The sequence below is a fragment of the Hyperolius riggenbachi genome, chromosome 3 (genome assembly GCF_040937935.1).
Source record: "Hyperolius riggenbachi isolate aHypRig1 chromosome 3, aHypRig1.pri, whole genome shotgun sequence".
NCBI classification, from domain to species: domain Eukaryota; kingdom Metazoa; phylum Chordata; class Amphibia; order Anura; family Hyperoliidae; genus Hyperolius; species Hyperolius riggenbachi.
The window spans coordinates 419803942-419948120 of record NC_090648.1 but is presented as its reverse complement, the minus strand read 5'-3'; the positions used below and the strand labels follow the sequence as shown (position 1 = coordinate 419948120).

General features: G+C 46.5%; 1 long non-coding RNA gene across 1 annotated transcript; it reads left to right on the top strand.

The window, feature by feature from the left end:
• Positions 1-28347: 28347 nt before the first annotated feature.
• LOC137561622 (uncharacterized) lies at positions 28348-125756 on the top strand. The gene is made up of 4 exons (XR_011030073.1): positions 28348-28392; positions 67962-68132; positions 73805-73981; positions 125608-125756. It is a non-coding gene; the product is annotated as an uncharacterized lncRNA (long non-coding RNA).
• Positions 125757-144179: the final 18423 nt, after the last annotated feature.

The following is a 144179-nucleotide window of genomic DNA, read 5'->3' as shown; positions in this document are numbered from 1 at the left end:
ACTAGGGCATACTCTATAGGCAGTAGCAGTGTTAGGAAGACTTGCCTAAGGTCTCCTACTGAATAGGTGCTGGCTTACTGAACAGACAGAGCTGAGATTTGAACTCTGGTCTCCTGTGTCAGAGGCAGAGCCCTTGACCATTACACCATGCAGCCTCTGCTTACAGATATGTAGCCAGACATGGCCTTGTCTTTTGTGTTCAACAGTTGTCAAGAGAAAAATTAGACAAGATAGCAGCATTAGGAAGACTTGCCTAAGGTCTCCTACTGAATAGGTGCTGGCTTACTAAACAGACAGAGCTGAGATGAAAGTTATAAGATCTATGTCAAAGAGCAATAGAATATCATTACTAACCACTCTACGCAATAATCCAGATTTTCAACCTGGCTTAACCTCAGGGTGGTTCAAGGAAAGTGGGCTCCCTCGAGATGTTAGAATCCTAGACTTGGTTGGCCACAGAGATTCCACATTGAGGGAGATCTATAACATAGTCAGAATGGATAATGGGCTGTGGAGCTTCCAGGTCAGGAGCTACCTTTCCAAACATAAGGATAATATAAGTAAAACCATAAATATTTATGAAAAGTGTTTTCTCCATTCGAGGGTGGAGAAAGGAATGACAGCAAATTTATATTTTCTTCTTGACAGTTGTCAAACTAATCCTCTACCTAAGTTCTGTAGAAGCTGGGAACAAGACCTAAATCATATCAAAAACTTGGATTGGGAGCAGTATTCCAGGAAATTTGGACCCCCAGCTATACCTCATTTCAACTTGTTAATTATAAACTCATGACGAGATGGTACTTCACACCCTCTAAGATGGCTAAATTTAAAGGCGGGAATGGGAACTGTTGGAGATGTCTTACCGCGTTTGGTTCATATATGCATATGTGGTGGTCGTGCCCGGTTATACAGAACTTTTGGAGAGAGATAGGAAATTTCATTAAACTTCCTCCCCCTTTTCATCCCAGTACCGCTCTGTTGAGTTGCATGGAACCTGACAGCTTAAGACATGCAAATAAACTAGTAACCCCTGCAGCAATTGTGGCCAGGAAACTTATAGCAAAATCCTGGAAGAACCCCGAAGCTCCCAGTATGGAAGAGTGGATATGGATGATGTCAGATTTTTTGCAAGGTGGCGAGGGCAGTGTGGAAGATGCTGGCACCAACAAACAAATGGAGGAATGGAAAATTGCATGGGAAAAAATAAGTAACATATAATATGTAGTTAAGTATTTGAGGTGGGAGGGATGAGGAGAAAAGAACCAAATAACCACTATATTACCAACTGAAATTGTAAGTATAAATGGATGGATGAATGTGCAGTTGCATGGCTATATGTTGAAGTATAGAAGGCACTTATATGAATGTGTATGAAAGGTGAAATAAGAGAAATTGCTTTGCTTCTCAGCTTAGATATGTGACCTGTTTGCGCATGAGGCCTGTCCCCCCCCCCCCCCCCATTGGGCTCGGTCCGGCCCTGAGGGCTCATGCATGGAGGGCATGCCCATAAAATAAGTAGGTGGTCGGAAAGGGATATTAACCACTTAATGTTAAGATGGGTAGGTGGAGGTTTTTTTTGTTGGTGTTTGTGCAGGGGCGTAGCAATAGGGGGTGCAGAGGTAGCGACCGCATCGGGGCCCTTGGGCCAGAGGGGCCCCGAAGGGCTCTCCCTCATCTACATTATTACCACTCTATTGGTCCTGTGCTCATAATAATCATTTCTATAGATGCTGTGAATAGTAGTAATCACTAACAAACTGTTTCCCAGCCTCTTCTTGCACCTCTGACACTGTAGTTGCTATTGGCAGGTTTTGGCATGCCGTATCAATTGTTATGTATAGAGTGCTTGGGGGGCCCCATGTAAAACTTGCATCGGGGCCCACAGCTCCTTAGCTACGCCACTGTGTTTGTGTTTTTGTTTTTTCTCTTCCTTTCTTTTTCTCTTTAGCTTGATCTGAGCCACTGGTGAAATATTTGATATATTGTAGTGATGATGGAGTGAGGGAAGGGGGGAGGAGAGGAAAGAAAATCAAACTATGATGCAAGACCTGAGACCCATGTATGATGGCTTCACAGCTGTCACATGGTCATATCTGGGTCACATACCGGCTGAGTTTAAAGGGGAAAAAAAAAAAATCTTACAAAAATGTCAAACACCAGATCTGCTGCATGCTTGTTCAGGGTCTAGGGCTAAAAGTATTGGAGGCAGAGGATCTGCAGGATAGCCAGGTAACTGGTATGGCTTAAAAGGAAATCAATATGGTAGCCTCCATATACCTTTCACTACAGTTCACCCTAACCACTGTACCAACTGAAGCAGGCCTAAAATGTACCATTTATGCTCAATACAAGAGAAAAAGTAGACAAGACAAATAACATTTATATCACACTTTTCTCCTGGCGGACTCAAAGCACCAGAGCTGCAGCCACTAGGGCATGCTCTATAGGCAGTAGCAGTGTTAGGAAGAGAGAGAGATATGACTCTACCTGGCTATCTGGGGTTCTCTTTGGACAACTGTTGAACACAAAAGAGAAGGCCATGTCTGGCTACAAATCTGTAAGCAGTGGCTGCATGGTGTAATGGATAAGGGCGCTGCTTCTGACAAAGGAGACCAGAGTTCAAATCTCAGCTCTGTCTGTTCAGTAAGCCAGCACCTATTCAGTAGGAGACCTTAGGCAAGTCTTCCTAACACTGCTACTGCCTATAGAGCATGCCCTAGTGGCTGCAGCTCTGGTGCTTTGAGTCCGCCAGGAGAAAAGTGTGATATAAATGTTATTTGTCTTGTCTACTTTTTCTCTTGTATTGAGCATAAATGGTAAATTTTAGGCCAGCTTCGGTTGGTACAGTGGTTAGTGTGCTTGCCCACCACACAGTGAGACCCAGGTTCAAATCCCAGCCAATGTGAGTTGGCTTTTATGCTACAAATCCTTAAAGGGAACCGAAACGGAGAAGGATATGGATTTTTCCTTTTAAAATAATACCAGTTGCCTGAATCGCCTGCTGATCCTGTGTCTCTAATACTTTTAGCCACAGCCCCTGAACAAGCATGCAGATCAGGTGCTCTGACTGAAGTCAGACTGGATTAGCTGCATGCTTGTTTCAGGGTGTGATTCAGCCACTATTGCAGTCACAAAGATCAGCTGGACTGCCAGGCAACTGGTATTGTTTACAGGAAACATCCATATCACTCTCAGTTAAGGTTCCCTTTAAAGGAGAACTGTAGTGAAAGTTATATGGAGGCTACCATATTGATTTCCTTTTAAGCAATACCAGTTACTTGGCTATCCTGCAGATCCTCTGCCTCCAATACTTTTAGCCCTAGACCCTGAACAAGCATGCAGCAGATCTGGTGTTTGACATTTTTGTAAGATCTGACAAGATTAGCTGCATGCTTGTTTCTGGTGTGATTCACACTACTGCAGCCTCCATATACCTCTCACTACAGTTCTCCTTTAAGCAACCTAATGTTTCTATTGCATTGAGCATAAATGGTAAATTTTAGGCCAGCTTCACTTACTACTGTAGTGGTACAGTGGTTAGGGTGACTTGCCCACCACACAGTGAGATCTGTGTTCGATTCCCAGCCATGGTATGATGTATACTGGTTTTTAAAATAGTATAATTCCCTGGCAGAAGAGACCCTCCTCCCTCCGGTAGGAGGGAAAAGGTAGAAGGGTAGAAGGGAGGAGGGAGGAGGCCCACAAGAGGCTAATTAAAATCTCCCTAGCAGAGTGTGTAGCAGCTGTCCCATAACGAATTAGTGTAGGCAGACAACTGAGTCAAATGGTATAAGGACCTAGCTTGGAGGTTCCTCCAGCAGTGATGTGTATTTCACTCAATCAGGTGTGCCTCCAGGTATTAGAGCTCTTGAAACATTTTTTCTAGCTGGCAGAATTTTTTCAAATTTTCAAAGTTCGCCTCCCCATTGAAGTCTATTGCGGTTCTCAAACTTTTTCGCGAACAGGGTTCGCGAGCCGAAAATCGGAGGTTCGCGACATCTCTATTCTCAAGTAAACGGACCAGCATAGCTTCATGATCTCACATGTACCACAGGCCTAGATGGGTTAATTATAAAACTTTATGATGGTAGTAAGCAGACTGGCTCACTGTACTACCTATTATTTTCTTTAGTTTTTCTTAAGGCATGTTAGTCAAATTTATCAAAAATTATTTCTAACGTTATTACATTTGTGTGCTGCTTTTATTAATGTGTGCATACCATTGGTGTTTGTGTCTTGCAATCAGGTGCCTTCGCAAAGCAGCTGTCCCTAGTTGGGTGTTGGGCTTCCCACAACTCAGTTTCTTTTGGCAGAGGTTGCAGATGGCATTGCTGGTATCAGAGGCACACAAAAAATGCCACACTGCTGATCTTTGGAATGTCGGCATACAGGTGGTGGCAACAACAGGCCTTGAAGGGCGTGTTGGCTGGATGACCCCAAGCGTATCACTAAACGCATTATGTGTGAATAAGTCCTCTGACACATCAAGTGGAGCAGCTGTGTTGCTAGTGGTACTGTTAAGTTTTTGTGGGAAACCAGAAGCAGAGCAGGAGGAGGACGGTGCATTCTGTGCAGGAGCTTTAAGACAGTCAACCACGTCCTCAGAATTTTGGGGGTTGAGGGTACGTGCCTTCTGAACACTGTACTTTGGTTGAGGGCCGCACAAAATCACGCCAGCACGACCTCTAAAATACCTGCGGGGTGGCCTGCCTCTGCCTGTTACTTTTCCCATATTGGGGTATGCAGTACTGCTAACAATACTCAACAGTGTGTGTAATCACAAAGAGGCACACAATCAGTGTCAAATACACAGCGTGTGTGCGTGTGTGTGTGTGTGTGCGTGCGTGTGTGTTAATTAACAATGCTCTACATGCGTTAGCATATAGATTCAAAAGAAAAAAGAAGGCTGGAGAATACATTGCAGGTTATGCAAACATGTATAAAAACAGTATGTAAACAAGCTTAGCATTTAACAAGCAGATAATCATGTGTGGATAAACATTAGCTTGAAGGTTTATTTAAGGTAATTGTAACCAACTACAAACCACTATGGAAGAGTATATATCATACAACAGAGGCGTAGCAATAGGGGGTGCAGAGGTAGCGACCACATCGGGGCCCTTGGGCCAGAGGGGCCCCGAAGGGTCCACCTTCTATCACAGTATTAGCACTATGTTGGTCCTGTGCTGGTAATCACTTCTATAGATGCTTTGAATAGTAGTAATCTTTAACACACTGTTCCCCATCCCTTTCTTGCAACTCTGACACTGTGGTTGTCCTTGGCAGGTTTTGGTACACCATATCAATTGTTATGTATAGAGTGCTTGGGGGGCCCCATGTAAAACTTGCACCGGGGCCCACAGCTCCTTAGCTATGCCACTGCATACACAAAAAGAAAATGAAAAGGAGATTTTAATATGATCAATTTCCTATTTTCTTACAACTCTGGGTTGAAAGATAGATAAGAAAGTAATGGAAATGGGATAACCAGTAAGTAAAGAAAAGGAGAGGTTGAAAAAAGAGGGAGAATAGAATAGATAAAGTAGGCGTTAAGATTTAAGCCTATATTAAGAAAAACAGGGGGCATGTTTGGTGCATGCATTTCCCAAAGAGTGGAAGGTAATATTATAGAATTTCAGAGACCCATGAGAAGTTTGTACTGCTCAGAGCACTGGAACTCATTCCAAAGTGCCCAAGTGATATTTAGAGTTGGGCCGAACGGTTCGCCGGCGAACGTGGTTCGCGCGAACGTAGGTGGTTCGCGTGCGGGTACCGCACGCGAACCTTTTGCGGAAGAAGTTCGGTTCGCCCCATAATGCACTGAGGGTCAACTTTGACCCTCTACATCACAGTCAGCAGGCCCAGTGTAGCCAATTAGGCTACACTAGCCCCTGGAGCCCCACCCCCCCCCTTATATAAGGCAGGCAGCGGCGGCCATTACGGCCACTCGTGTGCCTGCATTAGTGAGAGTAGGGCGAGCTGCTGCAGTCTCTCATATAGGGAAAGATTAGTTAGGCTTAACTTCTTCCTGGCTGCATACCTGTTCTGTTCAGTGAGCCCTCAGCCCACTGCATACCTGTACTGTGATCCTGCCACTCCATACCTGTTCAGTGATCCTGCCACTGCATACCTGTTCTGTTCAGTGAGCCCTCAGCCCACTGCATACCTGTACTGTGATCCTGCCACTGCATACCTGTTCAGTGATCCTGCCACTGCATACCTGTTCAGTGATCCTGCCACTGCATACCTGTTCTGTTCAGTGAGCCCTCAGCCCACTGCATACCTGTACTGTGATCCTGCCACTCCATACCTGTTCAGTGATCCTGCCACTGCATACCTGTTCTGTTCAGTGAGCCCTCAGCCCACTGCATACCTGTACTGTGATCCTGCCACTCCATACCTGTTCAGTGATCCTGCCACTGCATACCTGTTCAGTGATCCTGCCACTGCATACCTGTTCTGTGAACCCGCCACTGTATACCTGTTCTGTTCAGTGGACCCGCCACTGTATACCTGTTCTGTGAACCCGCCACTGTATACCTGTTCTGTTCAGTGGACCCGCCACTGTATACCTGTTCTGTTCAGTGGACCCGCCACTGTATACCTGTTCTGTTCAGTGGACCCGCCACTGTATACCTGTTCAGTGAACCCGCCACTGCATACCTGTTGTGTTCAGTGAACCTGCCACTGCATACCTGTTGTGTTCAGTGAACCTGCCACTGCATACCTGTTCTGTGAACCCGCCACTGTATACCTGTTCTGTTCAGTGGACCCGCCACTGTATACCTGTTCAGTGAACCCGCCACTGTATACCTGTTCTGTTCAGTGGACCCGCCACTGTATACCTGTTTAGTGAACACGCCACTGCATACCTATTGTGTTCAGTGATCCTGCCACTGCATACCTGTTCTGTGAACCCGCCACTGTATACCTGTTCTGTTCAGTGGACCCGCCACTGTATACCTGTTCTGTGAACCCGCCACTGTATACCTGTTCTGTTCAGTGGACCCGCCACTGTATACCTGTTCTGTTAAGTGGACCCGCCACTGTATACCTGTTCTGTTCAGTGGACCCGCCACTGTATACCTGTTAAGTGAACACGCCACTGCATACCTATTGTGTTCAGTGATCCTGCCACTGCATACCTGTTCTGTGAACCCACCACTGTATACCTGTTCTGTTCAGTGGACCCGCCACTGTATACCTGTTCTGTGAACCCGCCACTGTATACCTGTTCTGTTCAGTGGACCCGCCACTGTATACCTGTTCTGTTCAGTGGACCCGCCACTGTATACCTGTTCTGTTCAGTGGACCCGCCACTGTATACCTGTTCTGTTCAGTGGACCCGCCACTGTATACCTGTTCTGTGAACCCGCCACTGTATACCTGTTCTGTTCAGTGGACCCGCCACTGTATACCTGTTCTGTTCAGTGGACCCGCCACTGTATACCTGTTCTGTTCAGTGGACCCGCCACTGTATACCTGTTCTGTTCAGTGGACCCGCCACTGTATACCTGTTCTGTTCAGTGGACCCGCCACTGTATACCTGTTTAGTGAACACGCCACTGCATACCTATTGTGTTCAGTGATCCTGCCACTGCATACCTGTTCTGTGAACCCGCCACTGTATACCTGTTCTGTTCAGTGGACCCGCCACTGTATACCTGTTCTGTTCAGTGGACCCGCCACTGTATACCTGTTCTGTTCAGTGGACCCGCCACTGTATACCTGTTCTGTTCAGTGGACCCGCCACTGTATACCTGTTTAGTGAACACGCCACTGCATACCTATTGTGTTCAGTGATCCTGCCACTGCATACCTGTTCTGTGAACCCGCCACTGTATACCTGTTCTGTTCAGTGGACCCGCCACTGTATACCTGTTCTGTTCAGTGGACCCGCCACTGTATACCTGTTCTGTTCAGTGGACCCGCCACTGTATACCTGTTCTGTTCAGTGGACCCGCCACTGTATACCTGTTTAGTGAACACGCCACTGCATACCTATTGTGTTCAGTGATCCTGCCACTGCATACCTGTTCTGTGAACCCGCCACTGTATACCTGTTCTGTTCAGTGGACCCGCCACTGTATACCTGTTCTGTGAACCCGCCACTGTATACCTGTTCTGTTCAGTGGACCCGCCACTGTATACCTGTTCTGTTCAGTGGACCCGCCACTGTATACCTGTTCTGTTCAGTGGACCCGCCACTGTATACCTGTTCTGTTCAGTGGACCCGCCACTGTATACCTGTTCTGTGAACCCGCCACTGTATACCTGTTCTGTTCAGTGGACCCGCCACTGTATACCTGTTTAGTGAACACGCCACTGCATACCTATTGTGTTCAGTGATCCTGCCACTGCATACCTGTTCTGTGAACCCGCCACTGTATACCTGTTCTGTTCAGTGAACCCACCGCATCAGTGCGCATACCTGTGCAGTTAAGTGAACCCACCTACCTACGTGAGTGCACGCAGTGTGATATACCACTCCGTGCATACCCAATATGGACAAAACAGGTAGAGGAAGAGGAAGAGGTAGTGGCAGAGGCAGAGGAAGGCCACCCGGCAGGTCTGCGCGAGGTCGTGTAAATGTAATTTCGTGTGGACCTGGCCCACAGTACAGTGCTCGGAAGAAGGCACGTCCCATCACCTCCCAAGATTGTCAGGACGTGGTTGAGTATTTAGCGACACAGAACACCTCATCTTGCTCAGCCACCAGCGCTACTACTAGCACCACTTCCGCTGCATTTGACACTTCGCAAGAATTATTTAGTGTTGAAATCACTGATGCACAGCCATTGTTGTTACAGCCAGATGAATTTTCACCAGCTAATATGTCTGAGTTACGCGGCAACACTATGGATGTAACGTGTCAGGAGGATGAAGGACCTACTGATGGTGCAAGTTTGGATTTGTCTGAGGCAAGCGAAGCTGGGCAGGATGACTACGATGATGACGGTAATAGGGATCCTCTGTATGTTCCCAATAGAGGAGATGAAGAGGGGGACAGTTCAGAGGGGGAGTCAGAGAGTAGTAGGAGGAGAGAAGTTGCTGAAAGAAGCTGGGGCAGCTCTTCGTCGGAAACAGCTGGTGGCAGAGTCCGGCACCATGTATCGCCACCTATGTACAGCCAGCCAACTTGCCCTTCAGCATCAGCTGCTGAGGTCCCCATAGTGCCCACATCCCAGGGTGGCTCAGCGGTGTGGAAATTTTTTAATGTGTGTGCCTCAGATCGGACCAAAGCCATCTGTTCGCTCTGCCAACAAAAATTGAGCCGTGGAAAGGCCAACACTCACGTAGGGACAAGTGCCTTACGAAGGCACCTGGAGAAAAGGCACAAACAGCAATGGGATGGCCACCTGAGCAAAAGCAGCAGCAGCACACAAAAGAAAAGTCACCCTCCTTCTCCTCTTCCTCCTTCAGGTGCATCATCTGCTTCTGCCGCTTTCTCCTTTGCACCTTCACAGGCACCCTCCTCCACTCCGCCTCTGCCCTTGAGCGGTTCCTGCTCCTCTGCCCACAGCAGCAGTCAGGTGTCCGTGAAGGAAATGTTTGAGCGGAAGAAGCCACTTTTGGCCAGTCACCCCCTTGCCCGGCGTCTGACAGCTGGCGTGGCGGAACTGTTAGCTCGCCAGCTGTTACCATACCGGCTGGTGGACTCTGAGGCCTTCCGTAAATTTGTGGCCATCGGAACACCGCAGTGGAAGATGCCAGGCCGCACTTATTTTTCGAGAAAGGCCATACCCCAACTGCACCGTGAAGTTGAGAGGCAAGTGGTGTCATCTCTTGCGAAGAGCGTTGGGTCAAGGGTACACCTGACCACGGATGGCTGGTCTGCCAAGCACGGGCAGGGCCGCTACATTACCTACACAGCCCATTGGGTGAACCTGGTGGTGAACGATGGCAAGCAGAAAGCGGCGGACCAAATTGTGACACCTCCACGGCTTGCAGGCAGGCCTCCTGCCACCTCCTCTCCTCCTGCTACATGCTCTTCGCTGTCCTCCTCCTCCTCCTTGGCTGAGTGGCAGTTCTCCTCTCCAGCTACACAGCCCCAGCTCCGCAGGGCCTATGCTGCATGCCAGGTACGACGGTATCACGCCATCTTAGACATGGCTTGTCTCAAAGCGGAGAGTCACACTGGAGCAGCTCTCCTGGCTGCTCTTAAGAAACAGGTGGATGAGTGGCTGACCCCGCACCACCTGGAGATAGGCAACGTGGTGTGCGACAACGGCAGCAATCTGCTTGCCGCTTTGCATATGGGGAAGCTGACACACATACCCTGCATGGCACATGTCATGAATCTAGTGGTTCAAAGATTTGTGGCAAAGTACCCTGGCTTAGCGGATGTCCTGAAGCAGGCCAGGAAGTTCTGTGGGCATTTGAGGCGCTCTTACACAGCCATGGCACGATTTGCAGAAATTCAGCGTAAAAACAACATGCCGGTGAGACGCCTCATTTGCGATAGCCCCACTCGCTGGAACTCGACCCTGCTCATGTTCTCCCGCCTGCTAGAACAGAAGAAAGCCGTCACCCAGTACCTCTACAACTGGAGTAGAACGAAACAGTCTGGGAAGATGGGGATGTTCTGGCCCGACAACTGGACACTGATGAAAAATGCATGCAGGCTCATGCGGCCGTTTGAGGAGGTGACCAACCTGGTGAGCCGCAGTGAGGGCACCATCAGCGACTTAATTCCCTACGCGTACTTCTTGGAGCGTGCTGTGCGTAGAGTGGCGGATGAAGCTGCGAATGAGCGTGACCAGGAACCGTTACGGCAGGAACAGACATGGGACCAATTTTCATCAGACCCAGCTGTTTCCTCAACACCTGCGGCAGCACAGAGGGGGGAGGAGGAGGAAGAAGAGAGGTCGTGTGCAGAAGACGAGTCAGACTCAGAGGATGATGAGCAAGGTGTTTCTTTGGGGGAGGAGGAGGAGGAGGAGGAGGAGGGGACAGCGGCAGGAGAACAACCGCAGCAGGCGTCGCAGGGGGCTTGTGCTGCTCAACCTTCCCGTGGTATTGTTCGCGGCTGGGGGGAGGAGGTTGACTTACCTGACGTCACTGAGGAAGAGCAAGAGGAGATGGAGGGTACTGGATCCGACTTTGTGCAGATGTCGTCTTTTATGCTGTCCTGCCTGTTGAGGGACCCCCGTATAAAAAACCTCAAGGGGAATGAGCTGTACTGGGTGGCCACACTACTAGACCCTCGGTACAGGCACAAAGTGGCGGACCTGTTACCAACTCACCGGAAGGTGGAAAGGATGCAGCACATGCAGAACCAGCTGTCAACTATGCTTTACAATGCCTTTAAGGGTGATGTGACGGCACAACGCCAGCAAGGTACCACTGCCACTAATCCTCCTCCCGTGTCCACGCAGTCAAAGACAGGACGCTCCAGCGATCTCATGGTGATGTCGGACATGCGGACGTTCTTTAGTCCAACGCTTCGCCGTAGCCCTTCCGGATCCACCCTCCACCAACGCCTCGACCGGCAGGTAGCCGACTACCTGGCCTTAAGTGTGGATGTAGACACTGCTGTGAACAGCGATGAGGAACCCTTGAACTACTGGGTGCGCAGGCTTGACCTGTGGCCAGAGCTGTCCCAATTTGCCATCCAACTTCTCTCCTGCCCTGCCGCAAGCGTCCTCTCAGAAAGGACCTTCAGCGCAGCTGGAGGCATTGTCACAGAGAAGAGAAGTCGCCTAAGTCACAAAAGTGTTAAGTACCTCACCTTTATCAAAATGAATGAGGCATGGATCCCGGAGGGCTGCTGCCCGCCCCAAGACTAAGTCAGTCCCCGCACACACAGCATCTCTGCCTGCACGCCGTGTGACTGGCTGCCTGGCCTGCCCCAAAAAGACTAAGTCGCTCCCAGTCCCTCCACACAGCATGTCTGCCTGCAGGCCGCTTCACTACCTTCTCCGCCACCACCAACAGGGTCCGGGACTCCAGGCGGATTGCTGAATTTTTTAGGCCGCTGCTAGCAGCGGCCGCTGTAATAATTTTTATGGTGCGTGTACATGACTGCCTAATTTTTCTGGCTGCACTGAGGGCAGCTGCAACAACAAAAGAAAAGGCATGTACATGCGCCCATTCCCCTTCGTGATCATTACCTTGCCGTGGTGAAGGGGCTTGCGTATCACAATGAAGCAATGATCGGCGCCTAGATGAGTGTCTCGGGGGGCACACAAAAGATAATAAGGTCGTTGCTTCATTGTGGTCAGACCAAATTTGATCAGCTGGACAGTCAATGTTCTGTCATTCAGCTACATCAGCCAGGCCGACCATATGGGCTGTAAAGCCACCAAAACCTGCACTCTCGCCATGGTGCGCACCAGTCCAGCACGGCCGTCACTAGTACAAACAGCTGTTTGCGGTGCGTTACACGGTGAGTTTGGTGTGTCAGTGTGAAGCAGTACCTTAATTACACTACCTGATTGATGTATACACATGCAAGATGTTTTAAAGCACTTTAGGCCTGTCATTTAGCATTCAATGTGATTTCTGCCCTTAAAACGCTGCTTTGCGTCAAATCCAGATTTTTCCCGGGGACTTTTGGCGTGTATCCCACTCCGCCATGCCCCCCTCCAGGTGTTAGACCCCTTGAAACATCTTTTCCATCACTTTTGTGGCCAGCATAATTTTTTTTTTTTTCAAAGTTCGCATCCCCATTGAAGTCTATTGCGGTTCGCGAACTTTAACGCGAACCGAACGTTCCGCGAAAGTTCGCGAACCCGGTTCGCGAACCTAAAATCGGAGGTTCGGCCCAACTCTAGTGATATTGTAGCTTTCCATTTTGTCCTTAGCACAGGCGATCATTCTTTCCATGGATTCCACAGACTCCACAGACTCCACCCTTCTAATCCAGTCTTTGATAGTTGGTGCTTCTGTTTTTTTCCAGAAGACAGGAATGAGAGCTCTAGCTGCATTAATCATGTGAATTGCAAGAGATTTTTTGTATGATTTGGTTGAGTCTGAGGTATCGTGGAGCAGAAATGGAGCTGGCATGAAAGTCATTTTCTCCCAGGTTATACTTTCAATTAGTTTATGGATCTGTGTCCAATATACTTTTATAATTGGACAAGACCAAAAAATGTGTAGGAGCGAACCTTCAGAATGATTACATCTCCAACACAAATTGGACACTGAGGGAAAAATTGTATGCAAGAGTTTTGGTGTTCTGTACCACCTGGATATAATCTTGTAGCCAGGTTCCTGGATGTCGACACTTATGGAACCTTTATGATTGAGAGACATTTTTTTGCCAATGGTCAGAATCCTATTGGATTTCCAGATCACTCTCCTATTCCTCCTGGAACTGGAGCTTGTCAGTTTAAAGGCTTGATAGGAGTAATTGGTATAGCTGGGATATCCGGTGTCTATGAGGGCCTTAACTATGTACTAAGCGTTCAAATGAAGATGGGGGAGTAGACCAGTTAACTTTGTTGAGTATAGATTGAATGAAGTTGGCGAATTTGAAGGTATTGCGATTGTGATAGCTGGCGATCATCTCTCAAGGTGTTGAGTTCAGCCAAAGATTTGACTGTGCCATTGTTGACAAAGTCTTGAATTCTAGGGCAGTCAACTCCAGGCCAATTTTAAAGAAAAGGGATATCTTGAGCTGGGGGAAAGGTTTGATTAATGCATAGAGGAGTGAGTCTACCTCTGGAAAGGATGCCAAACCCCTCAAGGGTAGACATTTTTGCATGCTTTTAGTTGTAGCTTCAATCAGGGGGTTCCCCCAATTTTTCCTTGTCTAAGTAGGAAAGTCTGCCCATTACAAGCTCGATGTTGAGGTATCAGAATCTTCTCCCTCTACCTGGGCCCATTGCTTAGGAGTTTTTGAGGTTTGACCATTCTATTACACAACTTAACTGGGAAGCTAGGTGGTAAGTATGCAGATCAGGAAGCGCCATACTTCCTAATTCTTTGGGAAGTATCAAAGTTGATTGTTTATTCTTGAGCCCCCCCCCCCCAGACAAATTTATTAATGGATGATTGAAGATCTTTGAAGAAAGATGGGGGTTAGGAAATTGGAAAACATTGGCTAACGTATAAGAATCTTGGGAGCCGAGTCATCTTGACAGAGGCTATTCTGCCAAACCAAGACAATGTTTTTGTGTGCCCCAGGTGGAAAAGTCTGATTTGAGTTTTTTACCGGAAGGGACAAAGTTAATCTCATAGATGTTGTTTAGGTTATGGGGAATATCTATCCCCAGGTAGTGTAGGGATTCGTTTGACCAGGAAAAGGTAAAAAGAGACTGGCAATGTTCGACTGTTTTACTGTCTAGAGAAATGTTAAGGGCTCTTAATTTGTGAAAAAAAAATTTGAGGTTGGAAAGGGAACCAAATTCCTCAAATTGCTTCATTAAATTAGGGATGGAAATTAGTGGGTCCTGTAAAAAGAATAATAAATCATCAGCAAAGGCAGATACTATATGTTTTGAGACCTTTGTTTGCACCCCTCTAATTGAGGGGTCAGATCTCACTGCGTTGAGGAAAGGTTCTAGTGTGATTACATATGGCAAGGGAGAGAGGGGACACCCTTGTCGCGTACCATTGGTAATTGTGAACTTATCTGAGAGCAAGCCATTAGCCTTTACTCTGGCTGAAGGGTTTGAGTAGAGTAAGTTGATCCAATTCAGTAGGTTGGGGACTAAGCCTTGGCGTGACAGGGCAGCACGGGAAAAGTCCCATGGCACCCTGTCAAATGCCTTTTCGGCGTCTGTTGATAAAAGAAAAGCCTTAAGGTTATGTTTTTTGCTAGAGCCATGACCCCCCCCCCCCCCCCTGTCCTCAATACATTGTCCCTAGCTTCTCTGCCAGGTATAAAGCCAAATTGATCCAACCCAATATGATCTGGAATATATGGGAGTAGTCGGTTTGCTAGGATCTTCGCAAAAATATTTTAGCGTCTAGATTGAGGAGGGAGATAGGTCTATAGTTTGAACAGAATTTGGCATCCTTTCTAGGTTTTGGAATCACTGTTAAGTGAGCTTCTAGAAATTGAGAAGAAGGAATAGTTGTTGAAGTAACATACCGTAATTGAATGCTGAAGTACAAGCTAGAGCCAGTGATTTGGCAAAAGATTTGTAGTACTGAGAGTTGAAGCCATCAGGTCCCGGTGCTTTACCAGGTTTTAAAATTTTGACTGCCATCAAGAATTCATCTACAGTAATAGGGGCTTCAAGGTCCTTCAAATCATCCTGAGAGATGTTTAGAGGGGAGGAGTATTTGGTTAAGTAATCTGCAATCTTAGTAAGCCTCGACTGATGGGGTCTTTTTTCTGGATGTGTGTATTTTGCAGATAATACAAGATTTTGTAGAACCTGCGAAATTCCTCGACTATATATTTTCGTTTCTTTTGTTTGGGATCAATAATGGTAGGAATATGGGATTGCTGCATTTTTTGACGTAATGCTTTTGCTAAATATTTGCCACTTTTGTTTCCTACTTCGTAAAAAATCTTCTTTCCAGCTAGAAATTTCTGTTTGGCATCAATGGTTAATAATAGGTTTAATCTGCATCTGCAATCAGTTAGGGTTTCTAAGGCTTGAGCTGCAAGAGAAGATTTATGAAGTTTCTCTATTTTCCACACCTCTGATAATTTAACTATACCTTCCTCTTTTTCACGTTTTTGTTTTGCTCCCATCCGAATAAGACGTACCCTGATGACTGATTTGTGTGCCTCCCAGATTGCAAAAGTGGAGGTGTCTGTGTTTGCATGATCCTGGAAATAGTTTTCTAGGGTAGTTGCTAAATTAGCTACTCTGGTCTTGTCAGCTAGAAGTTGTGGGTTAAGCCTCCAACACCAAGATTTACTCACCTTCTCAGGGAAGCTTACCACCAAAGAAATGGGAGGGTGATCCGATATTGTTTTAGTTCAAATTGAGGAATTGCGTACATGTATCAAATCTTTTTGGGATACAAAGAAGTAATCAATACGAGAATATTTTTGAAGGATAGGAGAGAAGAAAGTGTAGTCTTTCTCGTGGGGATGGGAAATTTGCTAGGGATATTGTCAACTTCTGCAAGCTGGTCCTGATGAATTTTAATGCTCTGTATGATAGTGTGGAAGTGCCATTCGAGCAATCAGTCAATGGTTGGAGGGGGATATTGAAATCTCCTCCTAGGATTAAAATACCCGATGTAAAGTTGGATAATCTGTTGAGGGTTGATGCGATATAGGAAGGCTGTTGTCTGTTTGGAGCGTAAACTGTGGCTAGGGTAAACACCCGATTGCTTAATTTCCCCTTAAACAAAAAGCTTCCTTCTGGATCCCTCTTTACCTCTTCTACTAGAAAAGGGACATTTTTGTGAATTAAAATGGATACTCCCTTGGATTTGGATAAGGAGGATGTAGCGTGAAAAGCTGTTGCATAGACTATGTCAAATCTGGAAGGGATACGGTTGGTTTTAAAATTAGTTTCCTGGAGGAAAGCAAATTGGGCTTTTTCTTTTTTAACCTCCTTGGCGGTCTGATTCTTTCCAGATTTTAGGGTCTAAAAGCGATGCAATTTTTTTTCACTCTTTCAGACCCTAAAACCTGAAAAAAAATCATTCTGGCAGGGAGATCTGCAGCAAAATAAAAAAAAATGTACCTTCCTGGGCTCCTGTGCTGCAGTTTTCTCTTTGCCCACAAGATGGCACTAATAAACATATAAACGAACTTCTCTATATTTCTCTAATATAGAGAAGTTCGTTTTGAATATTAGCCCCGCCCCCGATGACGTCACGCTGCCACCACTGCTCTGCTGCCACCACGGCTCCGCTGCTCCAACTGGCTGCCGGGTCCCCGGAAGAATAGCGGGGACATGGGGGATCCCGGCGGCCAGGGAAAGACCCCACACTGCCGGGGAGAGAGGCTGGAGTCCCGCTGCGCAGCGAGATCGCGCGCGGGACTCCACAACTTCAAGTAAAGCTCTGCAATGCATACCCCGACCTGAGCTCGGGATCACCGCTAATAGCTTGTTTTTTCTACCCCGAGCTCAGGTCGGGAAAACCGGCAAGGAGGTTAAGAAAGTCAAAAACCATTGTTGTTTTAGAGGGTATGTTCAGACCATTTACGTTGAGTGAAAGGAATTTCCATAACAATCGTGACTGGTATGTGGAAGTAGCCTCAGTCATTTCTGTATATCTGTGGGATATTCAAGAGTAGATCTGTGTATAGTAATGGCAATGTCACAAATTTCTCCATGTGCCTTCGTAAGGCACTTGTCCCTACATGGGTGTTTGCCTTTCCATGGCTCAATTTTTGGAGGCAGAGAGAACAGATGGCATTGCTCCGATGTGAGGCAGACGCACTAAAAAATTTCCAAACCGCTGAGCCCCCTTGGGGTGATGACACTAAGTTTTCAGCAGTTGACGTTGAAGGGCATGTTGGCTGGCTGTACATAGGTGGCGATACATGCCGCCGGACACTGCCACCACCTGTTTCTGACAACGAGCTCCCCCTGCTTCTTTCAGGAACTCGTCTCCTCCTACTCCTCTCTGACTCCCCCTCTGAACTGTCCCCCTGTTAATCTCTTCTATTGTGAACATACGTGGGATCCGTATCATCGTCATCATCATAATCATCCTGCCCAGCTTCATTTGCCTCAGACACCTCCAAAACTGTACCAACAGCAGGTACTTCATCATCCCCCTCCGCACACGTTACGTCCATAGTGTCGCCTAACTCAGACATATGAGGTGGTGTAACTTGCTTAGTGCCTTCATCTGGTTGTAACAATAATGGCTGTGCATCAGTGATTTCCCCACCAAATAACTCCTACAAACTGTCAAATGTAACGGATATGGTACTTGTAGCGCTGGTGGCGGCGGAAGATGAGGTGTTCTGCGTTAAATAGTCAACCACGTCCTGACAATCTTGGGAGTTGATGGGACGTGCCTTCTTCTGAGCACTGTTCTTTGGTCCAGGGCCACACGAAATCACATCACCACAACCTCGCACAGACCTGCCGGGTGGCCTTCCTCTGGGTCTGCCTCTACCTCTGCCTCTACCTGTTTTGTCGGTTTGTCCGTATCGTGGGGGATGAAGTGAAAGGTATGCACTGACTTGAGTAATACAATGTGCAGTCACACAGGTGCAGTTAACAGGATGCATGGAGTGGTATATCACACTGCGTGCGCTCACGTAGGTAGGTGGGTGCACTGAAGTGAACAACAGGTAGCTATATGCAATGATGGGTATTACAATGTGCACTTGTCACACACAGACAGGTACCGGACAGGCACAGTGACACTGCGTGCGCTCACGTAGGTGGGTGGGTGCACTGAAGTGAACAACAGGTAGTAGTAGGTATATGCAGTGGGTATTACAATGTGCACCTGCCACACACAGACAGGTACCGGACAGGCACAGTGACACTGCGTGCGCTCACGTAGGTGGGTGGGTGCACAGTGAACAACAGGTAAGTATATGCAGTGATGGGTATTACAATGTGCACTTGTCACACACAGACAGGTACCGGACAGGCACAGTGACACTGTGTGCACTCACGTAGGTGGGTGGGTGACAGGTGCACATTGTATGCAGTGGGTATTACAATGTGCACCTGTCACACACAGACAGGTACTGGACAGGCACAGTGACACTGCGTGCGCTCATGTAGGTGGCTGGGTGCACTGAAGTGAACAACAGGTAGTAGTAGGTATATGCAGTGGGTATTACAACGTGCACCTGTCACACACACAGGTAGTCACTGAATGTACTGGGCCTGACAGTGACACACACAGTAGGAATTACCAAGGCTGTCTAACGCAACACAAGTGTCAGTGAGACACACACACACAAACACACAGAAAAAAAAATAGATCACAAGAACAAGATTAGCTCTCAAAAGCTGTTGTGGGGTGCTTTTTTAGCAATAGGAATCAGCAAGGAGCAAGCTAAGAAGCCTACAAGAGCGTAAATAAGCTTTCCCTATGAGAGTCTGCAGCAGCTGTCCCCTCACTAATTACTGCAGGCACACGAGTGAGTGAAAAGCCTGATGCTGACGCCTGCCTTTTATAAGGGGGGGGCTCCAGGAGGGAACCGTTTGCCAGCGAACCTTTCGGGCCATCTTTACGCATTATACTTGCAGTTATTACTAAACCAGCTAACCAAATATAATAACAAAGGAAAAGAAAGCAGCAATTAACCCTCTTTAGGTAGGGACAGAGAGGGGGGGGGGGGGGGAGCAACCGAGCATAGACTTAATTATATAGGTGTCAGCAAGTTGTTCAGAAGCAGGGCCCACAGATATCACCCTCATGAAACGAAGGGAAAAATGAGTTAAATACATTGGGTGACAAATCCTGGGGGTGTCCTCCTGGGCAAGAGATGACCTGAGTACAAAGCCAGTAGCTGTTTGCTAGTTCAGCTAAAATCAACCTAACAAATAGGTGGGGTCTCATAGAGAGAGAACATCTCTCGTATTACCAAACAGGGCTAGTATATGTAGGAAGATGAGAGAGAGGAAAGGGGATGGGAATAAAAATGTTCATCTCAGCTGTGCCACATCTGAGATAGAGATCAGTATGATATATATTCTCCAGTATATTTAACCTGAGTATGGACCATTCTCTGAAATTAGAGCGAGGACAAACATCCGTGGATAAATATAGTGAGATAGGCATGGTATAGATGTAGATAAAAAGTGAAGTATGTGTGTAGGATTTATGGTCCGAGAGCCCTGGTGAAACTGCGGGACAAATAATTTCAACTTTCATCCCCCAGTATACTCACATACCATGCAATGATTCCCCAAACCAATCGTATATAGGCACAATATAGGATACTAGCAGATTTAGCATCATTATATAAAGAGACTCCATAGATGGTTCCTTAGGAGGGCATCTGAACAGGGAGTTCCTAACATTTCTACAGGGGATTAAGAGAAGAACTCCTAATTGGATTATTCTCACTTATACCCCTATGTGACGAACCGCTATCTGGATGGGAGCAACTGGTTTTAGAGTATAGCAGATCATCACACTCAAGCAAACTAACTTGCCCAAGACTATTAGCAACATTTATATCGTATTATTTACAGCCAGTACATTCAACCTATGGATGATGATTATTATGGAATAACTCAGAGGAAGCTCATAACTGGTTGAGAGTTAGTAGATGGCACCATATATAGAGTCTTACTAGAAAAAAAAAAAGGAACCTTTGTGCTATACCATAAACAGGAACTCCAAATATTACGTGTATGATCAAACTTTGAGAGTGCCATAAACTGGTATAATCTTGCAGTGTTTCTGAACAGGAGAAGCGTCAGAAAAAAGAACAACAAACCCCCCATTGTGGTAGGTAGACTGGGATGAGATAAATTTAAATATATTTATATATATATATATATATATATCAGGAACTCTGTTGAATTATATTTTTTCCTATTATTTTCTACCTACAATATGACGCACTTGCTGAACTTTAAATTTATCTCATCCCAGTCTACCTACCACAATGGGGGGTTTGTTGTTCTTTTTTCTGACGCTTCTCCTGTTCAGAAACACTGCAAGATTATACCAGTTTATGGCACTCTCAAAGTTTGATCATACACGTAATATTTGGAGTTCCTGTTTATGGTATAGCACAAAGGTTCCTTTTTTTTTTCTAGTAAGACTCTATATATGGTGCCATCTACTAACTCTCAACCAGTTATGAGCTTCCTCTGAGTTATTCCATAATAATCATCATCCATAGGTTGAATGTACTGGCTGTAAATAATACGATATAAATGTTGCTAATAGTCTTGGGCAAGTTAGTTTGCTTGAGTGTGATGATCTGCTATACTCTAAAACCAGTTGCTCCCATCCAGATAGCGGTTCGTCACATAGGGGTATAAGTGAGAATAATCCAATTAGGAGTTCTTCTCTTAATCTCCTGTAGAAATGTTAGGAACTCCCTGTTCAGATGCCCTCCTAAGGAACCATCTATGGAGTATCTTTATATAATGATGCTAAATCTGCTAGTATCCTATATTGTGCCTATATGCGATTGGTTTGGGGAATCATTGCATGGTATGTGAGTATACTGGGGGATGAAAGTTGAAATTATTTGTCCCGCAGTCGCACCAAGGCTCTCGGACCATAAATCCTACACACCTACTTCACTTTTTATCTACATCTATACCGGCCTATCTCACTATATTTATCCACGGATGTTTGTCCTCGCTCTAATTTCAGGGAATGGTCCATACTCAGGTTAAATATACTGGAGAATATATATCATACTGATCTCTATCTCAGATGTGGCACAGCTGAGATGAACATTTTTATTCCCATCCCCTTTCCTCTCCCTCATCTTCCTACATATATTCCTACATATATATCAGGAACTCTGTTGAATTATATTTTTTCCTATTATTTTCTACCTACAATATGACGCACTTGCTGAACTTTAAATTTATCTCATCCCAGTCTACCTACCACAATGGGGGGTTTGTTGTTCTTTTTTCTGACGCTTCTCCTGTTCAGAAACACTGCAAGATTATACCAGTTTATGGCACTCTCAAAGGCCTAGGGTATATAGGCCTAGGGTACAGTGGGGTGGTTTCCCAATTGGGGATGTCTATTTTGCCAAGGCCTAGATCATCACAGAAGTCACGCAAGCTGGCTGGGGAGCGTACAGCGAACATTTTACCGTTATGCAGCACTGTTAAAGCAAATGGAAATTGCCATCTGCAAGACATTCCTTTCTCTTTTAGGACCATTAGGAGAGGTTTTAAAATTCTGCGTTTATTAAGAGTTATAACCGATAGGTCTTGAAACAGCTGCACTGGAGTTTCATTAAATAAAATTTTGTCCTGGCGTCGAGCAGCACGCATAATGTTTTCCTTTATTTGAAATGACTCTAAGCAGCATATGATGTCTCTTGGTAGTTCCGAGTCACTGCCCCGAGGTTTGAGGGCTCTGTGTGCACAAATGAAATTTTGAGTCTGTCGAACGCTGCAGGAGATTGTTAAAGATGGCTGCCCAGGCCTGCGGGATCTGGTCTGCCCCTACCATTTCTGGCATGCCTTTGACTCGGATGTTGCAGCATCTCCCTCGGTTGTCTAAATCTTCTAAATGTCTGGTGTGTTCAGCAAGCCTGGTATCATGTTGTTCGGTGGTCTGATGCAGTGTGTCTATGTGTGAGTCTCTCTTTTTGAATACCGCCATATCAGTACGCACTTCAGCTATGGCATTGGCATCTTGGAAAGTGCATTTAATATCATCTGTCATCGCATGTATGTCAGCAAGTGTAGGGGATTTATGTAGTTGATCAGATTTCTTGATACTCACGCTGGCGGTAGACTCTGGAGAGGAAGCCTGTGAAGCAGGGCCATCTCCTGTGGGCGCCATCTTTGAGGCCTGTGGGTGTTGTTTCTGGGTCGAAAAATCGCCAGAACGGTCTTGCCTAGGAGAGCAGGGTTGGACCCCGGTTCAGTCACAGAGCCTTGTTGCTTTCTAGTAGAGCGGACACTCATCGTGGGTCAGCTGGATAGTGCGGAATAGCAAACTAAAGCGGAGGGTGTGCGGGAGCTCCGGGTTTAAGCAGCGCGTCAAGTCGTTTAACCATTGCGCGTCAAGCCACACCCCTGGGCTATGTAATTTAACACACACAGAGAGAGATCCTATATAATGCTTTCAATCACAAATATAGTTGCAAGCTAAGCACTGCTATGATAGACAGTGTGCTGGCTTGCTTGCAATAGTTAAAAGAGTATAGTAGAACTACAAGGCCCAGCAACTGACTGTGGCCTGTATGCACACAGATATCAATAACAGATACACTTGGAAGCTAAGCACAGCTTATAATGATAGACAGTGTGCTGGATTGTATTAGATAGATAGAAGACAATAGTAGAACTGCAAGGCCTAGCAATGACTGTGGCCTACCCTGTATGCAGTGTCTGACACACACACGCACGCGCACGCGCACGCACGCACGCACGCACGCACACACACACACACACACACACACACACACCAAAAGGGTTTTTGTTTTGGGGTGGTTTCAGCAATAAAGAAAAGGCTAGCTAACTGTCCCTGTCTCTCTGTGGGCTGTATGAAGTGTCACCCACAATTGGAGCTATGGTATAGTACGTTTAATCACAGATATGGTGGAAAGGTATGCACTGGGATAATAGAGTGCGCTGTCACACAGGTACGGAGGAAATGTATGCACTGGTATAATAGAGTGTGCTGTCACACAGGTACAGTGGAAAGGTATGCACTGGTATAATAGAGTGTGCTGTCACACAGGTACAGAGGAAAAGCATGCACTGGTATAATAGAGTGTGCTGCCAGTGGTGGGACTACAAATCTCAGATGACCTGGCTGGCAACTGTCTGTAGGCTCTATGTATGCAGTGCCACCCACAAAGACAGCTATGCTTTAGTAAGTTAAATCACAAATGCAGTGAAAAGATATGCAATGGTATGGTAATACAGTGTGGGACTACAAATCCCAGCTAGCCTGGCTGGCAACTGTCTGTAGGCTCTATGTATATGCAGTGTCACCCACAAAGACAGCTATGCTTTAATAAGTTAAATCACAAATGCAGTGAAAAGATATGTAATGGTAATACAGATTGTGGGCCTGGCACACTACAGCAAGGCCCAGCTGAGACAGGGCTGTATCTATGCCTATCTGTGGCCACACAAAAAAAAAAAAAACAGATCAGAAGAATATTAGCTCTCAAAAGAGATTTTGTGGGGTGCTTTCAGCAACAAGATTGAGCAAGGAGCAAGCCAACAACAGCCTAATGAATGCTTTCCCTATCTCTAATTGTCTCTCCCTTCCTCTCACTATAGCAGGGTCTGCAGACTGAGAACATGGCTGACGCGACGCTGCAGCGTTTTTATAGGGGGGGGGGGGGGTAAGTGCAGCCTGATTGGCTTCCATGTGTCTGCTGACTGTGATGTAGAGGGTCAAAGTTTAGCCCAATGACAAGGTAGAGGAGGCGGGTTGAATGCACTATGTGTCCGCTACCTGCCGTGGGTTCGGGTACCTGATATCCGCGTGGACTACCCGCCAGGTGACCCGTTCGGGCCATCTCTAAATACAGGTTGCCAGCCTAGCTGTCCTGCTGATCATCTACCTTTAATACTTTTAGCCATAGACCCTGAACAAGCAAACAGATCAGATGCTCTTACTAATATCAGACTGGATTAGCTGACTCCTTGTTTCAGGTGTGTGATTCAGACACTACTGCAGCCAAAGAAATCAGCAGGACTGCAAGGCAGCTGATTTTGGTTAAAAGTAAATAGACATGGTGGCCTCCATACTCCTCTCAGTTAAAGGGGCACTATGGCGAAAAATTGTAAATTTAAAATATGTGTAAACAGACAAATAAGATGTACGTTTTTTTTCCCAGAGTAAAATGAGCCATATATTACTTTTCTCCTATGTTGCTGTCACTTACAGTAGGTAGTAGAAATCTGGCAGAAGTGACAGGTTTTGGACTAGTCCATCTCCTCATAGGGGATTCTCAGCAAGGCTTTTATTCTTTATAAAGATATTCCCTAAAAAGGATTCAAACAATATGGCTGGCAAGCTTCCCTGCTTGCTACACAGTTTTTTGGCAGTTGGACAGAGCAACTGCCATTCACTATGTGCTTTTGAAAATAAATAAATCCCTGAGAATCCCACCATGAAGAGATGGACTAGTCCAAAACCTGTCGCTTCTGTCAGATTTCAACTACCTACTGTAAGTGACAGCAACATAGGAGAAAAGTAATGTATGGCTCATTTTACTCTGAAAAAAAAACATACTTCTTATTTGTTTATGTTTGCAAAATATTTTAAATGTTACAATTTTTCGCCATAGTGCCCCTTTAAGGAATCCTCCAAACATATCATGTGCAAATGACCATAGAAGTGTGCAATAATGAAAAATTATACTGTAATAATGAGGTAGCAAAAGACAAAAGTAAAACAGTGCTAGGAGGTCTGATTAATTTATCTTTGTAGGGATACATATTACAGTCATCCTGATCCCTAGTTTACTTTATAGTTATTTCAACAATCATGTCTGGTGGGATTTTTGTTTGGTCCTACTTGTTTTATGCATTGATTCTTTGGGTCTTTCTGCACAATCCAATATTTATATTAGTTATATCAATATTGTTTGTGTGCTCAGTTTATGTTTATGGTGTGATAAGTGATGGAGCTTGAATAAACTATCTGAAGCGAGGGCAACATCCTTATTGCACGTATACTAATCATTTACTGCAGCTTACCAGTTTGGAATTATAATAATAGTAATAATGAGGGAAGCGTCAGTAAATGTGAACCCTGAGGATGTTATGTTAATTAATATAATCCAATAAACCAAACATTTGTATAGCGCTTTTCTTCTGTCAGATTCAAAGCGCTCAAGAGCTGCAGCCACTGGGACGCGCTCAAGAGGCCACGCTGCAGTGTTGGGGAGTCTTGCCTTGAACTCCTTACTGAGTAGGTACTGTCCCTGGTCCCTAGCCAGGATTTGAACCCTGGTTTCCCATGTCAAAGGCAGAGCCAGTACACTATCAGGTTTTACCTTTTAATATAGTTAAAAGAATGTTTGCATAAAACATTGTTGGACTGCCAAAAGTTTGAGGATCTGCACAACAGATGAACCAGTCTAATCAAGTACAGTAGATCAATTTATCCATTTCAAGTCTGAAACATCTTTTGAAGAATGCTTGACTAGCAACATGTTTCATTAGTGAATTCTACTTCCTCCGACAGTCACGCATCTCCTTTACATCAGTAATTGTAGCTAAAGGCATATTTTTCAGAACAATTATTTCCAGTTATTACATTGCAATAAAAAGACTGAATGTAGGAAAGCAGCTACTTTTATAAAGTCACTTAGAAGAGTCAAATACGTGTGGCAACACAGCAGCCTAACCTGGAAAACAAAAATCAGAATACAACCAAAAGAAGTCAATATTTACCTTTACCCACCCTTTGCCTTTAAAGCAACATCAACTTTTCCATGTACATCGGAAGACAGTTCCGAATTTTGCAGGTTTATTCTTTAGTACGTGATTCAGTAATTTATACCAAACAAGTGCTAATGATTTAGAAGATAACATGTAGGTTAAAACACAAGCATTATTGAAGGGTGGTCTGGGATCTTCTATGCCAAGCAGGTTCCCCTTAACCCTTAGACTTTAGCCTTGGGCCTGCCCCTACCTCAGGCTTCTATTCCCACCAACAAAATGGCTAATGTTATCCTGGTAATGTCTAGATTAGCAATTGCAGCAAGTTGGAAATCCACCTCACCCCAACAATGGTAAGAGTATGGGCAAAGATTAAGTTTAACTAAGAACAATACAAAGGCATTTTTTTTAAAAAGTGTGGGATTTCTGGGATATTAATGTGGAATCCAAATGTTCGCAGGCACAGTGATTTCTAGTTACGCCCCAGGATTAAGTTATAGTTGTATGTAGAGATGTCCCAAACGGTTCTCCGGCGAATGGTTCCCGGCGAACTCTGGTAGTTCGCGTTCGCCTGCCAAAGGCGAACTTTCCCGGAAGTTCGATTCGCCCCATAATGCTCTATTGAGCAAAACTTTGACCCTCTACATCACAGTCAGCAGGCACATTGTTGCCAATCAGACTGCACTCACTGGTGGAGCCCCACCCCCTTTATACAAGGCAAGGTCCTTGAGCCATTTGACTCACTCGTCTGCCTATACTAATTAGTTAAAGAGAGTCTAAAGCGAGAATAAATCTCGCTTCAGAGCTCATATTCAGCAGGGGCATGTGTGCCCCTGCTAAACCGCCGCTATCGCGCCGCTAAACGGGAGTCCCTTACCTCCCAAATCCCCCTCCGTGCAGCGCATCCCCTCTTCCACATAGAGGCAGGGCTAACCGCCACAGCCCTGCCTCACACGCGTCTGTCAGCGCGTATCTCCGCCTCTCCCCCGCCCCTCTCAGTCTGCCTTCACTGAGAGGGGCGGGGGAGAGGCGGCGATGCGCCGCTGATAGATGGCGCTGAGAGGCAGGGCTACAGCCGTTAGCCCTGCCTCAAGAGCAGAAAAATCTATGATCAAGTTGGTCGCAGATTTTGCAGGAGGGGGGGGGGGGGTTGGGGGGTAAGGGACCCCTGTTTAGTCGCGTGATAGCGGCGTTTTATCAGGGGCACACATTCCCCTGCTGAATATAAGCACTGAAGCGAGATTTATTCTTGTAGGCTTCTCCTCCCTTCTACCTATTCTCTCCTCCCTCCTACCGGAGGGAGGAGGGTCTCATCTGCCACGGAATTCATATATTTCAAAAGCCAGCTTACATACCGTGGCTGGGGATTGAACCCAGGTCTCAGTGTATGGTAAGTAACTAACATATTCATTATACTACCAACATTACTAGCTGAAGCTAGCATGTACCATTTATGCTCAATCCAAAAGAAAAATTAGACAAGACAAAATTTATATCACACTTTTCTCCTGCCGGACTGAAAGCACCAGAGCTGCAGCCACTAGGGCACACTCTATAGGCAGTAGCAGTGTTAAGAAGACTTGCCTAAGGTCTCCTACTGAATAGGTGTTCGCTTACTGAACAGACAGAGCTGAGATTCCAACCCTGGTCTCCTGTGTCAGAGGCAGAGTCCTTAACCATTACACCATCCAGCCACTGCTTAAGGATATGTAGCCAGGCATGGCCTTGCCTTTTGTGTTCAACAGTTGTCCAAAGAGAACCCCAGATAGCCAGGTAGATTCATCTCTCTCTCTCTCTCTCTCTCTCTCTCTCTCTCTCTCTATCTCTAGTAGGGATGATAAAAGACAATGGTGACTTTGCTTCATAATTTTACGATGCCCCGTGGCACCATCAGCTCAAACTTGGTAGAAGAAAATACAGAAAATCATTTTGACAGCACTTTTTCTACTACTTTTGGTATTTTTTTTATTGTGAAATGCTGAAAAGTTATTATAAAGTGAAGATGACAAATGTCTCAACTAGGAGAAAACTTAGGAGAAAAAGGGAATTGCATATGGGCCATTGCATGCCAACTAGCTAAACTAGAAGACTGCAAATGCTCTGTGGTTGTAAAAAAGCTGGTATCCTCATCATAGGAGTTTAAAGTGAACCTCCGGACTAAAAATCTACTCAGCAGAACTGAAAAGGCTTGATGTTTCTTTAACAGTTTCACAGCATCAGAACTTTGTTTTTCTTACCAAAGCATAATTTTTAGCTGCATTTTTAGCTAAGCTTCACCCATCAAAGAAAAAAAGCCCGGGCTTTTTTCCCTGATGCTGTGCAGAGCATGATGGGATTTCCTATGTTGTTATTTACAATGCCTAGCAACTATGAGAGGTGCTCAGGACACAGGACAGTTGGAACTGTGTCTCATGCTCCCTGTCACCTCCTTTCAACCGAAAAAATTGCTGCCATCGTGAAATCAAACATTTGTCTGTCAGTGTGGGTAAGAGATTATATTACCTATCTATTTTAATTAACATAACTAATGTAACTTAATGACAGTATGTTTGTTTAGGCTGAAGTTCCTCTTTAAGGGATGAAATAATAATAATCTTGACTGCGTCCGCTTGGATTACAATCTCTCTAATAGCTGTTCCATCTGTTTAAAAGCGATTCAGATGGCTGTACATCCATTCCTACCATGACAGCAAATGTGTGCTATCCTCCCTGCTACTATTGCACCTCCCATCATCGGACCACCATTTCTGCTGAAGCGGTGGTCTTTTAGGAGAAAGTGCCAGCTCTATTCCATGCCCCACCACTATATCTATTGCTTCACACTAGAGGCGGAAGTGATTAATGATGCAGGTCAGTTTAGAGTTTATGGGCATTGGTGGTTGCTAAGATAGACACTGTGGGGTTGATTCGCCTTAGCTGTAAGGAGAGCCAATGCATGAAATTAAAAAAATAATGAGATAAACTGATAGGGAGAGATAAATCATGAGTTAAGTCATGTAGGGAGACATACATTGTGAGCTAATAAGTAAGGTAAAATAATTCAACAGAAAAGCTTTGTGAATCAGCCCTAACCCCTGCTGAACACACGGGCCCATATGCAATAAACTTTTTCTCCTGAGTTTTCTCCTATGTGATATTTTCTCAACTTGTCAATAAAATCACCAGTACACAGGAAAATGCTCAAAATAATTTTGATAAGACTTTTTTATCTACTGGTATTTTTTGATATGCTTTCAATTGCTAAGTGCTGAAAAATTATTTAAAATACAAGATAAAAAATTATCACCTAAGACAAAATCAGGAGAAAAAGATAATGGCATATGGGCCATTGTGGCATAACATTGATCTTTGATGCTTTCATAAAGAAGACCTGTCAAACATAATGCCAGTGGCAAAGCTTCAAACCTCGGGGCCCCCCCCCGGGCCCCCCCACGCTACATTAAATAACCAGGTATAGGTGCCTCCTGTATAGGTAGCCAGGAATAGGTGCCCCCAGTATAGGTAGCCAGGAATAGGGCCCTCCAGTTTTGGAAGCCAGGAATAGGTGCTTCCAGTATAGGTAGCCAGGAATAGGTGCATCAGTATAGGTAGCCAGGCATAGGTGCCTCAGTATAGGTAGCCAGAAATAGATAGCAAGAAATAGGTGCCTCAGTATAGGTAGCCAGGAATAGGTGTTCCCAGTATAGATAGCCGGGAATAGGTGCCCCAGTATAGATAGCCAGGAATAGGTAACTCAGTATACATAGCTAGGAGTAGGTGCCTCACTATAGATAGCCCGGAATAGGTGCCTCAGTATGGATAGCCAGGAATAGGTAGCTCAGTATAGATAGTCAGGAGTAGGTGCCTCGGTATAGATAGCTAAGAGTAGGTGCCTCAGTATAGATAGCCAGGAATAGGTGCCTCAGTATAGATAGCCAGGAATAGGTGCCCCTGTATAGGTAGCCAGGAATAGGTGCCTCAGTATAGATAGCCAGGGATAGGTGCCTCGGTATAGATAGCCAGGATGAGTACATTTGAAATCGGCGCCGGGAGACTTGGGCGCAGAATACAGCCGGTATAAGGCTGATCCTGCTTCTGCACAAGTCCGGGCCGTGTTAATTACTATTCCCCCTCCAGGCCGTCATGGATAGTAGGGAATGAAATAATTCGGTTTCCAGCTATTGCTGGAGGCCGAATTATTGTGATTCTTAAGCAACCTCGGCTCCGTCTTCTGACGGAGCCGACGTTACTCACTGAGCGCCGCTATAGACTGATTCCTATTATAGTCTATGGTGGCGCTGGCTGCGCCCACATCTAGCAGCGCCGAAAAGCACTGCTCCGAGCCAGGATAGGTGCCTCGGTATAGATGAAGTAGTTTAAACACAACAGAGGCGCCAGCAAGAATAAAATATTTAAAAACAGTTTAAAAGGAGGGATGTAGGTGGACTTACCTCCCTCAGGTAAAGACCAGCCAATGAGCCGTTGATAAACAACAATATTATTTATTGGGGATTCTCCAAACAATACAACGCGTTTCACGGGCAAAACTCCAGCTTCATCAGGCAATCAGAACGGAGAAACACATTTGTAGGTCAGGTTCTGGTAAGAACGCCTCTGTATAGATAGCCAGGGACAAGTGCCTTGGTATAGATAGTCATGGATAGGTGCCTCGGTATAGATAGCCAGGTACAGGTGCCTCAGTATGGATAGCCAGGGATAGATGTCTCTGTATATATAGCCGGGGATAGAAGCCTCAGTATAGATAGTTAGGAATAGGTGCCTCTGTATAGATAGCTAGAAATAGGTGCCTCAGTATAGATAGCCAGGATTAGATGCCTCAGTATAGATAGTCAGTAATGAGTGCCTCAGTATAGGTAGCCAGGCGAAGGGGATACGCAGCGTCATGCACCAGCAGCGGCAGAGGGAACATCAAATACTCACTTTGCCATGATTCACGAGCTGCATCTACTTCTTGTTGTTCTTGCATTCCATCTCACAGTAAAAACGCTCCTGGGGGCGCTGTTACTGTGAGCTGGAACTCAGGACAGGAAGAAGTTTGTAGATGCAGCGTGTGGATCACTGTTAAGTGAGTATTTGATGTTCCCTCTGCCACTACTGGTGCATGCCACTGCATTCCCCCACGTATGCACGTGGGGAGGACAAGCGGGTCCCTCAGGTTGGGGACTCCCTGTACTGTGCCCATGCAGATGAGGACACAGGGGGACACAAAGGGGCAAGAGGGACACAAAGGAGCATAGAGGAGGACACAAGGAGGACAGAGGCGGAAACATGGGGATAGAGGAGGACTCAGGGGGACACAAAGGGGCATAGAGGAAGACACGAGGAGTACAGAAGAGGACACAGGGAGCCACAAGAGGTACAAGGGAGCATGAGGTACAAAGGTCCACAAGATGCCCCTTCACCATAGATGTACCAGTTTTAGTATGCACCTTTTGCACCAGGTTTAGGGCAGCGTGGCGGCGGCCTCCGCATCCCAGCCGGCAGTTTCCGTTCAGCTCACGGAACCGCCGGCACAGAGCAGGGCGGGCGCCGCCGCAACTAGCAACACGGCGGCGGGTCCCACAATGCGGCCAGCGGAGTTTGGGACGCGGGCGCGCGTGGACTCGGGGCCTGGCCTCTCGGATGTTCTGAGGCAGAGGGTCACACGCGCGCGCGCAAGGAGGCAGGACTCTTACCTCCTACGTAGGAGGGTCAGCTGATTCTCCTGTCAGCTGACATCAGGAGAGTCCCTGATTGGTTGGGCTATGGGGCGGCGCTGAGTAGCTCTCTAGCTACAAATACAACTTGACTATCAGTAGCAAGTTGTCTGCTGTCGTGAATACACTCGTGTTAGCGCTCAGACCTTAGCTCAGTGCCCTGGTGTTGATACTAAGGATTTCACACCTTAGTTAGGATTGTATTTGATATTGTATCTGTGTTTTGACTCCGGCTATCCTTGACTACTCTTTCTCTCTACGCTATTGTACCTCTGCCTGTCTGATTCTTGTTGCCGACCTCTGCCTGTTTACCGATTACTCTTCTGCCTTCCGTTCCTGTACTGCTGCCGTCATCTGATTCTGCAGATCGCCAATAATCGGTTATATATCTGTATTCTTGGCGATACTGCAGATCGCCAATAGTCAGATTCTCTCTGTGTGCTGACACCGATCGTTACAGAACAGCAGACCACTAGTATGGAAGCACTACGCAGTCAGATCGAAACTCTAACCACCTCACTTAATAACCTCATTGAGGTGGTTAATTCGCAACAGACTCAGATCAACCAATTGGCTGGGTCTGTACGGGTCTTGCAGACGACTGTGGCCACAGTGCAATCACCTCCAGTCGCAGATCTCCGTATGCCAGTGCCCGAAAAGTTTTCAGGGCAAAGATCTGACTTCCAGAACTTCCGCAATCGGGTTTTATCTTATTTTAAGTTACGGCCTACTCAGTCAGGTTCCGAGCAGCAAAGGGTAACCTTTATTAAGATCTTACTGTCCGGAGACTCACAAACCTGGGCATATGGTCTTTCATCCGAGAATACGGCACTGACGACAGTTGAGGAATTTTTCAAGCAATGGCCATAATTTATGATGATCCAGATGCTTCAATCACTGCCGAGAGGAAGCTCAAGACTCTCAGGCAGGGTCGAGACACGGTCGAGGTCTATGCGGCCGAGTTCCGAAAGTGGGCTGTGTCGTCCAGGTGGGGGTCTCACGCCCTATTAGATTGTTTTCTGTCAGGCCTATCAGATGCAGTCTCTGAACTTCTGTTAGGGCATCCTGAACTAAAGTCCGTCGATGACGCCATTTCCTTGGCAATTCAGGCGGACCGCAGGTTACGCTATCAGCGTCAGTCGAGGGGCAAGAATGCAGTGAGAACTCTCTCTTTTGCATCCTCGTCACCAACCCCTCTCACTGATGAGCCGATGCAAATCGGACATTCTCGGGTGACTCGGGCCAAGAAAGAGCGCAAAAGGGCTGAAAGACTTTGTCTATATTGCGCCGAGGAAGGCCATATTGCTCAAAATTGCCCCAAGAAATCGGGAAACGCTGCTGTCTAGGTGTAGTTAGAGGTAATACCCTAGACATACAGAGCTTACCTCTCAATCAGAATAATCGGTTACTTCTCCCGTGTTCCATTTCTTGGGGGAATTTGACTGTTTGCACTGAGGCTTTCATAGATTTTGGCTCTGCGGCTAATTTTATAGACTACGAGTTTGTAAAGGGGCTGGGTGTTCCTTTACAACATTTAGACAGACAAGTAGTCATTACCGCAGTGGATGACTCTCCTTTACAGTGCAGACAACCTCTTTCTCAAACACCCAGGTTATCATGCACGATTGGGGTTTTACACAAAGAGAGTTTACAGTTTCTTGTTTTACGCATGGCAACCTCCACCATAATCCTCGGTATGCCCTGGTTACAGCTTCAATCCCCACAGATAGACTGGGCATCAGGTCAGCTACTCAGTTGGTCACCTTACTGCCGCAATCATTGTTTGGGGAAGATTGCCTGTTGTGCTGCCAAGATAGAGATTAAAGGGGTACCAGTGCAGTACGCTGAGTTTGCGGATGTGTTCTGTCCCAGGTCAGCCGATAAACTCCCACCACATCAGAGTTTTGACTGCCCTATTGATTTAAGATCTGGTTGTATGCCCCCCAGAGGTCATCTCTATAATTTGTCAGGACCAGAAAAGCTGGCAATGCAGGAATACATTAAGGACAACCTGGCAAAAGAATTCATTCGTCCTTCCCGGTCACCGGCCGGGGCAGGTTTTTTCTTCGTCCAAAAGAAAGATGGTGGTCTTAGACCTTGCATTGACTACCGAGGTCTAAACAAGATCACCATCAAGAATCGCTATCCGTTGCCTTTAATTGACGATCTCTTTGCCCAGATCACCAACGCCAGTATTTTTTCAAAATTAGACCTACATGGGGCATACAACCTGGTGCGCATCAGGGATGGCGACGAGTGGAAGACGGCCTTCAATACGCCCAACGGGCATTACGAGTACCTCGTTATGCCCTTCGGGTTATGTAATGCCCCGGCCGTCTTCCAGGAGTTAATAAACAAGGTATTCAGGGAGGTGTTGGGGAGGTTTGTCTTGGTTTACCTTGACGATATACTGATCTTCTCTCCAAACCTTGAAGAGCATCGTAAACATGTTAAGTATGTTTTGAAGAAGTTAAGACAGAATTCACTGTATGCCAAACTAGAGAAGTGCCTCTTTGAGGTCACTCAGATTCCTTTTCTGGGGTATATTATTTCTACTTCGGGTCTCTCTATGGATCCAGAAAAGGTTACGGCTGTCTTAGAGTGGCCACAACCGGTGGGTTTGAAGGCACTTCAAAGGTTCCTTGGTTTTGCTAACTACTACCAGAGAATTATCAAGGGATTCTCTTCGGTAGTAGCACCTCTGACTGGTCTTACCAAAAATGAAGCTGATCCATACCATCGGTCACCGGAGGCTCAGTCAGCTTTCAACATCCTAAAGAAATTGTTTTGCTCTGCACCTATATTAAGACATGTCGATGTCACCCTTCCCTTCATAGTGGAGGTGGATGCCTCGGAAGTTGGGGTGGGGGCTGTCCTGTAAACGTTCTGGTTTACAGGGCAAGACCCATCCCTGTGCCTACTTCTCACATAGATTTTCCCCAGCTGAAAGAAACTACGATGTGGGTAACAGGGAGCTCCTTGCCATCAAGTTGGCCTTTCAGGAGTGGCGTCATTGGCTGGAGGGTGCAGAGCATACTATTGTTGTGTATACAGACCATAAGAACCTGGAGTACATTGAGGGAGCAAAGAGACTTACCCCAGACAGGCCTGTTGGTCCTTGTTCTTTTCTCGCTTCAGATTCATGATCACGTACACTCCAGGTTCTAAAAACGTCAAGGCAGATGCTCTTTCGAGATGTTTCGAGCCTGAGACTACTCAGTCGACATCGCCAGAGGGTATCCTACCCTCCAAGCTGGTCTTAGCTGCCGTGGACACCTGGGAGGATTGGGCAGCTACACTAGCTACTTACCAGTTAGATACGTGCCACTTCCTTTTCGATTACAGATCATGCAGTTATTCCATACCCATAAGAACGCAGGTCACCCAGGGGTCGCTCGCACTCTGGATATGCTCACTAGGTGTGTGTGGTGGCCTTCATTGGCCTCAGATTGTAAGGAATTTGTGAGGGAGTGTGTTGTCTGCGCCAGGAGTAAGCCTTCCCGCCTGGCTCCGGTGGGCACCCTACAATCTCTGCCAGTGCCAAATGAACCGTGGACCCATCTTTCCATGGACTTCATTGGCGAGCTCCCCAGGTCCGAGGGCATGACAGTCATTTGGGTAATCGTAGACAGGTTCAGTAAAATGGCACACTTCGTTCCACTTAAAGGATTTCCCTCAGCCCAGGAATTGGCCGACCTCTTCATACAACATATCTTCCGGTTACATGGTATCCCGGGCGATGTGGTTTCAGAAAGAGGAGTCCAATTTGTATCAAAATTCTGGAGGGCCTTTTGCCATACGTTGGGTATGAACCTGTCTTTTTCATCAGGGTATCACCCACAAACTAATGGGCAGACCGAGAGGGTTAATCAAGCTCTGGAGCAGTTCCTGAGATGCTATGTAGCGGATGCACAAACTGATTGGGTTAGGTTTTTACCCTTCGCGGAGTTTGCACACAACAACCTGAAAAGTGCGTCAACAGGGTTGTCCCCTTTTCAGGCTGTGTCAGGAAAATTCCCTAAGTTTTCCCCATTTCCGGTGTGTTCCTCGCCCTTCCCGGCCCTGGAGGATTGGCAGAGGACTTTAAGGGAACTTTGGGGACAAGTGAAGAAGAATTTGGGAGTGGCCTTTCAGAGACAAAAAAGACAGGCCGACAAAAGATGCTCTGTCGAATGGCACTTTACTCCAGGAGACAAGGTGTGGGTGTTAACCAGACATTTGGCACTCAGACAACCGTCCACCAAATAGGGTCCCAGGTTCATAGGGCCTTATCCGGTGGTCAAGAGGATCAATGATGTCTCTTATGTCATTGATCTTCCTGCCAGCATGAGATGTGGCAGATCATTCCACGTCTCACTACTGAAGCCGGCAGTGTATGTGGATTCCTCTCTCCCCCCCTGTGGTAATAGAGGGCCAGATGGAGTATGAAGTTGAAAAGATCTTGGATTCTCGCCTGGTGCAGAATTCAGTGCAGTATCTGGTCCATTGGAAAGGGTACGGTGTGGAGGAAAGGACCTGGGTTCCAGAGGATCGCATGCATGCTGAGAGGTTGAGAAAGAAGTTTCATCAATTACATCCTGAGAAACCGTGTAGGAAGTGTCCGGAGTCCACTCCTCAAAGGGGGGTTACTGTAAACAATAGCGGAGCCGCCGCCGCGCAGGGCAGCGTGGCGGCGGCCTCCGCATCCCAGCCGGCAGTTTCTGTTCAGCTCACGGAACCGCCGGCACAGAGCAGGGCGGGCGCCGCCGCCACTAGCAACATGGCGGCGGGTCCCACAATGCGGCCAGCGGAGTTTGGGACGCGGGCGCGCCTGGACTCGGGGCCTGGCCTCTCGGATGTTCTGAGGCAGAGGGTCACGCGCGCGCGCAAGGAGGCAGGACTCTTACCTCCTATGTAGGAGGGTCAGCTGATTCTCCTGTCAGCTGACATTAGGAGAGTCCCTGATTGGTTGAGCTCTGGGGCGGCGCTGAGTAGCTCTCTAGCTACAAATACAACTTGCCTGTCAGTAGCAAGTTGTCTGCTGTCGTGAATACACTCGTGTTAGCGCTCAGACCTTAGCTCAGTGCCCTGGTGTTGATACTAAGGATTTCACACCTTAGTTAGGATTGTATTTGATATTGTATCTGTGTTTTGACTCCGGCTATCCTTAACTACTCTCTCTCTCTACGCTATTGTACCTCTGCCTATCTGATTCTTGTTCCCGACCTCTGCCTGTTTACCGATTACTCTTCTGCCTTCCGTTCCTGTACTGCTGGCGTCATCTCTGTTGTCGAACCCTTGCCTGTCTGACCTTCCTCCCTTCAGTGGAACGTCTCCCACTGGAGGGTTATCTTTGAGGCTTGCCTCTCCGAGACGCCTGCCCCAAGCAGACGATTACTGCTAGGGGTCGAGATTCCTCACTCTGCCTGGTTAGAGGATCTCACTCACGGGGTTCCCATTCAGAGGTAACCACACCTCTGAGGAATTGCCGTGAGGTGGATATTTCCACACTTTTGTGATATTACTGTATTTATTGTGTTCCTTTTGCTGGGTGTCCAGAGGTTAGCGATATATCCGTATTATCGGTGATTCTGCAGATCGCCAATAATCAGATTCTCTCTGTGTGCTGACACCGATCGTTACACCAAATGGTGATGATAGTCCTAATACCTTGTAGTTAAAAACATCTGTAGATGAATTGGGGCAATGCAGTTTTAAAAATACTATTACTAAAATACTATGTCATGTTCCACAATAGAAGAATTTGATAATCGTATGTCTGATCGATCAATGATCAGATATGCTGGAAAATCTTAGGCCTGGTTCACATTAGCGTTCCCTGTCCGGATCCGCCTGATCGGATCCGGACCGTATACTGTACAAACGGAACGTAGGTTCCGAATAGCAATGCAAAGTCTATGCGGACGTTTACATGCGTACGTTCCGTACAGAACGAAGCTGGCTCGGATCCGGACACTTTTCCAACATGCGCTATTTTTCGGGTCCGGATCATCCGGCCCACGCACCCGTACCGGTGCCTGACTGCATCATCCGGAAATAGAAACCTATGGGTAACGGAAAGCACAGAACACACAGGATACAAACACCTGACGTTCTACCCCACTTCCTATGCGTATTCTAGTGGCCATTTCGGAGGGAGACACATGGGCAGCAGTGGAGCAGCAGTGATTAACGTGCTGGAGCTGTTTGGCTGTATGTCGGAGGTGGAGGTGGGGCCTAAACAGCGGAGGACCTGATTCTACAGGTGCACCAGGTGCACCTTCTGCTGACCCCAACAATTTTATTAGTAATTTCGCTGTTTTTACCACACGGATCCGGATGGCAGCCTGATACATTCCTGATGCAAACGGACCGGATCCGGATCGGAACCACCCAGATCCGGTCCGTTTAAATGCCAAAACGCAAGTGTGAACGGGGCCTAAGTTGCAAGTGCTTAATCGGGTGCACGTCGGTACCAGTGTTCGATATTGTCACAACCGGCGTGTCCTACCAAGGTAAAGTGTCCCCTCGTGCTTGTGTCCAGTGTATTAAAATCTCACTTGTCCGCCGGTGTGATTCCGGGTCTCCTCCACCCTTACCATAAGCACCTGTAGCATGTGGGGCCGTACATGCACCAGGAGCCACGTGGAACATACACTTGTACAAAAAGGTCGGATATGGTTGTGATGGTGGAGAATGCCAGAAAGCACTCCTACAGACAAGTGAGGTTTTACTGAGTAAGGGCACTGCGGAGACATTTTTATACTTCTCTTGGAGCGACTAGGCAGGTGATGGCACTAGACTGATTTTGGATAGATTTCCTGCTGTAATCTGTCAGAAATCAGTCTGCAGTGTATGGGCAGGCAACAGATCCCTCTCTGATCAGATTTAATCAGAGAGAGATCTGTCTCATGATCGATCTGCCCATACATCGCCTGATGTATGGGCACCTTAAAGAGACTCTGAAGTCCCACTTTTTATTTAACATTAAACTTCAGCACTATAAGCCAAGCTAAAATGCTGCATCCCCCTGGCAGAAAGCTGTTTAGAATCCCCCCCAAATCCCCTGGGCTAAATGCGGGGGATTACTTCCTAGTAGAGGCAGAGCTTAGGGCTGTAGCTCTGCCTCTACTCGCATCAATCACCGCTGATCGCCACCTCTCCCCGCTCTTCTCAGTCTTCCTTCACTGAGAGGGGCGGGGGAAAGACGGCGATCAGCGGTGATTGATGCTAATGGAGGCAGAGCCACAGCGCTAAGCTCTGCCTCCCCGGGCAGCAAAATCCACGACTTTGAAAGTCGCGGATTTTTGCCCCGGTATTTAGGGAGTTGCAGCGTTTTAGCTTGACTTATAGTGCTGAAGTTAAATGTTGAATAAAAAGTGCGATTTTAAGAGGCTTCAGTGTCTCTTTAAAGCGGACCTAAACTCAGAACGTCCTCTCTGCTCTAAAAAATACACAACAGCATAATAACCTTTACACATAAAACATTTCTTTGTTACATCTGATACAAATCCTAAAATAAATCTACACTGTTTCTACTTCCTGATCAATGGAAACAGACATATTGTTAACATCCTGTGCTTTCAAATGAGCTTATCAGCTATCTCTGCCATGGCAGTCATGTGACACAGGGAGAGATCAAATAACTTGTAATTAGACACAAATGAGGGGGGATTACATAGGTTAAACTCTCTAAATACATACAGGGTGCATTTCTCTACATCCTTCTTTCCTGTGCAAGAGTCCAGGTCCACTTTAACATTAACATTTGCGTTTGTAGTACATTTGTTTGTGTGCAACCTGTTTTTTTCCTGTGTAAACTCATTAGCCATTAATAGCCAGTAGCTGTGAAGTGTTGCAGATTGTTCTGTTACACCCTTGCATTCAATATGTTTTTAAGGTGCCCAGAAAGGAACTTGTCAGTAAAAATAGCTCTTGCGCTTGTCTCATAGTAAACAGTAATATAATAAACTGCCTACGGGATATAAGAGATTTTAAATCATAGTGATGCACAACAGGGAAATGGTAATAACAATTACACTTCCTTCATTACATTTTTCAATTGTAACGCTACGGCAGATTATATTTTTATGTCACTTCAACTCCGGCTGGGAAGTGATGGGAAGTATAACAAATTGGAAATTGTTTGTGGGTCTGTGTGAGATATGTGGCACTTTCCCAATTTGAATTTTGCTGAAAGCAAAAATATAATGAGAAAGGTACAATATTATTAGATGTTTTTTTCTCCATTTGCATAATGATTGTTACAAATGTTCAGAATAACATATTCAAGAATGAGGATAGAAAAAAATATCTAAATCTCTGTGAATCTGTGCAGATAGGTAATTAAATTGTAAAAGAAAATGCAGGGAAAAGGACTGAGGAAAGAAAAATAGCCAGAGCGACAAAATGGTCACCGGGTACAGTGCTGTTCAATAATACTTATGTGTCTTTATTCATCCAATGTTGACTATGTAATGTTCAAACCACATATTTACCTCAGTGTAAGCAATATTCTGGGGCCTTCCAGCAAAGTATATTTTAAAAAATAAGCTATAGCATAGTAATAACAACTAGAAACATATATAAAGAAAACACATCCCCAATAGTGTAACACAGTTTCAGTGTGCTAAAACACTGACAGTCCAACGTTTTTAGGGCTCCTAGGGCGTTTTTGCCCTTTTTTCAAGCGCTGGCGATTTTGAAAATTGCCCTAAAAAGCTTGTGCAATGACTCCCTATGAGATTGTTCTCATTTGAGCAGTTAGTTTCTGATACTCTCAGCAAAGCGCTGCCTGTAGCATTTGAGCGTTTTTGCTCAATAGAAGGCAGTGATGGGCTCACGAGTAGAGATGTCGCGAACCTCCGTAGAAGGTTCGGTTTGCGTAAAAGTTCGCGAACTGCAATAGACTTCAATGGGGATGCGAACTTAGAAAAATAGAAAAAATTATGCTGGCCACAAAAGTGATGGAAAAGATGTTTCAAGGGGTCTAACACCTGGAGGGGGGCATGGCGAAGTGGGATACATGCCCAAAGTCCCTAGGAAAAATCTGGATTTGATGCAAAGCAGCGTTTTAAGGGCAGAAATCACATTGAATGCTAAATTGCAGGCCTAAAGTGCTTTCAAACATCTTGCATGTGTATACATCAATCAGGGAGTGTAATTAGAGGTCTACTTCACACTGACATACCAAACTCACTGTGTAACGCACCACAAACAGCTGTTTGCGTAGTGACGGCTGTGCTGGATTGGTGCACACCGTGGCCAGAGTGTAGGCCGTGGAGTTTTTCAAGCCCATATGGTCGCCGGGCTGTGGTAGCTCAATGATAGTACAACAGTGACTGTCCAGCTGATCAAATTTGGTCTGACCACAATGAAGCAACGACCTTATTGTCTTTTGTGTGCCACCCCCACCTGAGACACTGAAATAGCCAGTCATTGCTTCATTGTGATACGCAAGCCCCTTCACCGCGGCAAGGTAATGATCACGAAGGGGGATGGGCACATGTACATGCCTTTTGTTTATTTGTTGCAGCCGCCCGCAGTGCAGCCAGAAAAATTAGGCAGGCATGTACACGCACCAGAAAAATTAGTGTAGCCTTTAAAATTCAGGAATCCACCTAGAGTCCTGGACCCTGTTGGTGGTGGCGGAGAAGGCAAGCGGCCTGCAGGCAGAGATGCTGTGTGTGGGGACTGATTTAGTCTTCGGTCGTGCAGTAGCCCTCCGTGATCCATTCCTTATTCATTTTGATAAAGGTCAGGAACTGAACACTGTCGTGACTAAGGCGACTTCTCTTCTAAGTAACTATGCCTCCAGCTGCACTGAAGGTCCTTTCTGACAGGACGCTTGCGGCAGGGCAAGAGAGAAGTTGTATGGCGAATTGGGACAGCTCTGGCCACAGGTCAAGCCTGCGCAACCAGTAGTCCAAGGGTTCATCGTCGCTTTTTGCAGTGTCTACATCCACACTCAAGGCCAGGTAGTCGGCTACCTGACGGTCCAGGCATTGGTGGAGGGTGGATCCGGAAGGAATATGGCGAGGAGTTGGACTAAAGAATGTCCGCATGTCCGACATCACCCTGAGATCGCTGGAGCGTCCTGTCCTTGCCTGCGTGGACTTGGGAGGAGGAGGGTTACTGCCAGTGGTACCTTGATTGCATTGTGCAGCCACATCACCCTTAAACGCATTGCAAAGCATCATTGCCAGCTTGTTCTGCAAGTGCTGCATCCTTTCCACCTTCTGTTGAGTTGGTAACAGGTCCGCCACTTTGTGCCTGTACCGAGGGTCTAGTAGCGTGGCCACCCAGTACAGGTCATTCGCCTTGAGTTTTTTGATATGGGGGTCCCTCAACAGGCTGGACAACATGAAAGAGGACATCTGCACAAAGCTGGATGCAGACGTACTCTCCATCTCCTCTTGCTCTTCCTCAGTGACGGGACCCAACTCCTCTTCCTCCCCCCAGCCACAAACAATTCCACGGGAACGTGGAGCAGCAGAAGCCTCCTGTGACGGCTGCCGCGGTTGTTGTTCTTCTGCCGCCTCTTCCTCTTCCACAGAAACACCTTCCTCATCACCATCATCAGAGTCTGACTCCTCTCCTTCCCCACACGACTCCTCTTCTTCCTCCTCCTCCTCCTCCCCCTCTGTGCTGCCGCAGGTGTTGTGGAAACATCGGGTTCGGATGTAAATCGCTCCCACGACTCCTGCTGCCGTAACTGTTCTCGTTCACGCTCCTCCACAGCTGTATCCACCACTCTACGCACGGCACGCTCCAGGAAGTAGGCGTAGGGGATCAAGTCGCTGATCGTGCCCTCAGCGCGACTCACCAGTTTGGTCACCTCCTCAAAGGGCTCCATGACCCTGGATGCATTTCGCATCAGTGTCCAGTTGTTAGACCACAACATCCCCATCCTCCCAGATTGTGTCCTTGTACTGTAATTATACAGGTACTGGGTGACGGCTTTATCCTGGTCTAGCAGGCGAGAGAACATCAGCAGGGTGAATTCCAGCGAGTCGGGCTATCGCAAATCACGCGTCTCACCGGCAAGTTGTTTCTTCGCTGAATGTCCGCAAAGCGTGCCATGGCCTTGAAAGAGCGCCTGAAATGCCCACACAACTTCCTGGTCTGCTTCTGGACGTCCTCTAAGCCTGGGTACTTGGACACAAATCTTTGCACGACCAGATTCAGCACATGTGCCATGCAGGGTATGTGTGTCAGCTTTCCCAAATTCAACGCAGAAAGGAGATTGCTGCCATTGTCACACACCACGTTGCCGATCTCAAGCTTGTGCGGGGTCAGCCATTGCTCCACCTGTTTGTTAAGAGCAGCCAGGAGAGCTGCTCCAGTGTGACTCTCCGCTTTGAGGCAAGACATGTCTAACACTGCGTGACACCATCGTACCTGGCATTCAGCATAGGCCCTGGGGTGCTGGGGCTGTGTAGCTGGAGAGGAGATCGTGGCACCAGCCAAGGAGGAGGAGGATGACGACAGCGAAGAGGTGGTAGCAGGTGGAGAGGAGGTGGCTGGAGGCCTGCCCAGTGGCGTAGCTAAGGAGCTGTGGGCCCCGATGCAAGTTTTACATGGGGCCCCCCAAGCACTCTATACATAACAATTGATACGGCGCACACCAAAACCTGCCAAGGACAACCACAGTGTCAGAGATGCAAGAAGGGGATGGGGAACAGTTTGTTAATGATTACCAATATTCAAAGTATCTATAGAAGTGATTATTATGAGCACAGGACCAATAAAGAGGTAATACTGTAGTTGAGGAAAGGCCCTTCGGGACCCCTCTGGTCCAAGGGCCCCGATGCGGTCGCTACCTCTGCACCCCCTATTGCTACGCCCCTGGGCCTGCCTGCAAACTGTGGAGGTGTGACAAGTCGGTCCGCTTCGCAGCCACTTACTCCCTGCTTGCTGCCATCGGTCACCAGGTTGACCCAATGGGCTGAGTATGTAATGTAGTGGCCATGCCCATGCTTGGCAGACCAGGCATCCGTTGTCAGGTGGACCCTTGACCCAACACTCTTCGCAATAGATGACACCACTTGCCTCTCAACTGCACGGTACAGTTTGGGTATGGCCTTTTGTGAAAAATAATGGCGGCCTAGTATCTTCCACTGCGGTGTACCAATGGCCACAAACTTACGGAAAGCCTCCGACTCCACCAGCTTGTATGGTAATACAAAAACAATAACTCTAGGATAAGGGGCTGAGGTCAAATAGGACAAAAATGAATTTACAAAAATAGCGATGAAAATCTTCATGCACTATGCCAACGTAAATATATTAAAAAAACAAGGAAGAGAATTGGCTCTTTGGTGCATGAAGATGTAAAAAACATTTTTTTATTGAAACATATCTAGCAACTATAATGTATGTACGAAAACACTATCTCTAATACAATACAAATACATAAAAACCACTAAAACCTATACAAATAATGGAGCTACCCTTCCACACTACCTCCTGACCCACAGAAAATGGGGCTGCAGTCCCCACTGATCCTTGTATGGTAATAGCTGGCGAGCTAATAGTTCCGCCACGCCAGCTGTCAGACGCCGGGCAAGAGGGTGACTGGCAGACATTTGCTTCTTACGCTCAAATACTTCCTTCACGGACAGCTGGGTACTGCTGTGGGCAGAGGAGAAGGAACCGCTGAAGGGAAGAGGCGGTGTGGAGGAGGGTGGCTGTGAAGGTGCAAGGGAGAAAGCGGATGAAGACGATGCACCTGAAGTAGGAAGAGGAGAAGGAGGGTGGCTTGTCTTTTGTGTGCTTCTTTTCCTCAGGTGTTCTTGCCATAGCTGTTTGTGCCTTCTCTCCAGGTGCCTTTGTAAGGCACTTGTCCCTACGTGAGAGTTGGCCTTTCCACGGCTCAACTTTTGCTGACAGAGACAACAGATGGCTTTGCTCCGATCTGAGACACACATGTTAAAAAATTTCCAAATCGCTGAGCCCTCCTGGGGTGATGGCGCTACGGTGGCATCAGCAGTAGTGATGGGCCGAACAGTTCACCTGGTGAACCTCTCTGGACTTCTTACTAGTTCCGGGTCGCAATGACCTGGAGTACTACGCCTGCGCTGCCCGGCGGAGCGCGTCCTAGATCGCGCTCCTGTTGCCGGGCACTCTCTGCGCTTGAGCGTGACGTCACTCACATGCGCAGAGAGTGCCCAGCAACAGGAGCGCGATCTAGGACGCACTCCACCAGGCAGCGCAGGCGTACGACTCCGGGTCATTGCAACCCGGAAGTAGTAAGAGGCCCATGGATTTAGAGGTGTTCGCCACATCTCTAATCAGCAGCTGACGTTGAAGAGAATGTTTATTTACCACAGAGCGAAAAAAGTTTGAAAGTAGGACCTCAACAGGATTCCAAAAATGCAAAAATACTTTATTGTGGACCTATTCACAGTAATCAACAAACAATTAAAATCACTTAAAAAATGAGGATCCCAGGGTGCCTCAGTCCCCCCTCCACACATACAACCGCATTCCACATTCAGACCACACTCAATTACACTAGTTAGAATGCTGCAGCAATTCTAGATATATGGGTATTGCAACTAATAATTATATGTGGATGTCTCCTTTAGATCACAGCTGATAGCTTTGACGTGGGCTTTGACCTCATAATAGAGGTGAAAAAATGTACCAAAAATTGCACACTATTGGATAGTTCACCCCTTGAGTGCACTCAAAAATTATATGGCCAATACAAAAAGAAACAAAAGTTCCCTGTTAGAAAAGGCACAAATTGGATGCAAAGTGGGAGGAGTCCCAGGAGGCCGGCCTCGTTCACTACCAGGAACACAGGAGCGCTCGATCCCCGCTGTGATGCTACAATTCCGAGTAGGAAGCGGGTAGATCGCGCTCACCGCTACTGCCAGACCACGCCAGCTTCAGGAGGCGCAACAGCGTGATATATGGGAACGGCAAACCAGGTGAAATCAGTACACAGCCACCGTGGACCGCAGAGTGTTGGGGACCTGCGGACGTCCGGAGGTGTAAGTGACATTCAGCATGCAGATTCACCAGGAACACAAGTAAGCCGTGGTTTAAGTTTTGCTTCTAATATAAAAGATACTTCAAGATATGCCTTTCGTGTGGAGGAGAATGTCACGATTAAGGACTGGAAGTGCATCCAATTTGTGCCTTTTCTAACAGGGAACTTTTGTTTCTTTTTGTATTGGCCATATAATTTTTGAGTGCACTCAAGGGGTGAACTATCCAATAGTGTGCAATTTTTGGTACATTTTTTCACCTCTATTATGAGGTCAAAGCCCACGTCAAAGCTATCAGCTGTGATCTAAAGGAGACATCCACATATAATTATTAGTTGCAATACCCATATATCTAGAATTGCTGCAGCATTCTAACTAGTGTAATTGAGTGTGGTCTGAATGTGGAATGCGGTTGTATGTGTGGAGGGGGGACTGAGGCACCCTGGGATCCTCATTTTTTAAGTGATTTTAATTGTTTGTTGATTACTGTGAATAGGTCCACAATAAAGTATTTTTGCATTTTTGGAATCCTGTTGAGGTCCTACTTTCAAACTTTTTTCGCTCTGTGGTAAATAAGTTATGTACTTTAGTTTTTCTTGGGGCCCAAGGATTTGTGTGTGGTCCTTTCCTGAGGAGCAAAAAAGCCCCCAGATTAAATACCCAAATCTTGATTCCAAATCATTGAGGACTGCCTTTCCCTAGTCTTATTTAGTTGAAGAGAATGTTGGCTGGCTGTCCATAGCTGGTGATACATGGCGCCGGACACTGCCCCCAGCTGTTTCTGAGGACGAGCTCCCTCTGCTTCTATCATGGAGTCGTCTCCTCCTACTCCTCTCTGACTCCCCCTCTTAACTGTCCCTCTGGTCATCTCCTCTACCGGGAACATACGTGGCATTCGTATAACCGTCATCAGAATCCTCCTGCCCAGCTTTGCTTTCCTCAGACACCTCCTTAACTGCACCAACTTCAGGTGGTTCATCATCCCCCTCCTCACACGTTACGTCCATACTATCGCCACCTAACTCAGACGTATGAGGTGGTGTACCTGCGCCTTCTTCTTGTTGTTGCAGTAGTGGCTGTGAATCAGTGATTTCACCACCACCACCAAATAACTCCTGCGAAGTGTCAAATGCAGCGGATGTGGTGCTTGTTGTAGCGCTGGTGGCTGCGGGAGATGAGGTGTTCTGTGTTAAATACTCAATCACCTCCTCACAATTTTGGGAAGTGATGACACGTGCCTTCTTCTGAGCACTGTATTTTGGGACAGGTCCGCATGAAATCACAGCAACACCACCTCGCACAGACCTGCCGGTGCCTGGTGGCCTACCTCTGGGTCTGCCTCTTCCTCTACCTGGTTTGTCCATTTTGTCCATCTAGGGGGATGCTAGGTATATGCAGTGAGCTGGGTTCACTCAACACAACAGGTAGTTAGATGCAGCTGGGTTCACTGAACAGTAAAGGTACTTAGATGCAGTGAGGTGGGTTCACTCAACAAAACAGGTAGTTAGATGCAGTGAGGTGGGTTAACTCAACACAACAGGTAGTTAGATGCAGTGAGCTGGGTTCACTGAACAGTAAAGGTACTTAGATGCAGTGAGGTGGGTTCACTCAACACAACAGGTAGTTAGATGCAGTGAGGTGGGTTCACTGAACAATAAAGGTACTTAGATACAGTGAGCTGGGTTCACTGAACACAACAGGTAGTAAGATACAGTGAGGTGGGTTCACTGAACAGTAAAGGTACTTAGATGCAGTGAGGTAGGTTCACTCAACACAACAGGTAGTTGGATGCAGTGAGCTGGGTTCACTGAACAGTAAAGGTACTTAGATGCAGTGAGCTGGGTTCACTCAACACAACGCTAGGTATATGCAGTGATGAGGTGGGTTAAGTAAACACAACAGGTACTGGGGTATATGCAGTACTGGGTAGTACAATGTGCAGCTCCCTGTCACACACACAGGTAGTCACTGAATGTGCTGGGCTGCTGGCAGTGGCACACACAATATCAATTAGCAAGGCTGTGCATGCAACAAAAGTGTCAGTTTGACACACACAAAAAAAATATGTACAGGATGAGCTCTGAAAAGAGCTGTTGCTGTTGATGGGTGCTTTAAAAGCAATAATAATCAGTCAGGAGCAAGCAAAGCAGCCTAGAACCTAACTAATCTGTCCCTAGGAGAAAAAGTCTGCAGCAGCTGCCCCTTTCCTCTCTCTAGCAGGCACACGAGTGAGTGTAATGGCCGCCGGACCCTGCCTTATATAAGGGGGGGTGAGGATCCAGGGCTTAGTGTAGCCTGAATGGCTACAATGTGCCTGCTGACTGTGATGCAGAGGGTCAAAGTTGACCCTCATAGCGCATTATGGGGCGAATCGAACTTCCGCAAAAGTTCGCCTGGTGCAGGTGAACGCGAACCCCCAAAGTTCGCCTGGAACCGTTTGCAGGCGAACTGTTCGCGACATCTCTACTCACGAGTAGTCACCAGTCCCTAAGGACTCGATTTTGTGATAAAAATGAGGCTTAATTGCCTCAGCTGTGCGGCTGGATGACAACGGGGTTAGTTACCCATAAGTCCGTCGTCCTCCCTGAGCTACAAACAGCTTGCAAGCCTCACTAGGTGCACTTCCTTCTTCAAGCTGGAAGGAGGAAGTGCGTGGTAGTGAGACTTGCAATGCGTCCAATAGGACGCGTGCAAGCTGCTTGGAGTGCAGGGAGGACAATGGACTTATGGGTAACTAACCCCTTGTCATCCAGCGGCACAGCTGAGGCAATTAAGCCTCATTTAAATCACAAATTCGAGTCCTTGGGGACTCGTAACTACATGTGAGCCCACCACTGATAGAAGGTATAGGGAAATTCGCAAAGCACTTGAAAAAGTGCTTTGTATAGCAATTTCCTCAGCGCTTTGATGAATAAATACATGTATTTATTCATTTCCAGATCAAAAAGCCGAATTGCTCCGCAACAGTGCTTAGAAAAGTGCTTTAAAAAAAACCAGCAGTGCCACCCAAGTGTCGGGAGGGGGAAAAACTCGCTCACAAAATCGAAAATCGCTGGCAGCGATTCCGATTTTAGATGTGAACAAAGCCTCACTAAATATCCACTATATAGGAGGCCTCCAAGTGGCCTGTGAAAATGCAATCAGACAGGTGACAAAAGGCAGAACAGGAAAAAAGGGTGCTGCTTTAGGTGTCCATTATAAAAGCCTCGGTTAAGTGTTGGACACCAACCAAGTTGGCATACGTGTTGTTGAGCTGCCAGGTGGGTTGGGCACTGGGAGATCCTAATGACAGCTCTCCCTGCTGTCGCAACTCTGAGGTAGATGTAATTCTGGGTCCAGTGGTTTCCTGAGCGCTGAATTACATTACTGCTATTGGTGCCTGGTTACGGCAGAGCTGGGACAAGGTCCTTTAGCACCCAAGGCTGAGACACCAATGTGCGCCCATCCATCCCTCCCCCCCAGCCGTCACACACTGATTGCTACTAGACTAAGAGGTGCCCCAGGGCCCCCAACCTCCCCAATACCTTAATCTCTAGTTATCTGACTTGCAGTCACAGCCATGTATCCCCTTTTCCTATTTCTTTCTGCTTCAAACAGAATTGGGAATGACAACTGAATAATTGTGCGCCCGCCCCCCCCCTACACTGCGCCCTAAGGCTGGAGCCTCTCCAGCCTCTGCCTCGGCCCAGCCCTGGGTTACGGCACTTCACGGTGAGCACCATGACCACTTCTTTTTCAAGTTTTGTCCAAGTTTCCTTCCAAAACACATTTAGGCAAAGCTAACGCAAAAAAAAAAAAAAACACAACCGTAAGAAATTCTTTTGGTTCATGTATTAGCTTACCATTTAGTAATCATGAGCCCCCAAAATGCCAAAGGCTGCACATAAATGCAGCAAAAGTAGAAGCAGGAAATTTAGGCACCCGTTAGTAGGAGAAATTTGGGTGCCCCATAGATACCCATTTAAAATATTGGGAAGTATATGTGGAAAAGGGGTGCCTGCGGGGCCCAATAAATAGCGCTCCACTATGAAAAATGCGGGTGCTTGCGGGGGTGTTGAGGTTATGGGCCCGTTTCCACTTGCGCCGCACGCCTCTGCAAGAAGTGCGGCGGCACTTCCGGGTCTGCGGGGATGCAAACGAATCCCATCAGCCGCGCCATGCATGGCTATGGGATTCGCAGTCTCCAGCACCATTTCAGATGGAGATGCAGGCCGAATTGCTAGCGCAAGTGATTCGGCCGGCAGCGCTATTCTTCCCTATGGCAGAGTTTCCCCGCGCGATTTGCCTACAGGGAAACTCTGCGGATTTGGCTTGGTTTCCACGGCAGTGGAAACAGGCCCTCAGTGTTCATGGCGTGGGCAGTTAAGGTTAGGTGTGGGAGGGTGCAGGGTAAGAGGGAGGAGGAAACATTGGGTGCTGGTGGGGTGGGTAGAGAGGGAGCGCCTTGCAACCTGCGTCCCTGGTTTGAATCTCAACCAGGGCACTACATGAGTTTCTATGTTCTCCTGTGTCTGCGTGAAATTCCTCCAGTTACTTCAGTTTTCTGCCACTTTCCAAAAACATACACACACAGTGCTGCTCATAATTATTCATAGCCCTGGAAAATTTTGACTTAAAGTTACTTTTATTCAACCAGCAAGTTATTTTTGGATGGGAAATGACTTAGGTGTCTCCCAAAAGTTGTACAAGAGGCATTATTGTGGAAAAAAAAATTCTCAGTTTTTATTTAAAACTTTAAATAAAATTTTAAGAAAGGTGATAAAGAATCCAAGGATCGCCACCAAGGCCATCCTGGTGAATCTGGGCTCTGCTTGAGGCAATGTCTTAGGCAGATAATCCAATGGACACTGCACACTCCTTGTTCCACTGATGCAAAACAAGGACACCACTTCTCCACATAAGGCACACAAAAGCTTGCTTGGCCTTTGCAAATGCTCATCTGGACTAAGAAGAAGACTTCTTGTCTTCTGTGAAACAAAAATATAATTTTTTGGTCACAATAATATTTTCTTCACTTGGCGTAAAAAAGGAGAAGCCTTCAACCCAAAGAACACCATCCTCACTTTCAAACATAGTGGTAGGAACCTAATGCTTTGGGGTTATTTTTTCAGCCAATGGACCAGGGAACCTAAACACAGTAAACGGCACCATGAATAAAGAGTAATACATGAGGATTCTCAATGTCAACATTAGGTAGTCTGCAGAGAAACTTGGCCTTGGCCACCAATGGACATTTCAGCATGACTATGACCCAAAACACACAGCAAAAGTGGTGAAGAATAGGTTAGCAGACAACAACTTTAACGTTTGGCGTGGCCCAGTCAGAGTCCTGACTTAGTTCCAATTGAGAATCTGTGGAAGGAGCTAAAGATCAGAGTGAAGAAGACCCTCCAACCTAAAAGATTTGGAGCTCATTGCTGAGGATGAATGGGAAAAAATACTCATGGAAAAAGGTGGAAGCGTTCGATTGCTGTAATAGCTAATAAAGGCTTTTCTATTGATTATTGAGAAGGGTATGAATCATTTTGGACTGGACACTTTTTGCTCAAATGTAAATAAAAGCTGAAAAATATTTTCCTCCACAATAATGCCTCTTGTACATCGTCTTATTATCTTTTGGGAGACACCTATGTCATTTCCTGTCAAAAAATAACTTGCTGGATGAATAAAAATAACTTTCAGTCAAAATGTGCCAGGGGTATGAAGAATTATGGGCAGCACTGTAAGTTAACTGGCTTCCCCAAAAATTGGTGCTAGACTATGATACATGCACTGCATGATACATACAAAGACATATGACCATGGTAGGGATTAGATTGTGAACCCCTCTAAGGAACAGTTAGTGACAAGATAATATACTCTGTTCAGCCCTGCACTAAATGTCAGAACTATATAAGTACTAAAGTAATAATAAAAGGTATTTGTGATAATTCAGCTTTAAAGAGGATCTGTATTGAAAAAAATGCCCCTGGGGGTTACTTACCTCGGGAGGGGGAAGCCTCTGGATCCCATTGAGGCTTCCCACGTCGGCCCCTATAGAGCTCACTGAATGGCGGGGATGTTAATATTTACCTTTCCGGCTCCAGTGCAGACGCAGTAGCGGCTCTCCACTCGGAAACAGGCGGAAATAGCCGATCCCAGTCTCCTGCGCCTGCGCAGTAGGCCGGACCTGAATGAGATCAGCCATTTCCACCTATGAGTGGAGAGCCACAACAGCGCCCCACTGGAACATGGAACGGTAAATATTGCACAGCCTGACAAATTGTCGGCTGTGCATTCCATGGGCCAGAGCAAGACTGCTGTGGGACGGAGGAGGACGGGGGAAGTCTCGATAGGATCTATAGGCTTCCCCCTCCCAAGGTGAGTACCCTCCAGGGGCAATTTTTTTTCAATACAGAGTCTCTAAGTCAGCAACTGTGGTTTTACATGATGCATCACTCCTGAATATGCAAATCACCTCTTTCTGTCCCTGACATCAGGGCTGCACATCCTGAACCGTTGGCGTTTAGTGAGTCTATAGCTAAAATTAATATCTATGGCTTACATGTAAATTGTACAGAGCAACAATTCAACATGAATACAGCTGTTTCAAACTTTCAAATAAACAGTTTTGAGTGCAAGGTGCAACTGAGATAATAAAAACATTGTCCCTTGTCCATTGTATGAGCCTGGGGACAAAAACCTTATCTGCCAAGCTTTTGTATTGGCATCTGTATTTATGAATATTAATCAGGTCACCTCTCTGCAATTTTTTTCCAAGCGAAATAAGTGGAGTTTGTCCAACCTTTTTTGGTAAAGAGACCTTCCATCCCTCTGATGTTCCCAGCTGTATGCCATTTATTTGATATGGTGCTCTACCCTTGGTATGTCTATTGTGCATGACTTTACATTTATTAACATGAAATGTAATCTGCCATGTGCTGCCCATATGGCCATGTTGTCAAGATCCTGTTATAATATGTCGCTATCCGTCTTAGTGTTCATACATCGCTAGAAGCTATACACAGCATCTTGAAAAACTTGATGGACTGTGGCACAAATGCCGGTAATTGATGGTAAATGCATTGAGATGAACACTGCTATTCATCTGAATGCAGGATGCATTGGATCCCGCCGGGTAACACCGTGTTCAGACGACAGCAGTCACGCATCTGAACTGGCCCTTAACATTTGTGTTTTAAAGGGACTCTGAAGTGAAAATAAACTTATGAGATAATGAATGTGTAGTACAAATAAAGGGGCCCATACACCTAACGAATTTCCCGCCGATATACAGCCGTTTCGATCACAGTGATCGAAACGGCTGTGAAATCGCCGCGCACAACGCTGACAGAATAATCGATTTCCATCCGAAATCGATCGTTCCCGTCGACCCATCCGTGCGGAAGATTTTTCTTGGTTGCCGGCGGGTCGGGAATGCGTCGTTAGCGACGTTCGAATGCCCGACGACCAAAGCAATACAGTGGTAATACATTACCTGCTCCAGCCGGCGCGGGTCCCCTGGTCTTCTCCGCTTCGGGCTTCGGGCTCCAGAGCTACACAGAACTTCCTGTCCTGGCAGGAAGTTTAAACAGTAGAGCGCCCTCTACTGTTTAAACTTCCCCTGGACAGAAAGTTCAGTAGCCGGAGCGGAGAAGAAGACAGCGGGGTCTCGCGCCGGCTGGAACGGGTAATGTATGAGGGGGGGGCGCCAGCTTCACAGATTGTGATCGGTTTCAGGCTGAAATCGATTCACAATCTGTTTGCAGTAAAGGTGGCCATACGATCCCTCTCTGATCAGATTCGATCAGAGAGGGATCTATCTGTTGGTCGAATCTGATGGCAAATCGACCAGTGTATGGTCACCTGAAGAAGTAGAACATTAGTAGCAAATCAGAGTCTCATATTGTTTCCAGTACAGGAAGAGTTAACAAACTTCAGTTATCTATGCAAAAGACCATCCATCAAAGAAACAGTGAAAGACAACTTCAGATAAAGTTTTACTGCAGGGAAGTTCAAATGGTAATTTGCTCTGCTCTGTTTCATATTTTAAAATACAGAGTGTAGTTTGTGAACTGCAAATATAAGAGGATGATAAATTGGCATTAAAAACATAGCTATAAACCTGAAAATAAAAATATGAGACTCTTTTCTTTGCTACTCTTAATTATCCATACTACACATAGAATTCATCATTTTATTTTTTTTTTCGCTTCAGTGTCACTTTAAATAGCTAGGTTTAAATATTACACATAATGGGTTAATTAATAAAACCTATTGTCAAAATTTGGCATTATTTAAGCACCACCGTCTTGTATAAAATGGATTTATTTTGCTATTGTTGTCATGTCTTCACTCTTCATTTTCTGAATATGTTTCCAGTTAGGCCCTTTAGAACAATTTAAATATATATTGTGAATAAATACACTGCCAGGCTACATTAAAGTTGTGCAAGCATTTATCAGTGTCCATTCTTACCGGAGAATGGACAGAAATAGATATAATTGAATATACCCAACTGTTATCAGCACAGTAGAAACAAGGCAATAGAGAAAAAAATTATATTCACATATAAACAGTATACAAAAAAAATGGAGTTGAATTATATAGTAGGTAATGCATACAGAGCTTTCTCACGTCAGCATGCATTAAACTAATAAATATCAAACAAAAATGCACTGCAAGATGAGCTAAATATACTGCAACTAAATGGGAATAGTAATCCACTCAGGAGCTATGTAGATTTATGACAATGGAGACGGAAAGTCAGAGCTGTTGGGTAATGTCATTATTCTGAAAATTGCACATCAATATTTTCCTTTTTAGTCTTTGCCTATGAAATTGTTCTTCATGGAGTCAAATTAGTGAGCATTCCAAAAACAACTCTCTACTCCCTCTACCACCAAAGTGATCATTGGGATCTCAGTCCAATGCATCAATCACACATTAAATTGTTAACAGTTGACAACAGATCCAAGTTTTTATCTGGAACAATCCACACACAAGAAGCCTTGAAGGTCCAGTTGTAACTTGGTTTTGTAACATTTTTTTCATGGAAGTCTACTGGGGGGTTATTTTGGTCCCCTTTTTTTAAAGCTAATTGCAAAGCACTAGAACGGAGGCAGGAAATTTGGGCGCATGAGGCAGGTGGACAAAAAGGGCGCCGCTATTCACTCCCATTATAAATATCGTTTAATGGGCGCCCAACAGGAAAAAAGGGCGCCGGAGAAAAATAATGTTTTACAAGCGGCGCTCGGAGACTTAATGATTTATCACTGCTTCTCATGATTACACATTATTTAAAGAGACACTGAAGTGAAAAAAAAAAAATATGATATAATGAATTGGTTGTGTACTATGAATAATTACTAGAAGATTAGCAGCAAATAAAATATTCTCATATTTTTATTTTCAGGTATATAGTGTGTTTTCTAACATTGCATCATTCTCTAATATGTGCAGATTACACAACACTCTGCATTCAAAATGATTATTTCAGAGCATTCTGTGAACTAATGACCTCTCCTCTAGCAGATAAAAAGAAAACTGTTCACTTATAGTTGAGATAATAAAAGTCAGAAGACAGCCCTCTCCACGACTTTGAAAGTCGTAGAGATTAATGGCTTTTTTGCATAGAGATAACAACTGTAGTTTCTTAACTCTTCCTGTACTGGAAACAATTACACTGATGTATCTGATCTTAATGTTTTATTTCTTAGCTGTGCTACACATACAAATCATAATATCATAATTTTTTTTCGCTTCAGTGTCTCTTTAATGATTTATAATTTTTTAAACATTATTTTTAAATGAAAAACAGTACAATATTTTTTTAAACGTTATTAATGCTTATCACAGGGGGGGGGGGGGGGTCTTAGGTTTAGGCACCACCAGGGGGGTCTTAGGTTTATGCACCACCAGGGGGGTCTAGGGGTTAGGGGTAGGTACAGGGAGGGTTCTGTGTGAGAGTAGGGTTAGGTATAGTTTTAGTAAAATTCTTATTAATCTTTTATAAAACGTTATTATACATTTCACTTTTTAAACAGGGAAGATTAACGTTTTGTAACGATTGGGTGCTGCAACTCAGACGTCTGATTATTTGTGAAAAACAATGGTGCATGAGCCAGCCTGGGGCCCCGGGAACTCTCACTGCCCAGGGCCCCAGAACCAGCATCTAACACCATATGTGAGCGCAGCCAAAACCTTGGAGCTGCCACCTCCAAGGCCTGTCTCCTACTGCTCTAAAACTTACCAAACACACAATTGGAGAACCTCACTCCCAAACAGCTTTCTGCTCATGCACCATTGTTTTTAATTATTGTAGTATCCCATGCAGTTTAGTTAGGAGGGGGGCAGATGAGAGGGAATATCCTGCACGCTGGTGCCCCCTGCTGGTCATATAGCCATTGTCTATATGCAACTGAAGCCCTCTCCTACTAATTGGCTGACTTGCTCAGCTTTTGCTTGATTATCACTGCAAGCTAGGTGTATTATGTGTGCACTTCTCATTGGCTTATAAGCAGCCTGCAGGCTTTATAAAGCAGCAGAGAACTGTTTGGGAGTGAGGTTCTCCAATTGTGTGTTTGGTAAGTTTTAGAGCAGTAGGAGACAGGCCTTGGAGGTGGCAGCTCCAAGGTTTTGGCTGCGCTCACATATGGTGTTAGATGCTGGTTCTGGGGCCCCGGGCAGTGAGAGTTCCCGGGGCCCCAGGCTGTCTCATGCACCATTGTTTTTAATTATTGTAGTATCCCATGCAGTTTAGTTAGGAGGGGGGCAGATGAGAGGGAATATGCTGCACGCTGGTGCCCCCTGCTGGTCATATAGCCATTGTCTATATGCAACTGAAGCCCTCTCCTACTAATTGGCTGACTTGCTCAGCTTTTGCTTGATTATCACTGCAAGCTAGGTGTATTATGTGTGCACTTCTCATTGGCTTATAAGCAGCCTGCAGGCTTTATAAAGCAGCAGAGAACTGTTTGGGAGTGAGGTTCTCCAATTGTGTGTTTGGTAAGTTTTAGAGCACTAGGAGACAGGCCTTGGAGGTGGCAGCTCCAAGGTTTTGGCTGCGCTCACATATGGTGTTAGATGCTGGTTCTGGGGCCCCGGGCAGTGAGAGTTCCCGGGGCCCCAGGCTGGCTCATGCACCATTGTTTTTAATTATTGTAGTATCCCATGTAGTTTAGTTAGGAGGGGGGCAGATGAGAGGGAATATCCTGCACGCTGGTGCCCCCTGCTGGTCATATAGCCATTGTCTATATGCAACTGAAGCCCTCTCCTACTAATTGGCTGACTTGCTCAGCTTTTGCTTGATTATCACTGCAAGCTAGGTGTATTATGTGTGCACTTCTCATTGGCTTATAAGCAGCCTGCAGGCTTTATAAAGCAGCAGAGAACTGTTTGGGAGTGAGGTTCTCCAATTGTGTGTTTGGTAAGTCTGATTATTTGTGATCTGCAGAATCACCAATAATACAAACGCTATACCTGATTATGTGGTGATCTGCAGTATCACCAATAATACTATTATAGCTAGCTGAGAGTAAGGTGTGATGTTTGGTGCAACAGTATAGACTTCTCCAGAGAAGCTGGAGGGTCTACCAACACAAATAGCAATACCTTTACCAGAGGAGCTGGCAAAGTACTAATAATGAAAGAATTAACGAAGTTTGGCTAAACCTTACCAGAGGAGCTGGTAAGGTACTAGCAGCACAAATGACTGAATAGTTTAACTAGACCTTGCCAAAGGAGCTGGCAAGATACTAACAGCACAAATGACTGAATAGTTTAATTAGACCTTGCCAGAGGAGCTGGTAAGGTACTAGCAGCACAAATGACGGAATAGTTTAACTAGACCTTGCCAGAGGAGCTGGCAAGGTACTAAAAGCACAAATGACTGAATAGTTTAACTAGACCTTGCCAGAGGAGCTGGCAAGGTACTATCAGTCACTGGAGCTATGCAAGTAAGTCTGAACCTCACCAGAGGGGCTGGTAGGTTCTAACAGCTAGAGCACCTCACCAGTGGCAAGGGCCCACTGGTGAGTAGAGTAGTCAGAAAAGCAAGGTTCGATAACAGGCAGGTAGAGATAGTACATAATTGGCAGGCGAGAGAGTAGTTAATATCAGGCAGAGGTTCAGCAACTTAAGTCAGAAAGGCAGAGATACAGAATCGTTTTAGCAATAGCAAGGTCAGAGAGTAGCTAGAATCATACACAGGTTATCAGAGTACAATGTAATAATAACTAACTATAGATAGATGTATATTGTAAACACTGCATATACATCTATCATCAACAGGAACCTCACTAGGTCTGAGCGCTAACACGAGTGTATTCGCAACAGCAGACAAGTTGCCAATGATCTGTGAAGGTTTAAGAAGCCAAGGAGAGCCCAGCGCCACGCCCCCTAGCAATCAGCCAATTCGAGCGGCGCGAGCCACTCCTGACATCAGCCGCCTGGCAGGTCAGCTGACGCGCCTTCTTCCAGCATAAAGGTCCTGTCTCCGCGCGCGGGGGTTGTTAGGGTTAGGCACCACCAAGAGGGGGGTGGTTAGGGTTAAGCACCACCAGGGGGGGAGGGAGTGGTTGGGGTTAGGCACCACAAGGGGGAGGTTAGGGTTAGGCACCATCAGGAGGGGTCTAGGGGTTAGGGATAGGTACAGGGAGGGTTCTGTGTGGCAGTATGGTTAGGTATAGTTACAGTACAATATTTGTATTATATACAGTTTATTAAATTATGTATATTTCCACAAGGGGGGGGGAGGGTTAGGGATAGGGAAAGATCTGTGTGAGAGTACAGTTAGATATAGTTGCAGTAAAATACCTGTAATATCTACAATTGTATTACTATACTTAATACAAGTGTAAATATCGTTTAATGTTATAGACGGTATTTTGTCATTTCATTTCTGTTTATTCAACATATTTAGCACTTGATTTTCGTTTATAAGCTATACACAAAAAAATATTGTTTTAGATAAAAACGTATAATTTCCACTATATCCCGTCCCCTTTTTTCCAGGCACCCTTTTTGTGTGTATGTGGGGAAGGAGGTGTTTACCAGCCACAGGAGGGAGTTTGGATCCCAATAGGGGGCACAATGGTAATTTTCCTGAGGGATCCCATGGGTTGTTGCTGCACCCCACCTAAAACCGACAATGTTTCAACCAAAAAGACTGTCACCGTTGTGCTCCACTAGATGGGAAGGCAGTGTGCTGTCATTCTTTTACTGCTTACAATTAGGGATGATCGGAACCAGCAAATTCCGTTCCGCCGGAAATCACGGATTTCGTCAATGATAAATTCCGTCGCTATGAAAATTCCGCAGCATTTGTATGAAATTCCGTGGAATTCCGGATTCCGTCGGAAATTTTTAAAACATCTCCTCCTCCTCCATCCATCCATCCATCCTCTTGTAGCCTAGCATGTACCATTATGATCAATCCAATAGAAAAGTAGCTTGCTTAAAGGGGAACTTCAGCCTAAACAAACATACTGTCATTAAGACCACATACAGACATCAGACTATAGTCTTTGGAAAATGAAAGATCACAGACCAATCTTACCACCCTTCATGTAGTATGAGAGCCATACTCTACACAGTCTTTTCTATGGAGCTGAACTCCACATCAGAAAAAAATCATTGCAAGATGCTGCACACACAGATGCTGTACAGACACAAAAGATCAGTATCTGCAAAAGATCTGTTCCTGCCAAAAATCCATTCCTACAAATTGCAATGATAGTCTATGAGATCTGCAGATCATCATACACACATGATTTAACTGACATTCATCTGCAGATCTGCAGATCTGAAAATCCATCCTGGTGGATCTGATCTGCAGATGAATGTCAGTTAAATCATGTGTGTATGATGATCTGCAGATCTCATAGACTATCATTGCAATTTGCAGGAATGGATTTTTGGCAGGAACAGATCTTTTGCAGATACTGATCTTTTGTGTCTGCACAGCATCTGTGTGTGCAGCATCTTGCAATGATTTTTTTCTGATGTGGAATTCAGCTCCATAGAAAAGACTGTGTAGAGTATGGCTCTCATACTACATGAAGGGTGGTAAGATTGGTCTGTGATCTTTCATTTTCCAAAGACTATGGTCTGATGTCTGTATGTGGCCTAAGTTACATTAGTTATGTTAATTAGAATAGATAGGTAATATAATCTCTTACCCACCCCGTTTTAAAAGAACAGGCAAATGTTTGTGATTCATGGGGGCTGCCATCTTTGTCATGGGGGCAGCCATCTTTTTGGTTGAAAGGAGGTGACAGGGAGCAGGAGACACAGTTCCAGCTGTCCTGTGTCCTGATCACCCCTCCCAGCTGCATGTGCTAGGCTTCAAATGTCAAATTAAAAATGTAAAAAAAAAAAAATTGCACCAAAACTGCAGAATGAGAACAACAACATCAGAAATCCCATCATGCTTTGCACAGCATTAGGGGAAAAATACCCGGGCCAGGGCCGGATTACTGACCAGGCAAGAAAATCAGTCGCTTGGGGCCCCATTCAGAGTCAAAGGGGCCCCATCAGCACATAAACCAGCCCTCACCATCCTGTCAGCAGTGGCTGGATGGTATAATGGTTAAAGGGACTCTGAGCAGTGCAGTAACTATGGAAAGATGCATATCATTTTAAAGCTCTCTCTCTCTCTTCTCTTTCCAATGATATATAAACTGCCGCCCTATGCCTTTTAGTTTTCGCTATTTTCGTGTTTGAAATCGCGGCCACTGCAATTTCGATCGCAAAAATAGCGAAAACTAAAAGGCGTAGGGTGGCAGATTATCTATCATTGGAAAGAGGAGAAAGAGAGCTTCAAAATGATATGCATTTTTCCATAGTTACATTGTATTACACAGGACGACTTTTCTCCAAAGTCGGCAGCTCGATTCAGCACAATGCAATAAAATATAAGGAACTCAGGGGGATATAATTACAAACATCATGCTGGTAGGTGTGAGGATGTAATTAATTAGTTGTGGGTATGCTTAAAGGCATAACCACAGGCACTGCTCGGAGTCCCTTTTAGGGCTCTGCCTCTGATACAGGAGACCAGGGTTCAAATCTCGGCTCTGCCTGTTCAGTAAGCAGCACCTATTTAGTAGGAGACCTTAGGCAAGTCTCTCTAACACTGCTACTGCCCATAGGGCGCGTCCTAGTGGCTGCAGCTCCGGCGCTTTGAGTCCGCTAGGAGAAAAGCGTGATATAAATGTTATTTGTCTTGTCTTGTCAAATGATGCCGTGCGCTGCTGATTGTCTTCAGAGCCAGGCTCTCCTCCTAGGTCCCTCTCCTGCTACTGCGCGCTCTGCCGCTGCCCATTCCGCCCTCCCTTACCACAGAGAGCCACAGCTGCAGCAAGAATGATAGCAGCAGATTGCAAACGCTCACTCACCTATCCATGATCCAAGCGATAGAGATCCCGTCATCTGAAACCCATCTGTCTCTTCTACAGTGCAGCCACTCGCTCTGAACTTCCTGATTCTCAGATCAGACAGGAAGTAGGAAGTAGTAATAGTAGTAGTAACGGAGCGGCAGCACTCTAGAGGAGACAGATGGGCTCCGGATGATGGGACCTCTGTTGCTTGGATCGCAATAGATGAATGTGAGTCATCTGGTGCTGTCATTCACCCCTGCTGCAGCTGCCTTCTCTGCTGGACTATCGTATTCACTGGGATGGAGGCTGCATGGTGGCTGTCTAGATTGGCAGGAAATCGGTTGTTCGGTGGTGGGGGTGGTTATGTAATTCTGTCTGGGGAACGGCTTCCGGTTTGGCGGTGTCCAGAGCTTTCTGCTATTGCCAGGCTGGAGATGCAGGGGGAAAGTGCTGCTGCTGTGATGTATTGGCACCCTCTTCACAGGGGTGCCCCAGCCCCTGAAGGCAAATGTCCCAGCCATTCATCTCTCACTCTGCATTTTGCTGCTGCTATTCCCTGCATTGTGCACCCACAGAGGAAAGCGGGCTGTTGCCCATAGCAACCAGTAGCTCGGCTGCCCCGGTGTGTGGGGCACGTTGCTGTGCAGCTGCATCTTCTGATTCTATTACGACATGATGGGGGGGCCCAAATCAGTTACTTTGCTTAGGGCTTCATTTAGCCTTAATCCGGCTCTGGCCCGGGCAGGTTTTTCTGTGCAGCTAAAAATGAGGCTTGTATAAGAGAAAAAAGTTCTGATGCTTCGAAACAGTTAAAGAAACACCAGGCCTTTCCAGTGTTGCTGAGTCAATTTTTAGTCTGGAGGTTCACTTTAAGGAAGAGGAGGGGGGAGGAGGAGGAGGAGTGGGAGGAGGGGGGAGGAGGTAGGGAGAGGAGGAGGAGGAGGGGGAGGGGAGGAGGGGGAGGAGGGGGAGGGGAGGAGGAGGAGGGGAGGAGGGGGAGGAGGAGGAGGGGGGAGGAGGAGAGAGAGATATTTTTGTGTTTTTCCGAAAAATTCCGCGGAAATAAAAACATTTCCGCGGAATTCCGTTTGAGAGGTTTAGCAATTCCGTTCCGACTGCCGGAATCGGAATTGACTTAATTCCGGGCGGAATCACGGAATTAACAATTCCGCGAAATCCATCCCTACTTACAATGATGCAGTGGCATCACTAAGGTTGGTGTCACCCGGTGCAGTAGCTCATTGTGTCACCTCCCCACCTCATGGTATCACCTCCCCCCCCCCCAAATAAAAACGGAAAAAAAAACTACTAAGCAGCCTTATATCTTCTATCCTATAAGTTCCTAACCCTGTTCTGATGTGATCTGTCTTACTGCAGCCGTTCCTAGTTGCACAGTGGCTGTATTATCTCGGTTATATAATCTTATCTTCTTTCCTTTGTCAGCTTTGTTGGCTCAGGCAGGAATGTGCTGCTCTGCTGTGATAGGTAGAAGTTAAACACACCCTCTCCACACACCCTCGAGGCTCTGTATGATTTACAGACTGAGCTTTTCTCAGCCTATCACATGCTGGTTAGCAGCCATATTTTTTGTTTGTAAACACTGCCTAAAACTGGCAATTACAAGCAAGGATTGCAGAAGGGAGTGGCAGAAACAGCAAAGAGGGGCCCAGGAGAACATAATGAATAGAATGGTATGCTTTTTATTGTAAGAATTTTAGAGTACAGATTATTTTTAAGAAATACATTTTACAAACGCTGGGAACACAGAGTGCAGAGTGTGATCCGGGTGCACGCTTCTCGGGGCTACACATGCGCAATAGCCATTGACTTGTGGCAATGGGACAGCTTTGTGGGGGATCACCGCTGCTGGCCGGAGGGGATCAGGGTGAGGTTGTCGGCACAGAAGAACTCCAGGGGGCTGCCTGCAAGAAGCCAGGTAAGTTAAATCATTTTTTTTTTGTCTGACTGAAATATTCCTTTAAGTAAAATTGACAGCCGTCAACCAGCCAGGTGAGGCGACAAAAGAAAAAAAGACTGAAAGACTGTATAATGGCTGTTTGCTGTTTTTTTTTACACTGCAAGACTAAAAAGACATTCTGAAAGAATGATATGATTATAACCTGCTGGAGTGGACCTAGTGTGGCTTCCAGCAGCTCCCCCTGAGCAGGCAGCCAGAAAGGATTTCATGTCTGGCACTCACATACACAAGCTTGGTAGAGAAGTCGCAATCCTCTGATTTTGGGTCTGTGGATGCGAACTTTCACACAAAAGTCTGCGAACAGGCGGACCGGACGGAACGCCATAGACTTTAATGGCAGGCGAACGGTCGCCAAATTTAGCGGTTAATAGCAAAGCCCCCTTACGTGCTAGAAACACCAAATTTGCAGGGTATGTGGAGGGGGGGCAGTGGCTACAAGAGGAACATTTTTTTTTCAAAAAAGACTTTCTAGTTTGAGAAAATCGATTTTAAAGTTTCAAAGGAAAAAAAGTATACATTTAAATGCTGTAAATGACACATTGAGCTCGATTCACAAAGCGGTGCTAACCCAGTTAGAGACTTTAGGCGTGATAACCATTGCACCACGCTGGTGAAAAGCCAGTTTAGGCATGATAAGTTTAGGTATGATAAGTTTAGGCGTGATAAGTTTAGATAAGTTTAGATCGCGCGCAAAGTCCTGCGCGCAAAGCAGCGCCATTAAACTCTATGCGAAGTGCACCAGACTTTGCTAGCGCAAAACTTTTGATCAGCTGTGCACTGCGGTCCTAACCCAATTGGTGTTTACACTTATCATGCCTAAACTTATCACACCTAAACTCACGCCTAAACTTATCACGCTTAAACTTATCATGCCTAAATTGAGTTTAGGCGTGATAAAGGGCTTTTCACCAGCGTGCTAACTGTTAGCACTGCTTTGTGAATCAAGCCCATAATGTAGCAAACCTAATGGTAGTGTTAATTTACATACCGTATATAAGCCGACCCCCCAACTTTTCCCTGAAAAACCAGAGAAAAATTATTGACCCCCATATAAGCGGGGGGTAGGAAGTGCTGTATTGGTGCAGCCCCCCAGTGTGTCCCAGTATAGCTCGTATAGTGCCTAGTATGGGTAGGTAGTGCCTCAGTATAGCTAGTATAGTGCCCAGTTTAGCTAGTATAGTGCCCAGTATAGCTAGTATAGTGCCCAGTATAGCTAGTATAGTGCCCAGTATAGCTAGTAAAGTGCCCAGTATAGCTAGTTTAGTGCCCAGTATAGCCAGTTTAGTGCCCAATATAGCCAGTATAGTGCCCAGTATAGGTAGGTAGTGTCCAGTATAGCTAGTATAGTGCTAGTATAGTGCCCAGTATAGCTAGTATAGTGCCCAGTATAGCGCCCAGTATAGGTAGGTAGTATCCAGTATAGCTAGTGTAGTGCCCAGTATAGCTAGTATAGTGCCCAGTATAGCTAGTAAAGTGCCCAGTTTAGCTAGTATAGTGCCCCAGTATGGCTAGTATAGTGCCCCAGTATAGCTAGTAAAGTGCCCAGTTTAGCCAGTATAGTGCCCAGTATAGGTAGGTAGTGTCCAGTATAGCTAGTATAGTGCCCAGTATAGCTAGTAAAGTGCCCAGTTTAGCTAGTATAGTGCCCAGTATAGCTAGTATAGTGCCCAGTATAGCCAGTATAGTGCTCAGTATAGGTAGGTAGTGTCCAGTATAGCTAGTATAGTGCCCAGTATAGCTAGTAAAATGCCCAGTATAGCTAGTATAGTGCCCAGTATAGGTAGGTAGTTGCCAGTATAGCGCTCCCCCCTCCCCGCTCCCCCTGCGGCTGCCGCTGCTATTACCTGTTTAGGCAGCGGCTTTCTCTAATCCGCGGTCCCCTCTCATGTTGCATATAAGTGTATCACAGCAGCGCGCCTGGCGCTGCTGCTGTGACGATGCAGGGGGCAGGAAAGAGCGCGGCTCCCTGTAGCGGCGATCTGTATCGCCGTTACCAGGGGAACTGCACTTTCCTGCCCCCTGCATCGTCACAGCAGCAGCGCCAGGTGCGCTGCTGTGATACACTTATATGCAACATGAGAAGGGGAAGGCGGATTAGGAAGCGGCCGCCGCTGCTATTACCTGCTTAGGCAGCGGCGGCCATGGAGGGAGCGGGGAGTGGACCACCCGACCACCAGGAAAGACTCGCATACAAGCCGACCCCCCAACTTTTGACCCCCTTTGGGGGGTCAAAAATTCGGCTTGTATGCGAGTATATACGATATATCAAAAGAAAGAGCAATGAATTTCCTAAAGGGTTTCCAGGGGGTCCGTACACAGTATGTACGGACCCCCTGGAAACCCCTCCGGAGCCGCACCGCTTTGGCCAGGGATCGCTATACAGCTGCAGTATGGATGCATAAACATTCCTGGCATCTTTTCCTATTTTTTTTTTTATGTTCAGATTTATGATGTTTAGATTTATTATGGTATGGGGAAGCTCCGGGGGAGAGGGGTGGCCAAGCCTTACCCTCTCCCACAGAGCCCTTGCCCTTACCTGTACCTTTAAAAAAATGTTCCCACACCAATATCCTCGGAAAAGGTCCCACGCCAATATCCTCTATCTTGCAATCTTCAGAAATACTTACCTGTACCTTTAAGAACATGTTCCCACGCCAATATCCTCTAATGTTGCAATCTTTGTTACAACTTGATTGAAGCTCTCCGCCGCACCGCCGCCACACACAACCTCTCCCCCGCCGCACACAGACACAGCTCTGCTATACTAATAACTATCTCCGTCTCCCTCCACAGATTCCCCCTCTCCTCCCCACAAACTGTACCTATCGCCCCCGTTTCCTGGCACCCTGGAGCACCCTGATAGGTGCTATGGGTGCTCCAGGGTGCCAGGGAAGGTGGGGGCGACAGGTGCAGTGTGCGGGGAGGAGAGGGAAATCTGTGGAGGGAGACAGAGTTAGATGCAGCTCAGGGGCGTAGCAATAGGGGTTGCAGAGGTTGCGACCGCATCGGGGCCCATGGGCCAGAGGGGCCCTGAAGTGCCCTCCCTCAACTACAGTATTAGCTCTCTATTGGTCCTGTGCTGGTAATAATCACTTCTATAGGTACTTTGAATAATGGTAATCATTAACAAACTATTCCCCATCCCCTTCTTGCACCTCTGACACTGTAGTTGCCATTGGCAGGTTTTGGTGCGCCGTATCAATTGTTATGTATAGAGTGCTTGGGGGCCCCATTATAAAACTTGCATCGGGGCCCACAGCTCCTTAGCTACGCCACTGATGCAGCTCTAGATATACTTAGTATAGCAGAGCTGTGTCTGTGTGCGGTGGGGGAGCGGCGGTGTGTGGTGGCGGTGAGAGCTTCAATGAAGTTGTAATAAAGATCACAACATTAGATGATATTGGCGTGGGAACATTTTCTTAAAGGTACAGGTAAGTATTTCTGAAGATCGCAAGATAGAGGATAGTGTTGTGGGACATTACAGAGGATATTGGTTTGGGACCTTTTCCGAGGATATTGGTGTGGGGACATTTTTTTTAAAGGTACAGGTAAGTATTTCTGGTTAATTAAGAATATTAAAGGTCTATACTTGTGGTTGTGTTTTTACTTCATTTAACCCTTTGTGGCGATGTGTAAGGGGTACTTTGTACCCCTATACTCATTTCTCCTGGGAGGGGAGGGCATCTGGGGTCCCCTTCTTAAAGGGGACTCCCAGATGCCACCATGAACCCCCCCCCCCCCCAGGGAGTTGTCCCCCCACCACCTCCTGGGGCACTGGAGGTGGAGAAGAGCCCCTTGTCCATGGATTAGACAAGGGCTTTCGGTGGGAGGGGATGGCTTGGCTGCCCCTCTCCCCCGGAGCCCCCCCCCCCATACAACAGACCATGTGGATTGGTATAGCTCAGGGTGTGAAGCCCCAGTCAGCCGGGGCTCCACATTTTGGCTATCCCAGCCTGCATGGGGGACAAGGGGAAAAAAACGCTCGGAAGTGGGGACCCCACGTCGTATTTTTTACATTTCCCACAATCTGAACGTAGAAAAATGATCTTTTATCTGGGCATGGATCCCCTTTTTTTTGGCTGGATACGTGTACGTGTGCGCTCTTGATATACATCCCTGATATGGGTCTGGTGATGCCGGACAGACACATCTTTAACTTCTCTAAACGTATTGTCATTTGCAACCATTCTGTAACACTAATGCTGTCCAACGAATATGCATACATTGATTTACCATACATGTTGTTTCTGAAAGGGAACATATGTATTAAGGATTGACATTTACTATTTTAGGCTCTGTTAGTGGCCTGATGAAGCGGGCTCAGACCCGTGAAATGCGTTGCCTGTGCTAATAAAATGTCTTTGTTTACACAAAGATCTCACTACTGAGGTAAGCCACCTCATTTTCTTAGTTTTATCTGTTTTTAATAGTTTTCTCAACACCAGGACACCTCTTTCCTACATTTGTGCTTCCATACCCCCCAACAGTGATTGTTGGAGGGGTCTAGATGGACCACAAGTGGTCTTGACCACAGTGGACACCTGTTAGCTTTCACCAAGGAGAGCGACTGCAACCTGGTCCATTAGGGCCACCCCGAGTGGGTTCATTGTCTCCACCTGCTTCCTTTGGTCGGTTGCCCCCTGCAATGCGCCTTTTGTAAGTAGAACATTCTTTATACAGCTGTTTTTGTTCACAAAACATTTTGCACTATTGGGCTCCTGTTTTTGTCTCCTGTACTTTTTAGAGTGCCAAGACACCCCCACCTCTGCAGATACGGAATTAAACATTAGTAGCAAAGAAAAGAGTCTCTTATTTTTATTTTTATTTATTTATTGTATTTATAAAGCGCCAACATATTACGCAGCGCAGTACGCAGTTATATAGGTTCTTTTTATAACTTTGCATCATTCTGTCATATTTGCAGTTTACAAACCACACTCTGTATTTTAAACTATACAGAGCGGAGCAGAGCTATTGATGCTTTGAACTTTCCTGCAGCAAAACCTTATCTCAACCTGTCTTTCACTGTTTCTTGGTTGTTTCAGTGCTTCAGAAAATAGGACTGTCTTTGACCCAAGTTGGGTCAAAGAGCTTAGAGAAGCTCTTCTGCATAGACAACAACTGAGCATCCCCCCTCAAGTGCAGAGATAACGCTTACGGAAGAGAGGCGGATTCCGAAGACGAATGGGCACTGCGCGGTGGGTGACGCAGGACAGGTAATGTATAAATGCACAAACAGCGGGGTTAATTTTTACACTGGGGGGCAGCACTGGAGGTTTCAACGCGTTTGCCACCACGCACCTGATTGATCACGACTGCCCGACATCTTGCAGCATGTCCAATCGATACATTTGACCAATTTTATCCCACAATTGGTCGCATCGTAGATCCGACATGCTCTTGGTGGCACCTATTTATGGAATTGGATGGTTAATTGCCCTGTAAGTTGAGACATGTATGGCCACCTTTAGAATGATCATTGTTACTGGTTTGCAACAATGATCACTCTTCATACTATCACACAGGAGTGGCGAGTTCCGGCGGAAGCACAGTGGCGGCAGAAGCAAGCAACGCATTGAAATGTCCAGTTTGCAGTTGACAGAGGCAAACAGGACATTTAAATACATCCACATTGCAGCAAGTGGTTAACAAAACTATTTGACAAATAATTTTTGCAAAGCAGCTGAATATCCGCAAAATTATACCACACACTGTAGTCTCGATGGCAGGTTCACTTTGAAGACCGCCTCAAGAGAGCTATTATTATCAGTGATTCATTCTTCGAATTGTCTAAGGTTATAAGTAATGTGCCCCGCATGTTCAGTTTTTGGACCATTACCCTTTAAATGATTTATACATAGTGCAATGCTCGGGGTTAGAATTACTGCTTGTATGTTTGTGGATGATACACAGCTGCATGACATAATGTAATCCATGGGAGATGACCTAGATACTCTGGGTGCATGATCAGCCACGTGGCAAATGAAGTTTTGTGTGAATAAATGTAAAGTTATACATCTGGGGGATAAAACTGCAAAGTACAATACAGAGGAAAATTGGATGATTCCGAGATGGAAAAGGATCTGGCAGTACATCTAGTCATGCTTAATAAAATGATGGCAATCAAGCTATCAAGATTACTTCTGAAAGAAAAAAAATATCAGGCATGGATGATAGATAGCAGACAGATAACATTAAAAATAACATTTTGGCTTGAGCTTAGATACTGGGATAGTAAAATGCAGTGCTTGGTGCGGGGAATCTATTGAATCCATGTGCCAAAGTTCCCTTAAAGGAGTCATCAGGCAATCCTAAAGAAAATAAGTGCTACTTACCGGGGGCTTCCTCCAGCCCCAAGCTCCCAGCACGTCCCTCGCCGCAGCTCTGTCCCGGTCCCCGGCGATGACGTCAGGGTGACCTCCAGGTCGGCCTGTACTGCGCCTGTGCGAGCAGCGCTGTCAATCACCGCCACGTGGGGTGGAGCGGTGATTGACAGCGCCGCTCGTGCAGGCGCAGTACAGGCAACCTGGAGGTCGCCCTGATGTCATCGCCAGGGACCGGGACGGAGCTGCGGCGAACGGCTGAAGGGAGAGCTGCGGCGAGGGACGTGCTGGGAGCTTGGGGTGCCGGAGAAAGCCCCCGGTAAGTAGCACTTATTTTCTTCAGGATTGCCTGATGACTCCTTTAAGGCTCCCTGCACACTGCAAATCCGTTTTGCGATTCCAATTACGTTTCCGCTTCCTATTCCGATTTGGAATTCCGATTTTCCCTGAACGCAATTAACAGAAAAACGGAGGAAAAAATGCAGCATGCAGTAACAATTAAAAATCGTAATCGGATGTAAAAACCAATTCAAAATCGGAATCGCATGCAGTGTGCAGGGAGCCTAAAGGGGTTCTGTGGGGTATAAAAAAAAAAAAGTGTCACTTACCTGGGGCTTCTACCGGCCCCCTGCAGCTATCAAGTCCCACATCATCACTGGCCTCCTCCATTCCTCGCCGCCGGTGACCTGCTAATTATTTGTCTCACCAGACAAATAAAGCGCGAAAGCAAGGAAGCGCGCGACATTGGGAGCTTACTGCGCAGGAACAGCATGAAGTTTTCTTGTACTGCGCCTGCACAGAAAGCTACATCATTCCCTACCATCCACTTTGACCTGGAGGGGGAATAGTAATTGTGCAGCAGCAGGATAAGCCCTATATTGCCTAAATCCTGCGCCCAAGTCTCCCGACGGGGATTTTTCTTGTACGCGCCTGCAAGTAAAACAAAGTTATATTTACCCGAGAAGCCTTGTCCCGTGATGCCATCCCGAAGTCCCTGCATCCCCTAACTTGCGGCACCTGGCCCCACCTCCTCTCTCTCACTGGAGTTTTCCTATGCGGAGAGAGAAGGCCGGGCCAATCGCCGGAAGTAAGGTGATGCAGGGTCTTTAGGGCGGCATTGCGGGACAAGGCTTCTCGGGTAATTATAACTGGCTGGCGGAGTTTAGTATTGACTCTGGAGGTGCTCTTTAAGGTGGCCATACACTCAGTGATTTTCTTAATCCATTCCATGAAGAATGTATTCATCTGCTGGGAATCGATTCCTCAAAATGTCAGCTTGATTAATTCTTGGTCCATTTTAAACAAAAAATGATTGAAAGAATCAGTCGGACAGGATGGGAAATTTAAAACAATCAGGGGTGGGGCATGAGCATTCCCTGCTGGAATCTATATAATTGATATGCAATGTATGGTAGGAACCGATTCCTTCTGAATTGATTCTTTTCAGAAAAGAATCAACTGTTTTGGAACAATGGGTATAAATGTATTAAGGCCTGTTCACACTATGAGAGTTTTGTAAATCGCTCTAAAAGCGCTTGTATAATGATTTGTTATGGGAGTGTTCATATATGAGCGCTCCGCTTTCTATTGAATCACAAACGCGGCTCTTGTACCAATTTCTGAACATTTATGTTCAATAGCAATTATAGGGAAATCGCAAAGCGCTTAAAAAAGCGTTTTGAATTGCGATTTCCTGAGAGCTTTAATGAATAAATACATTGTATTTATTAATTTCCGGGTACAAGAGATTACTCCTGACTCACGTCAGGAAGTGTCAAAATGAATCGCTCAGCAAAAGTGCTTTTCTAAGTGCAAAGTGCAGGGAAAAGTGCTTTTAAAATCGCTCAGCGCTTGCGATTGCGCTAGCGATTTGTAATGTGAACAAGGTCTAAGTGTATGGCCAGCTTTACCTGTTTTTTTTTCTGCCTCATTAAGTTTCGAGTGCAGAAATGGATGTTGCTATAAGGTGACCATACACTTACGGATTTTTTTCAATGATATCTGACTGATTCAAGGCGCTCAGCGTTGATGATACTGACAGATGCTGTTTACTCCTATCTGTTATAGCCTGATGAAGCGGGTTGTACCGAAATGCATTGCACTTTATTTGGAGTATCCAATAAAATTGTTTTGACTGAAAATACACAGTCATATGTTCTGCTCGGAGGAGGTAAGTCCACCACTGCCTCCTCTATTACCAAGATGGGTTTTTAAGTTCTTTTAGTGTTTTTTATCCTGTTGGCGGCTCTTTTATCCTTTTATCGACATCACGTCCACCCTTGGTGGAGGGTTATACCCTTCCTTCTTCTACTACAGAGAGTGACTTTTTAATTCTGAGTGGGGTCAGGACAAGCTCCCCACCTGCTTTGACAGTGGTTGCCTAATTGGTAACCCTGGCTTGTGAGTATTAAATTAATATTATTACTCTTCCAATTATACATTACCAGTACATACTACACTATATTGGGCTCTTGGTGTTCTCTCTTTTTCTCAATCACTCTGATCAAACCTGCTAGAAATTGATGTCCTGGCCAGCCCAACTGATGAACTGTACCATACTGAAATCTATTAAAAATGTATGCCTACACTGTTGTATGATCTGACAGGGATCTGATGGCTGAATCTACCAGCCATCTATAAATGTATGGCCACCTTTACTGCACCTGATATTACCAAAGCAAATTCTCCAGACTTGTTGACTGATAACTCAGCTCTGCTGCACAGAAGTAAAAGACCTTGCCAAAAGAAAAATGGAATACACTTCCTTTCTTTCACTTGAACTCATCGACTCCATGTTATTCAGAATGTGTTTTGTTTCATGGAGGTGGTGGCATGAAGCAGTCATTAACTTATCAAAACACCCATGTAAAGGTATGTGTGGAATCAGAAAAGGATTGAAAGATGAAATGGGGCCCCAGGCACAGTAGCATTTTATGTCTACCGCTGATGGTCACCTGGCTTTTTTAGTTAGATTTGGTGGGGGCTAGCATCCACCGGGCCCCTAGACTCTCTCTGGGTCCTAGGCAGCTGCTAGGTTTACCTTGTGGATGATCCAGCTCTATGTGGAATTGTCTTTGAGACAAAATTGTCTGAGGGGAAATGCCTTTGCAAAATGTCCCTAAGTTTAGGTGCACTATATCTTACACAGCCTTCCAGTCTAAAAATAATAAATACAATTTTCATATTGTAACAATAGTGTTAGGGCCCGTTCAGACTACAAAGTGCGGACCGCAACGCATGCGTTGCGTGGCTGATCCCATCACTGAAAAGTGAATGGGACAGCCGCGCGTTTTTGTAAAATCTGCGTGCAGCATGCGTTCCGAACGCATGCTGTGTGAACATCAGACATTGCACTCTATGCAATGTCTGATGTCCTGCGTGTCGGCCCCCCCGCACGCGTTTCCAAAACGCATATGGAAACGCGTGCAGTGTGAACGGGCCCTACGTGTACATACACTGAAGTATGCTTAAAGAGGAACTCCAGTGAAAATAATGTGATAAAAAAAAGTGTTTCATTTTTACAATAATTATGTATAAATGATTTAGTCGGTGCTTGCCCATTGTAAAATATTTTAAATCCCTGATTTATATTCTGACATTTATCACATGGTGACATTTTTACTGCTGGCAAGTGAAGTAGCTGCTGCTTGCTGTTTTGGCAGTTGGAAACAGCTGTAAACAGCTATTTCCCACAATGCAGCAAGGTTCACAGACAGGAAACTGCCAAGAGTACGTACTCAAGAGTTTCTTGTGGGAGGGGTTTCACCACAATATCAGCCATACAGCGCCCCCTGGTGGTCTGTTTGTGAAAAGGAATGGATTTCTCATGTAAAAGGGGGCATCAGCTACTGATTGGGATAAAGTTCAATCCTTGGTCGGAGTTTCTCTTTAAAATATCCTAAATAGAGCCCTGATCAATAAAGCAATAGTCTTGCATTATTGGCCAGACTTCGGGTTCTGGCCGTAAAACATACAGCAAAATAGCGCTGTTCTCATTCCCCTCACCTGCTCTGTCACGCTCCTCATGGGCTGCTCCCTAGAGACTGGTGACAAGTCTTGTACAGCCTCAGCCCTGCATGGTCACCTTAGGGATCGAGTCGCACTCGCTCTCTGGCAACACTCCTCGTACGTGTGCAAGTGGCTTTAGTCCAATGTTAAGATACCATGTCATCTCCAGTATGAACAGTAAAATCTGTAATTATGTGCCTATAATCATAGTAAAGAGTTTGATAATCATTGTTATGTTTAAAATGTGCTTTGAAAATATCCCTTCTTTCTCAGCCAGTTTACAATTGTACCTCTGCACTCCTTATCAACCCATGCAGATTACTATCAGCACTTCAGAAAACACAGAGTTGGTAAGAAGCTAATCAGGGGCAACATTACACCATATACAGCAAACGTTAGGGCCGGAAACTTGGCGGGGGTTTACCGCCAGCGTACGGAACTCTTCTGTAAACGCTCCCATTCAAGTGAATGGGAGCGTTTGTATCTGGCGGCGTGTATCGTTTACCAAAGTTTGCGCGAATGTGGCATTCCGATCCTAATTTTCCCTGTCATTCTAGGTGACCATAAAAAACAACATGGGGCTTCCAGGGTCGATTAACTGCCGTGTCTTCATGTCTCACTGCGATGATCATGATGGGATGTCGCCGATCGCCACTGAAAGCCTGCACAAGCCCTGGAACGAGACGCTGCAGAACGGGACGCTACAAGACATCCGTCTGAACAGGCCCTTATAGGTCAGTTTTAAAAAAAAAAAAAAAGGGATACAATCAATAAAGTTTAGTGTAGTTGAAAAACACAAAAAGGTTAAATCTAGAGCCCAATATAGTGTAGTATGCTCTGTATTAGGAGATAGTTTTAAAACACAAGTAGAAGAGTAATATTCACAAAAGGTTACCACAAAGGAAACCACTGTGCAGGCCGGTGGGAAGAACAAAGCCAATGCCCTTGGGTTTAGAAGTCACTTTCTGTAGTAGAAAAAGGGGGTAACACCAATGGGTATTGTGACGTTTGGGGGTTCACGGGAACTACTGCTAGCACGCAGGAGACAGTAGAGGTATTAGAAAGTCCAGTTTTATTTAAGCTGAACACAAATAAAATAAGCTTTTCTCCAACAAAAGGTAATAATTCCAGAAAACAAAGTAGCTTACTTCAGCTTTGTAGAGAAACAGAGTCCTTGCTCTCTGAGCAATATTATAGTCCAGAAAACAGTCCAGGTTTGGAAATATGGTACTTGATTCACAAAGCGGTGCTAACTGTTAGCATGCCTGTGAAAACCCCCTTAGCACGTCTAAACAAGCTTTTCGCGCGCAAAACTTTATGCGTGTAAAACTTTATGCACGCACTGCACAGAGCGCAGTGCACTCCGCGCGAAGTGCCCATTAAAGCCTATGGGACTTAGCGCGCGCATAGGACTTTGCGCACACAAATCTGATTGAGAAAACCGGTGCTAACCTACTTAACACCCTGGTTAGCGCACCTAAAGACTTTAGACGTGCTAAGTAGGTTAGCACCACATAGTGGATCAAGCCCCTAGTGGATGAATCCAGCAAGCTGTCCACTCTGTCGTCCCAGCACAGGAGGCCAGTACACATTCACCTTGCAGCACACCTGCTGCACTCCTTAACAGCCCGCCCCCTGTTCAGAGCTCCAGATATCTGCTGTCTGGTTGTTTTCAAAACCAGGTATGGACTGGGGTGAAACAGGGAGGCATGCCCAGTAACCTTTCTTCCCTGTTCCAGAGCTCCGGGCCCTGAAAAACAAAACATAGCAACCATTGGTTGCTACACTACCCCGGGCTCCTTCCCAGTCCCTACCTGTCTTAAAAAAGCCTAAAATAAGGCGGAATATATCTGCCATCCAAGACCCTTCCCTGGAGTCCTGTACATATCCCCCCCTCTGCCTCAACCCCGAGGGGGTGGAGGCACCAGAGGAGCTCAAACAATGGACTCGGGAGAGGGCATCAGCATTCTGATGCAGTCTCTCCGGTCTATGCTCCACTACATATTTAAACTCCTGCAGTGCAAGAAGCCAACAAGTTACCCGGGCATTGGATCCCTTGTTTTGTTTCATCCATGTGAGAGGAGCATGATCTGACACTAACCGGAATTTTCTACCCAGCAGAAAGTAGCGAAGCGAGTCCAAAGCCCATTTAATGGCTAAACATTCTCGCTCCACTACTGCATACGTTTTCTCTGCTGCGGTGAGCTTTCCGGCTGAGGAAAATCACAGGATGCTCCTCTCTCTGGATGATCTGAGACAGAACAGCACCCAGCCCTACATCCGAGGCATCGGTTTGGACCACAAACTCCTTTGAAAAATCAGGGGCTATCAAGATGGGATGTTGACACAGTGCAGACTTGAGCTCCTTGAAAGCCTTCTCAGCCTCCGGGTTCCACGTTATCATGACTGATTTTCGGCCCTTGGTCAAATCAGTCAAAGGGGCTGCAATAGAGGCAAAATTGGGTATGAACCTTCTATAGTACCCAACTAAGCCTAGGAATGCATGTACCTGTCTTTTGGAAAGGGGGCGAGGCCAGTTCTGGATCTCCTCTATTTTTCCTACCTGGGGTTTTACAAGCCCCTTCCCTACAATATATTCCAGGTACTTTGCCTCCTCCATACCTATTGCACATTTGTCTGGATTCACAGTGAATCCCGCTTTCCTCAGCGAATCTAACACAGCCTGTACTTTGGGCAAATGGGACTCCCAGTCCCTACTAAAAATGACGATGTCATCTAGATACACTGAGGTGTACCTCTAGTGGGGTTGTAAACAAGTATCCATGGCTCTTTGGAACGTAACTGGTGCAGTTTGTAGCCCAAAAGGCATCCTGTGATATTGGAAAGGGCCGTCTGGAGTGGAAAATGCTGTCTTTTTTTTGCAGAGTCTGTTAAAGGTATTTGCCAGTAGCCCTTAGTGAGATCCAGAGTGGTGATATAACGGGCAGGGCCTAGTCTTTCAATTAACTCACCTACCCGAGGCATAAGGTAAGCATCAAATTTGGAGATTTAATTTAGTTTTCGAAAATCATTGCAGAACCGCAGAGTACAAATGGATTTGTGTACCAACACGATCGGACTTGACCATTCACTCTGCGATTCCTCAATGATCCAGAGTTCCAACATCTTTTTGACTTCATCGGAAACTTCCTTTCTATGGGCTTCTGGTAGATGCAGATTTTTGCACCCAGCTCTGTGATAATGCCATGTTTAATCACGTTTGTGACCCCTGGCAAGTCCGAGAAAACATCCTTGTTCCTTTGAAGGAATTCTCGCACTCGTTGAGTCTGGGCTTTTGATAACGTGGTGGCAACCTGGATGCTATTAGTGCCCCCCTGGACCTCAAGTCTCGCACTGGTCAAAACGGTCACTGGCTCACGATCTTTCCAGGGTTTCAGCAAGTTTATGTGATATACCTGGAAAGGCCTTCGTTTACCGGGCTGATGTACTTTATAATTTACCTCATTCACTTTTTCCACAATTTCAAAGGGTCCCTGCCATCTAGCCAGAAATGTACTTTCTACTGCGGGAATAAGTACTGCTACTCTGTCACCAACCTGGAAATGTCTTAATTTTACAGATCGATTATACACTCTGCGTTGTGCCTGCTGAGCCTTAAGTAAATGTTCTTTCACCAACGGTAACACACCTGAAATCCTCTCCTGCATCTGAGAGACATGTACCAATACCGTTTTATGAGGACTAGTCTCACTCTCCCAGGTCTCTTCCAGCAATCCTCGAGGTCTGCGCCCATACATTAATTCAAATGGGGAAAACCCTGTAGATTCCTGCGGGACCTCGCAGATTGCAAACAATAGAGCAGGGAGTAAGTGGTCCCAATTTTCACCATCCTTCTCTACCACTCGTTTGAGCATTAGTTTTAGCATTTTATTGAAACGCTTCAGTAGACCATCGGTCTGGGGGTGATAGACAGACTTACGCAGTTGTTTTATCTGGAACAGTTTACACACGTCTGTCACCACCCTTGACATAAACTGAGTTCCTTGATCCGTTAGTATTTCCTTGGGAAAACCCACCTTGAAAACATTTGGAACAATTCTCTAGCTATAGCTTTGGATGTAGCCTTCATCAGAGGAATCGCTTCCGGATAACGAGTGGCATAGTCGAGGATCACCAATATGTACTGATGCCCCTTGTGCAGATTTCACCAAGGGGCCCACTAAGTCCATAGCGATATGCTCAAATGGCACCTCAATGATGGGTAGGGGCACCAAAGGGCTGCGAAAATGTGGGGCCGGAGAGGTTAACTGGCAGGTAGGGCAGGAGGCACAATATGCTTTGATCTCAGCCCTCAGACCTGGCCAGTAAAACCGATCAAGAACTCGAGCCTCAGTTTTCTCAGCCCCCAGGTGACCCCCCAGCACATCATTGTGTGCCATATCTAGGACCATTCGCCTGTAAGGCTGGGGAACCACCAACTGTTCCGTTACCTCTTCCCTAACCCTGGTGACCCGATACAGAAGTCCATTGGTCAGAGCAAAATGCGGCCATCGCTCATCAGCCCCAGGTTCCTGAGGAACACTATTAATCACCGCAATTTGCTCCCGAGCATGGACCAAAGTAGGGTCTCTCATCTGAGCTGTACCAAAATTTCCTGGTGACCCTTCAAAGTCTAACTGTAAAGGTAGGGAAGGGTTATACTCATTTTCTTCCCCCAGCATAACCTGCAAAGGAGTACAATCCTCCCCCTCAGAGAGCGGCTCAACCTCTAGGAAGGATGTTTCATCATCCACTTGATTATTCACCACATCACCTACATCAACATGATTATTGTCATCAATATGGTTATCATCATCATCAACATTGTCAGTCTCATCAGGCATTTCAATCACCACATCATTTTGTTTTCTTTTCCCCACTGTTTTCCCTAAATGGAGAATGGTAAAAAATATCACAGTGTTCCCCACTAATACATGGAACAGATGCATTTTTTCTTTCATTCTCCCACAGTTCCCAAAACATAGGGAAGTCCCGTCCCACAATCACAGGATGTAACAAGTTTCTTACCACTCCGACTTCATGCGACTTATGGTGCCCTGAGCAGTGGTGATGGTCACTGCCACCACTGGATAGGCCTGGGTGTCCCCATAAATGCAAACCACATGGATGGTTTTGGTGTCAGTCGATGCAACATCACCAAGCACACTGGCCCGTACCAGGGTTACCATGCTTCCAGAGTCCAAAAGGGCCCACACAGGTACTTGGCTGACTGATATTTGACACTCAAACTGCCCCTCAGTAAGTAGGGGGCAGGCAGTGCAAACTTGAGAAAAGAAAGAGTTTCCGGAGCATTCCACACTGCATAGGTTCCTCTATGGGCCCTGGTGTGTTCCCAGGCATGACATCTCCAGCACGGTCCCACTGGACCATTTCTGGGAGACGGGCTCTTATGTGGCTTTCCCAGGGCTCTCCAGGTGACAGTCCATTTTCTCCTGTCATGCCGGTTGCGGGGTTCCTTGAAGAAAATTATTTTCCCATCTGTAGAATAGTGCCATCCTGCGGCCTGGAGGGAGTAAGTAGCTCCTCAGTGGCTGTAAACCTCTCGACCATCTCCACCAACTGGTCAGCTGTCTTATGGTCTCCATGGCTCACCCACTGTTGAAGGTCCACTGGTAATGAGTGCAGATATCGATCCATCATCACCCTTTCAATGATCTGTGGACCCGTGAGTGTTTCAGGCTGTAACCACTTGGTAACCAGTTGGATCAAGTCATACATCTGAGACCGGGGAGGCAGAGATACCCGGTAGGACCATCGGTGTACACGCTGAGCCCTGACAGCCGTGGTGACCCCAAGCCGGGATAGGATTTTCGCTTTCAGCTCATCATAGTTCATGGCCTCCATGGCAGGGAGATCATAATATGCCTTCTGGGGTTCACCAGACAAGAAGGGAGCAATTAGTCCAGCCCACTTCTCTTTGGGCCACCCTTCTCGCTCGGCTGTCCGCTCAAACGTGGTGAGGAACGATTCCACATCATCGGTAGCTGTCATCTTTTGGAGGAAATGACTAGCTCGAGTGGTCGTCTGGTTGCTCGGGGAAACCGCAGTGGACTCCCTCCCTGGAGCAAGCTGCTGTACTGCCTCAGCTAATATCCTAGCTTGTGTATTAGCAGTCTCTTGCAAAACAACCAGCTGGGCACCTTTAGAGCTCTGCTGGGCCGCCACTGCGGATATCTGGGCCTGCATGGTTTCCTGCTGAACTTGGCTGGCCTCTCTCAAGGCCGCCAGCTGAGCCTCTGTACTCTATTGTTGCACAACCATGCTTTGCTGCAGCTGGAGCGTAGCGCTGGTGAGCTGCTGTACCAAGTCCTCCATGCTGTTTAACAAACAGACACTGTCTCTTTAAATGTCAGTTTTCAGAATAAACGGAAAACTTTTTCTGCAGTGCCAACTGCCCGCATCCGAGCATCAGTTGTGACGTTTGGGGGTTCACGGGAACTACTGCTAGCACGCAGGAGACAGTAGATGTATCAGAAAGTCTAGTTTTATTTAAGCTGAACACAAACAAAATAAGCTTTTCTCCAGCAAAAGGTAATAATTCCAGAAAACAAAGTAGCTTACTTCAGCTTTGTAGAGAAACAGGGTCCTTGCTTTCTGAACAATATTATAGTCCAGAAAACAGTCCAGTTTTGGAAATATAATCGATGGATCCAGCAAGCTGTCCACTCTGTCGTCCCAGCACAGAAGGTCAACACACATTCACCTTGCAGCACACCTGCTGCACTCCTTAACAGCCCGCCCCCTGTTCAGAGCTCCAGATATCTGCTGTCTGGTTGTTTTCAAAACCAGGTATGGACTGGGGTGGAACAGGGAGGCCCGCCCAGTTACCTTCCTTCCCTGTTCCAGAGCTCCGGGCCCTGAAAAACAAAACATAGCAACCATTGGTTGCTAGTGCTACACTACACCGGGCTCCTTCCTAGTCCATACCTGTCTTAAAAGATCATAAAAAAAATGGAATATATCTGCCATCCAGGACCCATCCCTGGAGACCTGTACAGTATACAGAGGCAACAACAGGGGCGTGGACGCTGTTGGATGAAGTCCACCTGCTTTTTTCAGAGGGTTGGACGCCGTCCACCCTGGCATGTGTGGAGAGGAGCAGTGCAGTGGAAGAAGAGCTGTGGGCACAGTGGGGAAGGGGGGCCATCTCCCCCCTCCTTCCCTCACCTTGGGGCTCTCCATCCCTCGCTATCCCCTCCAGAACTAATGTGCGGGCGGCTGGCAGCGGGCGGGACTTACCTTTTCCTCCTTACGGCGACGGATCTGTGTGCAGCTGCTCTGGTCTAGACCAGACCAGACTAGCGGCAGTGGCAGAACGAGGAAGAGGTAAGTCACTCCCCCTGCACATTAGTTCTGGAGGGGAGAGCGAGGGGTGGAGAGCCCCAAGGTGAGGGAAGGAGGGGGAGATGGCCCCCCTACTCCACCGCTGCTCACAGCTCTCCCTCCACTGCGCTGCTTCCCTCCTGCTGGGGGACACCTGCCTACATATACTGGGGACATATACCCCTGCCTACATATATTGGGGACATATACCCCTGCTACATATACTGGGACATATACCCCTGGCTACATTTACTGGGGACATATACCCCTGCCTACATATACTGGGCACATATACCCCTGCCTACATATACTGGGGACATATACCTCTGGCTACATATACTGGGGACATATACCCCTGTCTACATATACTGGGCACATATACCCCTGACTACATATACTGGGCACTTATACCCCTGCCTACATATACTGGGCACATATACCCCTGGCTACATATACTGGGCACCTATATCCCTGGCTGCATATACTGTGAAAAATACCTCTGGCTACATATACTGGGCACATATACATCTGCCTACATATACTGGGCACATATACCCCTGGCTACATATACTGGGTACATATACTGGGGACATATACCCCTGGCTACATATACTGGGACATATACCTCTGGCTACATATACTGGGCACATACACCCCTGGCTACATATACTGGGCACATATACCCCTGGCTACATATACTGGGGACATATACCCCTGGCTACATATACTGGGGACATATAACCCTGGCTACATATACTGGGACATATACCCCTGACTACATATACTGGGCACATATAACCCTGGCTACATATACTGGGCACATATACCCCTGGCTACATATACTGGGATATATATATACCCCTGGCTACATATACTGGGACATATACCCCTGGCTACATATATTGGGACATATACCTCTTGCTACATATACTGGGCACATATACCCTTACTACATATACTGGTCACATATACCCCTGACTACATATACTGGGCACATATACCCCTGACTACATATACTGGCACATATACCCCTGGCTACATATACTGGGCACATATACCCCTGGCTACATATACTGGGCACATATACCCCTGGCTACATATACTGGGCACATATACCCCTGGCTACATATACTGGGGACATATACCCCTGGCTACATATACTGGGGACATATACCCCTGACTACATATACTGGCCACATATACACCTGGCTACATATACTGGGACATATACCTCTGGCTACATATACTGGGGACATATACCCCTGGCTACATATACTGGGACATATACCCCTGGCTAAATATACTGGGGACATATACCCCTGGCTACATATACTGGGACATATACCCCCGCCTACATATACTGGACACATATACCCCTGGCTACATATACTGGGACATATACCCCTGACTACATATACTAGGCACATATACCCCTGGATACATATACTGGGACATATACCCCTGACTACATATACTGGGCACATATAACCCTGGCTACATATACTGGGCACCTATACCCCTGGCTACATATACTGGAATATATACCCCTGGCTACATATACTGGGACATATACCCCTGGCTACATATATTGGGACATATACCTCTGGCTACATATACCCTTACTACATATACTGGTCACATATACCCCTGACTACATATACTGGGCACATATACCCCTGGCTACATATACTGGGGACATATACCACTGGCTACATATACTGGGGACATATACCCCTGGCTACATATACTGGGGACATATACCCCTGGCTACATATACTGGGACATATACCCCTGCCTACATATACTGGACACATATACCCCTGGCTACATATACTGGGACATATACCCCTGACTACATATACTAGGCACATATACCTCTGGCTACATATACAGGGACATATACCCCTGACTAAATATACTGGGCACATATAACCCTGGCTACATATACTGGGCACATATACCCTGACTACATATACTGGGACATATACCCCTGACTACATATACTGGCACATATATACCCCTGACTACATATACTGGGACATAGACCCCTGGCTACATATACTGGGACATATACCTCTGGCTACATATACTGGGCACATATACCCTGACTACATATACTGGCACATATACCCCTGGCTACATATACTGGGCACATATACCCCTGGCTACATATGCTGGGCACATTGGCTACATATACTGGGCACATATACCCATGGCTACATATACTGGGGACATATACCCCTGGCTACATATACTGGGGACATTTACCCCTGGCTACATATACTGGGACATATACCCCTGACTTCATATACTGGGCACATATAACCCTGGCTACATATACTGGGCACATATACCCCTGACTATATATACTGGGACATATACCCCTGACTACATATACTGGCACATATACCCCTGACTACATATACTGGGACATATACCCCTGGCTACATATACTGGGACATATACCCCTGGCTACATATACTGGGACATATACCCCTGGCTACATATACTGGGACATATACCTCTGGCTACATATACTGGGGACATATACCCCTGGCTACATATACCCCTGGCTACATATACTGGGACATATACCTCTGGCTACATATACTGGGGACATATACCCCCTGGCTAAATATACTGGGGACATATACCCCTGGCTACATATACTGGGACATATACCCCTGCCTACATATACTGGAGACATATACCCCTGGCTACATATACTGGGACATATACCCCTGACTACATATGCTAGGCACATATACCCCTGGCTACATATACTGGGACATATACCCCCGCCTACATATACTGGACACATATACCCCTGGCTACATATACTGGGACATATACCCCTGACTACATATACTAGGCACATATACCCCTGGATACATATACTGGGACATATACCCCTGACTACATATACTGGGCACATATAACCCTGGCTACATATACTGGGCACCTATACCCCTGGCTACATATACTGGAATATATACCCCTGGCTACATATACTGGGACATATACCCCTGGCTACATATATTGGGACATATACCTCTGGCTACATATACCCTTACTACATATACTGGTCACATATACCCCTGACTACATATACTGGGCACATATACCCCTGGCTACATATACTGGGGACATATACCACTGGCTACATATACTGGGGACATATACCCCTGGCTACATATACTGGGGACATATACCCCTGGCTACATATACTGGGACATATACCCCTGCCTACATATACTGGACACATATACCCCTGGCTACATATACTGGGACATATACCCCTGACTACATATACTAGGCACATATACCTCTGGCTACATATACAGGGACATATACCCCTGACTAAATATACTGGGCACATATAACCCTGGCTACATATACTGGGCACATATACCCTGACTACATATACTGGGACATATACCCCTGACTACATATACTGGCACATATATACCCCTGACTACATATACTGGGACATAGACCCCTGGCTACATATACTGGGACATATACCTCTGGCTACATATACTGGGCACATATACCCTGACTACATATACTGGCACATATACCCCTGGCTACATATACTGGGCACATATACCCCTGGCTACATATGCTGGGCACATTGGCTACATATACTGGGCACATATACCCATGGCTACATATACTGGGGACATATACCCCTGGCTACATATACTGGGGACATTTACCCCTGGCTACATATACTGGGACATATACCCCTGACTTCATATACTGGGCACATATAACCCTGGCTACATATACTGGGCACATATACCCCTGACTATATATACTGGGACATATACCCCTGACTACATATACTGGCACATATACCCCTGACTACATATACTGGGACATATACCCCTGGCTACATATACTGGGACATATACCCCTGGCTACATATACTGGGACATATACCCCTGGCTACATATACTGGGACATATACCTCTGGCTACATATACTGGGGACATATACCCCTGGCTACATATACCCCTGGCTACATATACTGGGACATATACCTCTGGCTACATATACTGGGGACATATACCCCCTGGCTAAATATACTGGGGACATATACCCCTGGCTACATATACTGGGACATATACCCCTGCCTACATATACTGGAGACATATACCCCTGGCTACATATACTGGGACATATACCCCTGACTACATATGCTAGGCACATATACCCCTGGCTACATATACTGGGACATATACCCCTGACTACATATACTGGGCACATATAACCCTGGCTACATATACTGGGCACATATACCCCTGGCTACATATACTGGGATATATACCCCTGGCTACATATACTGGGACATATACCCCTGGCTACATATATTGGGGCATATACCTCTGGCTACATATACCCTTACTACATATACTGTTCACATATACCCCTGACTACATATACTGGGCACATATACCCCTGCCTACATATACTGGACACATATACCCCTGGCTACATATACTGGGACATATACCCCTGACTACATATACTGGGCACATATAACCCTGGCTACATATACTGGGCACATATACCCTGACTACATATACTGGGACATATACCCCTGACTACATATACTGGGACATATACCTCTGGCTACATATACTGGGACATATACCCCTGACTACATATACTGGGCACATATAACCCTGGCTTCATATACTGGGCACATATACCCCTGACTACATATACTGGGCACATATACCCCTGGCTACATATACTGGCACATATACCCCTGGCTACATATACTGGGCACATATACCCCTGGCTACATATGCTGGGCACATTGGCTACATATACTGGTCACATATACCCCTGGCTACATATACTGGGGACATATACCCCTGGCTACATATACTGGGGACATATACCCCTGGCTACATATACTGGGGACGTATACCCCTGACTACATATACTAGGCACATATAACCCTGGCTACATATACTGGGCACATATACCCCTGACTATATATACTGGGACATATACCCCTGACTACATATACTGGCACATATTCCCCTGACTACATATACTGGGACATATACCCCTGGCTACATATACTGGGCACATACTGTATACCCCTGGCTACATATACTGGGCACATATACCCCTGGCTATATATACTGGGCACATATACCCCTGGCTACATATACTAGGCACATATACCTCTGGCTACATATACTAGGGACTACTATACTCATGGCTACTTATACTAAGGACACCTATAGACCTGGCTACCTATGCTGGGTGTACCGCTGTCAGATTATCTGCATTTTTGTGGAACCGCTGTTATGTATTTTGGGGAACAGCTGCCAGATTATGTGTATGTTAGGGGAACGTCTGCTGCCAGGTTATGCGTATTTTGGGGAACTGCTGCCAGATTCTGTATGTTTGGGGGACCACTGCTGCCAGATTATATGTATTTTGGGTGTTACATGTATTTTGGGTGAACCGCTGCCAGGTTTCGCGGATTTTGGGGAACTGCTTCCAAATTATGTGTATGTTGGGGGAACTGCTGCGGCCACATTGTCTATTTTGTGGGAACCACTGCTATATTATTTGTATTTTGGAGGAACTTCTACCAGATTATGTGTCTTTTTGGTGAAATGCTGTCAGATTACATCTATTTTGGGGGGATACACTATGGCAGAGCTCAAACTTCCTTTTACATCACTGCTAAGGTCATGTATATTTGGCCCCACCCATGAACACGCCCACATTATGCTTGACCACGCCCATTTTTTGTGCGCCGCGCTACGGAGGATTTATCTCCTAGTGATGACACTATATGTATGACAGTGGCCAAGAGCTGATCTGAATGACCATAGGAGAACTGACACTTAAATGACAACTGAAGTTAAATGAATATGGAGTCTGCCATATTAATTTCCTTTTAAGCAATACCAGTTACCTGGCAGCCCTGTTGGGTTTGTTTGGCTGACAGAAACAAGCATGCAGCTAATCTTGCCAGATCTGACAATGTCAGAAACACCTGATCTGCTGCATGCTTGTTCAGGGTCTATGGCTAAAAGTATATTAGAGGCAGAGGATCAGCAGGATAGCCAGGCAACTGGTATTGTGTAAAAAGAAAGAAATATGGAAGTCTCCATATTCCTCTCATTACAGTTGTCCTTTACAGGGGATTTTGACACCCAAAAATAAAAAAATTGCCACAATATAGCTAGTGGCCCAAATATATATGTAAAACCCCTCTTTTTCTAAAGTAGGTCCCTATTTACTGAACTGTGCAGTGCCAACGGGATTGTGGGAAGCCTTTTATTTATTTATTTATTTTAGCTACAGTAACAAGCTTACCTCAAATTGCAAATGACATAAACCTCCCATTTCAGATAAGATACTATGATCAGAAAGTAATTTATATGGGTGCTAACACAATGGAAGTGGTCCTATTTACTCCTATGGCACGTAACTCTACAGGACTTGTACTTGAGGCCTCTTGCATACAGAGGCGTAGCTAGGGCTTTCAGGGACAAAGACTATTAATACGCCCCCTGCGCCAAAAAAGGTGTGTGTCCATGCATAAGTGTGGGCGTGGCCATGGGTGGAGCCCATGGATGGAGTCACTGCATTTGCAGAGACAAGATGGATTTGGCTGCTGCTCAGTGGCTCCGCCCGGCGCTCTAACTCTAACGCGGCGGCCACGTGTGACTTCACTTGGGACCGGTGGTGTACCTAGGGCATTTGACACCCGGCGCTAAGTATTAAATGACCTCCCCCCCCCCCACACACACTCACACAAAAAGGAAAGGAGAGTGTCATGCTAAGTGCACCACGGCGGATAATGCCAGGTATAGGTGCCCCCAGTATAAGTAGCCTAGAATAGTTGCCGGCAGTATAGGTTTACTGGAATAGCTGCCCACAGTACAGGTAGCATGGAATAGTTGCCCCCAGTATAGGTAGCCTGGAATAGTTGCCCGCACTAGGGAACAGCGGCAGCACAGTACATGGCGGCAGCAGCGAATCCTGGGATCTTAGGAGGTAAGTCGTTTAGCTGAGAAGGAGGAAGGATAAGTAGGGAGGGTGAGTAGTTGCAGGAGGTAGAGGTAGGTAAGGCGGGTAGGTAGCTGCAGATGAGTGGGCTGTATTGAGGTTAGGTAGCTACAGCAGGCAGGAGGGAGGGTAGGTACTGCAGTCAGGATGGCATATGGAGGGTAGGTAGCAGCATCTGGGTAGGTGGTAAATAGGGAGTGCAAATACCTGTGGCTGGGTGGGTTGTATTGAGATTAGGTAGCTGTAACTGGGCAGGGGGGAGGGTAGGTAGCTGGGGCTGGGCGGGCACATGCAGGGTAGGAGGCTAAAACTAGGTAGGTTGGTAGGTAGCCCGTGTCACCTACTGTCCTCCTGTGTCACCTCTTGCCCCCCTCCCTGTGCAGCGGCTCCCTTCTGCTTCCCGTTGTCTCAGTTCTGCTTCATGCTGTCACCTCTGCTTTCCCCAAGTGACCTCTGCTCCCTGCTGTGTGACCTCTGCTTCCCCTAGTGTCACCTCTGCTTTCCCGTCACCTCTGCTTCTCCCATGTCATCTCTGCTTCCCCATGTCACCTCCGCTTCCCCATGTCACCTCTGCTCCCTGCTTTGTGACCTCTGATCCCCGCTGTGTCACCGCTGCTCCGCCATGTCACCTTTGCTTCCCCCATGTAACCTTTTCTCACTGCTGTGTGACCTCTGCTCCCCCTTGTGTCACCTCTGCTTCCCCATGTCGTCTCTGCTCCCCGCTGTGTCACATCTGCTCCTCCCATGTGTCACCTCTGCTTTCCCCATGTCACCGCTGCTCTGCCATGTCACCTCTGCTCGCTGCTGTGTGTTCTCAGCTCCCACTTGTGTCACATCTGCTCCCCCCTTGTGTCACCTCTGCTTCCCCATGTCACCTCTGTTCCCCGCTGTGTCACTGCTTCTCCACCATGTCACCTCTGCTCCCTGCTGCGTGATCTCAGCTCCCCCTTGTGTCACCGCTGCTTCCCCATGTCACCTCAGCTTCCTGCTGTGTCACTTCTGCCCCACCTGTGCAGGGCCGGGACGAAACAGAGGCCCGAGAGGATCCGGCCTCTGAGCGGCAGGTCATCAGGTCAGGATGGGGCGCTTTCAAAGCTATCTGCACAGTAGTTGTAAAGACTGCATCCAAAAAGGAGTTATACATAGTTTTGTACGGTAAGATTGGTAGACAGTCCCTAGTACGTTAGAAAGGACGCTCAGCTGGTCTTGAAGCTTGTTTATTTTTTCAACTCTTTTTCACTGACTTCTGTCAATGATGTCATCCAGCTGATCTCCCAGGATGGGGTAATAAAAGCAGCCCAGTGAAGCATGGCTGGCTGATGGAGAATGGAATTCAAGAGGAAAATGTGTGTGTGTGTGGCGTGTGCGTGTGCATGGCCGTTTCTAGCCCCGTGCGGGGCGTGCCACCGCCCGGGGCGCTGTTGGGAGGGGGGCGCTGTAATGGAGGGGGGAAGCACCATAGCCGCGGGGAGGGCAGCCCGACCTCTCCCTCCCTCTCCCGGGCCGCCCTCCGTGCTCCCCCCTCAGATGTATAGTGAGCAGCAGCAGCCAGGGAGGGAGCGCTGTATACAACATACCTCCCTGGCTCCAAGCGCTGCTCTCTCGCCGCCGGTCTTCTTCTCTCTGCAATGCATACACGCTTATACACACGCTGCTTCCTGTTTAGCCGGAAGCAGCGTATGTATACGCGTGTAGGCAGATGGGAGAAGACCGGCGACGAGAGAACAGCGCTTGGAGCCAGGGAGGTATGTTGTATACAGCGCTCCCTCCCTGGCTGCTGCTGCTCACTATACATCTGAGGGGGGAGCACGGAGGGCGGCCCGGGAGAGGGAGGGAGAGGTCGGGCTGCCCTCCCCGCGGCTACGGTGCTTCCCCCCTCCATTATGGAGGACAGCTACCTATCTAACCTATCCTGGGGGGCACCTACCTAATCTAACCTACGCTGGGGGGCACCTACCTATCTAACCTATCCTGGGGGGCAGCTACCTATCTAACCTATCCTGGGGGGCACCTACCTAATCTAACCTACGCTGGGGGGCAGCTACCTATCTAACCTATCCTGGGGGGCACCTACCTAATCTAACCTACGCTGGGGGGCAGCTACCTATCTAACCTATCCTGGGGGGCACCTACCTAATCTAACCTACGCTGGGGGGCAGCTACCTATCTAACCTATCCTGGGGGGCACCTACCTAATCTAACCTATGCTGGGGGGCAGCTACCTATCTAACGTATCCTGGGGGGCACCTACCTAATCTAACCTACGCTGGGGGGCAGCTACCTATCTAACCTATCCTGGGGGGCAGTGGCGTAACTAAGGAGCTGTGGGCCCCGATGCAAGTTTTACATTGGGGCCCCCAAACACTCTATACATAACAATTGATACGGTGCACCAAAACCTTCCAATGGCAACTACAGTGTGTGAGGGGCAAGAAGGGGATAGGGAACAGTGTGTTTATGATTACCACTATTCAATGTATCTATAGAAGTGATTATTATGAGCACAGGACCAATATAGAGCTAATACTGTAGTTGAGAGTGGGGCCTTCGGGGCCCCTCTGGCCCAAGGGCCCCGATGCGGTTGCTACCGCTGCACCCCCTATTGCTACGCCCCTGCTGGGGGGCACCTACCTAATCTAACCTACTCTGGGGGGCAGCTACCTATCTAACCTATCCTGGGGGGCAGCTACCTATCTAACCTATCCTGGGGGGCACCTACCTAATCTAACCTACGCTGGGGGGCAGCTACCTATCTAACCTATCCTGGGGGGCACCTACCTAATCTAACCTACGCTGGGGGGCAGCTACCTAATCTAACCTACACTGGGGTGCAGCTACCTATCTAACCTATACTGGGGGGCAGCTACCTATCTAACCTATCCTGGGGGGCACCTACCTAATCTAACCTACGCTGGGGGGCAGCTACCTATCTAACCTATCCTGGGGGGCACCTACCTAATCTAACCTACGCTGGGGGGCAGCTACCTATCTAACCTATCCTGGGGGGCACCTACCTAATCTAACCTACGCTGGGGGGCAGCTACCTATCTAACCTATCCTGGGGGGCACCTACATAATCTAACCTACGCTGGGGGGCAGCTACCTAATCTAACCTACACTGGGGTGCAGCTACCTATCTAACCTATGCTGGGGGGCACCTACCTAATCTAACCTACACTGGGGGGCAGCTACCTATCTAACCAACACTGGGGGGCACCTACCTAATCTAACCTACGCTGGGGGGCAGCTACCTAATCTAACCTATACTGGGGGGCACTTACCTAATCTAACCTACACTGGGGGGCAACTACCTATCTAACCTATACTGGGGGGCACCTACCTAATCCAACCTACACTGGGGGGCAGCTACCTATCTAACCTACACTGGGGGGCAGCTACCTATCTAACCTATACTGGGGGGCACCTACCTATCTAACGTATACTGAGGGGAACCTACCTATCTAACCTATACTGGGGGGCAGCTACCTATCTAACCTATACTGGGGGGGCAGCTACTTATCTAACCTATACTGGGGGCACTTATCTAACCTGTATTGGGGGCACCTACCTACCTAGCTAGCCTATACAGGTGACAACTATACTGGCTACCTATATTGGAGACACCTACCTAAATGACTTATACTGGGGGCACCTACCTATCTAACCTATGCTGGGGGCAACTATTCTGGCTACCTATATTAGAGGCACCCACCTAGCTAACCTGTAGATCCAGCAAGTAGAAGAAAAGGGCTGTGCACTTCCCTTGATAAAACATCACTTTTATTTAAATTCTACCACTTAAAAGGCATACTTTACGCATTCCATGTAGCATAGAGAGAGGTACAAGGCTGGTGGGGAGGTCGACAGCTGTTTTGCGCCGTCACATACTGTGGCGCATCATCAGTCCTGATGATGCGCCACAGTATGTGACGGCGCGAAACAGCTGTCGACCTCCCCACCAGCCTTGTACCTCTCTCTATGCTACATGGAATGCGTAAAGTATGCCTTTTAAGTGGTAGAATTTAAATAAAAGTGATGTTTTATCAAGGGAAGTGCACAGCCCTTTTCTTCTACTTGCTGGATCTACAATCAACTTGTTTGGTTTGATGCACTCCCTCAGTGATTAACCCAGCTTGCCTGTGCATGGTTGTTTTTTGATATATTGCCACACCTAGCTAACCTGTACTGGGGCACCTACTTATCTAACTTATACCGGGGGCGCCTGCCTATCTAACCTATACTGGGGGCAACTATACTGGCTACCTATACTGGAGGCACCTACCTGGCTAACCTATAGCGGGGGCAACTATACTGGCTCACCTATGCCTGGCTACCTATACTGGGGTACCTATTCTTGGCTTCCTATACTGGGGGGACCTATACTAAGTGAAACTAGACCTGGCTAACCTATACTGCGGGCACCCATACCTTGCTCCGGGGGGAGGGGGCGCAATTTTTACACCCTCGCCCTGGGTGCATTTTAGCCTAGAAACTGCACTGTGCGTGTGCGTGTGCGTGTGCGTGTGTGTGTGTGTGTGTGTGTGTGTGAGCAGCAGCCCCCTTCTGCATCCTAAACTGTGCTAAAGCCTTCTCTACTTCTCCCTGACCCACTCCAGTACTGATAAGGACCTGTACTTACAGGAACGGCACTGCACGGGGTCCTAATGCTGCCATGCTAGAGTAAAGGTAGCCATACATCTAGCAATGATGGATAGATTCCCCCAAAAGACAAATCTCTCTCTGATCGAATCTGATTAGAGAGAGATCTGTCAGCTGCCCATACACCGCAGAAGAAGCTGAAGATGAATGGGCACCGCGCAGTGAACGACACAGGACAGGTAATGTATAAATGCACACATGGGGGCACATTTATACACTTGGGGGAACAGTGTCAGTGGTTTTGTTGCATTCATCACTCGCACCACTTTACAAAGTACATAGTATGTCACTGACTGTCCTCAGAGGAGCTCACAATCTAATCCTGCCATAGTCATAGTCTGATGTCCTACCATATTATTGTTATCTTTTTATATAGCACTGACATCTTCTGCAGCATGTTACAGAGTGCATAGTCATGTCACTGACTGTCCTCAGAGGATCTCACACTCTAATCCTACCATAGTCATAGTCTAATGTCCAACCATATTATTATTATGTATTTATACAGCACTGACATCTTCTGCAGCACATTACAGAGTACATAGTCATGTCACTGTCTTCAGAGGAGCTCACACTCTAATTCTACCATAGTCATAGTCTAATGTCCTACCATATTATTATTATTATGTATTTATATAGCACTGACATCTTCTGCAGCACTTTACAGAGTACATAGTCATGTCACTGACTGTCCCCAGAGTAGCTCATAGTACAATCCCTATCATAGTTATAGAATAATATTTTCACTATAGGATTGTTTAGGGGGAAACCAGTTGACTTATTAGTATGTTTTGAAGATGCAGGAGAATATGTAGTGTCTGAATGAAATCTGGGGGCACTTATACCTAGCTTCCTATATTGGGGAAACCTATTCCTGGCTTCCTATACTGGAGGCCCTTATACCAGTACCTGGCTACCTATACAGGGGGCACCTATAACTGGCTACCTATACTGGGGGCACCTATATCTGGCTACCTAAAAACCCATAGCAACACAAAGACTTCCAAGTGATCTCTACTACTGCACAGTGGGAGACATGGCAGTGCTTTCAAACAAAACTTATACCTGAATGATTTATCTGCATGCATGTGCAGAGCTCCAATAACTGGACTACATTACACAACTATCACTCACTACAGGCAAAGGGGGGTGTTAGCTTTTGTATGTTTGATCTCTACTACTGTTGATTACTGTATGCATGCCAAATTCAGTCCTATAGCGAAGCTCACTATATACACCACCCCGTAAAGAGGCCATGAATCCATGTCAGTGACATAGTTGTGGCCCATGGGGGGGGGGGGGGGGGCACTTGGGCAGCTCAGCCTCTGTTGGTGGTGGACCTTGTCCTGGCCCTGCACCTGTGTCACCTCTGCTTCCTGCTGTGTCACTTCTGCTTCCCCTCTTGACCTCTGTTTCCCCATGTCACCTCTACTTTCCACTGTCACCTTTGCTCCCCACTGCTCCCGACTGTGTCACATGTGCTTCCCTCTCCCCCATGTCACCTCTGCCCCCCATCACCTCTGATCCCCCTCCCCTCCGTGTCACATCTGCTCCCCCATGTCACCTATGCTCCTCGTGTCACCTCTCCCCCCACCTCTGATTCCCCCCCCTTCCATGTCACCTCTGCTCATCGTGTCACCTCTGCCCCGTCACCTCTGATTCTCCCCTTCCCTCTGTGTCACATCTTCTCCCTCCCCCATGTCACCTCTGATTCGTCCACCCACCTCTGTGTCACATCTGCTTCCCCTCCATCTTGTGCTCCGCGCCCTGACCGCTTTTGTTTGCTGGCAATCATGTAACTCACATTGGCCCCGATCCAGCATGAAAATTCACCGCTCTTCTACCTCTCAGCCTGGGTCACCATGGTTACTTCTGTCCACTGCCTCTCGTGATGACCTCATCATGACAGACGCGGACGGAAGTAACCATGGTGTCCCGAGCTGAGAGGTAGAAAAGCGGTGAATTTCCGCGCTGGATCAGGGCCAGTGTGAGTTATTTGATCTCCAGAAACAAAAGCGGGCGGCCACGGAGCGCAAGAGAGTGGCGGAGCAGATGTGACACAGAGGGTGACGGGGACAAAGTGCCCCTCCTCGCCTGGAACCCGGCCGGAGCGCAGCTGCGCAGGAGAGCCCTACCGGCTGCCGATGAAAAAAAAAAATGTTAAAAAAAGGACACCTCACGGCTGGGCGCTCTTAGGGACCAAGCACCCAGGGCACATGTCCTACCCCACCCCCCAAGCTACGCCTCTGCTTGCATACTACATGCGATTCCAATTTGTGATTTTGATGCGATTATACATGCGATTCCGATTTGCGATTTTTAATTGGTACTACATGCTGCGTTTTTTCTGCGTTTTTCTTTTTGTGTTGATGGCATCCAGGGAAATCAGAATCACAAATCGGAATCAGATTTGCGATTTGCAGTGTGCAAGAGGCATGAAAAACTTTTTATTGTATATAAACTCCAAATGTGATGCATATCATGGGAAAACTAACAAGTATCTGTACTGCCTTCAGAAGTTCTGTCACCTCTGCACAGATACTCCTTATACTGCCTGAGGACAGGGGCGTAGAAATAGCCATAGCAACCACAGCAACTGATATGGGGCTCTGGAACAGAGGGGGCCCAGGTTGTACTTGATGTGTTCACTATTATTTCTCCTTTGATTCTCCACCCTCTGACTTTGTCTCAGTGACCATGAACTATGCACAGTGTACATTGCATGGGAATGCAAATTGCCCAATCAACCCATATCCATAGGGTAGCATTGGCCAAGAGAGCCTACATCTGGAGGACCCATGGAAATTGTACTATGGGGCCCCATAATCTCTAGCTACACCACTGCCTGAGGAAGCAGGTTTATTCATGAAACATGTCACATTTGGAGTTTATGTCAAAAGATTTTGGTGTCATCACTGGGGGTAAATCCACCATTACCTCTCTTTTAAACTAGTTATTTATAACCTCCCTGGCATTCTGTTCTTGCTGGATTTCTGTGCAAAAAGTGATCAAATTAATGTTCATAACCCTTTTTTCCTGTAATTTACCAAAATGTGTCAAGCAAGGGTCTTGCACAAAATCAAAATTACTCCCCAAAATATCTGATCATTTATACTTCCAAGCTGCAGATAACCTGCACTAACATGAATGTAAAGGTAGCCATACATCTAGAGGTGATGGGCAGAGAGACAAATCTCTCTCTAATCAAATCTGATTAGAGAGAGATCGGTCGGCTGCCCATACTCTGCAGGCTGAATCCCGATCAATTTCAACATGAAATCGCTCCGGAATCAGCCACGTCCTTTGCTTCGCTGCTACCCCCAGTGTATAAGTGTACCCTGTGTGTGCATTTATAAATTGCCTGTCCTGTGTCGCCCACACGTGGCGACCATCTGTCTTCATAATCCCCGCAAATTATTGTAGGTAGGTAGCCAGCTACCTGTGTCCCCCAGTATAGGCTTACTAGGTACAGGTATGGACAAGTATAGGCTAGACAGATACAGGTGTCCCCAGTATAGGGTAGGTAGGTACAGCAGTCCCCCAGTATAAGTTATATAGGTGTAGGGGCTCCAGTACAATGTAGGCAGCAATAAGGACGTTACTGCCCAGTCCCGATCCTCCCCATACTGGAGAATACCGAAGCTGTGCCGGGAACTGCAGCGATCGCTAAACCTCTTGAGCGGTAGAGATGGCCCGAACCTCCGATTTTCGATTCATGAACTTCCGCAAAAATTCGGTTTGTGCGAACTTTCGCGAACCGCAATAGACTTCAATGGGGAGGCGAACTTTGAAAAATAGAAACACTTATGCTGGCCAGAAAATTGATGGAAAAGATGTTTCAAGGGGTCTAACACATGGATGGGGGCATGGCGGAGTGGGATAGACGCCAAAAGTCCTGGGGAAAAATCTTGATTTGACGCAAAGCAGCGTTTTAAGGGCAAAAATCACATTGAATGCTAAATTGCAGGCTTTAAAAAGTGCTTTAAAACATCTTGCATGTGTATACATCAATCAGGGAGTGTAATTAGAGTACTGCTTCACACTGACACACCAAACTCACTGTGTAACGCACCGCAAACAGCTGTTTGTGTAGTGACGACCGTGCTGGACTGGTGCGCACCATGGCCAGAGTGTAGGCCGTGGCGGTTTTTAAGCCCAGTGCTTTAAAACATCTTGCATGTGTATACATCAATCAGGGAGTGTAATTAGTGCTTCACATTGACACACCAAACTCATTGTGTAACACACCGCAAACAGCTGTTTGTGTAGTAACGGCCGTGCTGGACTGGTGCGCAACATGGCGAGATTGCTCTTCCTCAGTGATATCAGGTAATGTCTGACTGCCTTATCAACTTTCGATGGTTCTTTCTCTACCATTGTTAAAGCTTACATCATTTTTTTTAAATGACATTTTCTGCTGTCTATTCAGTACCTGTAACGAGAATCTGTTATGGAGGGCAAGTCTGCCATTGTGAGTGACCACGGGTAATGGCTGGGAAATCAGTTTTCGATTCCAGTCCAGAGTGGGAGCCTAAGAAACGGCTACCACCACCACACATCCAAGAAAGGCAGCAGGCACGCTGTGGGCAAAGGAGCAGGAACGGCTACGGCTACCAAACATCCAAGGAAGGCAGCAGGCATGGCATGCAAGTCCCGAGGTAGTGACCAAAAATAACAATACAGGAGGACTTTCGAGGCCCTGCTGTATATGAGCTGAATCAACTTTAAATCCTTTAACGAGAATCTGTTATGGAGGGCAAGTCTGCCATCCATTCAAGTGAAAGGTATGCACTGACTGCCAAGTGCAGTCAAAGATGCAGTGAAAGGTATGCAATGACTGCGAACAGCTGTTGGTGTAGTGATGGCTGTGCTGGACTGGTGCGCACCATGCCGAGAGTGCAGGTGATGGCGGCTTTCCAGCCCATATGGTCGCCGTGCTGAGGTAGCTGAATGACAGAACAGTGACTGTCCAGCTGATCAAAATTGGCTTGTCCACAATAAAGCAACAACCTTATTATCTTGTGTGTGCCCCCCCCCCCCCCCCGCCCCAAGACACTCATATAGCCGGCGGTCATTGATTCATTGTGATACACAAGCCCCTTCATCGCGGCAAGGTAATGATCACGAAAGGGAATTGGCACATGTACTTGCTTTTCAGACCAGGCATCCATGGTCAGATGGACCCTTGACCCAACGCTGTGTGCCAGAGATGTCACCACTTGCCTTTCAACATCACGGTACAGTTTAGGTAAAGCATTTTTTAAGAAAAAAATGTGGCCTGGTATCTTCCACTGCGGTGTGTGGCTTGGCTTTTGTGTGCTGTTTTTCCTCAGGTGGTCATGCCATTGCAGTTTGTGCTTTGTAATCATGTGCTTTCGTAAGGTAGTTGTCCCTATGTGGGTCTTGGTATTTCCACGGCTCATTTTTCGGTGGCAGAGAGTACAGATGGCATTGCTCTCATCTGAGGCAGACACACAAAAAATGTCTACACCGCTGAGCCCTGGGGTGATGGCACTTTGGTGGTGGCGGCCGACTGAGTGTTAAGTGGGGTGCCAGAATCAGAGCAGGAGGAGGAAGATATGTCACACTTCTGTGCGGAAGCTGAGAAAGATGAGGTGTTCTGTGTTAAGTAGTCAACTACGTTCTGACAATATTGGGGGTTGATGGTACGTGCCTTCTTCTGAACACTGTACTTTGGTTGAGGGCCGCAGGAAATCACGACAGTGCAACCTCGAACAGACCTGCCAGGTGGCCTGCCTCTGCCTTTTGTTTTGTCCATATTGGGGGGGATGAAATGAAAGGTATGCACTGACTTTACTAATACAATGGGCAGTCACACAGGTGCAGTTCACAGGTATGCACGGAGTGGTATATCACACTGCGTGAACTCACGTGGGTAGGTACACACACACAAAAAAAAGTAGATCACAAGAACAAGATTAGCTCTCAAAAGAGCTGTTGAGGAGTGCTTTTTTAGCAAAAAGAATCAGAAAGGAGCAATCTAAGATGCCTACAAGATCCTAACTAAGCTTTCCCTATGAGAGTCTGCAGCAGCTTTCCTTTCTCTAATTAATGCAGGCACACGAGTGAGTCCAAAGCCTGATGCTGCCTGCCTTTTATAAGGGGGGGTGTGGCTCCAGGAGGGGGAGTGTAGCCTGATTGGTTACAATTTGCCTGCTGACTGTGATGTAGAGGGTCACAATCATGATGCACTATGGCAGCAAACCGAACTTCCGGAAAAGTTTGCGGTTCGCCGCGATCGCGACCCCCGGAAGTTCGCTGGTGATCCGTTCGGGCCATCTCTACTGAGCGGCATTGCCTAACACTTTGTTGGGCATACCGCTTTCAGCAAAAATTTCTTGCATGACACATTGTTGGGCATACTGCTCAGGAGGAGGTTAATCTAATTTTATTCTTCTTGACGCCTCTTATGGTTGTGTTAGTGTATAACTGTTGCATACACCTGCCCTTTTCATCGCTTGAACCATACTTTTCTTGACGCCTATGTTTACGCATTGTTTCATTTTAAGCATATTGCATTATTTATCAGAGCCTCAATTTACGACATATTGGGCCTGATGCACTCAAATCCGGTAAAGTTGCTGTGCCAAGGAAGTGTACGTCAATTTTACCATAACTAGCGCAGAGGGAACACTAACCATTAACCCATTATTGCCATGTGTGCGGTAACCCAGTAACATGCATGGAGCTAATGGGTTAACGGCTGGTACATGCCCTGCGCTAGTAACGGTAAGGCCTCTTGTACTCTACATGCGATTCCGATCTTTTATACGATACGATTTTGATTCTGAGTAAAATATGTAGCAGTATGCAGTACTTTTGTACTTGGAATCAAAAACCGGATCGTATAAAAAAAATCCGAATCGCATGTAGTGTGCAAGAGGTCTAAAACTGCTGTGAGCTCTCTTGGCACAGCAACTTTGCCGGAGTTAAGTGCATTAGGCCCATAATCACAAATAAGCACATAAACTTTTCCATATTATCCTATTTATCTCCCTGCACCGCTTTTTGCAAAACTGCTGCCAGGCATAGTAGCCTGATTGAGTCCTATTTATATATTCAGAGTCTAGCTGCTTCCTTTCACTAGAGACAGAAACTTTGTACATATGGATGGTAGGTTTTCTATTACACTGAATCAAAAAGCCTGCAATCCTTGTGTTAATGAGTTCATTGGAAAAAGAAAATAATGTTTTTGTTATGGATGAGCTTAGTGGCTATGCTGAAGAAATATATGTAGAGCCCTAGTATGAGGATGCCAAGTTCCTACTTAATGATTTGTTTTCATCCAAAAATCGGAAGGAATGGATCTTTATCACGACAGTGGATATAACCTATGCAGTAATCTTGCATTGTAATTAAATGGTATTTTAAAATTGTATATTACAAGGAAATCCTTTTCAAATATTTGTAATAATGTAATCTAGGACACTGTAAACTCAGTTAATTAGGTATAATTTACAAAAGATTACTGCAAATGAAGCATTTTTCTAACACAGCGGTGGTTTTGTTTTATAAAAAGGCCAACAATTCCTTTGAAGTTTGTGCCAAGGGCTGAATTATGTAAATTCTGTTTTATCTGCAGAATATCTAAGCAGTTATTTCTTTTAGGAGGTCATAGGTGGCGATAAGACAGGGCTTATCAAATTGTGCTTGACAGATGAAGGTACTTATAAGGGATGCAGGCTTATTAAATGGTCTGAATTATTTGTAATGGGTATACTTTATCTTTATTGTTTGCAATCTCAAGCAATATTATAAGGGGTGCCAACTGCCTGTACTGTATATTCTGTCTAATAGTGCTAATATCATGGGACAATGCAATCCCCACCCAGCCACACATACATACACCTTGCAAGTTTATATATGTCTAGAGTGTACATGCCAAATTCTGGCTTTTGACTCTAGACCACCAGGGAAGCTATATAGGAAGTGAAGCTCTAGATCTGTATGGGGGGCACTAGACACCAGACCAGACAACTGCATGGATGGGGGGGGGGGGGGGGTTAAACACCAAGGAACTGTATAGGTGTGAGAGGGGGCCATTAGACACCAGGGAACTATAAAAGAGAAGGAGGGAGGATGATTAAACACCTGGGAACTGTATAGGGGTGGAAGGGGGCCATTAGACACCAAGGATATATATAAGGGAAGGAGGGAGGATGATTAAACACATGGGAGCTATTTAGGGAGAGAGGTCAGGCCTGGGGGTGGGCTGTCTTAATCTCTCTGCTCCCCCCATGGGGGGCAGCTGCGGCACAATGTGGCACCCCTGTTGAGATGCAATGGATTTTGTGTTGACCAACTCCTGCAGAGAACGCGGTGAGTTAGTTTTAGACCCTGCATATTCTGGCCGGCAGATGCTATTTGCAAATGCTTGCCATTTTAATTAGCGAAGAGACAATTAGGCATCCAGTGTATAGTCAGGTGAACCTGGATAGAGCACACATCTCTTTTTCTCCACGTGCAACTGTTTAGGGAGAGAGGACCACTAGATGCCATGAAATCGTATAGGGGAAGGAAGAAGCATTAGACTTTAGAGAACTGTATTGGTTGAGGATGGAGGACCACTAGACCCCAGGGAACTGTATGGGGGAAGGGGGGGGGGCATTAGACACCAGGGAACTATATAAGGGAGGGGGTAACCATTAAACATTTAGGTTGGCCTGTGACTTGATCCCAGTTTTCAATTTTTGGACCACTATGTATTTGAGTTTGACATCCCAGGTCAAGAGTAAAGCTTTAGATTTTTATCTGAAATAATTATTTGTGATCATTCCAGATGAAAATCTGGATGTTATACAGCTGATGGCCTCCTTCAGTAATCCGGTGGATGGGTTTACTCCTATTATAGCTGCAAGAACTTCAACTCCACCAGCATGTTTAAACTAGCGCCAAGGTTTTCAATGACCGTTTCTATGTGGCTATAACCAGGGACAAAACAAGGCACATGTGAGTCTCAGTGGGAGAAAAGCTCCCAGCACATGTATAAGGCCCCGGCTCACACAGGCGTCCTCCGGTGTCATTTCCAGCGCCAGCCGCCAGAAGTTCAGAAACAACATGTAGACAAGTGCGTCAATTACTATCGTCACGCAGTGTTTTGTTTTGTTTGTGTACCATCTTTTTGTTAAGAAAATACAGCAATTGGGGTCTCAAATGCTGCATGCAGTGTCTGGAAAGGATGGTGGTTTCTGTGATCAAGGGAATACAAATGATGGTAAATGATAACAAACATGCGCGCTGTCGCTACTGTTCTGAATGATTTCTCTTAACTTTGAATGGAAGCAGCTCTGTTAACCACTTGAGGACTCAGCCTTTACCCCCCCTTAAGGACCAGCGCTGCTTTTTTAGATCTGTGCTGGGTGGGCTCTACAGCCCCCAGCACAGATCAAATGACAGGCAGAGCGACCAGATCGCCCCCTTTTTTCCCCACTAGGGGGATGATGTGCTGGGGGGGGGGGGTCTGATCGCTCCTGCATGCTGTGGGTGGCGGGGGGGGCACCTCAAAGCCCCCTCTACCGCAGGATTCCCCCTCTCCCTCTCCTCCGTCCCTTCCCCGAGAGATCGGAGGCTGCACAGGAACGGATCTGTCCTGTGCAGACTCTAACAGGCTCCCCGCTGTCATGTGACAGCGATCCCCGGCTGCTGATTGGCCGGGGATCGCTGATCTACTACAACGCTGCTACTGTAGCAGCGTTGTAAAAATGTAAACAAAGCTTATTATTTACGCTTGTGTTTACATTTAGCCTGCGAGCCGCGATCGGCGGCCCGCAGGCTAATCACGGAGCCCCCCGCCGTGAAATGACAGGAAACAGCCGCTCGCACGAGCGGCTGTTTCCTGATTAATTAGCCTGCAGCCGGCGACGCAGAACTGCGTCGCTGGTCCTGCAGCTGCCACTTTGCCGACGCGCGGTATGAGTGCGCGGTCGGCAAGTGGTTAAAAAAAAAAAGACGTCAGCGAAAACGACGGCGGAACCGGCCATAAGTGGTCTACTGACTATCACCACATACCATATTAGAGATTGCCCGAACCTCCGATTTTCGGTTTGTGAACCATGAACGCAAACTTCCGCAAAAGTTCGGTTCGCACGAACTTTCGCGAACCTTAATAGACTTCAATGGGGAGGAAAACTAGAAACACTTATACTGGCCACAAAAGTGATGGAAAAGATGTTTCAAGGGGTCTAACATCTGAGTTTTTGCATGGAGGAGTGGGATAGGCGCCAAAAGTCCCGGGAAAAAATCTGGATTTGATGCAAAGCAGCATTTTAAGGGCGGAAATCACATTGAATGCTAAATTGCAGGCCTAAAGTAGTTTAAAACATCTTGCATCTGTATACATCAATCAGGGAGTGTAATTAGAGTTCTGCTTCCCACTGACACACCAAACTCACTGTGTAATGCACCGCAAACAGCTGTTTGTGTTGTGACGGCCGTGCTGGACTGATGCGCACCATGGCGAGATTGCTCTTCCTCAGTGATGTCAGGTAATGTCTGACTGCCTTATCAACTTTCGATGGTTCTTTCTCTACCATTGTTAAAGCTTACATCTATTTTTTTTAAAATACATTTTCTGCTGGCTGTTCAGTACCTGTAATGAGAATCTGTTATGGAGGGTAAGTCTGCCAATGTGACCAGGGGTAATGGCCGGGGAATCAGGGTTCGATTCCGGTCCGGAGTGGGAGCCTGAGAACTGGCTATCAGCCTACCACCACCACACATCCAAGTAAGGACCCATTTGCTGTATAAGTAATGTCAGGGCCGGAGCTACCATAGGAAAAAATGGGCAATTGCCCCAGGGCTCCAGAGCCTGTGGGGCCCCCAAGGTGTCCCTCCCCCATCTTAGCTGTTGCTCCCCAGGGACTCTGCAGAGTCTGTTAAGTTGGGAGGTGATTGGGGGCGGGTCAGCAGCCAGCTCAGGGGCCCAGGAGGGAGATTTGGCTGCAACAAAGGACCTCTAATGATGCTGTTTGGTCGGGGGTGTCTGTTTGGGGGGGGGGGGCAGGCTAATTTTGCCCTATGGCCCAGTTGTTACTTGAACCGGCAATGAGTAATATACCTGCCCTGATCCGCCATCTGTAGTCAGATGGACCCTTGACCCAGCGCAAGACAAACCAAATCGAAAGCATTTCCAAGAATGTGTTATGGAGGGCAAGTCTGCCGTTCATTCAACTGTGTGAAACTTTCGATGGTACTTTCTCAGTACCATGGTGACCACGGGTAATGGCCGGGGAATTCTGGTTTGATTCCGGTCCGGAGTGGGAGCCTATGAAATGGCTACCACCACCACACATCCAAGGAAGGCAGCAGGCATGCTGTGGGCAAAGGAGCAGGAACGGCTACCACCACACATCCAAGGAAGGCAGCAGGTACGCTGTGGGCAAAGGAGCAGGAACAGCTACCACACACATCCAAGGAAGGCAGCAGGCAAGGCATGCACGTCCCGAGGTAGTGACCAAAAATAACAATACAGGAGGACTTTGGAGGCCCTGCTGTATATTATTATTATTATTATTTTTTAGTATTTATATAGCGCCGACATATTACGCAGCGCTGTACAGTGTATATATATATATTGTCTTGTCGCTTACTGTCCCTGAAAGGAGCTCACAATCTAATCCCTTTGAAATGAATCAACTGTAAATTCTTTAACGAGAATCTGTTATGGAGGACAAGTCTGCCATCCATTCAAGTGAAAGGTATGCACTGACTGCCAGGTATAATACAATGTGCAGTCAAAGATGCAGTGAAAGGTATGCAGTGACTGCAAACAGATGTTTGTGTAGTGACGGCCGTGCTGGACTGGTGCACCATGATGAGAGTGCAGGTGAGGGCGGCTTTCCAGCCCATATAGTCGCCGGGCTGAGGTAGCTGAATGACAGAACAGTGACTGTCCAGCTGATCAAATTTTGGTCTGTCCACAATGAAGCAATGACCTTATTATCGTGGGTGTGCCCAACCCCCCAGAGACACTCATTTAGCCGTCGGTCATTGCTTCATTGTGATACGGAAGCCCCTTCACCGCGGTAAGGTAATGATCACAAAGGGGAATTAGCACATGTACATGCCTTTTGTTTTGTTGTTGCAGCTGCAGTGCCGGCAGAAAAATTAGGCAGGCATGTACGCGCACCAGAAATATTATTATAGTGGGTGGTGCTAGCAGCAGCCTTAAAAATTCAGTAATCCGCCTGGAGTCCTGGTGGACCCTGTTGGTGGTGGCGGAGAAGGCAGTCAAGCGGCCTGCGGGCAGAGATGCTGTGTGGGGAGCAACTTAGTCTTGGGGCAGACAGTCACATGGCGTGCAGGCAGAGATGCTGTGTGTGGGGACTGACTTAGTCTTTGGGCAGGCCTGAGCGTGCTTTGCAGACCAGGCATCCATGGTCAGATGGACCCTTGACCCAACGCTGTGTGCCAGAGATGTCACCACTTGCCTTTCAACATCACAGTACAGTTTAGGTATCGCCTTTTTTGAGAAAAAATTGCGGCCTGGTATCTTCCACTGCGGTGTGTGGCTTTGCTTTTGTATGCTGCTTTTCCTCAGGTGGTCATCCCATTGCAGTTTGTGTTTTGTAATCATGTGCCTTTGTAAGGTAGTTGAAGGTAGTTGTCTCTATGCGGGTCTTGGTCTTTCCACGGCTCAATTTTCAGTGGCAGAGAGTACAGATGGCATTGCTCTCATCTGAGGCAGACACATAAAAATTTTTCCACACCGCTGATCCCTGCAATGATGGCACTTTGGTGGTGGTGGCCGACTGAGTGTTAAGTGGGGTGCCAGAATCATAGCAGGAGGAGGAAGATATATCACGCTTCCATGCAGAAGCTGAGAAAGATGAGGTGTTCTGTGTTAAATAGTCAACTACGTCCTGACAATATTGGTGGTTGATGACACGTGCCTTCTTCTGAACACTGTACTTTGGTTGAGGGCCGCACGAAATCACAACATTGCTACCTTGACCAGACCTGCCAGGTGGCCTGCCTCTGCCGCAGTTGGCTGATGATGTAATGGTTAAGGGCTCTGCCTCTGACACAGGAGACCAGGGTTCGAATCTCGGCTCTGCCTGTTCAGTAAGCCAGCACTAATTCAGTAGGAGACCTTTGGCAAGTCTCCCTTACACCGCTACTGCCAATAGAGCGCGCCCTAGTGGCTGCTGCTCTGCTCTGGCGCTTTGAGTCCGCAAGGAGAAAAGCGCAATATAAATGTTATTTGTCTTGTCTTGTCTTGTCTTGCCTTTTGTTTTGTCCATATTGGGGGGGATGAAGTGAAAGGTATGCACTGACTTGACTAATACAATGTGCAGTCACACAGGTCACACAGGTGCAGTTAACAGGTATGCACTGAGTGGTATATCACACTGCGTGCACTCACGTAGGTAGGTGGGTGCACTTAACACGACAGGTAGGTATATGCAGTGATGGGTATTATAATGTGCACCTGTCACACACAGACAGGTACCGGACAGGCACAATGACACTGCGTGTGCTCACGTAGGTAGGTGGGTGCACTGTGAACAACAGGTAGGTATATGCAGTGATGGATATTATAATGTGCACCTGGCACAGTGGTAATTATACCACCAAGGGGCCAAAGGCCAGCTGCGACTGACTGACAGGGCTGTATAAAATGCAAGTGGGCCACACAAAAAAAAAAAAAAAAATAGATCACAAGAACAAGATTAGCTCTCAAAAGAGCTGTTGAGGGGTGCTTTTTTTTAGCAATAAGAATCAGCAAGGAGCAAGCTAACAAGCCTACAAGAGTCTAACTAAGCTTTCCCTATAGGTCTCTGCACAGCAGCTCTCCCTTCTCTAATTACTGCAGGCACACGAGTTAGTAAAAAGCCTGATGCTGCCTGCCTTTTATAAGGGGGGGGGGGGGCTCCAGGAGGGAGTGTACGATGTGCCTGCTGACTGTGATGTAGAGGGTCAAAGTTGACCCTAATGATGCACTAAGGGGGTGAATCAAACTTCCACAAAAGTTCCGGGTTCTCCACGAACGCGAACCACCAAAGTTCTTCAACAAACCGTTCGGGCCATCTCTATACCATATCAGCTACCCATATAGTAAAGATGCTGAAAAGTGTTACAATCTGATAAATCAACAGAACAATAAGTTTGATATTGTAACCGAATCAGTCACTGAATCAAAAGCAGCTTTTCTCTCCACCTACACCAAAGGATCTATTAATTAATAATTCCTCTTCCGAAATTCAACCAGAAACAAGTGAAAAGAGATGTCACAAACGGTGAATGCGAACTTTCGCAAATGTTCGTGAACATGTGAACAGCCATAGTCTTCGATGGGCAGGTGAATTTTAAGACCTACAAAGACTGTTTCTAGCTACAAAAGTGATAAAAAAAAGTTGTTTCAAGGGGTCTAACACTTGGACTGTGGCATGCCACAGGGGGATCCATGCCAAAAGTCTCACTAAATATTACGGAGTTCACATAAAGTCAGGTTTAAATTCCTAAAGGGCAGAAATCACATTATACACAGCTCTGGGTGTCAGTGGGCTGTGGAGTGTCACACACTGAGAAATGCAATAGTACTATCAGAATACAGTGAAATAATAATACACTGGAGTGGTTTGTGCCTGTAACTTAATGAGGCAACAAAAGCAGTATTGTGCACACAGCTCTGGGTGTCAGTGGGCTGTGGAGTGTCACACACTGAGAAATGCAATAGTACTATCAGAATACAGTGAAATAATAATACACTGGAGTGCAGGGGCGGCGCCACGGGGGTGCAAGGGGGTGCTCGAGCACCCCCTAGAATTGTCCAAGCACCCCCAAAGCACCCCCTGGAGTGAACTGACTTCAGGCGTCTAAAAGACGCCAAGTCAGTTCACACAGCGGCAGCACGGAGCAGCAGGCAGGGCTACGGTAAGATGGCCGCCCGGAGCCCTGTTCTGCAGACTTCGAGTCTGCAGTGCATGGCTTCGGGCGGCCATTTTCCCGTAGCCCTGCTCTCTGCATGCAGGCAGGAAGTCTCGTCGTGACGTCGGGAAGGAAGAGGATCGTGGGCGCGCGGGCGCTGCGCGCCACAATGAGGTCGGGACAGGAGGTCGGGAAGGAAGGTCTTCTGGCTGTAGGTGAGTAAATGGGTTTTTCTTTTCTTTTTCAGTTGATGCTGATTGTGCATATTGGGGTCATATCTGCTACGGATTGTGCATATTGGGGTCATATCTGCTACGGATTGTGCATATTGGGGTCGTATCTGCTACGGATTGTGCATATTGGGGTCGTATCTGCTACGGATTGTGCATATTGGGGTCATATCTGCTACGGATTGTGCATATTGGGGTCGTATCTGCTACGGATTGTGCATATTGGGGTCATTTCTGCTACCGATTGTGCATATTGGGGTCATTTCTGCTACCGATTGTGCATATTGGGGTCATTTCTGCTACCGATTGTGCATATTGGGCTCATTTCTGCTACCGATTGTGCATATTGGGCTCATTTCTGCTACCGATTGTGCATATTGGGGTCATTTCTGCTACCGATTGTGCATATTGGGGTCATTTCTGCCACCGATTGTGCATATTGGGGTCATTTCTGCCACCGATTGTGCATATTGGGACCATATCTGCCACCGATTGTGCATATTGGGACCATATCTGCCACCGATTGTGCATATTGGGACCATATCTGCTACCGATTGTGCATATTGGGACCATATCTGCTACCGATTGTGCATATTGGGACCATATCTGCTACCGATTGTGCATATTGGGACCATATCTGCTACCGATTGTGCATATTGGGACCATATCTGCTACCGATTGTGCATATTGGGACCATATCTGCTACCGATTTTGCATATTGGGACCATATCTGATAACGATTGTGCATATTGGGGCCATATCTGCCACCGATTGTGCATATTGGGACCATATCTGCCACCGATTGTGCATATTGGGACCATATCTGCCACCGATTGTGCATATTGGGACCATATCTGCCACCGATTGTGCATATTGGGACCATATCTGCCACCGATTGTGCATATTGGGACCATATCTGCTACCGATTGTGCATATTGGGGCCATATCTGCTACCGATTGTGCATATTGGGGTCATATCTGCTACCGATTGTGCATATTGGGGTCATATCTGCTACCGATTGTGCATATTGGGGTCATATCTGCTACCGATTGTGCATATTGGAGCCATATCTGATAACGATTGTGCATATTGGGGTCATTGGACGTGTTTTTTGTTAAAATCTGCTCACATTACGTGTATTTTCTTGAGAAAACCTGCACAATTATGTGAATTTTCTGGGAAAAGGGTCACCAAAACTTGGGCCCTCTGTCTTTGCGTTGCACTTTTAAAGGGAACCCGAGGTGAGAATAATATTGAGGCTGCCATATTTATCTCCCTTTAAGCAATACCAGTTGCCTGGCTGCCGTGCTGGTCCTCTGCCTCTTATTCTTTCAACCATAGACCCTGAACAAGCATGCAGCAGGTCAGGGGTTTCTGACAATATTGTCAGAACTGACAAGATTAGCTGCATGGCTTGTTTCTGGTGTAATTCAGTTCACTACTACAGCCAAATAGATCAGCAGGGCTGCCAGGCAACTAGTATTGTTTAAAAGGAAATAAATATGGCAGCCACCATATCACTCTCACCCTGGGTTCACTTTAAATTACAGTTAGCCCCGCCCTCATCCGGTCATGACCACGCCCGTTTTTTCGCCGCGGCGCGCTTCGCGCGCCGCAGCTTGTAGCCACACCCATTTTTTGCCGTCAGCTCCCCCGGAAATTGGTCCAGCACCTGCATAGCACCCCCTAAAAAAAATTCCTGGAGCCGCCACTGCTGGAGTGGTTTGTGCCTGTAACTTAATGAGGCAACAAAAGCAGTATTGTGCACACAGCTCTTGGTGTCAGTGGGCTGTGGAGTGTCACACACAAAAAAACCCCACAGGAGACCGATGTGCTAGCCCTCAAAAGGGCTGTTTGGGGTGCTTTCACAGCAAGTGAGGAACAAGAACACAGGCCTAGCTTATATTTTCCCTGCCTATCTGCAGCAAGTCTGACCCTGCTCTCACTAACAGTCAGCAGCCAGCAGAGACTGAATCCAATATGGCCACCACAGCTGCTTTTTGATAGGTGGATGGGAGGTCCAGGAGGGGTGCTAGCTGATTGGCTGTTGAATGTGAGGTAAGGGGTCAAAGTTTGGCTCCATGATGATGTATAGGGGATTGGGTCAAGCATGCCATATGTTCGCAGTTCACGGAGTACGCTAACAGCGGAAGTTTGCCTGATACTGTTCGCGGGCGAACTGTTCGGGCCATCCCTACAAGTGAACAGTTATAATTATTGGATAGATGCTGAAGCCTATCAGAGGCGGTACCGGACGGTTCGCCGTCCTGTACCCCCCGTAGAGAGGACAGGAGCGAGGGAAGGAGACAGGAGAGGGGGAGTAGTGCTGCGGAGGAAGGCTTTGAGGAGCCCCCCCCCCCCCCCCGCTAACCTCAAACAGCTGGCGGTGATCAGACCCCCCCCCCAGCAGGACATCTCCCTAGTGGAGAAAAAAGGGGGGAAGTCTGGTCGCCCTGGCTGAAATCTGATCTGTGCTAAGGGCTGGAGAGCCCACACAGCACAGATCTGTAAAAAATCCAGCGGTCCTTAAGTGGTTAAAGATATACCGTTGATGTCCACGCCTTGTCCCTGGCAGGTTGCTGGGGGTGACATGGAATGTAAACACTGTTGGCATGTCACAGATACTAACTCTAATGCCAGGCCCCTGCACAGACCTTTATTGTTCTTTCTAAAAACTTGCCCTGGTGCTTTTTGAAGGTTTGCACTGTACACAGGGCCAGATTTAGGCCAAGGCCGCCTAGGCCATGGCCTAGGGCACCACAGGATGAATGGCACCAAAGCAGAGGGCTAAACTGGTGCAGCATTTGCAAGCTTGCAAATGCTGCAATGCAGGGAGATCAGGCGAGCGCCTGACCGAGGTACTCTGCTGCTAGCCGCCTGTACAGCAGCCACCTTGCTCTCTGTGCACGTTTGCATTATGGCTGGCGGCTATGGACTTGGGCAGCATCGGAGACGGAAAGGGAGAGGAAGCTTCTGCCCTGGAGACAAGTGGAGAAATGAGTGACACTCATGGCTGCTGCGGTGTGAAGGCGAGCTGGCTACCTATACTGAAAGGGGAAAGGGAGGGGGAGGATGGATTAAGGTAGTAATCTGACTACATACAGTGGGTTGCAAAAGTATTCGGCCCCCTTGAAGTTTTCCATATTTTGTCAAATTACTGCCACAAACATGCATAAAATTTTATTGGAATTCCACGAGAAAGACCAATACAAAGTGGTGTACACATGAGAAGTGGATCGAAAATCATACATCATTCCAAACATTTTTTACAAATAAATTACTGCAAAGTAGGGTGTGCGTAATTATTCGGCCCTCTGAGTCAATACTTTGTAGAACCACCTTTTGCTGCAATTACAGCTGCCAGTCTTTTAGGGTATGTCTCTACCAGCTTTGCACATCTAGAGACTGAAATCCTTGCAGATTCTTCTTTGCAAAACAGCTCCAGCTCAGTCAGATTAGATGGACAGCATTTGTGAACAGCAGTTTTCAGATCTTGCCACAGATTCTCGATTGGATTTAGATCTGGACTTTGACTGGGCCATTTTAACACATAGATACGTTTTGTTTTAAACCATTCCATTGTTGCCCTGGCTTTATGTTTAGGGTCGTTGTCCTGCTGGAAGGTGAACCTCCGCCCCAGTCTCAAGTCTTTTTCTTCCAAGTTTGCCCTGTATTTGGCTCCATTTATCTTCCCATCAACTCAGACCAGCTTCCCTGTCCCTGCTGAACAGATGCACCCCCCGAGCACGATGCTGCCACCACCATATTTGACAGTGGGGATGGTGTGTTCTGAGTGATGTGCAGTGTTAGTTTTCCGCCACACATAGCGCTTTGCATTTTGGCCAATAAGTTCCATTTTGGTCTCATCTGACCAGAGCACCTTCTTCCACATGGTTGCTGTGTCCCCCACATGGCTTGTGGTAAACTGCAAACGGGACATCTTATGCTTTCTGTTAACAATGCCTTTCTTCTTGCCACTCTTCCATAAAGGCCAGCTTTGTGCAGTGCATGACTAATAGTTGTCCTATGGACAGAGTCTCCCACCTGAGCTGTACATCTCTGCAGCTCGTCCAGAGTCACCATGGGCCTCTTGACTGCATTTCTGATCAGAGCTCTCCTTGTTCGGCCTGTGAGTTTAGGTGGATGGCCTTGTCTTGGTAGGTTTACAGTTGTGCCACACTCCTTCCATTTCTGAATGATCGCTTGAACAGTGCTCCGTGGGATGTTCAAGGCTTTGGAAATCTTTTTGTAGCCTAAGCCTGCTTTAAATTTCTCAATAACTTGATCCCTGGACCCTGACCTGTCTTGTGTGTTCTTTGGATTTCACGGTGTTGTTGCTCCCAAGATACTCTTAGGCAACCTCTGAGGCCCTCACAGAGCAGCTGTATTTGTACTGACATTAGATTACACACAGGTGCACTCTATTTAGTCATTAGCACTCATCAGGCAATGTCTATAGGCAACTGACTGCACTCAGATCAAAAGGGGCCGAATAATTATGCACACCCCACTTTGCAGTTATTTATTTGTAAAAAATGTTTGGAATCATGTATGATTTTCGTTCCACTTCTCATGTGTACACCACATTGTGTTGGTCTTTCATGTGGAATTCCAATAAAATTGATTCATGTTTGTGGCAGTAATATGACAAAATGTGGAAAACTTCAAGGGGGCTGAATACTTTTGCAACCCACTGTATACTGGAGGGAAAGGGGGAGGAGACATATGGCTACGTATACTAATGGGAAGGGGGAGGGGTCATCTGGCTACCTATACTGGAAGGAAAGGGAGAGGAGTCATCTGACTACCTATACTGGAGGGAAAGGGGGAGGAGTCATATGGCTACGTATACTAGAGGGAAGGGGGGGGGGGTTAATCTGGCTACCTATACTGGAAGGAAAGGGGGAGGAGTCATCTGGCTACCTATACTAGATGGAAGGGGGGAGGGGTCATCTTGCTACCTATACTGAAGGGGGGTGGCTGGTGACAGTTGCCTAGGGCGGTAAAGAGTACAAATCCGGCCTTGACTTTACATGGCTACATGAGCATCCCTGTTAGCAGAGCTCACACAGGACCATGCCCATCTCTCAAATAAATGAGAAAAAGAGGCATCACGGAATCCAGTTCATAATGACATCTGTAGCACATACATAATGAAGGTTCTGTATGTATCTGTGTACCACAGTACCTGATTGTTGTCAATGCAATAATTCATTACAGCAGAGACGGCAGTGTGTAGACCAATGACCTATACCTTTTACTCTGCATCTTTATCTCTCTCTGCATAAATGGCTCCTGCCCGAGACTTGAACAGTTATGTTGGAATAATGGATTCATTTGTCAGGCACCATGGGCAACATGCTGCAAATTCATCCTGGTCAGTGGCATTTAAATGCAATCTGGACTCTGCTGATTATGATAAAGGCTGCAATGCGGGCAACATGCTCATGGACAAAATGAATGTTGTGTCCTTTGTGGCAAAATATGGAGCCGGTGTTTTGGTGATATCATTTTACAGATTTATATCAGTTGTAGAAACCATATGTTAAGGATCATTGATTCTCTGTCTACAATGCAAATACAGTATGCTGGAAGCTTCAGGCCTGCTAGATGATTTTATACATAGAACTCTAGCCGTAATTAATAAACAAGTGTTTCACTCAATCCCGCAACAACCAGTCAGCCTTCAGAGTAGTGAAAAAAAAAATTACTAATAAAACTGTGCATTTGTATACTGGTATATTTCAACTAAAATCCAACTTTTATGTTTACATATACAATACAGGGTTTTTTTATGTTATTAATAAGCACAGCTAAGAGATGCATTGGTACCATGAAAAGCTGATGTTACCATCTATACAATACTTTATAGCATAGTTTCCATTTCATTGTAAGATCATTGTTCAATACAATGTTGATCCTGACAACTACTGATTTCTGTCTTACAGGAAGTTCAAATTATAGCTGTGCACAAATGGTAACGCAACTTTCTGACCCATATTTTACACTGTGCATACAGGAGTGCATATAATAGTGCCACTTGTTGAATTGGGTGCCATTTACATACCGATAGTTATGGTATCTGCAATACAGTATTAATGATATTATGCTATGGTCTTCACACTAACCCTCTACCCATCTAATGCCTAACACTAACTATCCCTCCTAATGCCTAATACTAACCCCCCTCCTTATGCAAAACACTAATCCCCCCTTCTCATGCCTAATCTCATCCCTCCTTATCATGTCTAAAACTACGGATCAGTGAATAATGGCGCACAGCGCCTATGCATAAAAATGGCGCAGCATTAAAAAGATACGCTTATCGCTAGTACTGCATAATAATGGCGCACAGGGAAAAAAGCAGAAAAACGGCACACACTAACGTTATTTATCAATAGTGGCACACACTAACGTTATTTATCAATAGTGGCACACACTAACGTTATTTATCAATAGCCCCCTACATAAGCCAAACTGCAGACGTTATTTAACTGCAAAATGGTGAATAGATTTCATGCAACACTGTCAAGGTTAGGGTTAGGAACCACCAGGGTGGTGGGGGGGGGGGGTCTTAGGGTTAGGCACCATCTGGGGGGTGGTTAGGGTTAGACACCACCAGGGGGGGGGGGGGGGTCTTAGGGTTAGGCACCACCAGGGGGGTCTTAGGGTTAGGGATAGGTAAAGGGAGGGTTCTGTGTGAGAGTAGGGTTAGGTATAGTTACAGTACAATATACACCACCAGGGGGGTGGTTAGGGTTAGGCACCACTAGGGGGCTGGTTAGGGTTAGGCACCACCAGGGAAGTGGTTAGGGTTAGGCACCACCAGTGGGTTCTAGAGGTTAGGGATAGGTACAGGGAGGGTTCTGTGTGAGAGTAGGGTTAGGTATAGTTACAGTACAATATACACTACCAGGGGGGTGGTTAGGATTAGGCACCACCAGGGGGGGTTTATGGGTTAGGGATAGGTACAGAGAGGGTTCTGTGTGTTAACGCTAAATAACAATAAGGCTTTAACGCTAAATAACAATAAGGCTTTAACGCTAAATAACAATAAGGCTTTAACGTTAAATAGCGATAAGCAGCAAACGGATTAGCGGCAACACCGTGCGCCATTATTCGCAGGCGCCATTTTCAGATGTAAGCCTAAAACTAACCCTCTTCCTCATACCTAACACTAGGGATCCATCTGAAAATGGTGCCTGTGTATAATGGCGCACGGTGTTGCCGCTAATCCGTTTGTTGCTTATCGCTATTTAACTTAAATCCTTATCATTATTTAGGGTTAACACACAGAACCCTCCCTCTACCTATCCCTAACCCCTAGACCCCCCCCTGGTGGTGCCTAACCCTAAGACCTCCCTGGTGGTGCCTAACCCTAAATCTCCCCCTGGTGGTGCCTAACCCTAACCTTGACAGTGTTACATTAAATCCATTCACCGTTTTGCAGTTAAATAACTTCTGCAGTTTGGCTTATGTAGGTTAGCTATTGATAACTAACGTTACTGTGCGCAATAACGTCTGCTGTTTGGCATATGAACGGCGCTATTGATAAATAAGGTTACTGTGTGCCGTTTTTCTTCTTTTTTCCCTGTGCGCCATTATTATGCAGTACTAACGATAAATAGCGATAAGCGTATCTTTTTAATGCTGCGCCATTTTTATGCATAGGCGCTGTGCGCCATTATTCACTGATCCGAACACTAGCCCTCCTAATGTCTAACATTAACCCTCTTTCTCATTCCTAACTCTAACTCCCCATCCTCATGCCTAATACTAACGCCCCCTCCTCATGCCTTACACCAACCCTCTCCTCAGACCTAACACTAACCACCCTCCTCATGCCTAACACTAAACTCCCTCCTCATGTGTAACACTAACCACCCTCTTCATACCTAAATGCTAACCACCTTCCTTATGCCTTACACTAAACCCCCTCCTCATGCCTAACACTAACCCTCCCTCCTCATGCCTACACCAACTACCCTCCTCATGCCTAACACTAACCACCTTCCTCGTGCCTAACACTAACTACCCTCCTCATGCCTAACACTAACCACCTTCCTCATGCCTTACACTAAACCCACTCCTTATGCCTAACACTAACCCTCCCTCCTCATGCCTAATACTAACCCCCCTCCTCATGCCTAATACTAACCCCCCTCCTCTTGCCTAATACTAACCCTCCCTTTTCATGCCTAACACTAACCACCCTCCTCATATCTCACACTAAACTACCTCCTCATGCCTTACACTAACCCTCCCTCCTAATGCTTAACACTAACTACCCTCCTCATGCCTAATACTAGCCACCTTCCACATGCCTTACACTAAACTCCCTCCTCATGACTAACACTAACCCTCCCTCCTAATGCCCAACACTAACCCCCTCCAATGCATAACACCAACCCTCCCTCCTCATGCCTAACACTAACCCCCCCTCCTCATGCCTAACACTAACCCCCCCTCCTCATGCATAACACTAACCCCCCCTCCTCATGCCTAACAATAACCCCCTTCCTCATGCCTAACGCTAACTCCTCTTCTAATGCCCCTCTGAGGTCCATTTACGTACCCCCCTCTGGGGTACTAGTACCTTGTGCTTAGAACAAAGACAACTATTTCAAATTTTCTTCAGGTTTTTCTGCATGTTGATGCAAATTATCCCGGTGAGAGCATAGTTCAACATGTTATGAATAAATTGTTGAAAAAGCATGAAACATTTAGACTTTTGGGACCATTAAAAGTAGAGCTACAAGACAAATTTTTATAAAACTTTTAACTTTTATTAAATCACACTTTCCTGTGTATATTTTCACACAGACAATAGGAGGTGTTCTATACATAAGACACCTCAAGTTCTCTTTAGTTTTATACCATCCATGAAAAAGGAGCCAGGGGTTCTGTAACCACGTAAACAACTGTTTGTATACATTAGTCAAATATGTAAAGAAATCAACATGTACACAGACAAAACTGTTTCATGGAGCAAGGTTAACTTTTTCAGTAGTAACGGTTGTCAAGTAAACTTATGAGACAGTATAGGACTATAAAATACACTTTAAAGCCTACCTGAAGTAACATGTTACAAGGCGAGATAAGCATACACACATAAAGTACTAGCCCTATAAAGAAATTATTTGAAATTCTTTTCTGTTTTCCAGTGCAGCAAGAGTTAAACAATTATCTATGCAAAAGAGCTTGTCAGCTTCTTGTTGAATTCAGTCAAGTTTACTGAAAAGCAAATACAAGCTAAAAGGCTGATACCTGTAAGGGAGAAGGGAGATAATGTTTTACTACAGGAAAGTTCAAAAAGTAATTACTTTTTCATTATAATTTCTAGCTTAAAACGCAGAGTGTGGATTCCGAACTGCAGCTGTGACAGTCTGATGCAATCTTAAAATTTAACCACTTTACCCCCGGCGGTACAAATTTCTCCGCCCCTTTTTTCCCTCCTAAAAAACCAGGGACGGAGAAATCCGTACCTTCCGCGCTCCCGCCGCTGTCCGCGCTACCGCCGCTCGTGCGCACGCACCCGCCGCTCGTGCACGCCGCCGCCTGCTTGCCCGGAGATCAATGAACGGGAAAATCCATTCCCGTTCGTTGATCTAAGCCCCCGCAATGATCTGCTGCTTCTTTCAGAAACAGCGCGATCATTGTGAGTCTCCCAGCCTCTTACTGCTTCCTGTAAGCGTCCTTCCGGTCGCTTACAGGTCGCATGTAAACATACTCACTGTGGCCATCTTGTGTCCAAATAGTAAACTACACCCTAATGCATTTTACACATACAAATACATTGTTTTACATAATAAATTAACTCATTACCTCCCACACTCCCCAATTTTTTTTTTTTGTAATTTAAAAAAAAAAGAAATATATACAATAAAAAAAACCAAACATAAATAGTTACCTTAGGGACTGAACTTTTTAAATATTTATGTCAAGAGGGTATAACACTGTTACTTTATAAACTACGGGCTTGTAATTAGGGATGGACGCAAAACTGAAAAAAATGCACCTTTATTTCCAAATAAAATATTGTGGCCAAACATTGTGATAGGGACATAATTTAAACGGTTTTATAATCGGGAATAATGGGCAAATAAATTTCATAGGTTTTAATTACAGTAGCATGCATTATTTAAAAACTATAATGGCCGAAAACTGAAAATAATAATTTTTTCCCACATTTTTTCCTATTTTCCCCATTAAAACACATTTAGAATAAAATAATTCTTGGCATAATGTCCCACCTAAAGAAAGCCTAATTGGTGGCGGAAAAAACAAGATATAGTTCATTTCATTGCGATAAGTAATAATAAAGTTATAGACGAATGAATGGAAGGAGCGCTGAAAGGTGAAAATTGCTCTGGTGGTCAGGGGGTAAAACCCCTCAGTGGTGAAGTGGTTAAGCTATAAAACTAAAATAAAAATAGACTCTTTACTATACTATGAGTCTTCTATTTATTATCCATACTACAAATACAATACGTTCCCTTTAACCTCCTTGCCGGTTATCCCGAGCTCAGCTCGGGGTAACCTGTGCAGGAGGATTTCTCAGGCCCGGCTGGGCCGATTTGTATAATTTTTTTTTATTGCACGCAGCTAGCACTTTTGGAGATCAGTTCTTATCCCATCTAAATCCCAATCCAAAGCTTTGCTGATTGCTGAATTATAACCTTACCATGGGAAAATGAAAAATTGCTGGTTAAGGGCTCTGCCTCTAACACAGGAGACATGGGTTCAAATCTCTGCTCTCTCCATTCAGTAAATCAGCACCTAATCAGTAAATGACCTTTGGCAAGACTCCCTAAAACTGCTACTGCCTATACAGCATGGGCATTTGTACAACAGAACATGAGAGGAAGACCACATTTGTTACGGTACTTTAAGGAGATGTTTCTCAGGTACTTATTGTAATGAATAGCGGAGATGCCGCCACGCGGTCTGGGGGCAGGGTGGCTGTCTCCGCGTTCAGACCGGCGGTTTCCGCACAGCGGCGTGTGTCTAGTTTGCCTGGGCCTTCTGGTGCACACGGATGGAGAGCTGCGCGCGCTAGAAGACAGGACATTTATGCCAGCAGGAGAGGTATCAGCTGATCAGGACGATCAGCTGATCCCAGCAGAATTCCTGATTGGCTGAGTGGCTGGGGGCGGCGCTGAGGTGCGCTGTAGTATATATAGATCTTGCTTGTCAGTTGCTGGTTGTCTGCCGTTGCGAATACCTACCTGTGAGCACTCAGACCTCAGTCAGATCTTACAGTGTGTTAGAACCAGGTGGACTTGGGAATTCACACTTAGCCAGATTACGCTCTTGTTATTCACTGTGTTATACTTTAGACCAGTTCCAGGGTGTTGAGACCAAGGACCTCACACCCAAGCTTAGGATTACTGTGTCATTGCTGTGTTATACCTTAGACTAGTTCCAGGATGCTGAGACCAAGGACCTCACACTCAAGCATAGGATACTGTGTTATTCTTTAGACTAGTTCCCGGGTGTCAAGACCAAGGACCTCACACCCCAGACTAGGAATGTGCTTTATATCTGTTATGACCATTTGCTCTGTCGACCTCTCTCTTGCTTTCTGATTCGGTACCTCTGCCTATCTGCCTACCAGTTGCCAACCTTGCCTGTACCCGGTTACTGAATCAGGCTTCTGTCTTTGTACCTTATCTGCTCGTGTGTTGCCAACCTGGCCTGCCCAACCCTTCTGGCTGTCACTCATCCCTCGAGTGTTCAGTCTGTCTGTACTATCCGTGACACTATTCCACCAAGTGTCAGTTAGCTGCAAGGACCTCCTGCTCCTCAGAGAGTCCTTCCTGCAGTGCAGCCAGTGGCCTCTATCCCATAGGAGTCCTCTGGCTGCAGTACAGTCTGATTCCCAGGGAATCACTGGCTGCCAGATTATCTCTATCCCCTCTCTTTAGGAGATAGTTCCTGCACAGCCGAGGGCCACCTGCTCCTCAGGTGGTCTCTGGCCGAAGTTATCTGTGTCTCCTGCCCCACGGGAGATAGCCTACAGTTGCACCAAACACTTACACTTTATTAGGTGTCCAGAGGTTAATCATACTTGTATTATTGGTGATTCTGCAGATCATCCATAATCAGGTATACATCTGTATTGTTGATGATTCTGAAGATTATCAATAATCAGATTCTCTCTGTGTGCTGACACCAATCGTTACACTTATGCAGAGATTTTTTGGATAGTGGAAGAGATGCCTAAGTTAGCTGCGAATGTCTTCTTTTCCCATCAGACAACTAGACAGCAGCAGTAGCTCTAGCAGAAATTTAACAGAAGCATAGCACACTTTCTTCAGGGAGCAGCTGGTAGGCCTGGCACTATGAAGCTCTCACAGACACACCTTATGAAGGATAGTAAGTATGTTGACTTAAGTTCAATGGCAACAACTTCAGAAGTGAAGAAAGACCTCACGGATTGCTTCTTGTCTCAGATGGGCCAGTGGCTGTAACTTTCAGAACATGAGCTAGATGATAGTTTGCTGTGCTGCAAGGGTTTCATCAAAAGTATTGATCTGTCAACCTCAAAACACACGTGTTCAGACTAGCCCAGGGGCCCCCAAACTTTTTCGGTCAAGGGCCGGGTTAACATACTTCAGACTGCTGGGGGGCTGGAGTATACATAACATGATGTAGAAAACATTACATTGAACCTAGGCAGGGTAAACTATTACCTGTTAACATCTGCAGCCCTTATGTCCCCTTTTTAACCAAAGCAGATAGTATGCCCCCAATACAGCATGTGCAGATATTATGCCCCCAATACAGCATGTGGAGATAGTATGCCCCCAACACAGCATGTGCAAACAGTATACTCCCAACAGCCAACGGTGGCTGGATGGTGTACTGGTTAAGGGCTCTGCCTCTGACACGGGAGGCCAGGGTTCGAATCTTGGCTCTACCTGTTCAGTAAGCCAGTAATTCAGTAAGGAGTTCATTGGGCAAGACTCCCTAACACTGCTACTGCCTACTGAGTGCGCTCTAGTGGCTGCCTCGCAAGCGCTTTGAGTCTGACAGGAGAAAGGCGCTGTGCAAATACTGCCATTATTATTATAGCATTTGCAGATAGTATGCCCCCAACACAGCAAGTTCAGATAGTATAACCCCCAACACAGCATTTGCAGATAGTATGCCCTCAACACAGCATGTGCAGACAGTATGCCCCCCAACACAGCATGTGCAGACAGTATGCCCCCAACACAGCATGTGCAGACAGTATGCCCCCCAACACAGCATGTGCAGACAGTATGCCCCCCAACAAAGCATGTGCAGACAGTATGCCCCCCAACACAGCATGTGCAGACAGTATGCCCCCCAACACAGCATGTGCAGATAGTATGCCCCCACACAGCATTTGCAGATAGTATGCCCCCCAACACAGCATGTGCAGATAGTATGCCCCCCAACACAGCATGTGCAGATAGTATAACTCACAACACAGCATGTGCAGAAAAGTATGCCCCCCCAATACAGCACGTGCAGACAGTATGCCCCCAACACAGCATTCGCAGGTAGTATGCCCCCCAACACAGCATGTGCATATATTATACCCCCTAACACCGAAAGAACAGATAGTATGCCCCCAAAACAGCATGTGCAGATATTATGTCCCCCAACACAGCATGTGCAGATACTCTGCCACCAAAACGTTATCCCCTCCACCTGTTAACCACTTTTCTCAGCAGCCTGAAAAACAGTCCCCCACACACAAAGCAATCAATGTTCAAAATACATATTTTAAAAGCTGCCCCCCCCCCCCCCCAAACGACCCCCTTTCCCCAATAATCGCATGAACTGCAAATTATCCACCCCTACACAAACACACACACACACATGCGCACACATAGAGGAGTACTCCCAGCAGCAGCTATTCATTCACGGGACACCTGCCTTTCAATAGGACAGCAGTGTCACCTGATGTGGAATTGGATTGGAAGCCAGCGAACGCCTGCTTGCTGGCTTCCCTGTGGATGGGTGGAATCAGCACTGCTATTCTATAAACGGGCTACTGATATTTAGAGACGAAGTGGACCGTATCTATAAGTAATATGTTCTGTGCGTGGGGGGCCAGTAAAAAAGCCTCAGGGGGCCGCATTCGGCCCGCGGGCCTTTGTTTGAGGACCACTGCACTAGCCTATAATTTGCTATAGGTAGCATTGGAAACTCACTGTGTCATCCGCTAACCCGAATGTCTCCAACCCACTACCTCCTAGATTGTAAGCTTGCAATAGCAGGGACCTCCTTCTAGTGTTTCTTATTTTGCTGTAATTTATCATATGAACTTGTACCAGTATTAGTGATGTCTCAAGGCACACATCATCAGCTATGTATGTAGTTGTACTGGTATTGTTGGATGTCCTGATTGTAGAGTTGTAAAGTTTTGAACCTTTCATGTATCTATTTTCCCCACTATTTCATTTGTACTCTGTACGCAAGATGTTGGCACTACACAAATAAATAATACTGTAATTGCATCGCTGGAAAGGTGGTGGGGAACAGATTAATTTTCCTTTCAACAGGCTGAAAACTGGTAACAGATTGTAGCACCTAATACATGCTCACACAAGGCTTACAAAGTAGGAGGAAACAGAAGCTGGAACAGTGGTGTATATAGCAGATCCTAATGGTGCCAATGGTGAAGCCCAGGCAGAAGTCAACAATAAAGGATTGGTGTACAGTAGTGTTGGGCGAACACCTGGATGTTCGGGTTCGGGCCGAACAGGCCGAACATGGGCCAGATGTTCGGCATGTTCGGCCCGAACCCCGAACTCAATGGAAGTCTATGGGACCCCCGAACATGCCCATTTTGGGGGCCCTATGGGGTCGCAGGCATAAGGGGGGAGCATGCCCCGATCGCGGGGTCGGAAATTCCCCCCACCCCCTCCGCTAGCGCTCCCCCCTCTGCCCGCTTCCCCATAAAAAAAGTTTAATGCAAGTTAAATAGTACCAGTGGCTGGCAGTGGAGTGAGGAGGAGGAGTCCGAGTAGGAGAGTGACGCGTTGAGGCCGGGCAGCGGGCGGTTCAGCGGTAGTACCCTTGTGGTACTTCCGCCCTTTCTCTGACCTCACGTCCTCTACGTGATGACGCATACGAGGGTACGCGTGGCGCGTACCCTCGTATGCAGAGGACGTGAGGTCAGAGAAAGGGCGGAAGTACCACAAGGGTACTACCGCTGAACCGCTCGCTGCCCGTATTCGGCCGAACAGGGGCCCTGTTCGGCCGGCCATTGAGCAGTTTGGGCGAACCCGAACAGTTTGGCCGAACACCATTAGGTGTTCGGACGAACTCGGACATCACCCGAACAGGGTGATGTTCTGCAGAACCCGAACAGTGGCGAACACTGTTCGCCCATCACTAGTGTACAGTCAATCACAAGCAGAAGTCAGCAATAGAGGATAAAACAAAAATGGAGGATCAGGTAGAGACTGGGCAAAATAGCAATGGAACAGACAGGTGAAAGGTGAAGGCAGGAAACAGAGTTCAGTCAGGTGTCATAAATGATCAGGATACAGGTCATCCTGCGAAAAAGAAATGCAGCAGCTCTCTTAGTGCATTTCACACTGCTTAAACCGCAATTGTGGGTGTGCACTTTATGCAAATGTGCCAACAACCCATGTTGATCCCCCGTCAGAGGACTTGCCCACACACCAGAAATCCACACTGGTGAGACAGCATAATCGGTGGCTCGGACACCAACGTACATGGTCACATCGGTGACCCAGAACAGTACAAATATATCATTTTCCAGAGTTTTCAGTTTCAGATCTTCTTACATATTATCCATAAGTTACTTGCTTAGATCTGGAAGCATGGGTTTCCTTGTTCATTGCACAAAATGTAAATTGAATGTTTCATATCAGTGACCAGGATGCAGAATGGAATTTGTTTTTCTTCTGCATTTATTTTAAAGGTGATCTTTCCTCCAGCAATGTATTTGCTGCCAGGCAGCCCTCCTACTGAAAATGAAAAGATGTCCTGCTAATCACCTAAGGCACAGAACTAATCTTAGCATCAAGGACTTCTCCTACAAGATTGTTTGCTTGTTCCCATATTAGTTCAAAGACGGCTGAATTTTTTTTGTGTTGGTTCTACAAAACAATCTGACATCTGTCATTATGAGGCTATACATCTCATGTCTCCAGTGCTGTGGGAGCAGGAGCCTGAATGCCTTCATATGTCTCCTTGGTGTGCTGTCTTGTAATGCTGCCAACACTATTAATGCAACGAAAGTGTCTTTGACGCAGCATGTTCCATTCATCAGATTTCTCAAGCTGGCTGAGATAAAAGCCGCATAAGAGCTGAACTGTACATTCACTTTAATATCAGCAATCTTCAAAGGTTAACACTTTTACAGATACAGTCCAAAGGTACAACGTTTACATTGATGAAAAGAAGATTCTCTTTATACTTTACCTAATGTGCTAACCTCATATTAACATGCAAAAAAAGATTATTTTTATATTTCTAAACTCACATATATGGGACTGCTGATCATCCTATATCCAAGTCCCTAGAATAATGATTGGCACTTCACTTAAAGAGTATCTAAATCAAAAATTAAAGTTTGCTTTAAACCTAATAAGTTGCCAAAGTATATAATATACCACATAATTATGTGTGATGATTTTCTCACCCCCGGGGTCCGTATTCCACATATGGGGCTTGATTCACAAAGCGGTGCTAACCTACTTAGCACGTCTAAAGTCTTTAGACATGCTAACCAGGGTGCTAAGTAGGTTAGCACTGAATTTCTGAATCCGATAATTCGGTGCTAACCTACTTAGCACCCTGGTTAGCGCGTCTAAAGACTTTAGACGTGCTAAGTAGGTTAGCACCGCTTTGTGAATCAAGCCCATGGTCTTGAAATCCCCACCCCCCAGTGTGAAATTGGGCCCAGGTTATTCTTTTTCTTTCCAAACCATAGTAGATGTAAACTTTATAACTTTATATGTTCATCTAAAGTTGGAGAGCAAGTAGGCCTCTTGTACCGGAGAGGACCTTGGGCCACCGGCAGGGAGCAGAGCTGCGGCGGGGGCACAGGATGGCTGCAAGGGGCTGGAGGAAGCCCCAGGTAAGTGGATTTTTAATTTTTATTCTTCCTGGATGTGCCCTTTAAAGAGGAACTGTAACTAGGGATTGAACTTCATCCCAAGCAGTAGCCAATACCCCCTTTCCCATGAGAACTATTTACCTTTTCTCAAATAGATCATCAGGGACGTCTGTACGGCTGATATTGTGGTGAAACCCCTGCCACAGTGTGATGTGACGGTATCTCCCTCTGTACATATGTAGATCTAAAAAAAAAAAAAAACCTTTTAGCCTATTGCATTGTTATTTTGTGATCAGTTTAAGACCTGCCTGTGCTTGGCGGTAAAGTCATATATGCAACAGGTGATTGAAGAAAATGGAGACCTTTGAGATTGTTTTGAATCAGTTGTGGATGATTCAGAGGAGAAGGTGTCTGCAAATAAGTGTTTCTGTGATGGTGCTGAAAATGTACAGACTCAGAAGAGTTCTGGATAAGTTTACTGACATTAAAATAGTCATCTGTTTTCATCTATGGAATGCCTTACAAAACCTACTGCCACTCAGTTGTGTCTGAAATGTTTACAACTTCTCCATTGTCTGCCTGATATCATTATACAAGTTCCCCTGCCCTAAAACAACACAGGAAGTGTATTAGCATACTTCCTTCTATGTACGAAAGTGCTTGAATGGTGCCAAAATCAGGTCACATTTTTGTTGTACCAACCCATTTATCCATAATGCAACATGCACGTATATTTTTCTTGGTAGAATACTGCATTTTTAGACATTTTTACTGTAACGCAGAAATACCGCATGTTTTCCTGTACTTTCGGAGAATTACCGAAAAATTGTACTTTGCTGGAAAATCTTTTAGCATTGTTAAGAATACTGGAAAATGCTGAATGCATTTCAATGATACCTGACAATGAAAATGAAGTATAAAACTTCAGAGTGAATATGTTTTATAGCACTGCATATGTCATCCTGACCTTAAATATGTCTGAACTCTTGCTACTGACTATGTTTCCATCCATTCCGTCCAGAAACATACTGTGGTTAAAGGTCTATGCAGGAAAAGTGTGATCTCATATTGAGAACAATAGAAATTCATACATTCATTTCTTCATGTTTTTTTTAGTTAACTGTGCACTTTCTGATAAGAAGGCCTACGTCTGCCTGGCTATGCCACAAAATATCAGTCAGTCCAAGAAGGTCATGAATCGGTCTAAATTTAATCTTGAATGTGACAGCTTACACTGGTTTACTTGACTGTAACAGGCCATCTGATGTATGTAAGTAAATTATATACTACTAGTAGACCCAAGCCCATTTAAAAACGGGCTCCAGTTCTTTTTTCTGCTGCTGCTGCCAGTGCGCATGCACACTCCCGCTGCGCGAGCACGTAACTGCCCCGCACACATGCAACCGCCGCGCACCGGCCCACCTCGCACTCCCGCCTCGCTCCCTGGTCCCGTCCAGCTGTCCGTTACTGCGCAGTAGCAAAAAACAAGGACACATGGACAGCTGGGACACAGGGATTTTATTGTATATTATGGAGCAGTATACTGGTATAAACTAACTTTTATGAACAAAAACTGCCGAAACAAGACATTCCAAGGGATACGACACACCTGCCACATACTTATTTTAGCAACTTGACTGTAAGTTTAAGGGGTCGATGGAGCAGCATACTGGTATAAATTTTCCTACATAAACAAAAAGTGCCCAAAAACAAATAGCTACATTTCAGTAGTTTACCTCGTGGTAAAAAAAATATATGAGTATTCACTAATATTTTCACACATGCGGTGATTAACTGAAAACACTGCCAATGGCAATTTACAATTTTACCTATACGGTATTTAATTCAGTATTTTAGGGACTCACGTGGTACATTCTGTATTTAAAGAATTATTGCAGTGCATGTAAAATGGAAGCCAGAGCTTATACAGAAAGCATTCCTTTCTATGTTGACAAGTAATAAACAAGCCCAAGCTGCATTAACCACTTCAGCCCGTGGGTATTTTTCACTTTATGGTCGAGACGAATTTTCACATTTCGGTCCTCCTCCCTTTCAATCCCCAATAACTTTATCACAAAGAAATGATCTGTACCTTGTTTGTTCCACCACCAATTAGGCTTTCTTTGCGTGGTACAAGCAGTAGAGTGTTGTACCGTGTTAGCCATGAGTAAAAGCAAGGAGTTTTGAATCAGGATGATACCATTTATTGGCTAACTTAGAGATGGATAAACAGTGAGCTTTCGGCTTATAAAAAGCCTTTGTCAGAATGGTTCCTGACAAATACTGAAAAACACAGCTTATATACACTGACATACAGAGGAGAAACATTCTTATCAATTTAGCCAGGATGCCTTGGAAAGCCTCCTCAGTAACAGTTAAGACAACTAATTACATTTATGTTTGCTAAAGAATGTTTCTCCTCTGTATGTCTGTGTTTTTCAGTATTTGTCAGGAACCAGTCTGACGAAGGCTTTTTATAAGCCGAAAGCTCACTGTTTATCCATCTCTAAGTTAGCCAATAAATGGTATCATCCTGATTCAAAACTCCTTGCTTTTGCGTGGTACATTATGCTAAGAATAATTTTATTCTAAATGCATTTTAACGCAAATAATAAGAAAAAAAATGGAAAAAAATCATTATTTCTCAGTTTTTGGCCATTTTAAAATAATACATGCCACCATAATTAAAATCCACACATTTTACTTGGTCATTTGTCCTGGTTATTGCAACGTTAAAATTATATCCCTAGTATAATGTATGATGACAATATTTTATTTGGAAATAAAGGTGCATTTTTCAGTACATCCATTACTAATTTTTAGCCCATAAATTAATAATAATATGCCCTCTTGACATGCATATTAAACAATTTTTATTTCCTAAACACAGTAGGTGTAATTTTACTATTTCGCCTCAAGATGGGGACATTGAGCCCTTCCTATTCATGTACAATAAGTACGCTATAGGAAAAAATGTGTTGCTACATTGTAACTAGGGAAGTGACGCAGGCATCAATGGATGCCTGCGATCATGGTGGCCAAGAGGGGAGAAATTAATGAATGGGAAATTTGTTCCCATTCATAAATCTAATGATATGCAGTGGTAAGCAGCGGAAATCAGTGGCAGGAAGAAGCGTGGCAGCTCTATTTAAGAATAAAAATTGTTTTTGAACAAAAACAGTGTTTATTTTTGGTAGGAATGTTGCCGGGAGCAGGGGGGATTGGCTGCAGGGGACAAAGGTCCCCTGAGCCAATCCTCTCTGCTCCTCGCAACATCACGATTTCAGACATCTGTCCATACGATCGCCCGCACAGCCCCCCCAAGCTGCGTCCCTTCCCTCCCCGCCTCTGTAAGCTGATTGGATGAAGCTTACAGAGACGGGGAGGGAAGGGACGCAGGCGAGGAGTGGCGATATGCAGGAGGCGGGGGAGTGGCAGGTGAATGGCAGCACAAAGGTAAACAGCCAGCTAGCGACAAGCTGTGTGTCACTAGCCTGGCGGTTTTTATACTAAGGGACAGCAGAGTGCAGGGCCGGCCTGGGGGTGCACTATACGGACACAGAGGTTGGGCATTGTATGCAGAACCAGCCTCTGTGTCCTAATATTCATGTCAGAAACCCACCTCGGGTTCACTTTAAACTCACACATCAGTTATTTACCTCAAAAGTCAGTAATTTTACTTTTCCATTTTTCCATTAGGTAACAACTTTTCTGAATTGACAAATGTTTGACAAAATCAGATGTTTTTAGCTTTACTGCAATGCTGTATGAATTGAGCCCAATATGGTATTGGCATGGGTTTTGCAAGGGAACTTATCTTATATGCTTGCATTTCTTTGAGGAAAGATGTTGTGTGCACATAGGAAAGAACCTCAGTTCTGGGGTTGGGTCTAATTTAGCACAACCCTCAAAACATGGGGAGCGACATGGGTAGGAGTAGGGGCATTGAGAAAGGTGGAGGATTCACTTGTTCTTATTGTATTTCTCTATTTTATGCCCCCGAAAAAGTCAATAAAAATGATTCCTTAAAGGGCAGAGCCTAAAAATGGAATACTGCAATTACCTGGGGCTTCCTAAAGCACCCCATAGCCTACGAGGTCCCTCAGCGTCCTCTGGTTCCCCTCCATCCTCCTGCTGGCAGCTCAGTTAGGTGCGCAACTTCGGTGGGAGTTGTGTGCAACTGTACATGCATGGCCCATCCCCACCCCTGGCATGATCATTCGCCCATCGCCATGGTCATTCTGCGCATGCCAGGTTCTTGAAAGAATGAACTACGCATGTGCAGAACGCTCACAGTGATGGGCGCCTGATTGAGCCGGTGGCGCAGAAGGGCCACGTATGCACAGTTGCGCACAACTACCATTGAAGTCGCGCACCTAGTGGAGCCAACAGTGAGAGGACAGAGGGGAACCAGAGGAAACTGAGGAACCACGGTGGGCAGGAGGAAGCTCCAGATAGGTGCAGTATTCCATATTTAGTCTCTGTTCCGGGTCCCTTTAAAAATAATAATTTTTTTCTGCTAATGCTAGAAATACAAATGCATAATAAAATACAAATATATATGTAATTTTTTTTTAACTTACTGTTAGTTCTCCTTCTACAAATGTAAAATACAATATTACATAAGCATTATGAACAATATTAAACCTATCTATCATCAACTGTGGTAAGAAACTGCATATCTGTGGTACCTGTGTAGAGCAACATACACAGATAACTAAGATTATAGAATGAATATAACACTTGCTTGCTGCTTGCAATATGGCTAGCATTCCTACTGTAGTATGTGTATATTAGCTTTTTTTTGTGATTTATAGAGTAGCAGGCTTTTTGTATCTGTAATTTGATTTTTAAGATAACAACCTTTCTATGAGGACAACATGACTGAGGTAAGCAGATGGGTAATCAGTAAAAAAAGAGAGAGAAAATTCTCTTACTTTAGCTTGTAAAATAAATACTTTTAGAGTGATAAAAATCAAGCAAGCTGTCCAGAGCTGAAGCATGTCCTCTCTATCAATTGAAAGCCTTTTATGTTTTGTTAAAGGCCATGTGGAATTTTCAAGCTTTGTTGTAGGTACCAATTCAAACCTCAATAAATGTCCAATCTAAACAACCTTAACCAAGTCAATACTAAAAATATGAGGTGATAAAAGACGGATTAAAACGATAATAGACTGGGGAGTCTGTGATACATATACAAAAAATATGAAGGCTGACTGTACTAGCTTGCTTGTATTTAAAATATTTAAAAAGTAATTAATGAACTGTCTTAATCATATTTAGTGTTGTTAATCAACTTCAGCAATGCATGGTTTGGAACCTGAAAACTCGCATTAATTTCATGTGGGTGGCACAGTGTTGTAGTGGTTAGAACTTTAGCTTTGCAGCCAGGTCAACATCTGCAAGGAGTTTGTATGTTCTCCCCATGTCTGCGTGGGTTTCTTCCGGTCACTCCAGTTTCCTCCCACATCCCCAAAACATACAGATACGTTAATTGGCTTCCCCTAAATTGGCTCTAATACATGCACTACACAATACATACATAGCATAGGACTATGGTAGGGACTTGTGATGATCCGCTCGGCTGCCTGCGCAGGCAGCCTTTTGACCACTGTTCAGGTCTGCATGCTGCAGGTCTCTGGAAAAGAGACCTTTTGTCAGTTTTGCAGCTTGCTGCTGCTGGGGAATTTGCATACGTTGGTCATGCAAATTTCCTAGCCACATCCTCTGGAGGTTTGTACTATAAATACCATGTGATATCACAGACCTTCACTGGTCATAACGGTTTGTCCTGTGAAACACTCCTGGAGTGTCAGCCATGCTTATTGTTTGAAGATTAGCTTAGAGTAATTCTTGGGACTGCACTAGGCATCCTTGCTAGAGCAGTCAGGATTGTATTATTTGTATTGCCTGTTCTGTCTGTCTGTCGCAGTGCTGGGCCGAAATTACGCATGCGCGTAATTACGCACCGTAATTTACCGCTATTTTACACGTAAGCGCTACGCGTAATTTACTGTCTACGCGTAAGTATATACGCGTAAGTCGTAAAGCGGTATTGTAATTACGCCGTCTACCGTAATAGCGTAGGCATGCGTAATTTTACGGCAAAATTACGCGTAATTTTACGCGTAATTTCGTAGGCACAACTCCCCTTTTCTAGGAGTAGCCAATCAGTTATCAAGTTTGTTTGGGAGCTACATCCTAAGCAACCAATAGTATCTTCTCCCGCCCTTTAGTATATAAGCTGTCAGCCATGATCTGTGTTCTTTGTGGGTTGCTTTCACTTTCTGAGGAGAAGGAGTGAGACAGAGAGTGATACAGTTACACATCCATATTATTAAGTGCAATTCTATTGCATTTTCTTAGATCTTTGATCTGTTTCATTGTACGCCTGTGTTAGGAAGTTGATTATTGTAGTTAGGGCTTTGTTTAGGGTTAGAATTCTGTTGTTTAGTGTTAGAGGCAGGGAAAACTGATTACAGAGCTTGTGATTTTACAGTGAAAGCGTGTAGATTGTAGAGACCAGAGAGGGCCTGTGATATGTAATAGAGTGAAATCAGTTAGATTCAGGGATCGTGTGCTGAGAGTGAATTGTATTTGTGTGTGTTTTTTTTTTTTATCACTTCAATTATTTGATTTGATTGAATTTTATTTTCATTTTTTTTGTGGGGGAATTTATTTCAAGTGCGTTGTCCCAAAGCAATTGATATATAATTTGGACTAGCTCTCCAGTCCTCTCCTCTCTCATTGCATTGAAATTTTAATTTGATTTATTTTTTTTTTCTTTTATACGTTTATCATTTGTCACTTTCCCCTACATTTAAGTTAAACAATAACGTTTGGCACTTGCTGAACATATTCCCTACTATGTCTGGCAGAGGTGGAGCAGGCCGTTCCCGTGGCCGAGGAATTGAAACCACTGCAAAAAGATGTTTGTTTGACACCTTGACAGGCAGTGATCAAGAACCAGCAGCCCAAAAAGTACATCCCTATTTCACAGCAGGAAGGGGACGCTCTGCACCAAGCAGGGGATGCACTGTACCCGGCAGGGGTCAGTCCAAAACTGGCAGGGGACAGTCAGTTGGTAGTGGACAATCAGTGCGAGGTAGTGGCCAATCCTCAACAGGCACAGTGAGGAGTGAAGATGTAACTCCAAAAAAAGTCTACAACCTTATGCGCGATTCAAGGATGATGAAGGGCCCACGACGCCCCATTATGGAGAGCCAGGCTGATGATATTGTGGAGTTTGTGACGAGAGATAGCGGTTCTCAGTCCCCCAATCTTCAGGCCCTGGAGAGTAGCAGCAGTACCAGTAGTGTTGGGCGAACAGTGTTCGCCACTGTTCGGGTTCTGCAGAACATCACCCTGTTCGGGTGATGTTCGAGTTCGGCCGAACACCTGATGGTGTTCGGCCTTTTAAGTTCGGGTTCGCCCCGAACTTCTGTATGCCCCCGAACAGGGCCGAACAGGGCCCCTGTTCGGGCGAACAGGGCCCTGTTCGGCCGAACAGGCCGCAATACGGCCCCCCTATGGGGTCGCAGGCATAAGGGGGGAGCATGCCCCGATCGCGGGGGGGGTCGGAAATTCCCCCCACCCCCTCCGCTAGCGCTCCCCCCTCTGCCCGCTTCCCCATAAAAAAAGTTTAAATCAAGTTCAATAGTAGTGTACCTGGGCTGGTGGCATTGGCTGGCAGTGGAGTGAGGAGGAGGAGGAGTCCGAGTAGCAGAGTGACGTTGAGGCCGGGCAGCGGGCGGTTGTGGTACTTCCGCCCTTTCTCTGACCTCACGTCCTCTGCATACGAGGGTACGCATCACGCGTACCCTCGTATGCGTCATCACGCAGAGGACGTGAGGTCAGAGAAAGGGCGGAAGTACCACAAGGGTACTAGCGCTGAACCGCCCGCTGCCCGGCCTCAACGTCACTCTGCTATTCGGACTCCTCCTCCTCCTCACTCCACTGCCAGCCAATGCCACCAGCCCAGGTACTATTGAACTTGATTTAAACTTTTTGTATGGGGAAGCGGGCAGAGGGGGGAGCGCTAGCGGAGGGGGTGGGGGGAATTTCCGACCCCCCCCGCGACCGGGGCATGCTCCCCCCTTATGCCTGCGACCCCATAGGGCCCCCAAAATGGGCATGTTCGGGGGTCCCATTGACTCCCATTGAGTTCGGCGTTCGGGCCGAACATGCCGAACATCTGGCCCATGTTCGGCCTGTTCGGCCCGAACCCGAACATCCAGGTGTTCGCCCAACACTAAGTACCAGCAGCACACCCATGCCTGCTCAAAGATCTGCCACCAACATCCAAAATGAGCCTTCACTTCCATATACTGCACATATTGCAGACCTTGTGGACAAAGCTCTTTCGCAGTCCGACATAAACCTAGAGTCTGATGCCCAGAATTTTTTTAATGAACCTCAGAATGTTATCAATGAGGGATTGGCGGGTGATGATCATGATGACAACTTGTACCCTGCCCGCGATCAGTCTCAGTCCTCAATGGGAGAACATAACATCCAGGATGAGGGCTCTCCCAACCTTCTTTCTCCCAATTATCCTGATGATGATGAGCTGGGTTCTTATAAGGGATGTAGTGACGATGATCTGGATAGGGACTATGCCCCGCCTGAACATCATGATGATGCCAGCTCAGATGATTCAGAGCCGCAGAGGCTGCATCAGCATACCGTGAGACCTAGTGGAAGCAGTGGCTCCTCTGGTAGGCTTTTTCAAACGAGGCAGCAGCCACAGCCTGAGCCTGCATCTGAAAGCACCCTCTCCCAAATTGTTGTGCCTGAGACTGAAAAACCAGTTAAAAAATCATCTAAGAAAGCCCCAGTTTGGAAGTACTTTACCGTTGATGAATCTGATCCCCACATTGTCATATGCAACATTTGTGGTCATAAGGTGCGTATAGGGAAGGACTTGTCAAGAGCGGGCACAGGTGGACCACTCTCCCACATAAAAAAGCATAAGAGAGAAAATCAGCTTGTTCAGGAAGCAATGGGTAAAATACCCCGCACAGTGCCCCATCCTTCTTCCCATTCAGGTTCTGACATCGGCACCCCTGTTCCCTGCCTTCACTCCGCAACACAGTCTGGCAGTAGAGGCCACATGTCAGCTACCTCAATTGCACGTTTCTCGTCAGTGGCTCACAGCACCCAGCCCTTAATTACTGAGTCGATAAGGTCGACAAAGCCACTGCCTTCCCATCACAGCAGGATCCGGAGGCTGAATGGGCTGCTGTCACAGGCTATGGTCCAGCAGTTATTGCCCTACAGTCTTGTAGAGGAGGGTACAGCCATTCGCGAGCTGCTGAGGTTTGGCATACCAGAATGGCGGATCCCCAGCCACCATTTTTTTTGCTAGGACAGCAATACCTGACCTGTATCGCCACACTGTGGATAATGTGACCCTGTCCCTTGACTTATCTGTAGGCAACAGGGTACATCTCATGACGGATTGCTGGACCAGCAGTCATGGCCAGGGACGTTATATGTCCTTTACGGCACATTGGGTCACCCTCCAATGTCAACAGGAGGGTTCCAGTCCTGGGGCGGCCAATGAGCTGGTAGCGCCACCCCGTGGTGTCAAGGGGAACAGTTCCACACTTGCCTCTAGTCATGTCGCAACCGCTACAGCTGAGCTACCCAGTAAGCGTGCCCGTGGGACTGGCCACAGCAGAGTGGTACATCGACGCTGTCAGGCGGTTCTGGGCTTAGTCAGCGTTGAGCAGCAGAGACTTACTGCACCAAATGTCCTGGCCATTATCAATGGACAGGTGCAGAAGTGGCTGACCCCAAGAAGACTCCAGGCTGGTCATGTTGTATGTGACAACGCAGCAAATCTGATTGCCGCCCTGAATCAGGGCAACATCCCCCATGTGCCATGTTTTGCCCACATACTCAACCTGGTGGTGCAGCGCTTTTTACGCACCTACCCAGGTTTGAGTGATGTGGTGCAGCATGCAAGAAGAGTTGTATCGAAGTTACGTTATTCTTCAAATGCCAAAGATTCGCTGTCTAAATTGCAGGAGAAACATGGCCTGCCCCCCCCCATAGGCTCATTGCAGATAGTGCAACACGGTGGAACTCCACACTTCGCATGCTGAATAAGTTGTGCGAGCAGAAAAAGGCGGTTGCAGAGTACCTCCGAGGAGGACATGGCACCCAGGGCGCACCTGCCCGATTCACCCAGGAAGAGTGGCGGCTGATGTATCAAGTCTGCCGTGTCTTGTCCCCATTCGATCAGGCTACAACATTCGTAAGTGGGGCACAAGTCTGTATCAGCGAAGTGATCCCTCTCGTGTACATGCTGGACGAGAGTCTGAGTAGCCTGATGACAGCTGGGGAGGATGCGCTTGATGAGCTTGAACAACAAAGCTTGCTCCAAGCCACCCAGACTCAGGCACATGAGGAGGAGGAGGAGCTTACTTTCACGCGGGACTTACTTGAGGTGCCTGACCATTGTGAGGAGGGAGAGCAGGCCAGTGCGGCATCTGTGGTTCATGGGTGGGTAGACATTGGAAGGCAGGACGAGCAGCAGCAGCAGTCAGAGGATTTTGATGTGTTTAGCAGACCGGATGATTTGGAGGCGCAGGCTCATCTCTTCCCCATGGCTGTTCATATGTTGAAATGCTTACGCAGAGATCCCCGGATCCAAAACATTAAGGAGAGGGATGACTAATGGTTGGCCGCCCTTTTAGACCCTCGATGCAAGGGGAAACTGGGTCAGTTCATTCCACCAAGCCGGCAGCAGGAGAGGATGCGTGAGCTGCAGCAGGCCCTAATACGTCATGTGCAGGAGGCCTTTCCACAGTCTGAGATCACAGCTATCCCCACTCATCGCACCCAGCAAGTAGCTGAGCCTAGCAGACCCATTCTTCCTGGAGACCTTTTTGGAGCAATGAGAAACTTTTACTTCTCTGAGCGTCCAACAATAACAACAAGAACAGTAGAAGGAAGTTTTCACCAGCGGGTGAGCCGCATGCTCAGTGATTACATGGGGTCACTTGGTGCATCTGACAGTATGCGCACAGAGGACCCTATGGAATTTTGGTCCGCCAGACTGGAAACCTGTCCCGAGCTGGCGCAGTATGCGCTTCAACTTCTGGCATGCCCGGCTTCCAGCGTCATTTCTGAGCGTGCATTCAGTGCGGCAGGTGGGGTGGTTACTGAAAAGCGATCCTGTTTGTCTACAGATTCAGTGAACAGACTGACCTTCTTAAAAATGAATCAGTCCTGGATTGATGGTGAATACTCAGCCCCTGCCCGCAGAGACAGAAACTGAATGAGATCGCTTTCAACTCCCTCTGATATACCTATGTGTCTATAAGATAACATTAAATATTTAATGTTCAGTTGTGTTCCCAACATTATTGTGCAAATGTGCACTGCACAATTTGATTCAAAGGTACAGCAGTCTTCCCACTTTTATGGAGCTCTATGGTTGACCCCCCCCCCCCCCCCCAAAAAAAAAAAAAAACTTTTATTGATATTGTTGCTCACACCGTTACAGTGCACTGCACAATTTCATTTTTTTCTGCTCCTGCTGCAAAAGTATTTCAGTGTTCCTACCCTCATGGAGCACTGCTATGTCCTGCTATGTTTACTGGTGTCCCTGATGTTGCTGCTGTTTTGTTTATTGGTCTTCCACCTTTGATGATTCGAGTTCGGCCGAACACCTGGTGGTGTTCGGCCAAACTGTTCGGGGTTCGCCGAACTGCTGAATGCATGGCCGAACAGGGCCCCTGTTCGGCCGAACAGGGCCCTGTTCGGCCGAATACTGCCCCCCATGGGGTCGCAGGCATAAGGGGGGAGCATGCCCCGATCGCGGGGGGGGGTCGGAAATTCCCCCCACCCCCTCCGCTAGCGCTCCCCCCTCTGCCCGCTTCCCCATACAAAAAGTTTAAAGCAAGTTCAATAGTACCTGGTGGCACTGGCTGGCAGTGGAGTGAGGAGGAGGAGGAGTCCGAGTAGCAGAGTGACGTTGAGGCCGGGCAGCGGGCGGTTCAGCGCTAGTACCCTTGTGGTACTTCCGCCCTTTCTCTGACCTCACGTCCTCGTATGCGTCATCACGCAGAGGACGTGAGGTCAGAGAAAGGGCGGAAGTACCACAAGGGTACTAGCGCTGAACCGCCCGCTGCCCGGCCTCAACGTCACTCTGCTACTCGGACTCCTCCTCCTCCTCACTCCACTGCCAGCCAGTGCCACCAGCCCAGGTACTATTGAACTTGCTTTAAACTTTTTTTATGGGGAAGCGGGCGGAGGGGGGAGCGCTAGCGGAGGGGGTGGGGGGAATTTCCGACCCCCCCCCGCGACCGGGGCATGCTCCCCCCTTATGCCTGCGACCCCATAGGGCCCCCAAAATGGGCATGTTCGGGGGTCCCATTGACTCCCATTGAGTTCGGCGTTCGGGCCGAACATGCCGAACATCTGGCCCATGTTCGGCCTGTTCGGCCCGAACCCGAACATCCAGGTGTTCGCCCAACACTACTACCTGCCACCAAAATGGCTTGTGGTGACTGAGGGTGATGGTCAACTTTCTGTATGACTGAGCCGCTGCTCCTCTCAGGGCCACAAGCTAGGACTTTGCCTACTACCTGCCACCAAAATGGCTTGGGCTTACTGAGGGTGATGGTCAACTTACTATATGACTGAGCCGCTGCTCCTCTCAGGGCCACAAGCTAGGACTTTGCCTACTACCTGCCACCAAAATGGCTTGGGCTGACTGAGGGTGATGGTCAACTTTCTGTATGACTGAGCCACTGCTCCTCTCAGGGCCACAAGCTAGGACTTTGCCTACTACCTGCCACCAAAATGGCTTGTGGTGACTGAGGGTGATGGTCAACTTTCTGTATGACTGAGCCGCTGCTCCTCTCAGGGCCACAAGCTAGGACTTTGCCTACTACCTGCCACCAAAATGTCTTGGGCTGACTGAGGGTGATGGTCAACTTTCTGTGTGACTGAACCACTGCTCCTCTCAGGGCCACAAGCTAGGACTTTGCCTACTACCTGCCACCAAAATGGCTTGGGCTTACTGAGGGTGATGGTCAACTTACTATATGACTGAGCTGCTGCTCCTCTCAGGGCCACAAGCTAGGACTTTGCCTACTACCTGCCACCAAAAAGGCTTCTGCTGACTACTACTCACCTTTTTCTTGTTCAGTTTCTTGGTGTCCCCACCGTTAGGGTGCACCGCACTTTTTTAAATAATTTACCACCTTCTTTTGATTATAGATAGTAGTGTTCCCACTGTCAGAGAGCACACCGGAAAAAAATACATTACTACTCACCTGTTCCTGTTGAGTTTTTTGGGTGTCCACACTGTTAGGGTACTCCACACTTTTTATTATAATTTACCACCTTCTTTTGATTATAGATAGTAGTGTTCCCACTGTCAGGGAGCACTCCACAAAAAAAAAAAAAAAATACAAAAATACTCACCTGTTCCTGTTCAATTTCTTGGGTGTCCCCACCGTTAGGGTACTCCACACTTTTTATTATAATTTACCACCTTCTTTTGATTATAGATAGTAGTGTTTCCACTGTCAGGGAGCACTCCACACAAAAAAAAAAAAAAAAAAATACTCACCTGTTCCTGTTCAATTTTTTTGGTGTCCCCACCGTTAGGGTACTCCACACTTTTTATTATAATGTACCACCTTCTTTTGATTATAGATAGCAGTGTTCCCACTGTCAGGGAGCACTCCACAAAAAAAAAAAAAAAATACTCACCTGTTCCTGTTCAATTTCTTGGGTGTCCCCACCGTTAGGGTACTCCACATTTTTTATTATAATTTACCACCTTCTTTTGATTATAGATAGTAGTGTTCCCACTGTCAGAGAGCACTCCACAAAAAAAAAAAAATACTCACCTGTTCCTGTTCAATTTCTTTGGTGTCCCCACCGTTAGGGTACTCTACACTTTTTATTATAATTTACCACCTTCTTTTGATTATAGATAGCAGTGTTCCCACTGTCATGAAGCACTCCCAAAAAAAATAAAATAAACTGAAACTGAATTTCTGGGGGGAGGGTGGAAGGGGTTCAGGTCTGGTTATCTATGAATTTCTGGGAGGAGGGTGGAAGGGGTTTAGGTCTGGTTACCTATGAATTAGTGGGGGGGGGGGGGGGGTGGAAGGGGTTCAGGTCTGGTTACCTAGGATTTACAGGGGGGAGGGTGGAAGGGGTTCCGGTCTGGTTACCTATGAATTTCTGGGGGGAGGGTGGAAGGGGTTCAGGTATGGTTACCTATGCATTTCTGGGAGGAGGGTGGAAGGGGTTTAGGTCTGGTTACCTATGAATTAGTGGGGCGGGGGGTGGAAGGGGTTCAGGTCTGGTTACCTATGAATTTCTGGGGGGAGGGTGGAAGGGGTTCAGGTCTGGTTACCTATGAATTAGTGGGGCGGGAGGTGGAAGGGGTTCAGGTCTGGTAACCTATGAATTTCTGGGGGGAGGGTGGAAGGGGTTCAGGTCTGGTTACCTAGGATTTACAGGGGGGAGGGTGGAAGGGGTTCAGGTCTGGTTACCTAGGATTTACAGGGGGGAGGGTGGAAGGGGTTCAGGTCTGGTTACCTATGAATTTCTAGGGGGAGGGTGGAAGGGGTTCAGGTCTGGTTACCTATGAATTTCTGGGAGGAGGGTGGAAGGGGTTTAGGTCTGGTTACCTATGAATTAGTGGGGCGGGGGGTGGAAGGGGTTCAGGTCTGGTTACCTATGAATTTCTGGGGGGAGGGTGGAAGGGGTTCAGGTCTGGTTACCTATGAATTAGTGGGGCGGGAGGTGGAAGGGGTTCAGGTCTGGTTACCTATGAATTTCTGGGGGGGAGGGTGGAAGGGGTTCAGGTCTGGTTACCTAGGATTTACAGGGGGGAGGGTGGAAGGGGTTCAGGTCTGGTTACCTATGAATATCTGGTCTGGTTACCTATGAATTTCTGGGGGGAGGGTGGGAAGGGGTTCAGGTATGGTTACCTATGAATTTCTGGGAGGAGGGTGGAAGGGGTTTAGGTCTGGTTACCTATGAATTAGTGGGGGGGGGGGGTGGAAGGGGTTCAGGTCTGGTTACCTATGATTTACAGGGGGGAGGGTTGAAGGGGTTCAGGTCTGGTTACCTATGAATTTCTTGGGGGGAGGGGAGAGGTCTGGCTACCTATGAATTACTGGGAGGGAGGGGTGCAGGTCTGGCTATGTATATTTAACTGGAGGGAGAGGTCTGGCTCCCTGTATTTCTATGCATATCAGATATACTGTACATGCATACAGATATATTATCAGATGTTTTTATATATATATATATAAATATATATATATGTCCCCAATATCCCCCACCAGCTGGGATCACCTGATGCCGTATTCATGTCCTTGTCGGTTCCTTGAACCGCCAGCAGAAAGAACACACACCTACTCCAAAATTCTCACTGAACCTTCAGCAACATCTTGCAGCCCTCCTGAAACTCCTAGTGGCTTTCTGCCATCCTCCTTGCATGGAAGCCGGCGTGTTACCTGACCTGCCTAGAGTCAAGTGATACGCCTGCTGCCGTGCACAGAGGACGTCGGAAAACCACTAGGAGCATGCTAGGAGCTTCAGAAAGGCTACAAAACGTTGCTGGAGGCTTGGTAAGTATTTTAAAGCCTGCAAACCAGTCCAAACTCCCCCCCCCCCCAAAAAAAAAAATGTATACCCAGGTGTATATGAAGAGTATACACTCCCTCTCTTAATCCATGTCCATCCCGGTATGCCCGCTCTCAATGCTATTGAAATCATAGCTCCTACAGAAAGTAGAGCTGCAACCTGAAAAATGATGTCTGTGTGTCCTTACAGCGCATGCGCAGGCTTTGTCTCCTCTAATTATTTCCGACTCTCTGCAGCGCATCATAGTTCCGTGCACTATGACACGGGCCACGCAGAAGGGAGGAAGAAATTAGAGGAGACTGAGCCGGCGCATGCGCTGTAAAAGAGAACTAAAAAGCAATGAATAATTGCTACATATACTCTTCACACTGTAAATTTTTCACACTGGTGCTTTGTGTTGGACATTCAAGATCTAAAAAATGAAGGGATTGCATCACAAGCAATGTGACACATACAACTAAGCATTCTGCATAAAAATATGTTTCAGAAATGCATTGTACTAACAATGTCATTGCATTTCTTTTGTGATTATTTAGTCCAACACAATGTGTCAGTGTCAGAGATCGTACAACAAAAGAGAAGAAACGTATACTTGTTTATGAAAAACATTTATTTTTTTTGGTTTGCAACGTGTGTATATATATATATATATTTTTTGTTTTGCAACAGGCACATTTTTTTTTTTTTTTAGTAAAAATATAACGGTCCACACTCCACAGTACCATATAGCAGAAAAAAAAAACTTTAAAGGGGAACTTCAGCATAAACAAACATACTGTCATTAAAGAGGAACTCCAGTGAAAATAATGTAATAAAAAATGGCTTCATTTTTACAATAATTATGTATAAAAGATTAGGCATCACGCCTGCCCCCGGTGCCCATTAATTGGGCATTTATCTCGTCCTACCGGGCCAATTTTTCCCGCAGCTCCAGGACCTGCTGCTGTAGGAGATTGAACTCCCGGACCGGCACTCCTGTCTCATGCCTTCTCACCCTTGCCTTCAGCCTCCTTAGTTCCCGTCTCACTAGTAAGTGAGTGGATAGTGGAACTGTAGAAAGAATAGGTAAAATAGGTTAACCTGATTGATACAATGATTATACATTTTACATGTAAACAAAAAAAAAAGAAAAGAAACCTGTAATGTAAAGCTTATACAATAACATTTAGGGCCCTGTTCCACCATAGAAGTAATGCGAAGGCGGCCACATCGCTGCATCACTTCCGCATCTCCCAATGCAGAAGTGATTAGAGGAGATGGGACGCAGATGCAGCCCTGCGAGAATCTGCAGCATGCTGAAGATTCTTGGATCAGTCTACACCGCTCCGCAGAACCTGAACGCAATAGAAACTATACCATTACCGTGCAATGGTCTCAGGACACCCGCGGTGTGCCATATCGTACCGCATGTAATGGAAATGGACCTGACTGTAGTTAACCTAATATGAGATATTACTTATACAGTGAAAGCAGTAGAGTTTTGTACCGTGTTAGCCATCAGAAAAAAGCAAGACATTTTTGATCAGGATGATACCATTTATTGGCTAACTTAAAGGGAACCTAAACTGAGAAGGATACGGAGGATTCCTTTTAAAATAATACCAGTTGCCTGGCTCTCCAGCTGCTCCTGTGTCTCTAATACTTTCAGCCACATCCCCTCAACAAGCATGCAGATCAGGTGCTCTGACTGAAGTCAGACTGGATTAGCTGCTTGTTTCAGGTATGTGATTCAGCCACTACTGATCTCTTTGGCTGCAGCAGGACTGCCAGGCAACTGGTATGGTTTAAAAGTAAATACCCATATCCCTCTCAGTGTAGGTTGCCTTTAAAAGAATAAGAGCATGCAAGCTTTCAACTGTAGAGCCTTCTTCGGGCTTAAATCCTGAATGCTTACAAACAGATGGAATGGACAGCTATATACATGCAACATCCCAAGGGGATACATTTTTTTAAACAGAGCAGAGTTAGTTAGCTGAGATAAACAGAGCAGAGTTAGTTAGCTGAGATAACACTTTTGTTTACACAGTACTCTCAGCTAACTAACTCTGCTCTGTTTCCCCTAGGGCAGGGATGTCAAACCGGTCCTACGAGGGCCGAGATCCTCACAAATTTTTGGCACAGCTCAAATAAATTGATGTGTCTGCATCAGGATAGGTGTGGTCCATCAGGTACAACACATTCCTCTCTTTCTCAGTCCATCCTAAACATTGGCATGGATCTGGCCCTCCAGGACTGGAGTTTGACACGTGTCCTAACTAAGGCATCCTAATGACATGTATTTGTGTGTAAAAAAAAATTATGTATCCCCTTGGGATGTTGCATGTATATAGCTGTCCATTCCATCTGTTTGTAAGCATTCAGGATTTAAGCCCGAAGAAGGCTCTAGTCTACAGTCGAAAGCTTGCATGCTCTTTTAAGTTTTTTGAAGTTAGCCAATAAATGGTATCATCCTGATCCAAAACATATTAATTATACAATGCAATATTTTTACCAGTTTGGAGGCTTCCAGCAAATCGCCTGGCCACTCGCTGGCTGCGATACGAGGGGCCTGGGGAGGAAGACCGGGAGGTGCTGGGTCCAGGGGCATCTCCTTCCTGCAGGTCCTGGGGCTGCGCAGCAGACGGTGGGGTCCTGCCCTGTCTGGGGGCACGTCCTGGGCCTTGCTGTGCAGGTGGGGGATGAGAAGCAGATCCAGCTGTAATAAAGAATAATAAATAATATAATGAGAACGAAATATGTCATGAAATAGGTAAAAAGTATTAAGTTTTTACTCAAACTCATTTTTTTTTAATTGCTGGTGTATCCAACTGCTGGCAGTCTCTCTCACCTCACCTCGTCCCTGCGATCAGGCTGCAGCCCGAGCCTCCGTTCCCCGCTCTGCAGCCAGCCCCGTGATGCAGAATATCCGAATCTCGGCTTGATGATGTGATGATGTCATCAAGCCCAGACCCAGTTAAGGGCATCACCGGGTTGCATGTAGAGCGGGGAACGGAGGCTCAGGCTGCAGCCTGATCGCAGGAACGAGGTGAGGTGAGAGAGACGGCTTGCGATCTACCCACAAAGGGGGCTGCCTGAATGGGGGGGGGATATCTGACTATCCATACTGGGGGATTGAGGACCCCTGGTGAGGGGTGGGGTGAGGTGTTAAAATGTGCAGCTGGGGTGACTAATAAAATAATGTGGATACATATACCCATTTTGGTTGAAAAAAAATATACTGGGTGCAGATCTGGCTATAAGGAGGGGGGGGACTAATCCTGAGTGCACACACTAATCCAGAGGGCACATCTGGCTATAATTGCACTGGTCCATAAGGGGGAAACAAGGTCTGGATGTGAAGTGGTTAAACACAGAAAAAAGTAATATTCTAATACCGTTTATTTCTTTATTGGACATGAAAGAATATGACTCTTAAAGTGAATGGGTACCACTTTAAAAATAAAAAAGTCAGATACTCACCTAAGGAGAGGGAAGGCTCGGTCCTAATGAGCCTTCCCTCTCCTCTCCCAGTGCCCGGTCCCGCGCAGGATCCCCCGTAGCAGTATTCGACCAGTTCGGTCAAATACTGCCACTTCCGCCGCCGAAGGGAGGTTTCAGAAGCCTTCGGGAGCAATTGGGCTCCCGAAGATGGGCCAATCCATACTACGCATGCGCACTCTATGACGCATTCGCGCATGCGTAGTATGGAGTATGGAGTACTCCCGAAAACCTCCGAATTCCCTGCGTTGGCAGATGCGAACGGGGGAGCCAGCACAGCACTGAGGGCACCGGAGAGAGGAGGGAAGGCTCATTAGGACCGAGCCTTCCCTCTCCTTAGGTGAGTATCTGACTTTTTTTATTGTAAAACTGGTACCCATTCGCTTTAAATACAGTAAAATATAAATAGAATAGGATATAAAGAGCGCTCCTGAACGTAGACTGGGGCAATGGTTCATCTTTAGTAGGAATAAGCCCCTCCGCACACAGCAAACATATCAAAGGAGTGGCTTTGAGACAACTCTGTGTATGTATGCCCTTGAGTTGAGAGGCCAAGCAAGAGCATAGGCATCAATAAAATT